Source organism: Bos mutus, chromosome 24, assembly GCF_027580195.1.
Source record: "Bos mutus isolate GX-2022 chromosome 24, NWIPB_WYAK_1.1, whole genome shotgun sequence".
Taxonomy (NCBI): Eukaryota; Metazoa; Chordata; class Mammalia; order Artiodactyla; family Bovidae; genus Bos; species Bos mutus.
In genome coordinates this window covers 24,457,957-24,579,852 of record NC_091640.1, presented here as the reverse complement: position 1 = coordinate 24,579,852, position 121,896 = coordinate 24,457,957, and the positions used below count along the sequence as shown (strand labels likewise).

The 121,896-nt window shown below is 40.6% G+C and overlaps 1 protein-coding gene across 1 annotated transcript; it reads right to left on the bottom strand.

Annotated features, from left to right (window-relative positions):
• Positions 1-367: 367 nt before the first annotated feature.
• Positions 368-116,611, bottom strand: KLHL14 (kelch like family member 14). The gene is made up of 9 exons (XM_005892962.2): positions 113,874-116,611; positions 110,860-111,843; positions 79,024-79,145; positions 24,153-24,242; positions 17,608-17,686; positions 7,807-7,997; positions 7,567-7,725; positions 4,304-4,461; positions 368-2,441 (listed from the first exon to the last, which is right to left on the bottom strand). Exons 2-9 carry the CDS (start codon positions 111,798-111,800, stop codon positions 2,301-2,303), a joined length of 1,881 nt encoding a protein of 626 aa, XP_005893024.1. The 5' UTR covers positions 111,801-111,843; positions 113,874-116,611; the 3' UTR covers positions 368-2,300.
• Positions 116,612-121,896: the final 5,285 nt, after the last annotated feature.

Here is a 121,896-nt window from a genome sequence, read left to right as displayed (position 1 = left end):
TTGCTTCATGCATAAGGTGCTTCTAATAATTTCTATAAGTACTGTTATTAGATCTTGGATAAGTATGCCTCATTGTAACATTTTTACAATGGAAAAACCAGATTCAATTCATGATTTATAACTCACAACACTTTTTCTGAAACATTCTGTAGTTTTTAGCATTAATACTACATACATATATGTAGGGCCAGGAAGCTAAATAAATTGATAAAGTGTATCTGCAGAATAAAAATATTTATGCATTTACAAATTACAAACCCTCAAATAACTTAGTGGGTAGATTTATACACATGCTTTATAAGTCAGAATATGAGAGACAGTTGAATTAGTACATAAAGTTTTTATTTAAAGTTTTCCCCTTCCAAGCAAGCTTCATTTACACATTCTAATACTGTACAAAATTTACATTCTCTGTGATTTATTTATTTATTCACTCTTCACTTTCTAATAGCTTACGCCTTTCTGAAATACAGAAAGCTTTGCTTATAGTTTTCATAAATGCTTTTATTTATTTTGGCTAGAAATAAAAAATAAATGAAGAACAAGTCCAAGGAAAGCAAATACCCTTGTATAAACTGACTTTCGGAAGAGATGGGGACTATTGACAATAAAAGGTTTTGAAGGAGACCTTGTATTCTTCATGACATCAGCTGGGAATTTTATCACAAAGTACTGTAACCTTTCTTTCTATGTATTCATATGTGATCAAGGAAAAAGAAATGAAAAGCTGATTCCACTGGATATATATATTTATATATATATATTTTTACAACGGATCCTTTGGATCTGAACATACAAATAAATACAAAAACAACAAGGATTGCACTTTACTGTAGAAATGGCATTGGATTCCAGTATACCCATCCATCTTGACATGCTCCACAGTGAAACCTTGTCACCAGGGCAATTTTAATTGGTGGCTTCCCTATGTGGTTATTTCTGAACGACATACTTTTTGAGGGATTTGAAAACATCTCTGGGTGATTCACAAAATATTTTAGGCTTTGATTTGTTCCTAATTATTGTTGTGGCAGCTCTGAAGAGCTTGAGAATCAAATCCACGTTTCTGCTAGTTTTTCTCTATTGTAGGTCACACTGATATTGTCTCATGCTTTTCTGACCTTCTGCTCCTAAATTCCTTGTGCTTCTCAAGACAGCTAGTGATGGCTCGCTTCATTGAGCCCAGGCATCTCTGCTGACAACAAAGAAATGTAATGAGTTGAGGGGAAGGAGGGTTCATCAGGTGCTTTTCTAGAGCCACATCTAGAGTCTTTTCTAGAGCCAAAGGTGTGGAAGAGGGAGAGTATTGTTTGAGGAGTTATAGTTAGCTCCTTAGGCTCTTTGCGGCCCCATGGACTGTAGCCTGCCAGGCTCCTCTGTCCATGGGATTCCCCAGGCAAGAATACTGGAGTGGGTTGCCATGCCCTCCTCCAGGGGATCGTCCCAATCCAGGGATTGAACTCATGTCTCTTAAGCCTCCTGCATTGGCAGGCGGATTCTTTACCACTAGCTCCACTTGGGAGGCCCTGTTCGTTCCTTATATGCTGCCCCAAATGAGAAAGCCTGAGACTCTATAAACTGAATAGTGCATTTTGTTTTAATCTTTTGGATAAAACTGAGGACACAGAATTTATGACTCTGGTTAGCCTAGAACTGACAGGGCAGAAAGAAGTTGCTACAAGAGCCAATATCTTTTTCTTCTCCGTCCCCACGAGGTGCTGTAAGGGGCAGAAGGTACATAAAATGAAGTTCTATGGAAACAAAAACATTCCTCTTCAGTCTTACATGATTTTCTATAACTGTGTTGCCTACAGAATCTGTGAAGCTGCCACAGGTTAGGAATATAGAATCAGTGGCCATTTCTGTAATGTAGTATGAGTGTTTGGGTGGGTCAAATTTGGAATCATTCATGAACACAATATCCCCAAAACTTCAACATAGATCACATGCAGGTAAACTACAATGCACAATACTGATCTCAGGTCTCTCGGGGGGCACTCCTCTGTATTTTCTTTCTCCTGTTGAAAGTCGAGATCCACGTGAGGGATTTCGTAAAGCTGAGACAAGTTAAAACCAGTCTGCAATGGACGAGTCTGTCACCACAGGAAGTTTGATGTGATCCGAGTTACAGACAGAGTTTCCGTTCAAGAACAGGTCTTTTCCTTTTGTAGCTTCTTGTAAATCACCAGACACTAAAGTGGGTTTCGGCAGATGTACCATTAGAATGCATTGTTCTGGCTACAATAGGGATGTCACTTGTCACTGCTTCCTGGAATGTGTCGTTCCGGGGTTTCCTGGTGTTATTTGTTGTAAGGTACGCAGGCGGGCAGGATAACTGTTGCACAGGCTGGCCCTGCCAGCGGTTCTGCCACATCTCCTTCGAGTTCTGTCCAGCTGCCTTTTTCTGGACAATAGCATATTGTGGATGACTTGTAGGCTCCCTGGAATAGAGAGCAGAGAGCCTTAGGGAAGGCTATTCAGAGAAGTGCCATGGCAACCTTATTTATCACATCTACATTGGGATGGTTTACAAATCCTTTATGATAACTTAGCCCATGTTGGAAATTATCCCTTGTTTAAGTTTAAAAAAAGAAATAATTATCTTAAATATTCAAGTAATTGAAGTAAATTGGATTTTAGATTATCACCTCACTTTTCCATTTCTTATCTTACTACTATAGAGAATCAGAGACAGAGGGTTCAAAACCAGTTTAAAATAAACTGGAAATGAAGGTTTGTCAACTTATTCACATGTTGATTTATTTGTTTTCAAGGGGCCACACGAGAAATAAAAAAATGTCTTTGATCCTCTTTCCTTTGTCAACCTCAGCGGCTAGTGCTTGTATAGTTCCCTTTCTTAACCAAAGCAGCCTTTTTTTTTTTTACCATAGGCAAGGGAAAAAACCCCAAAATCCCAACCAACATAATCATTTTCTGGTTCCAAACATACATACGTTTGCAGCTAGCAATGTACGCCAGCAAATAAGGATGTAGATGAATATCTAATGATATATGTCAGTACAGTTCGCTTCCACAAGACTATAACTTTTAAGGCTCTTCAAGACTTTAAATAACAATCTTGTTGGATGCAAAAGAAATGAGGCTAATTAATATTATTAAAACCCCAAATTAATCTTATAAAACCAACACATATATATAGGAAAATACAGTCATCATTTCAAAGGTGGCTGTGTAGACCATTAGACTTATGTGTCTTCTGATATGTCATTTGAATTACATAGCCCCCCTCCTGTATATTCTTGCTATTAATAAAATAAATAAATAAATAAAATTTTTTTAAAAAGCTGAACTCAGGTCCTTACCAATAACAGTCTATAGGAACTATGGAGACAGAGGACTGTTTTAAATATCAACACAAGGAAATCATTAGCCAATATCAGAACGTTGGGTATTCTATAAGATAACTGACCTTGCTGTTTCAACAAGTCAACGATATAGGACAGAACAAGAGGCAGGCGTAATTCTCCAGATTGTGGGGGATGTATGAGATATAATAGCAAAATATAAGTGAGGCCTTTTGAATCCTAATTTGAACACGTCAATTTGAAAAGCAGCTTTTTTTTTTTCCAGATCAACGGGATAAACTTGAAAATGGATAGGATATAAAGGAATTACTGTTGATTTTATTGGGTGTAATAATAATAATGTGTTTATATAAACAAGTGATTTTTTTAAAAAGAAATACTGGAGCATTTAGGTTGAAATAATATGTCTAGAATTTGCTTCAAATTGCTTCAACCACATATTTTTAGAAGCAGGAGAGATAAAGTCAGCATTGCAAAGCACTGATAGATGTCGAAGTTGGATGGTGCACTGAAGAGGGCCCACTGAGCTCTCAGTTCTTGTGTATGTTTGGAAATTTTTATGGTGAAGAGGGGGCAAAGTGGAAAGCAATGGCAAATTACATAATCCTAAGGAGAATCTGCAGATAACCGAACAATTATTTTCCATTTTCTATGCTTTGCCGGTCAGAAACTTTTCAGACTTTCCTAAACAGATTTAACAGACATCTGTAAAACCACTTCAGCCCGACTTTTAACTGGAAAGCATGAGGATGGGAGAGAAGCAGAGACCTACCGCATTTTGTGATACAATTGACCAGAGAGCAAGCCAGTTCTACAGCAACCACACTGATTCTACTTTACTGCTTAAAGTAATTTACTGTGTGCATATAAACATGATGCTCGTAAAAGGTATTTGTGTGGGTGGTAACACATTTGGAGGGACATGAAAAGTAAGCACAAGCAAAAAGGAGGAAGAGGAGGTGAATGTAGACACGTACCATACTCCAGCTGTAGCCTCCCACCAGGTAAATGCTGTCATCAAGCACTGCACAGCCAGGACCACTGCGACCCTCTAAAATGGGTGTCTGGAGAATATTCCACTGGTCACCTTTTGGGTCATAGCATTCCACCAGCATTACATCGAGATGGGAGAAACCTAAGTGACATAGCAAAATGGAATCATCAAAGAATAAGCTCTTGGGGTTCCAATTTAAGGCTAGGGCTTCTTTTAAAATAAATGACCAGAGCCAAGAAATAGACAGCTATACCTTTGAAGACGTATGTATAAATTTGCGGGTGAAATCAGGAGTTGTCAGAAAGATCTAACAAGCAAACAAATAAAAAATCCTCCCAAACCCCAACCTTTGATATTTTGGATTAATTTAAAGCAAAAATGCCTGGCTAGATGTCGTTGGAAAAGGTTGATTTACCTTGGAGTATCAGTAAAGATTTATTTAAATCTTATTAAAAAGCTTTAGCAATATGTAAACTGTGAACTTCCAGATGTTCAAGCTGGTTTTAGAAAAGGCAGAGGAACCAGAGATCAAATTGCAACATCCGCTGGATCACTGAAAAAGCAAGAGTTCCAGAAAAACATCTATTTCTGCTTTATTGACTATCAAAGCCTTTGACTGTGTGGATCACAATAAACTGGAAAATTCTGAAAGAGATGGGAATACCAGACCACCTGACCTGCCTCTTGAGAAACCTGTATGCACATCAGGAAGCAACAGTTAGAACTGGACATGGAACAACAGACTGGTTCCAAGTAGGAAAAAGGGTTCATCAAGGCTGTATATTGTCACCCTGTTTATTTAACTTATATGCAGAGTACATCATGAGAAACGCTGGGCTGGAGGAAACACTGGCTGGAATCAAGATTGCCGGGAGAAATATCAATAACCTCAGATATGCAGATGACACCACCCTTATGGCAGAAAGTGAAGAGGAACTAAAGAGCCTCTTGATGAAGGTGAAAGTGGAGAGTGAAAAAGTTGGCTTAAAGCTCAACATTTAGAAAACTAAGATCATGGTATCCGGTCCCATCACTTCATGGCAGATAGATGGGGAAACAGCAGCTGATTTTATTTTTCTGGGCTCCAAAATCACTGCAGATGGTGACTGCAGCCATGAAATTAAAAGATGCTTACTCCTTGGAAGGAAAGTTATGACCAAACTAGACAGCATATTGAAAAGCAGAGACATTACTTTGCCAACAAAGGTCTGTCTAGTCAAGGCTATGGTTTTTCCAGCGGTCATGTATGGATGTGAGAGGTGGACTATAAAGAAAGCTGAGCGCCGAAGAATTGATGCTTTTGAACTGTGGTGTTGGAGAAGACTCTTGAGAGCCCCTTGGACTGCAAGGAGATACAACCAGTCCATCCATAAAGGAAATCAGTCCTGAATACTCATTGGAAGGACTGATGCTGAAGCTGAAGCTCCATTACTTTGGACACCTGATGTGAAGAGCTGACTCATTAGAAAAGACCCTGATGCTGGGAAAGATTGAGGGCAGGAGGAGAAGGGGACGATAGAGGATGAGATGGCTGGATGGCATCACTGACTCGATGGACATGGGTTTGGGTGGACTCTGGGAGTTGGTGATGGACAGGGAGGCCTGGCGTGCTGCGATTCATGGGGTCGCAGGGTCAGACACAACTGAGTGACTGAACTGAACTGAACTGAACTGAAAAAGCTTTAAAATAGTAATAGTTAAAGCAAGCATTTTATAGACTGCTTATAATCTGGTTCTTTCCTAAGTGTTTTATATGAAGGAACTCATTTAATCCTCTCAACCACCCTATAGATATTCTACATTATATTCATTTTATAGATGAGAAACTGAGGAACAGATGGAATTTTAACCTAAATAAGTCATATAGCCTGTAGCTAGGCTGAGATTTGAAACCAAATCAATAGGCTTCAAAAGTCACTTTTACAGACTAAACTTTATTGCTTTTCTTAAGTGAATATTCAATTCTCTCAAAATCTTTTACTTTTTTTAACAGTCTAATTATGTAAACACCTGTGATGATGTGCTTTAACTATTATAAACTTGAAAATACATACTTAAAAATGACACTTATCCAGTACTTATTACATTTAGGGGTAGATATGTATTGCTAAATAGCACAAAAAATGTCCATATCTAACCTGTGGTTTAAGAAGGGTATATGATTGGAAAATAAATGCATGAACAAAGGTGAAGTTGCTTAGTCATGTCCAACTCTTTGTGACCCCATGGACAGTAGCCCACCAGGCTCCTCCGTCCATGGGATTTTCCAGGCAAGAGTACTGGAATGGGTTGCCATTCCCGTCTCCAGGGGATCTTTCCGATCCAGGGATGGAACTCGGGCCTCCTGCATTGCAGGCAGACTCTTTACCATCTGAGCCACCGAGGAGTCCCATATATGGGTATATGATTGGAAAATAAATGCATAGAATGGCCTTGTGTGCTATGCCCAGATGGCCTGCATTTCATTTCATCAGTTTCAAGAATCATGGAAAGTCAGAGCTGGAGGAGATTTGAGAGACCAACTTGACCGTCTTCTTCATTTACAGATGAGAAAACTGAAGCTCAAAGTGATTCCACAGTGTTCTCAATATCACAGCTCTCTCTGCTTTCCTGTGAAATTTAGTGCTACACACATGCACACAAACTACAAAAAACTTGCTGCAATATACATAATAAGGAGGGAAAAGAGCCATATGTGGTTCCAAAAATACTATGTTACTTATTAAGTAAGCAAATGGGAAGAATTTGAGGATCATAGATGGTTTGATATTCAACTCTTCAAAGAAGTAATTCTAAATTTAGACATGAAATTCTGTTTTCTTTAAGAAAAATCACATTCATTTCTTTGTGCAGCTCTAAATTAAAAAAAAAAGTTCTTTACGATGATTACAAAAACAATTTTCTGGAAAAAAAATGCATTACTATAATTTGGTGATAAGGGATAATTTATTTTACTGAATTCATTTTTACAACCAATTGTTTGTGCTTTTCAGTTATTAATGCTCTTGTTTTTTATTTTCTGTAGACATCATTATTCATTTCTTTAATGTGTGTGGTAACTTCAAAATAATCCTATCTGCAGGAGAGCCAAAATAAGTGCTTGCCCAAGGGTACTGCTAATTTGCAAAGAGTAGATTTTATTTGGTCAACATGTTTTATACTTGGTTAGCTATGATTATCTAACAAGAAACCCCCTTAGCAAGAAACATGAGATGCAAATGTTATTGTGATTTAAAAAAAGAGGACCTTTCAAATGATTTCCTCCAATTGCATATAAGCGATCATTCATTACAGCCAAAGTGTGGATGGCGCGTTTTGTGTTCATATCTTGTTTTCGAGCCCAGACATCCATGACGGGGTCATAGCAATATAGCCACGGGACATACTCTCCGTTGTGTACACCCCCTGTGAATTAAACATAGACACACAAGTCAAGAAACTGCCTTGGAACTGAACTTTGCAGCAGAAAGTGGAGGAATGACTTGCCTGAAATGTATATTTTCCCATTGTGCACTGCTCCTGCATGAGCCGCCAGAGGCTGTGGCAAAGAAGACACATAACGCCATTCATTTGTTTCCAGGTTATAGCACTCCACGCTGGACAAGTAACCAGTTTCATTCCGTCCACCAATCACATATAAATGTTTGTCCAACCGGCATGCGTAGAAACTGGCTCTTCTACAATGAAAAAAAAAAAAACCAACAACACCCCTCTAAATACAAAGTAGCCCAATCAGTCAGGGAAAGTGGGGGCGTCCTGCTTCAGAAAGGGGTGCTGTGTGTGCTCAGTCGCTCAGTCGTGTCTCTGTGACCCTTTGGACTGTAGCCCGCCAGGCTCCTCTGTCCATGGGATTCTCCAGGCAAGAATACTGGAGCGGGTTGCCATGACCATCTCCAGGGGATCTTTCTGACTCAGGGATCGAACCCTTATCTCCTGTGTCTTCTGCATTACAGGAAGATTTGTTACCTGCTGAGCCATCAGGGAAGCCCCAGAAAGGGTACAGAGCTTTGGACATTACACATATGACTCCTTGCGAAATCAGAGACCTTGAATAGTAATCATCCGTAATCCCCATCCTGGTTAACATTACTGACACTAAACTCACAGTAGAGGGGAAATTTACAACTCTTTGTTTCAGCTCTTTTTATCTTGCTTTTATACACTATTCAAGTGTTCACTAATGTTTGGGATATTTGGTACCTTGTAAAGATATCACAGCTCAGTAAGACAAAGTGAAAAATGAGGTAGATAATGTAACAATAATAAATTGTCTTGACATTCACTTTCTTTATGGTCCTTCAAGGGTCATTGTTCCCAATTTATAAGAGAACTACATCATCAAAATTTTTCTTCAATTATCTTTTTTTTTCTTTTTTCCCCCAGTATGACTGCAAGTAGAGAAACTTTTCGGACTGAATATAGTGTTGAAATTTTGCTCTTAGGAATTTCATCTGTGTAGCTTTTGATGTTCTTACAAAGCCATAGAATATTTTTAAATCTCTTTTCAAGAAAGACTATTTATTAAATTACCCCACCTTCCCTCAAAGGCAAAAGACACGCAAGTTGTATTGAAAGGACTGGAGACAGGAAGGCCTTTCTGGGGAGAACACAATCTAGGAGTCAGAGACTGAGGACCTGAAGTAGAGTTCTAGCAGAAGACACGGAAAGTGGGGATGCGAGATATAGGAGAGGAAGACGTAAAGCTTAGCAACTAATAACATACAAGAGCTGAGGGAGAAAAGAAGTTGGAAGAGGACTCAAAAAGTTAGAGTTAGGATGACAAGGTCGCAATCTTAAGCAACACTTTAATCTTCAGCTTCTTTTTTTCTCATTGATGCTACTGGAATAATATACTTCACAAGGATAACATGTGGGTCAATACTGGAAAAGGATAATTGTGACGTGCCAAGCCCTTCAGAGGCTTCCCAGGTGGCTCTTCCCAGGAGGCTTCCCAGTGGTAAAGAATCTGCCTACCAATGCAGGAGACTCAGGAGACACAGGTTTGATCTCTGGGTTGGGAAGATCTCCTGGGGGAGGGAATGGCAACCTGCTCCAGTATTCTTGCCTAGGGAATCTCATGAACACAGGAGCCTGCACGGTTATGCATGGGGTTGCAAAGAGTTGGACACAACTGAGCATGTGTGCACAAGCCCTTCAGAGAACATAACTTATGTTTGATGAATTAATGGTCTTTATAAAATTTTATAAAATTATTTATAAAATTTTATAAAAATTGATGCCAAGACTCTTGGACAAAGTCAATAGCAAAATAAAGAGTCCTAGAGGTTTTGAATCAGGTAAACCTGTATTGTTTGAAGATTTTCCAAGCTGTGTTTATAAAGTGTCAAGACCTCTGGGAAGCAGTATATAGCATCTTGATGAACAGTTAGGACTCTGGAATCAGATTGCCTGGCCATATGACATATTGTAAAGTGCTTGTCATAGTGTCAACATTTTGTTCACTCTCATGAACTGTCAGTTGACATTATCTGGATAAAAATTTTTAAAAAACCAGCCATTGTGATGTTTGCATGTAAACTTCTAATAGCATTTTCAGTGATGACTAAATTCTTTAATTTTTAAACACAATTTAGTACCATATACATGCACACTTAGTCGTGAGGTCACGTCCAACTCTTTGCCAGCCTATGAACTGTAGCCTGCCAGGCTATAGTTCATGGATTTTTCTGGCTAGAATACTGGAGTGGGTTGCCTTTGCCTCCTCCAGGGGATCTTCCTAACCCAGGGATCAAATTTGCATCTCTTGTGTCTCCTGCATTGCAGGAGGATTCTTTACCGCTGAGCCACCGGGAAAGCCCATATACATATGGCATATGTTATAGATGGTGATGTATTCAGTTTTTTTTCCAGTTTTATTGAGGTATAATTGGCAAAACTATAATAAATATAAAGGGTACAGTGTGATGATTTGGTACATGCGTACATTGTAAAATGACTTTCACAATCAAATTAATTAACACTTCATCAGCTCACATATTAACCTCTATTTTTGTTTGGTGAGAACACTTAAGATCTACTCTCTTACCAAATTTCAGGTAAACAATAACTATTATTAACTATAGTTAGCATGCTGTAATTAGATCCTCAAAACTTACTCATCTTGCAATTGGAAGTTTGCATCCTTTCATCAATCTCTCCCTATTTCCCTCACCCTTATCCCCTGGCAGCCACCATTTTAATCTCTATTTCTTTACTTTTGACTTTTAAAATATGATTCTACATATAAGTGATATACAGTATTTGTCTTTCTCAGTCTGGCTTATTTCACTTGGTGTAATCACCTTCAGTCTCATCTATGTTTGTCATGTAAATGGCAGAATTTCCTTCTTTTCTGTGGCAGAATAATATTCCAGTATATATATGTGTGTGCAGGCTTCCCAGGTAGCACAGTGGTAAAGAATCTGCCTGCCAATGCAGGAGATGCAAGAGATATGGGTTTGATCCCTAGGTTGGGAAGATCCCCTGAAGGAGGAAATGGCAACCCACTTCGGTATTCTTGCTGGGAAAATTCCATAGACAGAGGAGCTTGGAGGGCTACAGTCTATGGGATCACAAAGAGTTGGACATGACTGAGCGACGAGCACATACTTGCATATTTATATACATACCACATTTTCTTTATTTGTGTGTCAACAGACAGTTTGTTTCCATATCTTGGCATTTGTGAGTAATGCTGCCATGAACATGGGAGTGCAGGTGTCTCTTTTAAGATCTTGATTTTGGTTCCTTTGGATACACTGTATATGCAAGAATGGGATTGCTGGAATATCAAGTTCAGTTTTTCTGGATAGTCCTGGACTTGTTAGCATCATTGTTTATTTGAGAGTAGTATTTTGGCTATTTTTTTCCCTATATTTTCTTGACAGAAATGTGTGCTGTAGAAAACTCAGAAAGATGATGAAGAGAGCAATAATGGAAAAATAGAGAATGTTCCAAAGGAGAACGAAGAACAGGTGAGTTGGATTTCACTAAATAAAGTTTGCTGCTAACCTGGGCCACGTCTTCTGAGGGGTATGTGAAGCTCTGAAATTATAAAAAAGTCTTTTAAATAAAATTTTATATATATATATAGTGAATATGCACACACACACACACACAATGCTTTTGTTTAGTTGTAAGTCATGTCTGACTCTTTGTGACCCCATGGACTGTAGCCACCAGTCTCCTCTGTCCTTGGGATTTCGCAGGGAACCATACTGGAGTGGGTTGCCATTTCCTTCTCCAATATATTATAAATATGTATACATATATGTTGTGAATGTGCAGTTTTTTGGAGGCATATGTTTGGAGAAAAAGATTTTGAAGGGAATTTTTAATCAGATTATTATGGGAATTGAAAACCTGAAAATTTGAAATTTCTTGGTATAAGGACGTAAAAACTCATCTAAACATAAAATTAGGTTTAAAAACAATAGCAAAATTAAGTGCACATAGGTAGACCCCTAGTTCCTTCCATTTTTCTAACCAGATTTCAGTTGCTCTCATTGAATATGATGGGTCGAGGTTGCTTTACTAGTGCTTTTACCTTCTCAAGTTAAAATATTTTGTTGAGAAGACTGACATGTCTATGAAAATTTGTGCTAAACAGATATTTCTTTGCATCATTGACACAGGGTAGGTCAATATCCCTCTTCTGTATGAATCCATTGCAAGTTTTGGAGCCTCTGAAACAATTAAGTTAGTAATCTTACTAACAAACCATCATCAGTGGGCCAGTTCCATAATTTGGACCATGTTAGTTGCAATATACTATATTCTAAGTTCTTCTGTGTATTATATGTACTATATTCTGGTCTAGAAGAGAAAAAATGCTAGTCATAACAAGCATGAAACTCTCTATTAAATTAAGTTTAGGTAGTGGAGAATCAGAGAAAGATCTTCTTCTGGCAGTGTGAACTCCTTTTATCTTGTCCACAGTTTAATTTCTCCCTCTTTCTGATCTTGCTCCTTCCTTCCTCTCCTCACCCGAGGGAGCTGTCAGAACTGTCTTTCTATCCCCGACATTCCCAATGTGATGTTCCGTGTGTACTCCTAGCTTTATCCACACAGTGTCACTGTTAGGTTCCGAATGGGGGGAAAAAAAAATCAGTAGGTTTCATTTCCTGATGAAAAGTGCATTTTTGTGTAGAAATTTTAATAGCTAAGGTTCTGAGTCTCTGACTTATTCCCTTGCATGCCCAAAGTGAGAATTCATGAAATGCATTATAGAAACACTGGGTAGTTAATGGTCTATCAGCAACTGTGAACATTTGCTTGCGGCTAAAATTTCACCACACCAGGTCTCTCCTGGGAATGCTTCCTGCCCCTCCTCCCCACATGAAGAGCACACCTGATTAGGCTACGTTATTTGGGGGCAAAAGGAAGCTTATTGAAGACTTTTTAATGGAATGACACTATCTGTATTTCAAGTTGTTTCTCTCTCCCTCCTCCACCCCGCCACCTCCTGTCCCAATGCCAGAGACGATATTCAATGAATTGCGATAATTTTAAAATGACTATCGATGCCCTCTACAAATACACTTTGAACCTGTGTATAGGACAGATTTTTACAAGCTTTTTCTGAAGCATAAGGTGGTCAGTTCATATCCTCAAGAGTCATATTGAGAGGGCTTCCCTGGTGGCTCACTGGGTAAAGAATCCATTTGCAGTGCAGGAGACATAGGACATGTGGGTTTGATTCCTCAGTTGGGAAGATCTCCTGGAGTAGGCAGTGGCAACCCACTCCAGTATTTTTGTCTGGAGAATCCCATGGACAGAGGAGCCTGGTGGGCTTTAGTCCATGGGGTCTCAGAGTCCAACAGGACTGAGCCACTAACACTTTCTTTCACTACCTCTGTTTCAACTTTTTTTTTGCTTTATTTATTTATTTATTTACATTTTATTTTTTTTAATTTTATTTTATTTTTAAGCTTTACAATATTGTGTTAGTTTTGCCAAATATCGAAATGAATCCGCCACAGGTATACATGTGTTCCCCATCCTGAACCCTCCTCCCTCCTCCCTCCCCATACCATCCCTCTGGGTCATCCCAGTGCACCAGCCCCAAGCATCCAGTATCCTGCATCAAACCTGTTTCAACTTTTGACTTTTACCATCAGGTTAAAAATACCAGATTTTGTCAAACAGAATATTGTTTCTCATTGTTTCTTGTAAGGCTGCTAGAAACAAAATATTTAAATTTGGAAACTTCTTTGATGTACATGCTTCCTGCTTTTCACTTACTCTGTGAAACTTAAGCTTTGTTAATGGTGCCTCCCAAGTGGTTTTCCTTTCTCCCGAGCTCCCTCTATCCTTCCTTCCCTCCCCACCCTCTCTTTTTTCTCTTTTTTATTTCCTAGACTAGCTGCTGCTGCTGCCGCCAAGTCGCTTCAGTCGTGTCCGACTCTGTGTGACCTCATAGACGGCAGCCCACCAGGCTCCCCCGTCCCTGGGATTCTCCAGGCAAGAACACTGGAGTGGGTTGCCATGGCCTTCTCCAATGCATGAAAGGAAAAAGGGAAAGGGAAGTCGCTCAGTCGTGTTCAACTCTTCCCGACCCTATGGACTGCAGCCCACCAGGCTCCTCCACCCATGGGATTTTCCAGGCGAGAGGACTGGAGTGGGTTGCCATTGCCTTCTCCGCCTAGACTAGCTAGCAGGTAGTATTTCCATAAGAATAACACCTAAAATGTCTACTTTTTTTTGAAAACAAAATTGAAATCACCAAAGCATTTTTATTGATCCAATCGTTCATTTTTGCCCTCTTCTTACTGAAGAATCAAATCCTAAATCTGAGACCAAAACAACTCTTGAGCTTTACATTTATCTTTGTACTTTGTCTAACCCCTTCTGTCGGCAACCTCTTGGTAGCACACATACAATTCATGAGTGGACCTATGGCTGAGTAAGCCTGGAGGTCATGTGCCCATTTCCTTGATGAACTGGGAGGGTGTTCTGCACGTTCATTATACTCCTTTGGAAGTTCTGATTAGGCAAGATATCTGAGGAATTTGCCCAGCCAGCTCTGTAAGAGTGGGTGACCCTAGAGGTGACTTTCAATGTGTTTCCATTATTCTTAATCTGTTTGGTAACTTCTCAGCACAGTAACAACTTCTCAGCAGTTTGGCAGCAGCTGAGGGTATGAGGGGGAATTCCCTGGTGGCTCAGCAGTAAAGAACCCGCCTGCAATGTAGGAGATACAGGAGACACAGGTTCAACCCCTGGGTCGGGAAGATATCCTGGAGGAGAGCTTAGAAGTGCACTTCAGTATCCTTGCTGGGAAAATCTCATGGACAGAGGAGCCTGGCGGGCTACAATCCATGGGGCTGCAAAGAGCCGGAGATGACTGAAAGGACTGAGCACACGAGCAGAAGGGAAGGAGGGAGGTGGGGAACTTCCGGTGAGTCTGATTCATGATCTATACAATGCAGAGCTAACTCAATTAAATATCTCAAGAAATCTCTTTTCTAATCTGAAGAGTATCTCATATATTTTCAATTTTTTTCCTTCTTTGTTTAATCACCAATTAAACCACACTGGTAGCTAACTGTACTTGCTTGGGTGAATGGAAGCTTGGCAATGACAGAAGAATTTCATTTTAAGTTATGGATTGCTGCCCAGGTCAACCAACCCATAGGAGATATGGAGCTAGAAGATTGACTGGGCATTTGTGAGGTCTGCCTTTTCCCATTCAGCTCGGGAAGGAGCTCTTTATTTGGTCTATCGAGTTGATTGTTCGAAATCTAAAAAAAAACTTCTTTTACTAGGGACCTGACATGATATACCATAATGACTTGGAAAGAAACGTTAAACAGTCCATCCTGTCAACGGTGGCTGCCGGGCGCCGACAGACCATGGCAGGTCTTTTTATCAGGTCAATGAGCTGCTAAAAATTGTCTAAGTAGGACCCTGCCCTGATAGGCTATAGTGCCTCCGAGGAAGTCATTATAGAATATCAAGTAAACAATACACATTTAAAAAAATTACTAATTAGGTTTTGCAGCAATACTTCTCATCCTTAGGGGCTCTACAGTGAGATAATTGACCGCGACGTGAGTTATGCCTCCCAAACCCAAGGCAGGAAGGTTAATTATTGTGGTGAACAGCCCCCAGCAAAGGAGACCATGGTGATGAGAAGCTGACATCTCAAACATGTTTTGATGTATATTTAATTTTTTTTAAATAAAACTTTTGGAATAGTTTAGATCAAAGGTTAAAATGATACAGCTAACAATAACAGCAACCAGAAAATAACCCCAAAAGGAGAGAAATAAGGTATGTTGGAGAAAGAAGCTTTCTCCAGGAAAGAAGCTCTTCTCTTAGGAAGCTTTTATATATACATGTATACACAACAGGAGGATTGAGAAATTTGTCAAGATATTAACTGAGCCAGAATAATCCCTTGAGGTACCTTTGAATTAGACAGTCCTCTCTGTGGTTCTTAGACTATATTGTGCCTTGAAAATGACTAAAATGTCGTTTTCAGTGTATAATGTTTAGTCCCTTGAAAGAGAGTTTCAATATCCTTATATGGAATGGGACATTAGATACTAAGTTTACAGCAGAAATTCTTACTCTCTTTTGGCAGTAATGTACCTTTTTGAGTGAATGGTATGATTTGAATTTTTTTAACTTGGAATTCATGATTAAGGATTTAACTTGATCTCAGTGTAATCTGTGGTGCTGGAGAAGACTCCTGAGAGTCCCTTGGACTGCAAGGAGATCAAGCCAGTCCATCCTAAAGGAAATCAGTCTTGAATATTCATTGGAAGCACTGATGCTAAAGCGAAACTCCAATACTTTGCCCACCTGATGCGAAGAGCTGACTCACTGAAAAAAACTCTGATTCTGGGAAGACTGAAGGCAAAAGGAGAAGTGGGTGGCAGAGGATAAGATGGTTAGATAGCATCATCGACTCAATGGGCATGAATTTGAGAAAATTCCAAGACAGTGGAGATAGTGAAAGACAGAAGAACCGGTGTGCTCCAGCCCATGGGGTTGCAAAGAGTTGAACATGACTTAGTGACAGAACAACAGTGTAATCTGATTGAATGTTTAAAAAAGGGGATGTTAAGGTTATGAAGGAATAAGAACAAAAATTATTTCTTGGTTCAATTGAGAAGAGAAAATACGTTGCAGCTTATTGTTACTATTATATCAGAGAATTTGCTCATGAGGATGTTGAGACATTATTCGAAAAGAACCAAGTGTTCAAGATTTAGTATGTGATTTGCATGTATATATTACGACATGGCCTCCTGCCTAAGTAATAGTCAGGAGAACTGAATGTGTACAAACACAGTTGCCTTATTGTCCTTCGATGTTAGAAAACTTTGGTGAGATAAACACTGCATACATTAGAAATGAGAAGACACCTTGCAAAACTGACTTTTCATTAGATAGCAAATCACCTATTTTTAAACGTCTGATGGGGAGATGTTTGAGGAAGTAGACATAAGGAATTCGAGGTAGTGAGACTTGGAAACTTTAATATGGAAATATCTGCATCAAAATACATACATTGTGAGAATGGTGTTCTATATTTCAGTGATAAGATTTGAATAAATTACAACTGTGAAGAGTGGAATAGCCATGTAATTGTAGCTCTGCTTGTCAAAAAAACTAGTGCAACATGGAAAAGGAAGACAAGCCATGGATAGGCATTATGCTAAGTGAATAAGTCAGACAAAGATAAATGCCATATGATATCATGTACATGTGGAATCCAAAAAATGCAACAGACTAGTGGATATAACAAAAAAGCAGCAGACTCACAGATACAGAGAACAAACCAGTGGTTACCAATTGGCAGAGAGAAGTGGGGAGGGGCAAGATAGGGATAGGGTATTAAGAAGTACAAATTATTAAGTATAAAATAAGTTACAAAGATCTATTATACAACACAGGGAACATAGCCAATATTTTAAAACTACAAATGGAGTGTAACCTTTAAAAATTGTGATTTTTTTATATTGTACACTTATATAATATTACACAGCAACGATACTTCAATAAAAAAGTAAACTTTAATGTGAAAAAAAAAAAAAACCAAGGAAGACAAGTTATATAAATTCTTTCTTCCTACATTGGAACAAATACTTGACCTATTATTTTTCTCCATCGAGTTAATGAGGCAGTTAATCACAGTTGGCCAGGCCAGTTTTGTATTTCGCCTCCAGTGTCATTCATTGGCTTTGCTTAGCATACCTTATCATGGGAAATCATTCAGTATCCTTCCTTGAGGTCAAGCGGCCACAAATGTTTCAGACACAAGAGATAAACACTTACCGTTCTTGCATGGGCGGAAGTTGTATCCAGCTATTAAATCGGGGGTCGTATCGGCTGACAAAATTCGTACTGTGTTTTCCTGTAAAGATATATTTGAGACACTTAAAACTTAAGACTCCTTTGTTGTTTTGCACATTGAATAGTGTTTTATAAGATGCCCCTGTTCTCTGGTTTAACAAACAGATGAAAGTTAGGGGGACTATCTAACATGGTATGAGAATGAGGAGTCAGAACAAAAATCTATGTGCCACTTTAAATATTTTTCTCCTTTTTCTTCTTTTCTCCTCTACTTTTTTTGGGGGGGATGAGTTAGTATAAAAATAGTGAAGTGAAAGTAATAATAAACATAAGTCAACCATAATAATAAAAGCAGATATGTTTATCAAACTAGTTTTATCCCAAAGTTAGGGTAAAATTTCTGTGTTTCTGTATTTGCGTTTTAAAAACATGAAGTTATTATCTAATCATAATCAGTTCCAGAGACTACCTTGAGTGATATCTCTGGTTAAAGTCTTTTTGATTTTTTTAAAATCAAATTTAAGAATTCTAGCAGTGGTAGAGACCACTCTGTCTCCATGGAAATGATAGCTCTCACTACAATAAGAGTTTGCACACGAAATCAGTTGTAGCCTATGTGTGTCAAGTAAGTTCTGCTTTTGCATTTGGGGAGCACACAGTTGCTGTAGCAGGTAGGTTTGCTGAAATGTGAAACATGAGACCTCAGAGCTGGTTATTTAATAACCAGGTTATTTCCTCTGTTGAGCCTAAGAAGCATAGTAATGTCTCCAATGTGTCAAAATGAACCTTATTGTACATACAGATTGACACCAAAGCAAGAAATACAAGCAAAGAGTGTGTTACATTTTCTTTGTACCATTTGAGATGATAATCATCTAAAATACCTGAGGTCTTAACTCTAAAAGTCTGTTTTTTGTTAATATATGTGGAACTAACCCTTGAAATATAGGTACTAAAATTCACTGCAGGAATAAACAGATAGGAGTGTGTGTGTGCGTGTGTGTGTACATGCACTCACACAGGCATGAATACACCACACAATTATTAATTGCACAAATACACACTGAGTACCCACTATGTGTCTTATCTATTCTAGGTCTGGGACTATATTGGTAAACAAAAAAGACAAAGTTCCAGTACTTACAAGGAAATAAATACAAACTTGTAAATTCATCAAGTGAAGATGAATGTTATAAAGAAAAATGAAGGGGGGATCGATAAAGGGAAACTCAGTTTCAGTACTATGGGCACCTGTTCACAGATACACTCTGAAAGTCATGCAAATATCTGCAGAATTAGAGTCTCAGACAGTAGGCAAAGTGAGCATAACCTCTCCCTGGGCTGGCCATGGGTTCAAAACCAGCAAGACTGCAGGGGCTACTTGGACAGAAGTCAGAAGTATATGAAGGTCTGGACACAGTGTGCCTTGTGGACTGATGTTGATTTTTGTCTTTTCTTCTAAGAACATTAGGAAGTCACTGGAAGGTTTTGAGCCAACAAGGAACGTGGCCTCACTTCTCTCTTACCGTGACCACTCTGGCTGCTGTGTAACAGAAAGACTGCAGAAGGGCTGCTCTGGAAGTGGGTGCCATCACAACAATCAAGGCAAGAGCTGGCTTGAATGAAGGTGGAGGCAAGATATGGCCATATTGGGATCTACTGTTTGGGCACAGCCAATACAATTTTCTGATAGACTGAGCATTGGTGTAAGAAAAGGTGAATAATTAAAGATGACTGTCAGAATTTTAGCCATAGTATCTGGTCAGAGGGGTTTCTCTGGTGGTTCAGTGGTAAAGAATCTGCCTGCCAATGTAGGAGACGTAGATTTGATCACTGATCTGGGACTATCCCCTGGAGAAGGAAATGGCAACCAACTCCACTATTCTTGCCTGGGAAATCCCATGGACAGAAGAGCCTGGCGGGCTGTAGCCCATGGGTTTGCAAAAGAGTTGGACGTGACTTAGCAACTAAAACAACAACAATAACGACAACTGGTTGGAATGTCATGCAGTTTGCTGAGGTGGGGAAGACCAGGCAGGAATAGTTGAGGGCTAGGGAGGGAAGCCATGAATTTTGTTTTGGACTTAATCTGCAGAATCCTATGGGATCTCAAAGTGAAAGTGGCTCATAGGCCACTGGCTAACTGAGACTGAGTTATTGTTTGAAATCATAGAACAGGATGAAAATCTTTAGTGAGAGGGTATGGAAATGGAAGATAAAGAGTCCTGGAAATGAACTCTGGGGGAGAAGAAGAAAAATCAGCAAAGGAAAGGAACTGTCAGAAGTAGGAAGGAAAGTGTGGTGGGAGTTTGGAAGCCATGTCAGATAGAGGAGTGAGGAATGGAGAACTGACCATGGGATTTGGAAACTTGGCAGTGACCATGACAAGCCTTGTTTACACAGTGGACAGGAGGGGATGAAAGCCTAAGGGGGGGACTCCTCAGGAGAGGCTAAGATATAAGAAAGCAGAGGCAAGAGGACAGGCAAAGCTTTTAGGGCTTTTGGCATAAAAAGATGAAGATGATAGCTGGAAGATGCAGCATCAAGAGAAATTTTTATTTGGTTGTTGGTCATGTTTTTAAATTCAGAAGTACTCCAAAGTACTTGAGGAGGCAAAAGGGAATGAGGAGTAGACTTCAGGTTGGAGCAGAAATAATAATAGGAGGGATGGCTGCTGCTGTGCTAAGTCGTGTCCGACTCTTTGCCACTTCATGGACACCAGGCTCCTCTGTCCATGGTGTTATCCAAGCAAGAAGACTGGAGTGGGTTGCCATCTCCTTCTCCAGGGACTCTTCCCAACCCAGGGATCGAACCCAGGTCTTCCACATTGCAGGCTGATTCTTCTACCATCTGAGCTACCAGGGAAGCCCAATAAGAGGGATATATTTACCTAAAATATATGGGTAGTGGGGCTTCTCTGGTGGTCCCATGGTCAAGATTCGTCTTTGCATGCAGGGGGTGGTGGGTCAATCCCTGGTCGGGGAGCTGGGACCCCACATGACTCGAGGTCAAAGAACCAAAACAAAACAGAAGCAGTATTGTAACGAATCCAATACAGACTTTTAAGATAGATCACATCCAAAAATCTTAAAAAAAAAAAATCTGGGTAGCAATGGATTTGGTAGTAGCAAGATGAAGATTTTACTGTTTGATTGCTTCTATTCTCATTGGACTATGAAGCAAGGCTATCAGCTGAGAGTGAGGAAGGAGATTTTGGAGAAAGAAGTATCCGAGGAAAGAGAAGGTGTCAAATAATTAACCCAGAGGGTGGAAGAGTGTATTGACCAGGGAAATTTAGTAGTGTTGGCTAGTAGCTAGCATGGCTGTATGATTTTCTATGTCTCCATTTAGTTGCTCAAGGGCAGGAGAGAGATGGAAAGAGTTGGGCTGAACCAGGACCAGGGCTTTACCAGGCAAGAATAATAGGAGAGATGGACACAAGGGCTGCAGGTTTGTGCACTAATGTGACTATAAGGGTGGGCGATAGACTATAAGCTCAGTGAGGAGGGAAGTATGGACATGAGGAACTTCCCTGGTGGCTCAGATGGTAAAGAATCTGCCTGCCATGCAGGAGACCTGGGTTTGATCCCTAGGTCGGGAAGATCCCCTGGAGAAGGGAATGGCTACTCACTCCAGTATTCTTGCCTGGAGAATTCCATGGACAGAGGAGCCTGGTGGGCTACAGTCCATGGGGTCACAAAGAATTGGACATGGCTGAAGTGACTTAGCACGCATGGACATGAAGGGATGATGGACAATGAAAATGTGAAGGAGGTGGCATCTCCATAATAATACTGGGGAGCTGCTACATACAAGGGCAGCAGGAAGTAAAATCTGAAGACACCCTTTAAAGTGGTGAGTTTAAAGCATGTGAGAGTGAATAGAGAAATAGAAAAGCTACCTGCCTCCAATAATATGGAGCATAAGAGCAAAGGTGGGGGACCGAACACAGTCCTCATTGGACAGAGTGGCTGGACTAATAGTCCTCCCAGAGAACAGTCATACTTTGATTAGAAAAGAAGCTGAAGGGACATGTGGGGAGAGTTTAAGGATTATAGGGATATTGTTGATATGCAATCATGAGTTCCAAGGATTGCATGGCAGGGTTTGGATTGCCTGGTTGGGGGTCAAATCAAGTTTTATTTGGGGATTACAGAAAGAGTTGGGGATTACAGAAAGATCTAAGAGTGCCAGAAGTAAGTATGACTCCAAAGACTTGGATTTCACAAAGGGAGGCTCCAAATCAAGGAAGGATTATGTCTAGAGTTGGTTTGTAATCAAGTTTTTGTAGAATTTACAATCATTTCCCTGTAGAAAAAGTCATTCTTGATAGTCATGTTCCAAGATTAATTCCCAAATATATCCAAAGATGAATGTTTTTAAGAGGAATGTAGAATACACCCACCATGAATAAGAATGTTTCTCTGTGATGCTTGGTTTAGAATTTCCATTTGGAGGAAGACATGTGTCTCCTTTCAGCAATGGGGCGTAGGACCTGCACACGCTGAGCACTGGTGGTAGAAATCAGCAATCGGCTTTGCTTATTAGTGGTGAATGGTAGTGACCGTCACTCAGAGAAAAGGCTGAGCTAACCACTCGTGTGATGTTGATGGGAACCGAAGAAAGAGCTTTCAGAGGCAAAGTCGGTGGTATGGAAAAGAGGCTAGGATGAAGGATGAGGAGATAAAAAGAAGAAAGATGTTCTGAAGTTGGCAAAGGCTGTGCAGAGGGGATAATAAATCTCAGAAGGAATGAGTGAGGTAGAGTGAGGAGAGTGAGATAAAATGAAGACAGTTATTCCCTCCTGTGCCTTTCATTGACCCTACTTAGACGCCTGAGGGGGTGGCCACAGGCAATGGGATTCTGGATTACTCTTCACTTCTTCAGTTTCTTCTCATCTTTTCCATTTTCTTGTAAGTCTTCCATTTCTCTCTCTTTTTTTCTTACGATGTCCAGTCACCAGACATGATTGTTGTCTATCTCTGGAGTGATAAAGTGGGGGCAAGGAGTGGCAGTTTTTAGCCAGTGGTAGAGGGGAAGGAAGAAGAAAGGAAAGGAAACCTCCCATGGGCAGTTTTTCTGGGGGAGTTAATATTGGTAAGTGACAAATGTAAACTGGTTCTCTGTAAGTTGGGGCATGACAGAATATAGGCATTTATATTAGAGTATTACAAAGCAGTCTATCACTAACGTCATTAGGAACAAGACCCCCCAGCCTTCCCTTGTCATGTGTTAATTTTCATCTGGCTTTCAAAAAACAATTCTGCACGTTCTTTCTTAGATAAACCTGCCTGCTGTGCACTCTTTTCTCTTACAAAAGTTCCACTCTGTTCAAATCACTTCCAGGGAAGAAGAGGTTAAACAGGAGAGTTCATCGTGGATTATATATCTACCAGGGCTTTTTTGTTTGTTTGTTTGTTTTTGGTAACATATGGAATCCGTCATTGCAAAGAGAAGTTAGAAAAGACATAATAAATAACATTTTTTGTTCCTGATCCAAATCTGTTTCTCCCCAAAGCCCAGAAACTGTCTTTCTAACCCTGAAAGATATGAGCCAACAAGGCAGATCTTGGGAAAGACTGTCCCTTTCTCTTCAAAGAAATATTCTTGGAGGGTAGCCTGGGCTGTTTTCCTTTAAGATTTTCTAGAATGAACAGATGTAACAATTTTCTATAATTTGCCTTGGTGCAGATGCTAAAAGAGAACATTCACCATAAAATATATGCAGTATATGTAATTTCAGCTGGCTGTTCTGGGGTTTTAAAGTAAAAATGTGTACCTGCAAGCTGTTTTATGGTTTCTCAGTCATAATGATCTCTGTTACAGAGAAGGCTACAATGCAACCCCTCCTTCACGTGCAAGGTTTCCAAAAATATCTTGATACTTTTGCGTGTTCTGCAAGGCGCAGCAAGGTGCAGTGTTCTCCCCATGTTGGGTTTGGGAAGGGTATTCAAATGTTTAGTTTCTCTCTTTGACACAATTACAGAGTAATTGCATCAACAGGGAAGATGGTGGATAATCTGTGGACGAAGCCCTTGCAAAAGATGCTGTAGCCCGAATAGGCTTTAAGTAATAAAGGCTGCAGAGGAACTTCAGCTAAGGTTATCTTCAGCACGATGGCAGATGATGTTTACTTATTGAAACTGTGTGTTATTATCCTGATAAAACGGGAGAAAATTGGTGGAGAAGGTGGTGAGCATTCTTCATAGCTGCCACTTGCTACCTGCCTCCAGGGAGTCTGGGCTTATGCTGGGGGCATTCCTCAGGGGATGGATAAGGAGATGGGGCTGGGCGTCACGGCGAAGCCAAATCCCCAGACAGTCCATGAGTGAACGCACTGCTGCGTACCGTCCTCTGTCAGCTCAACGGTTGACCCTCCCTCCAATCGTCAGCCCCCATCACCGACTACTTCATTTGTCCCTGCTGCACAGAAATATGTTTTCCACGGTAATTACAAGATGGATTGCCACCAGCACCTCTCATCACATACTTGTTGAGCATCTACTACTAAGTGGTTCAATAGTTACCATTAGGGTTCCATTGGTCCTCTCCGCCCAACACAAACAGGAAGTTTTCCACCTCCACGACGCAGTGATGGGCACTGTTGTAGGGCATGACTAGAATTGAGAAAGGAAAAAAAAAGGACATATGAAAATTTTCATCTTAGGACTTGGTACCCTGGATCATGAGTTATGTGCTTTCACCAAAATGCACAAAACATGAGACTAAGTCAGAAGGGAGAAGAGCACACAGACAGCAGAGCGGGGCACCCCCCAGTCCACAGGGCTCAGCAGTGTGTTTCCAGCAACTGCCAACCCCACCCCTTTGGATGAATTTTACATAATATTATTCCGCAGATCAATCAAGAACAACATGTCGGGCTGCTTTCGATTCTTAAGTTCTCCTCACCTGCCTGCTGATGGGGATCGCAGTCTAAAACCATGAATGACACTCCCCAACGGTCAGGGCTGGGGGTTCCGTCTCGGAAGAAATCCCCCAGCATCCACTCAGAGCCATTAAGCTGCTCTGCCCAAACTTGGCTTGCTGGCAATCTTTCCATAAACAGACTCAGGGTGCTTGGCTGTTTTCTATTCCACAGCAATGAGCAAGCTGAATTTCCATACAGTTTTAAGTTTTTAAATTAAGGTCCTGCTGATTTAATGCCTTCTCCAAATGTATACGCTTAATTTCCTGTACAATGTCATTAGCAGCACAATCACACATTTTCTATCTATCTGCTTAAGAGCTCTTCTGGAACAAAGATAAAAACTGTCAGGAATGTCACAAATATCCATTCCCCTCGTCTTGCCCTGCTCTGCCCCGAATGCAGTGCCTGTAAAGAGGGGGAATATGATTCAGAAAACCCACCAAAGCCAGGTTGCCCTGGATCTGTTCTCATGCACGTGTTCGTTGGGGAGACACACAGGACCAGAATGGGACACCCCTGTTAGCCCGTGTGTGCAGTGCTGTGTTCGTCTCTGCTATTATTATATCACATGGTGACTGTAAACGTGCATGGCATTAGCTGTCATACCACCGGCAGTGTGGTTTGGGCCCAGTGACACCAGTAGGAAAAATGATGTCCTTGTTCAGCTCATCATATGGGCACCTTAAATCTAGGTGAGGACAAATGGGGAGGTGATATGCATGTTCAGCCAGGGAACTTATTGCTTGACACGGATCAACAGAGCACTTAAGAAACCAGTGCAGTGGGAAATCAATATGAGTCAGGGCCAGCTCGTACTCTGTACTCTTTTGCCAGTGGTGGGAGAAAGATAGGGAGACAGAGAGAGAGAGACAGAGAGAGAGAGAGAGACGGAGGGAGAGAGATAGGGAGACAGAGAGAGAACGAGCCTATCTTATAACCCAGTTTATCTGAGATGATACATATCTCTCATTTCACTTTGTTTTTAATATCTTCTATTTGTCTTAGAATGTACTTATGCTGGCTAAGATATGTATACAAAAATAAGGAGAAACTGGCAGAGCTTTGAATCCTTATAACACAGCTCCAGAAAGAGCAAATCAGATAGCTTAAGCCTCTTATTAAAGGATTTTAGGAGTTTTTCATTGTTTGTATTAGTTATTCACTTTTACTGTGAATATTCACTGTTTCTGAACTAATAGCCACAAGGGAGATGGCATTGGCATGGAAATCCTGGATTTCTGGGATTGAGTAAAAATTGGGTGTGCCCTGGATTTTCATGGCCCATGAGTTAAGTCAAATGATTTAGGGAGTTATCTAGGGAAATGTCCTTCTGTCCCTCAACCTTCAGTTATCTCATTGGAAAACACTTTAAACCACACAGCTCCTGCAGGCTCCACTCCTCAGAGTCCATCGGGGCAAAGTATATGTTGAGTTTGTGGAGCAACTAAAATTGGGTGACTGGTTATGCACTGAACACCTTTTTTTCTTTTCTTAAATTAATTCATCATTGTTTTCATTATGCTGCTGGTTCCAAAATACCAAGCACAAAACTATGCTACTCATATCTTATGTATACCGTGTGTACTGTGAATGACCTGGTACTACTCTGGTTTATCATAATGTCATCTGGTCAGGGTACACTCAGCACAGCTTGTTTCACCTGGATGCATCTATTCATATGAAACATAAGTGTAAGAACAGAGGCCACTGGGAACTCCCTGGTGGTCCAGTGATTAAGACTCCGCACTCCCAATGCCGGAGATTTGGGTTTGATCTCTGGTTAGGGAACTAGATCCCGTATGCTCTCATGTTGCAACTAAGACCCTGAGCAGCCAAGGGAAAAAAAAAAAAAGAACTGACTATAACCAACTTACTTACAACAATATTTATTTTACAGTTTTGGTCAATTCAATGCCCACATTTTATCAATAATAAAAATTGTATTATCTTCTTTTTAACTGGAAGTCCAGCTTTATATTAATAATAAAGCACAGACTCTGAAAATAGAACACTAGTTGTGTTTTGTTCTTGTCATTTACTTGCTCCCATTCAGGCAGAAATTAAGTGAAGGAAATAATACGTGATTTATTCTTAAGCCTCTTTCTCATTTGATTACCCCTATTGTTAAGCTTTGTGCAAACAAATGAAATTATTGCACTAAACTATTGAATCCTTCAAAATAAGGGAAGACAAGGTCTTTGAAATGCTCATATAAAGGCTACTTGAAGATATTCTCATTTATCTACCCAGTTTTTTACTCTTGTTTTAAAATCTTGCATGCTATATTTCTTGGCTCTTTCAGCATCTTCATTCCTGAATTATTGTTGTGAATCAAGAAACTATACATACACACAGAAAGTCCTTTGAGATGATTATCAATGTAAAACTCCAAATCTATTAGAAAAATGTTGCCATGAAATCAGTGTTTGAGTTTTGCAGAAGATCTCATTGCTTTGACTTCTGATTAAGCCCGAAGGAAAGCAAAATAAAGAAAGCAGTGAGCAAGACAAAACATCTGTTTAAAATGACACCGGGTACGGCAATTATTGATTATCTTAAATAACAAGAAAGACGTGCCCACTTCCTTCCACATTTCTCTAGGGGTGGACACTGGCCTCGCCCTGCCAAGCAAGTATCATAAGAGAAGTTTGTACTCCCTGTTCATATACAGCCCGGTGTGAGTTTTTAGCGTGTCAGTCAGTGAGTTAGAGGGAAAGGGTAAAGAGAAGCTAATCAGGATGAAATGAGATTAAAGGCTGTCTAATTTTACAGCGACTGTGATCCATCAGCCACTGTGAAAGTGACAGTGGAAATGAATGATGGAGACAGACAGGTGGGGCTGTACATTTCACTGATTTATCCTCAAATGCACTGGGCCTTATTTTATTGAGTGAACATGACCGCATTTATCATTACTGTCATCTAAACCCACTTCCCTCCATTTAAAAAGGTCACTTTACTCACAGGGAGTAAGAGAGAGGCACTTTCAAATCAGATTTAAAATCTAATAACACGTGTTTATAAGGCCCTTTGTGAGAAGTCTCAACTTCATTAAACAAACTCAAAATGCTATAAGGAAGGAGAAAAACAGCCAGAAAACTGAACAAGAAGAAACCTCTGGTCATCTGAGGGGTTCATTCAGTCTCTAAATGTGAAGCAGTTTGTATCATTTTTGTTTTCTCACTCCAAACCCTTGCTATTCTATTCTAGTCTGGGAAATTTCATAAACCATTTGCATTTAATATTTTTTCATTAAGAAAGTAGGAAGCAGGTGATTCTATAAAATAAACTTGGAGAGGATATTAAGTCAGACTATTTACTCTGAAGAATGACTGCTCAGCACACACTGAATAGATGTTAGTCATTGTTACAAGTTGAATCCTTGCCACAATTCACTTACATACCTGCTAATTGTTTTCTCATAATTTTAAAGCCAGAAAAATCTCAGTAACACAAATTCTTTTACCCTTTTCTGTGCAGTGCAATGAAATGTCCTGGGATGTTATTCACAGAATTGGTCTTTGTGGATGTGAAGATGAAAGTCAAACTCTCAAGAGTATTTCGTGTTACTTTTCACAGCAGGAACCACCATTAACCAAACTTTGCGACGTGCCAGGCATTGTGCGGGTTCTCTATACGTACATGTATATATAATTATATTTATATATATGTGTGTGTTTGTGCTCAGTCATGTCCGACTCTGCAGCCCCATGGACTGTAGCCCACCAGACTCCTCTGTCCACAGGATTTTTCTGGCAAGATTACTGGAGTGGGTTGCTATTTCCTCCTCCAGGGATCTTCCCAATCCAAGGATTGAACCCACATCTCCTGCATTGACAAGCAGATTCTTTACCACTAAGCCTCTGGGGAAGCCAATATTTGTGTATAGTTACCTATATTATATTTCTGAAAACATAGCAAAACTTGTGTTTTGTTATTACTGGCTCTTATTCAGGCAGAAATTACATGAAGGAAATAACACATATTATAATACATGATAAAATATAAGACATGATAAAATATATATTTTATTTGCCTATAGCTTTCATTTAATACAGCTAACTACAAGGGTCGCATTAGTGATTCACTTTATTTCTGTAAGAAATACTGAGGCCTTGAGAGGTTAAGTCACTTGTTGAAGGTCAGACTCAGCTAATGAATGGCAGAGATAGAATCCCAACACAGGGCTATCTGGATCCCAACCCACGCTCTCATCCATTTCACTCTACTGATTTTCAATAGGTATGTTCATCCAACCAGCAAGTAATTACCGAGTACCTGTGTGTTCAATGATGGTGTTCCTGAAAGTTCTGTATAATTTTTTGGTATCGAATCATATTTTAAATATTTATTCTTTTCTTATTTAAAAGGATCCTTAATTAAAGCAAGTTGACACTCCTTTATATTTTTTCCCTATAAATCCACATATTCAAAGAGTGGATTTTCTGAAAGTAAGATACATATTTTTGATGGAGCCAGAAAAACACTGACCGAATCAGCCAGGCAAGGATGGGGAGAGTCTATTGGCAGAGGGTTTTTATCTTTTGAACAAAAAGGGCATATTTCAACCTTGCAAGCAGATTCAAAGTACCGTGGGCCCAGAGGCCCTTTTCCTGGCATATAAAATGCACAGGGATCTTGTTGCCTTTATGAAGATCTTAATCTGCTAGAGATCCACATCTCGGTTTTCTCTCATATTTTATATCTAAGGAACATATGCCTCTTTGAACAGTAGGTATCCTTTGCAACCACAGATTTGCATGAACATCCAAACAAAAGACTGCATAGGGCTATGCCAAGTTTATAGGATGACTGAAGGTGTGCTTATTGAATGTTTATCATTTCAAGTAACATTTATGAGCGCTTTGATTTCCTTTTGGCCTCAAATACATAAACTTGCAAAACCGTCAAATATGACATAATTTTTGGAAAAAGTAATTATTGGCCATGTTTTGTAAAAGTACAGTCTTGTAAAAACTAATGATCTGCAGGAAGAATAAGTTTTCCTCAAATCCCTCTCAACCTTTCAGTTCCCTACTGCAGAGGCCAGCCTTGTTGTTTTCTTGGATTTTTCTTCCAGAGAAGTTATATATATGGGTCATTTTCTTTAATACAATTGGCATAGCATTCTATGGGCATACTATTCAGTACTTTGCTTTTTTTGCACTCAAGAATACACTCATTTATTCATTCCCCACCAATCAAAGATCTGTTTGGCTGCTACCCTATGCCAGGCAATGCTCTACTTGTTGGGGAGGTCATGACAAACAGGATCAAGGAATATTGTGGTCAGGGAAAGCATGTAACCAACATGGACACAAATAAACAGGCACTTCTATTTCAAAAGATAAGTGTGTTGAATAAAACTGGGTTTCCCTGGTGGCTCAGATGGTAAATAATCCGCTGCAAATGCAGGAGACGAGGGTTCTATCCCTGGGTTGGGGAGATCCCTTGGAGGAGGAAACGGCAACTGACTCCAGTATTCTTGCCTGGGAAATCCCATGGACAGAGGAGCCTGGCAGGCTACAGTCCATGGGGTCGCAAAAGAGTCAGACACGACCTAGCGACTAAACAACGACAACAAGGAAGAAGAATAAAGCGGGGTCCATGGAGAGGAAGGGAGAGAGTGAGGAATTTTGACAGTGGTCAGAGAGGCTCTTTCTGAGCAGATGACTTTTGAGCAGAGACCTGACAGAGTGAGCAAGGCAGCCACAGGGGTGGATGCAGGTATAGAGGCAGGAATAACAAATGTGGGGTACAGCAAGTACACCAAGAAGCCCAAGGACAGAGGATCTGAGATAAGGTCTGGGAGGGAGACCGAGGCCAGATCTGTGCGATGGTGCAGCCTTGGTCAGAGGATAAACCCTGGATTGCCTACCATCCCCTTCTTTTCAACAGCTGCACTGTGCTCCATCTGAAGGGAGTCCTGGGATGTGTTCCATCCCCTTCTGATTCACTCACTCAACGAATATTTACTAAACATTTATTATGTGCAGGCACTTCTCTGCTGATAATAAAGCAACGAATGAAGCTGACAGTACCCCTGCTCTCCGAAACTTCACTGACAGGAGCAGAAGAATCTGTACAAATACACGATGGAACGCCCAGGAACACAGCCAGGTGAGGATGGACAGTGTAAAGAGGAAAGCTAAAGGGACCAAGTGTTAGAAAGTGAGTGCCTGGCCGTGGCTCGACCTGGGGTCATCAGGGAAGGCCACTCGAGACTGTCACGGAAGGTGAATTTTGAAGGGTGAGAAGGGGTCATTGTGAGAAATCTAAGGGGAAGGGGTTCAGTCAGAGATTCCAGAGCATTAATGAGCTGGACGTGCCTGAGTAACCTTGAGAAAGCCTTCATGTCTAAATACGCCAAGGGTGAGGGCCAGAGAGGCATGGGAGATGTCGGGGGCATGCAGAGGCAGGGTAGGTGGGTCTTTACAAGCCAGATTAGTGGTGTTGATTTTATTTTTAGCATGATGGAAAGGCACTGGAGAGGTTTTAGCAGCAGCAGGACGTTATCTATGTTTTGAAAACATTGCTCTGGCTTTTATGATGTTGTGAGAGTGAACGAGGGAAAAGAAGAAGATGAGGCAGGATGCTCCTTCTGTGGCCCAGGTGAGAGAAGATGGATGCTGGGTGAGAGAGGGGTGAGAGGGCTGGAGAGTAGGGGCGTGGTGAAGTTTGCCGCTATTATTACAAGCAGGTCTCTGCTGAGTGTCCATGTGGGTACACAACACGCATACACAGGGTTTATCTGTAGGATTAATTCTTCCAAGTGAAATTTCTGAGCCAAAGGATGGGTGTCTTACTTGTTGATGGATGTCATTATATGGTACCCCTTTTAACATCTGTACCTTTGCCAACATGGTAGGTGAACAAATTGCTATCTAGTTAAAATTTAAATTTCCATTTGTTTAAATATGAAAGAGCTTTTCCCATATATTTCAAATCCATTTGTATTTTACACATTTCTCTATTGGTTTTTGATTTCTTGATATCATAAGTTGCCTCTAAGTATGTGATTTCTGTTCTTAAAGTGTTCTATGGAATTATCTAAATTGGCAAAATAAATGATATTTTGGAAGTATGGCATTGCTGGAATATGTATTTGTGTGATATTTACTCCTTGAAGCAAATTCACATAGCAGTTACATGCTGTTGATAAAAAATATAACCTGAAAGAAAGATGCCTCATTTTAATGACACTGAATGAGTATTTCTTGCCATTGGATTGTAGAAAATTTTTTTTTACATTTTCTTCATTTTTATAGTAAGTGTAATCAAGAAACATAAATCTTTTAAAATTCACTAGTTTAATCCTACCATCCTGTCTTTCTGCAAAGATCTAGCAACTTAGCCAGTGCTTCTCTGGAGACAGAATCAGACACACAGTCAAACTCTTGCATTAAATGGAGCACATGCCTGATAGATATTATTGAATAAATAACACATGAAAAAGGCTCTGCTACTTTTTTCTATTGTATTTGGATTGTATTATCCCTGCTTTATTGTTTAGTCTCTAAGTTGTGTCTGACTCTTTGCGAACCCATGGACTGCAGCCCACTAAGCTCCTCTGTCCGTGGGATTGCCCAGGCAAGAATACCGGAGTGGGTTGCCATTTCCTTCTCCAGGGGATCTTCCTGATCCAGGGATCGAACCCACGTCTCCTGCATTGGCAGGTGGATTCTTTACCACTGAGCCCTGCAAACTACCAATAAATGGACATGGTTTGTGTATTGGGGGATGATTTAATTATGGATGGTCTGTCTGGAAAATTAATCCCGTAAGAAATTCACATGGTCTGAATCCTGTGATGAGTTGGTGGAAGTTCTGAATTAACCCAAAGATGGCCAACACTTTCTCCCTCACTCCCAATCTGTTCTGCACACAGAGATTCGGGTTCCCATAGTCTCACTGGAGACAAACTTGTTGACGTGAGTTTGAGATATATCAATCTGAAAATAAGGGTCCATGTGTTAAACTTTGGAGACTATGCAAGAACCAAAAGAGTCTGTTTCTCTTTCATAATTAAAAAATGTATCTGAGGGAGAGTTTTCCTGAGTATTACTTTGTGATCTTCTCCTCTGTGCCACTGCTGTAAATGCATGACTTTATCCTACACTTGCCGAGTCATGAAACAGTGTATTAGAGACATGGATGGACCTAGAGTCTGTTACACAAAGTGAAGTCAGAAAGAGAAAAAAAAATCATATATTAACACATATATGTGGAATCTAAAAAATAAAACAGATGAACTTATTTGCAAAACAGAAATAGAAACAAACGTGGAGAATAAAGGTATGGACACAAAGAGGGGAAAGGGAGGGTGAGAGATTGGGAATTGGGAGATTGGGATTGACATATATACACCATTGATACTATATATAAATAGATCACAAACGAGAACCTACTCTATGGTACAGGGAGCTCTACTCAGTGCTCTGTGGTGACCGATGGGGAGGAAATCCAAAAGAGAGGGAATATCTGTATCAGATAAGATCAGATCAGATCAGTCGCTCAGTTGTGTCTGACTCTTTGCGACCCCATGAATCGCAGCACGCCAGGCCTCCCTGTCCATCACCAACTCCCGGAGTTCACTCAGACTCACATCCATCGAGTCAGTGATGCCATCCAGCCATCTCATCCTCTGTCGTCCCCTTCTCCTCCTGCCCCCAATCCCTCCCAGCATCAGGGTCTTTTCCAATGAGTCAACTCTTCACATGAGGTGGCCAAAGTACTGGAGTTTCAGCTTTAGCATCATTCCTTCCAAAGAAATCCCAGGGCTGATCTCCTTCAGAATGGACTGGCTGGATCTCCTTGCAGTCCAAGGGACTCTCAAGAGTCTTCTCCAACACCACAGTTCAAAAGTATCACATATAGCCAATTCACTTCACTGTACAGTAGAAAGTAACACAACACTATAAATCAACTATACTCCAATAAAAATTAATATAAAAGAGTAAAATAATTTTTTAAAATGTCTTTTGTGTGTCACTCAGATCTGTGAGCTCCTTGAGGCTAGACTGTGACATCCCTATAGCTTTATGGCCACACCAGTGTCCAGTACATGGGATAATACAGCCTCAAGCATTGCTAGGGCTTTTATGCCTATTGCAGAAATTAGAAATGTTAGTGAATCAATAAATGTTAGTAGCACAAAAGCGTGAATATTATGAGAGAATGTGGCAATTACTTCTTTGGCAGGTGTAAAAAATGTATGAATGCGAGAAGATGTGAAGGAGGGAGGAAGTGAAAGAATTAAAAGGAAGAAAAGGAGAAAGATACATGCCTTAGATCAGGATTTTACATTGTCTAGGAGGATGTCACCCTACACCCAATACACATGTTAAACAAAGGAAATTTGTAAGTTCTTCAAAGACTGTGACATATTTCTTTAGGAACTATCATAAGCCTAATTGTGCCAAGGTCAAAGGTTTTTCAATAAATGTTGATTTACAGTTTTAGTTCTGAGTGCTTTAATGGAGGGAAGTGCTAATAACCAGCAAGACTGAGGAGTCTGAAAAAATCAGGCTTCTCTTAAGCTATTCAACCAAAACTAACTTTTCAAATTATGACTCTATCGTTATAATATTAACTACTGTATTTTGAATAGTTCTTGATATGTTAGTTAGAATAGTTTTATTTTTACTTTTGGAAGGTAAAACATCTTTGGGAATGAACTCTGTGTGCATACGTGCTCAGTCACTCATTTATGTTTGACTCTTTGCAAGCCCATGGACTGTATCCTGACAGGCTCCTCTATCCATGGGATTTCCCAGGCAAGAATACTGGAATTTCCTCCTCCAGGGGATCTTCCCAACCCAGGGACTGAACCCAAGTCTCCTATGTCTCCTGCATTGGCAGGCCTGCTCTTTACCATTGAGCCACCTGTGAAGACCTGGGAATGAGCACTGCAATAGCTTCAAAATATTAGTTTTTGCCCCCCTGCATTTCTAAAGTGTGTTTTCAGAGGCATGCTAATGAAACATGCTAGTGCTTTGACGTCTCCTTTTTCCTAAGTGCCAATAAGTGTCTTCCTGATTTTGTCTTTCTGGAGGACTGAGAAATTGCACTTTTCTTTGGTCTACACCCAAAAAGACTCACTAAAAATAGAGTCAACTCTATAAATGAATTAAAGCCATAGAGCAGCTTATATTATTTAAACTTGTGCAAATACTTGATGAAGGTCAAAGGAGCCAGGGCTATTTATACTGTGGATGATATGGCAACAGGACAGCAAAAATGATTGTGCAACAGCTTAAATTCTCTTGGGTGATGGCTCTATTGTTGTTCCAAGTTATTGATGGCAAGAGGAAGGAAATGGATACGGTACATATAATGAGAATTTCTAAGGACGTTTTTCTGATGTGGATCACACACACTCATTATTGGAAAGTGAACTCTGGTCAGTCAGTTAGTCAGTTCAGTCGCTCAGTCGTGTCCGACTCTTTGCGACCCCATGAATCACAGCACGCCAGGCCTCCCTGTCCATCACCAACTCCCGGAGTTCACCCAGACTCACGTCCATCGAGTCAATGATGCCATCCAGCCATCTCATCCTCTTTCGTCTCCTTCTCCTCCTGCCCCCAATCCCTCCCAGCATCAGAGTCTTTTCCAAAGAGTCAACTCTTCGCATGAGGTGGCCAAAGTACTGGAGTTTCAGCTTTAGCATCATTCCTTCCAAAGAAATCCCAGGGCTGATCTCCTTCAGAATAGACTGGTTGGATCTCCTTGCAGTCCAAGGGACTCTCAAGAGTCTTCTCCAACACCACAGTTCAAAAGCATCAATTCTTCGGCGCTCAGCCTTCTTCACAGTCCAACTCTCACATCCATACATGACCACTGGAAAAACCATAGCCTTGACTAGACAGACCTTTGTTGGCAAAGTAATGTCTCTGCTTTTGAATATGCTATCTAGGTTGGTCATAACTTTCCTTCCAAGGAGTAAGCATCTTTTAATTTCATGGCTGCAGTCACCATCTGCAGTGATTTTGGAGCCCCAAAAAATAAAGTCTGACACTGTTTCCACTGTTTCCCCATCTATTTCCCATGAAGTGATGGGACCAGATGCCATGATCTTCGTTTTCTGAGTATAGTGAACCCTGGTAGTTCACTATAAAACTTAGGAGATAGCAGCTCATTCATTCACTTATTTCATTCAAAAATACGTATTGAGGAATTAGTTATTCTGCTACACTCTGGGATGCCACTCCTGTATTTCAGAGCTCACAGTGCAGAGAAAAAGAGAATGTGTAAATAAAGAAGTAAGACACACGTGTTCTAGGAGAAGAGAATGGAATCAGAAACCAGGACTGTTGGGGTAAATTATTTCCTTCCCTTTCTGTGCAAAGCAGCACTTTGTAGGTCAGTGTATGGCAGACAGTTGTTCAATAAATGACAGCTTTGTGTTAAAAAAATAAAAGACCTATCTCAGGCCATTGATGCAAGAGTTTCTAAAAGTGGTTCCTAAGCAGGGTCCTGGTGGTGGTATGATTTTGTGCACATACATACATTTTGCCTATGTATACACAATGACATGGAAGACTATTAGTGAGTCAGGATTTTTTTAAACAGAATGGTTGTGGAACCACTGGGCATTTTCCATCCACAGAAGAACAGAATTCTCCCATCCGGCTCCCCAAAGACAAAGCAAAGGCTGGTGGAAATACTTTGGGCCAGTTGTTCCTGTGTCTCCTAGGGATTGCTGGGGACAAGGAGAAGTCTGAAGACACAAAGCTGGCAGACGCCGTCAGTGCTCAGAGTGCTGAGAAGAGAGTGGGGGCAGGAGTAGCCCATATTTCTGGATTTGGTGGAAAAAATAGCACCCAGGACCTCCCTGTGGGCTGAGCTGTGGGCCTGCTTGGCTAGAACTGCCATGAAAGGTTTCCCAACCAAGAAGATTAATTGCTAGGGCAAGGTGACCCTAACAGAAGCCATGTGGTGGACAGTGGGACACCTTCAGCAGGTTCATAACTGGGACTTCCCTGCAGGTCCACTGGTTAAGACTCTGCACCTCCAAGATAGCGGGGTGGGTTACATCCCTGGTCAGGGAAATAAGATCCTGCATGCTGCATGGCTTACAACCAGAAAGTAATAATGATCATAATAAAAGAAAAATAAATAAAAGTTTTTTAAATTAAAAAAAATAAAAAAATAAGAAAGAGGTGTACAACAGTGTCTGTAAAGACAGCTCATGAGAAAACAAAGTCAGCTTTACAGCATTTACCTCTTGAAAGTCAGGTTCTAAAAACACCAGGCAAATAAGAGCTTTCCTCTGTCTTCCTCCCCTTCTGCTCTATCTCTGGTTGAACCAGACTACTTGCATGGTTGATTTCCATCTAAGGGTGAGTCAGTCTTTCTCACCTTCATGTCAACCTCAGTGTGCAGGAAAGATTTAACACAGCAGGCCTGAAACTGCTACCCTTGGAAAAGTCTGGCCTTTCCTAGAAAGGTTGCTGCTGCTAAGTCACTTCAGTCGTGTCCGACTCTGCGACCCCATAGACGGCAGCCCACCAGGCTCCCCCGTCCCTGGGATTCTCCAGGCAAGAACACTGGAGTGGGTTGCCATTTCCTTCTCCAATGCATGAAAGTGAAAAGTGAAAGTGAAGTCGCTCAGTTGTGTCCAACTCCTAGTGACCCCATGGACTGCAGCCTACCAGGCTCCTCCATCCATGGGACTTTCCAGGCAAGAGTACTGGAATGGGGTGCCATCGCCTTCTCCGTTGGCTAATGTTAGGGAACTTAGATTTCAAGAGCAGTTCACTACCTTAGCTAAGAGTGGCTATCTGTGCCCAAATTGTACAAACAATGAGATTTATGCTGTTTTTCTTTTGGGAGTATGGAATTTTGGTATGTGCTAGGCATACGTCTACCTGACTAGTCCCCAGTGAAAGCTTTGGGCACTCAGCCTCTAATGAGCTTCTCCAGTAGACAACGTTTCATAGGTATTGTCATGATTGTATGCTGGAAAGAATGGGTGCAACTCGTGTGTCTCCACTGCGAAAAGCCTGGTTTCCTCTGGACTTTGCCCCATGCATCCTTTCTTATTGCTGATCCTGCCTTCTATTTCCCCCCTGCAATAACTCATAGCTATAAGTAAGACTATATGTTGATTCTGTTAGTCCTCCCAATAAATCACTGAACTTGGGGAACCACAGGAGACAGAGAAACTTCAAGTATATTTAGAGAACAAGGTTTTGATTGACTGTCCCAAGACACCTGGGGTTGCTTTAAGACCTTTTCCTGTAGCCACAGGGAGAGATGAGGCATCCAATACAGAGGTTTTAAAAAATCAGTGGTTGGGATAAAAAGTTGTTTTTGGTTAGTCCCATATGTGAAGTTCTCTCAATAAACTGCAGATATAGGTACGTATGACACGACTGCTTCTGGGCTCTGGGGAAGTGTGGTCAAAATCAATGTGCAAACGCAGCACAGTCTCATTATAGGTACTAGATTTATCAGAGCTTTTTACATTATGGCCCTTTTTATTTTCTTGGGGAGCTTGCAGTTGCTATATTATTTGAAACACTAATACAGAGACACAGGAGACCATCTGTAAGGAGTGCACAGTGGTCCAGGAGCTTTGTGGCAGAGAAATCCAGAGAAGGGAGAAGTCACTGGGGCTTGCCTCCATCAGGTAGTGATACACCATCTTTAATCTCTCCCTAGCCATTCCATCCTTCTGCTGTGTTCACAGAGTGCTTTGCCTTATCTTAAAAAATAAAAAAAGTGACAGAAAATGAATACTTCTTTATCCTGCTGCTCCTTCCAGGTATCCTTAGAGCACCTCATCCCCTGGGCCATAAACACAGAGGTGGACACAGTGAGTGACTGGTCAGTCTCAAGATGGCCCCATGGTCCAGCCAGCCCCCTCAGCGGGAATTTCACCCTGGCTCTAACAAGAAGAAATCTTTCCTTTCTGGCCACAGATCCTGGAGTTTCTTGTGAAAATGGAGAAGCAAACCTGAGTAAGGAGAAATGAGAGGAGAACAGGAGCCAGGAGAAATGAGACCAAACTTTGACATTTTGTTTCTGAGTTATCCATAAGGTCAGAGCAGCTCTCCTCTCCTGTTTAGACGGTCTATAAACCCCTTTCCCCACTGGCCTTTTAAAAAGCCTTCCAACAGTCTCCTTTACCCCTTTTAGTTTAAGCTTCACAGGGCTCCCGGAATGATCCTTCAAAAACCAAGTCAGATGATGACATTTATTTCTGGTCAGTCTTTTCCTTACTTGTCATTGACCTCAGTAAAGTTTGAAGTTTTTGAAATGACCTACCAGAACCATAAGGCCAGGCTGTTGGCCACCTTCAACCAACTTTTCTACCACTGTCTCCTTCCCCAGTGGTGCTCCAGCCACACTGATCTCCTTGGGAATTTCCCCTATGACCCCAACACATTCCTGGTTGAGGACTTTGCTCTTGCTGTTTGCTCTGCCTTATATGTTTTCCCTTCATGCATTCCCATGGCTCACTCCTTCACTTCATTCAGTGTCCCTAGAAAGTGAGACCTTCCCAGGTAACCATTAAAAAAGGCCTCCTCTGTTATTCATCACTCTTTTACCCTCTTGTAGTATTCTCAATAGCACTTGGAAATGTTTATCATTAGACAGATCTTTTGTTTATAAAGTATTTCCATACTAAATATATTAGTTGCATAGACAGAAAACATACTAAAATATTCGGTTCCTGGCTGCATTAATGCCTTGCTCATCACTGAATCCCTAGTGCCTTGAAAAAATATCTTGCACACAGAGAACACCTGATAAACATTTGTTAACTTGATACAAATCATTAAGTTATATTGAATTGGATTTCTGTAACTTTCAACCAATACTTTTACATTTCAGATGAAGAAAGTAAAGCAATTTAGTTAAGGCAGACTAACAATGCAATATGCATGTGGCTTTAGCTCCTAGGTTCAGTCTTGGAGACTTATGTGCAATCTGCCTTTTAAAATGGAAGGCAGTAAATTGTCATACAGATCTAGGTTTGGTATCATTTAACTGTGTGAGTTTAGAAGTCGTGGTTTTCTTCATCAGTAAGATGTGAATTATAATATCTACCTTATAGGGCTATTGTAAGAATTCAATTAAATTGGATAACTTACAGAATGCACCAGGCTCATTACAGACAAACGATAAAAGTTAGTTCTTTTATTGTCCCCTTTCCTTAGTTCTTCCTTCAAATATTCTTACATTGTTTAATTTTATGAAGGACACAAAACCCCAAAGAAGCAAAATTCCTTCACTTGTGATAACTAGTTGACAAAAGCATGAAACTGTTAGAGCACGAACTTGATAGAGAATGGACTTTAAAACACAGTTTTGGTTTATTGGGGGTAGAAATGTATGGTCCTCAAAAGATTCACATTTGGCTGTGACTAGGATGAAGTGACACAGGTCCCCATATTATCAACAGGTATGCTGATGATCCTTGTGTGATTTAGCCTAGCTTAACATGTGTTCCGTGAGGATAAGAGATTTCATTTAGTTTTTACCTAACATATATCACACATGGACATCACCAGATGGTCAATACTGAAATCAGACTGATTATATTCTTTGCAGCCAAAGATGGGGAAGCATGATACAGTCAGCAAAAACAAGACCAGGAGCTGACTGTGGCTCAGATCATCAGCTCCTCATTGCCAAATTCAGGCTTAAATTGAAGAAAGTAGGGAAAACCACCATGTCATTCAGATATGACCTAAATCAAATCCCTTTATGATTATACAGTGGAGGTGACAGATAGATTCAAGGGATTAGATCTGATAGATAGCGTGCCTGAAGAACTATAGATGGAGGTGCCTAACATTTACAAGAGGCGGTGACCAAAACTATCCCCCCAAAAAAGAAATGCAAGAAGGCAAAGTGGTTGTCTGAGGAGGCCTTACAAATAGCTGAGAAAGAAGAGAAGCAAAAGCCAAAGGAGAAAGGGAGAGACATACCCAACTGAAGGTAGAGTCCCAGAGAATAGCGAGGAGAGACAAGAAAGCCTTTTTAAGTGCACCATGCAAAGAAATAGAGGACAATAACAGAATGGGAAAGACTAGAGATCTCTTCACGAAAATTAGAGATCTCAAGGGAACATTTCATGCAAAGATGGGCCAAATAAAGGACAGAAATGGCAAGGTCCTAACAGAAGCAGAAGAGATGGTAAGAATACATAAAAGAACTATAAAAAAAAAGTTCTTCATGACCCAGATAACCATGATGGTGTGGTCACTCACCTAGAGACAGACATCCTGGAGTGTGAAGTCAAGTGGGCCTTAGGAAGCATTCCTAAGAGCCAAGCTAGTGGAGGTGATGGAATTCTAGCTGAACTATTTCAAATCCTAAAAGATGATGCTGTGAAAGTGTTGCACTCAACATGCCAGCAAATTTGGAAAGCTCAGCAGTGGCCACAGGACTGGAAAAGATCTGTTTTCATTCCAATTACAAAGAAAGGCAATGCCAAAGGATGTTCAAACTACCGCACAGTTGTGCTCATTTCACATGCTAGCAAGGAAATACTCAAAACCCTCCACGCTAAGCTTCAGCAGTATGTGACCGAGAACTTTCACATGTATAAGCTGGATTTATAAAAGGCAGAGGAACCAGAGATAAATTGCCAACATCATAGAAAAAGCAAGGGAATTCCAGAAAAACATCTATTTCTCTTTCATTGACCACGTTAGAGCCTTTGACTATGTGGATCACAACAAACTGTGGAAAATTCTTAAACAGATGGGAATACCAGACCACCTCACCTGTCTCCTGAGAAATCTGTATGCAGATCAAGAAGCAACAGTTAGAAGTGGACATGGAAAAACGAACTGGTTCAAAATTGACAAAAGAGTACATCAAGGCTGTATATTGTCACCCTGTTTATTTAACTTACATACAAAGTACATCATGTGAAATGCTGGGCTGGATGAATCACAAGCTGGAATAAAGATAGTCAGGATAAATATCAACAACCTCAGATATGTAGATGATACCATTCTGATGGCAGTCAGAGAAGAGGAACTAAAGAGCCTCTTGATAAGGGTGAAAAAGGAGAGTGAAAAAAACCTGGCTTAAAACTCAATATTCATAAACTAAGATCATGGCATCCAGTCCCATCACTTCATGGCAAATAGATGAGAAAAAAGTGGAAACAGTAACAGATTTTATTTTCCTGGGCTCCAAAATCACTGTGGATGGTGACTGCAGCCATGAAATTAAAAGAGGTTTGCTTCTTGGAAGAAAAGCTATGGCTAACCTAGACAGTGTATTAAAAAGCAGAGACATCACTTTGTTGACAAAGGTTCATATATTCAGAGTTACGGTTTTTCCAATAGTCATGTACAGATATGAGTTGAGCACCAAAGAATTGATGCTTTCAAACTGTGGTGCTGGAGAAGACTCTTGAGAGTCCTCTGGACAGCAAGGAGATCAAACCAGTCAATCCGAAAGGAAATCAACCCTGAATATTCATTGGAAGGACTTATGCTAAAGCTGAAGCTCCACTACTTTGGCCACCTGATGTGAAGAGCCAACTCACTGGAAAGGACCCCGATACTGGGAAAGACTGAAGGTAGGAGGAGGAGGAGGTAACCAAGGATGAGATGGTTGGCTGGCACCATCGACAAATGGCCATGAGTTTGAGCAAACTCTGGAAGATAGTAAAGGACAGGGAAGCCTGGCGTGCTGCAGTCCAAGAGGTTGCAAAGAGTTGGACAGGACTTAATGACTGAACAATAACAACAACAATATATATTAGACACCTACTTCATGCTATGTATAAAACAGAGAAGAATGCAGTGGCTTATGTCCAATGAAGGAAAAATTTATGTCACATGAAAATATAATGCAAAGTAGAATATCAGTTCAGTTCAGTTCAGTCACTCAGTCGTGTCCGACTCTTTGCGACCCCATGAATCGCAGCACGCCAGGCCTCCCTGTCCATCACCAACTCCCAGAGTTCACTCAAACTCATGTCCATCGAGTCGGTGATGCCATCCAGCCAACTCATCCTCTGTTGTCCCCTTTTCCTCCTGCCCCCAATCCCTCCCAGCAGCAGAGTCTTTTCCAATGAGTCAACTCTTTGCATGAGGTGGCCAAAGTACAGCTTTAGCATCGATAAAGGACAGAAAAAGTAGAGGATAGGTAATGACATAAATCCAAAGTACAGAGAAGGATGAGGCAAATGAGTAATTTTTTTTTAAGTTGTCTTGTAAAATAAGAGCTAAAGGAGATTTGTGATGGGTCTTTAAGGAAGGATGGGAAATGGAGCGATGCTGAGGAGCTCAGGGAATTCCAGTCAATGCCATCTGTGTGCAGAAAGGCACGGTGGCTGGGGAACTGTTAGGGAGCTTGGTTGGGTTAGAGTGTAAAGCAAGGTTTGAGAAGCAATGGGATGTCAAGTTGGGAAAGCAGAGTGAGACAAGGTCATGAGGGTGCCTAAATACCAAAGAGTCAACTACTCTCAGTAGAGAGGCTGTGAAGATTTCAGGAAGGGAGTAAAGCCTTAACCAAGTGAACAGGGAAAGGATCTTGTCCTTAGATCATGTTAACATTCTTTCATCACCTGGGCATGTTTCTGCTAAAATAATAGTAAGTCCCTTACACTCGAACCTTCAAGTTGAGAGCTTTCAAAGATGCGAATGTGTATCTGGTTCCAGCAAGGAACCAGATGCTGATGTTGTGCCAACAACATTAGGCTTGAGTGAAACTGCAGCTTGTCTCCATCTCTTATTGCTGATAATCTTTCAGCTCTACCATTACCTACCTCCTCTAATTCTTCTCGTCAGTAACTCTTTTTGCCTGTTCACTCAATGCCAGCCCCTGTATGCCAGCTATTAAAATGAAAGTACTATTGTATTTTTCAAGGTACTGTGCTGTAATATTAAAAATGTTTTATCTTGGGGATTTGTTTTTTATGTATCATTTGTGCGAAAGGTAAGTATTATAAACTTATTACAGTACAGTACTATATAGACAATTGTGTTAGTTGGGTGGTTGGGGTAAGAGGTACCCAACTTATGAATGCACTCTTGGTACAGAACTTGTTTGCATGTAGTGGACTTACTGTAATTAAAAAAAATAGCCATCATCTTAAAGATCATAAATGCAACAAAAGAGATAAAGTCTAAAGGGAGCAAAAAAGAAGAGTGTAAGCATCTTCAAGTGTCAACCCAGAAAATGTAAAACATAACCACATGTAAAGGCTAAGAGCTGAAGACCAAGAAAAAGGGAGAAATCAAGAGAGGGAAAAAAGACCATTAACTTAAACATGACCATGGCTATTATTTGTGGACAGGGAATAGGCAAGAAGAGTTTTCATAATAACATAGGGGAAGAAAAGAGAGAGAGTAGTCCTCATAACTAAAAAAATTAGTTATTACTGTAAACAAGACTGTCCTTCAAGCATTCAACTTACTGTGGCTTCTCCTTTACTTCAAGTTGATAAAATGGAAGTGGCATAATATCTCTTTGGCAGAATGATAACTACTCTAAGCATTGTCACTCTACAAAGTATGAGCCACAGTTTAGTTCTTACTCTCCAATAAAATAGCTAATGAATCGTCGTCGTCCCTCAGGAAAAGCATGTGAGCATCTAAGGCTGGCAGTGAGGCCTAAAGCCATTATTAAGCCTTTCTCTTTTCCACTACCCCCTAGCTGTCAAGTCCTTGCTTCCCTCCTGACTCAGCTTAGATACCAATACTTGCCTTTTAATAATTTCCTGGCACACACACACTCAACTCTCTTATTCCTTTCTCCATTCTTCATACTTGTGTAGAAAAACCAAATCTTGGTTATATCCAGCCACACACAACTCCAGCATGTGGCTGGAGATATATTTTTATGACAGCATTTAAAATTCACGTTATTGTTGCCTGAAATTCCTACTGTGTTCCCCTACACCATTTATTATCAAACTAAGGTCTCGGACCAAACTGGGCCTACCACCTGTTTTGGTAAACAAAGTTTTATTTAAACACAACCATAGCCACCAGTTAATATATTGTCTGTGGCTGCTTTCTTGTTACCATGGCAGAGTTAAAGAATTGCAACAGATACCTAATGGCCTGCAAAGGATGAAATATTTATAACCTTGCCCTTTAAAGAAAAACTTTTCTGACCTTTGTCCTAAATGACTATTTTGTAGCTTGCTCTCTCTCAACTCTGTAACATCTGCTCCCTGATTTACTTTTAGCTGATAACATTGCTTTCTATTTCACTGAGAAAATGGAAACATTTAGAAAAGAACTCCCACAGGCTTCCAGCATTGTACCTATCAAATTACCTGCATCAGTATTATCTATACCCTACCTTTCCTTTTGCTTCCTTTTGTTATTAAGGGTGGATGGACCATCCACACTCATTTCTAAAGTCAGGCCCTGCATTTGCATCCCATTCTCTCTCAACTATTTGAGGATATTTTCTGAGCAATCTTATCCTGTCTTGTGTCTTTCATTGCCCTCCCTCCACCCCTGACTCCCGCCCCAGGCTCTTTATCAGATCTCTCCTACCAGCAGAGAAACAAGGGCTGCTTTGCCACCTTAAAAAACATTCTTGGATCAATATCCTTGTCTTCCTCCCTATCCCATTCCTCTGTTTTCCTTTATATAAATAATTATTGAAAGAGTTGCCTTTACTCCAGGTTTCCAATTGTTCCCCTTCCATCGTCACTTGAGCCTTTTCAATGAGGCTTTTATGAATAGCTTCATCATTTCACTGAAGCATCTGTTGTCAAAGCCCATGTTGATCAGTGAAATGTCATTTCCCATCGCTCATCTCATGAGATCTAGCTGCGTCAATTTGCATCGACCACTCTCTCCTATACCTGTGTCCTTCCTGGAGACCATTCTCTCTGGATCCTCCTTCAACCTAAGCGGCTGCTTTCTAGTTTGACTCACGACTGGTTGCTGCTCATCAACTCAATCTGTTAACGTTGACATGCCCCAAGAGCATGACGTTGAAATCTCTTCTCACGTCCATCCACCTCACTGTCTTGGTGATCTTCCAGCCACATGATTTTATTCACGTCAATACAGCTCCACTTGGGTACCAAATGTGCTCTCAAACTTAACATGCCTCCAAATAAACCCTGCCTTTTCGCTCCAAATGTTTCCATGGAAGTCAGTGTCAATTCCATCTTTCTACTTGCTCGGGACAAGAACTTCAGAGGCATCCTTGACGCTTTTCTTTCTCTTGTAATAAGCTTGGTAAAAATAAATTATTCATTTCTCATGGGATAAAAGGTATCCTTTTAGACTTTTTCTTTGCCTTCTCATAAACACATAAAAATGGTATGCATATGATATATCTGCTTTTCTAATCTTCTCCTGTCACCTTAAATGTATGGTATTTTCATTAAGAAAAATATAGATTTTTCCTTAGTAGTTTTTAACAGTGGTATGTATATATTTTATTTTATATTATTTATATATAATAATATAATATATATTATTTATATATATAAATTATATATATATATATTTTTTTTTTTTTTTTTTTTCCGTATGGATAAACTAAAACTCACTCAACATCCCCTAATTGTCAAACACCTGAGTTTGGTTCTTATTAATTGCTCTTATAAACAACACAGATGTGAATGTCTTTGAATGTGATATGTAAATGATTATTTCCTCAGAACAAATCTTAGAAGTAGTATTGCAGACATCAGGACCATTATGTTTCTTAAATGTTTATTTTTTTGTAATTTATATATAACTGTATAAAAATAAAGAAATAAATTTTCTGGATTTCTAGATGAGCATAATGTACTAAGATATAGTGATGAAAATTACCCACCAAACTATGGATGATTTAATAATGTTCTTTCACTGACTACATTTGAATTGCAGTTGTGAATCCAGTGCATGTAGAAGACGTTATATATTTGATTTCTAGAAAATGTTCCTTGTGGCTGTGGATTCAAGGTCCTTGTGGTAGCTCCGTGGCTCCCTAGGAGTTCATAGACTGGCAAACCCAGCTTTGGTTACTGATTTAGAGAAGCAATTCTCTTAGCATGTGATCATAAATGGAACCTATTTCCTCTCCCATCCAAGTTGCTCACTTCTTGACATAACAAACTGTTACAGTAGGAATATTAATTCTGGTACTAAGCAGGCAAGTAAAAAGAGTTCTCATTAAAGCAGAGTAATTATACCTATGTAGTCAGAATAAAGTAGGATTTTAACTGAGGGCTGTTTAAGTTAACTTCCTCGATCGAATCTTTTTATGTGCGGTGAGGGTTTCCCTCTGGAATTCATGGCAATCGCTTTAGCATTCCTCAGGCATTTGAAGACATGTGGAAGGAGTGTCTGTGGACTGCCATGGCGGCAAACGCCCACCGCCGCACTCTGCTCAAACACTTCTTGCACTGTTGCAATTCTGAACTCAACCACTAGATGGTGTACACTGTTCTCTGCTGGCCCCCCAGAAAAGCATCAAGAACTCTGCTCAAATATGGGGCTCTAAGTAAAGCCAACAAAAACAAAGAGGAAAACCAACATCCATACAACAAGATTTGGGGGATCTCTTTAAAACTCTGGTGTCCTTTCCCCACCCCGCCCCCCACCCCCCTATGCAGGCCATGCTGAGTTAGAGAATAATATCAGTGTTATTTTCTTTACTTCATTTCTCCTAAGTAATTCCAAATATCTGAACTGGACAGAATCTATCTCTGATTCTCTAGCTATTTGTGGAAACCTCCTTTTGAACTTCATACTTCAGTGCTGAAGGCAATCTAAATAGTTTATTTCCTCTTTTAGAAACTCATATGGACCAATACTTAGCAGAGACATCCTATGCTGTTATTATCAAAGACAGATTTTTTCACATAGATCAGATTTTTCAGTAACTTAAAAGATCTTCAGGTTAAGTCCTGTGGTGTTTATGTGGCAGAGATGTAATAAACTAGAATTTACTGTTGTTCTGTTGTCTATAGGAAATTTTGACCCAGGCATCAACATAAACTTGCATTTCTATTTACAGTATACACACAATTGGAAAAATGATTTGGCGTTCTTTGCTTTTTAGGGAATAATTCCATACAAGAGGCAAACATTTTTAACTGGTAAATTACTTTAAGAAGCAAACATTTTAAAGAAGCTGAAAGAATAAATAAAATCCTCTTCCTTAAATTTCTGCCAGGTTTTTACAAATACGTAGGCATTTAACTATTGATATTTTTTTAGTAGCTTCAACTTATCTTTTATTCTTTGGTGAATTTACCTTGAGTGGTCTTTGAGCTGTGGGTTGGGATCCCAACTCTACTGTACACGGTGAACATGCTCATTTGCTCAGTCGTGTCTGAGTCTTTGCAACCCCACAGCTTCTCTGTTCACAGGATTTTCCAGGCAAGAAAACTGGATTGGGTGGCCATTTCCTTCTCCAAGGAATCTACCCAACCCAGGGATTGAACTCAAATCTCCTGCATCTCTTTCATTGGCAGGCAGATTCTTTACCACTAAGCCACCGGGGAAGCAATGAATTCATCTTCAATACAGTAAGTTGCCTTCCGTTAAGAAAGCAAATATTTTAGTGAAGAAGTTGATGGAATAAAAAAGTCTTTCCTTAAAGTATTCCCCCAGATTTTGTAAATAACACATGCATTTAAACTATGGACGATCATTTTAAAAAGATTTTTATTGGAGTATAGTTGCTCTACAATACTGTGTTACTTTCTGCTGTACAGCAAAATGCATCAGCTAAACACATATTTATCTCCTCTCTTTTTTGGATTACGTTCCTATTTAGGTCACCACAGAGCACTGAGTAGAATTCCCTGTGCTATACAGAAGGTTCTCATTAGTTATCTATTTTATACATATTAATAGTAGTGTATATAAGTTAAGCCCAATCTTCCAGTTCATCCCATCCCCACTTCCCCTTGGAATCCATGTTTGTTCTCTATGTCTCTTGGATGACCCTTTATGGATTAAGTAATTTCAACATATCTTATACTCTTTCTTGTCATATTAACCTGGGTCCTATGAATCATAGCTCCTCATCTCAAGTGGAATTTAGCTTTCTGAATCCTTAATAGTCAGAGATGCCTGTAACAAATCAATATTATCATCCTTTGCGGGGAAATACCATTCAAACCAACTGGGGCCTCTGAGCTGACAAAAACTGCTCCAAGTTCATGTCCACTAGCCAATAATGAGGCGAAAAAATGTCCATAGGTGTAACTTCAGTTGGAGAATCTAAAAAGTCAGTGAAATGACAAGGCTTTAATGGTGCTTCTAAAAACAGTTCTAATTTTATATTCTCATTTTTTGAATTATATTCACTTGACATTTAGAAGCAATTTTAACAAATTTTTTTATTAACTGAGAAACAAGAATTCTTGGGCTCTAATGATAAATGATGACTCTTTTAAAAATACAGTCAACTCTTGATTACTCAGTGATCTGGTTCATATATTATTTTAGTATTATTATTTCTCCTGTTACGTTACCTCCTTTAATCCTGCTCTTTGGTTATTTAATTCTTCAGGGAGTAGGTGAAGCCAAAGGACAGTGGTAAATGCAAGTAAATTGGTCATGTATCAGCTATGAAAAAAACTGATTAGTGTGCGTGTGTGTGTGCTTGTGCGGTAAGGGAAAGGGATGATAAGGCTAAAATTTTATAAACTGTCAGGTATGTAGTTTGCTTGAATTCTAACAATCAATTTTACCCCTTTACTCATACAATTTAAACTTCCCCAGTGGCTCAGATGGTAAAGTGTCTGCCTGCAATGCAGGAGACCCAGGTTCGATCCCTGGGTCGGGAAGATACCCTGGAGAAGGCAATGGCAACCCACTCTAGTATTCTTGCCTGGAAAATCCCATGGACAGAGGAGCCTGGTAGGTTACAGTCCATGGTGTCACAAAGAGTTGGACATGACTGAGTGACTTCACTTTCACTCATACAATTAATATTTAGAATTTGGTTTTTGTTTTACATTATATTTTAAAATTTACTTTTTATTGGAGTACAGTTGCTTTACAATGTTGTGTTAGTTTCTGCTGTACAGCAAAGTGAGTCAGCTCTATGTAGACATATAGCCCCTCTTTTTTTTGAATTCTTTCCCATTTAGGTCACCACAGTACATTGTATTTTGTATCTAGTTTATATTTTTAATATTTTTCAGATATCGCTTTTGTAGATATGAACCTTTTACACTAAGACTCCTAAAGCTTTAGGTTTAATTTCTTTTTATTTCCGTATTCTTATTCACTCTGCTGTCCTCATTTGCTAGTCTAGGCTGGGCCTATAAGAGCAAGGCCAACTCTGATTGAAATGAAGGGTCTCTCTCTCCAGATTGGCTTTCCTAATTCATGATGGTCAGTGTGTGAGGCCAGCAGCTCCAAAACCTCTCAGGCAACATTTGTGTATACGGGTCACAGTATATGAAGTGAATGCACTAAATATTTTGGTTCTATTCGGCATACTTTTAGTCCATGAAAAGTATTATCTGTTCCTATATTGTTGTATTATGGGAAGTCTTAAGGAAAAAATAATGGTATTTTTAATTTAATGGTACAACTACAGTTTGATGATAGATTTAAGTCATAAATTGAAATGGAAAAAAAAAAGTATGGAAGTGAGAAGACCAAGCTGCTAACACTTTTACTTTTTTCACTTTCTTCTTCCTTTCGGATCTCAATTTGCTTACACACTGACTTTAGAATTTGTACTTCTAGCCATTTCTCCTCTGTCATATAGACCAATATTTTCCAGTCCTTTCTGGGTAACTTCCCTTAAGTCTCTCCTAGTCTTTAATTCTTCCTTCTTTCATTGATATATTCACCAAATATTCACTGATCACCTACAACGTGCCAGGCAGAAAGCTGCATATGATGAATACAGACACTACAATTCAATGTTTAAGACTAAATTTATCCCTTCCTTCTGTAAGCTTGTTCTTCTTAGCTTCTTCTTTTGAGCAAAAAGGCATTAGTTCAGTTTAGCCAATCAAGCCAGACTATCTCTTACCTCCTACTGTCCAGCACGACAAATGAAGTTTAAATTCTACTTATGAAATGAGATTTAATTTTGCCATTCTTTCATTGTTTTCATAGCCATTGCAGTAAATCAGGCTCTAATTATCCCCTGCGTGGGTTATGTAATAAATGGTTACCCTGTCTCCAGTCTCTCCTTTTCTAATTCACCCTAAATTAACTTTTAAAACACAGATTTAATTATGTTATTTCCCCGCTCAAAGATTTTTGGTGACTCCCCACTGACTACAGAATAAGATCTAAATGGTTTTCACCTGACCCTTTACACCGGCTCTCAACCCACTTTTCAGCAGTTCCCTACTCTTTGCAATTTCCTAGTTTAAAATGTTTCGTTATGTTCTGCTTTTGTTTTGCTGTCCTGTCTCTGCCTGGAGTAATAACTCATCATATTTGTGTGTCATTTTCCAGTTTACAAGGGACTTTTTCCCAAGCACCTTCCATTAGGTGGGATCATATCCCAGAATTTAAAACTGAAACAGCCCGGGCTCTGAAGATGTAAATAATTTGATGAGGGCCTCATGATTAGTAAGAGAGCCCAGATACTAAACGTCAAGGGGACCCAGCACCATAAAGCAAACTAGATTGAGGTGCAGCATTTTTACTGAATAAAATGAATTTGAGACCTAGATTGCCCTTGGTATTTGGTGCATATATTTTATCTAAGAGCTTCATTTACACAGAAAGCCAATTCTTCCTTTCTTCCTTTCTCTCTTCCGTCCTTTCTTTCTCTGGCTGCTTCGGGTCTTAGCTGTGGTACAGGGGCTCAGCAGTTGTGTTCAGGCTTAGCTGCTCCAGGGCATGTAAAATCTTCTTGGACCAGGGATTGAACCCGTGTCGCCTGCAATAGCAGGTAGATTCTTATCCACTGGACCACCAAGGAAGTCCCAGAAAGCCAGTTCTTAATTGCCATACATCTTTGGATTTATTATACTCTAACAGAGTTTAAAAACAATTTTAACTTTAATTTTCTAGTCACTATGGTAAAACTCTATCCTATTTTCAATCTCTGTGTATCTTTATAGTGATATAAATAAACTCACAAGATTGGTACTGCCTAGATTTCATGAACATTTTGTAAAAAGGCAATGGCACCCCACTCCAGTACTCTTGCCTGGAAAATCCCATGGATGGAGGAGTCTGGTAGGCTGCAGTCCATGGGGTCACTAAGAGTCAGACACAACTGAGTGACTTCACTTTCACTTTTCACTTTCATGCATTGGAGAAGGAAATGGCAACCCACTCCAGTGTTCTTGCCTGGAGAATCCCAGGGATGGGGGAGCCTGGTGGGCTGCCGTCTATGGGGTCGCATAGAGTCAGACACGACTGAAGCAACTTAGCAGTAGCAGCAGCAGCTTTCATGAACATTTTGTAAAAATAGCACCTGCTAGTTTCATCAAAATGTATAACACACTGTGCTACAATTTGATGGGGTTGCAAAGAGTCAGACATGACTGAGAAAGTACCTGTTTCATGCCACTATGGTAGTCCCTTGATAAACAGTCCATACAAAAGAATACATTTTAAAAGCGTGCCACAGTATTTGAATGTGAACTATAAAATATGAGTCTAACCCAGAAGTCCACTATTCAAAGACCTGAATGAATTGGAATTTCTCTCATCATTAACAACGATAAGTACCTTGAAGCCTCACCATATAACATTTTATGTATATCTCAAACAGCTTGAAGTGACTTTTATTCAAATTGATCACTGTAGGAATAAGATGTAAAGGTAAACTGGCTTTGTTGACTGTCTGTTTATTGATTTCCAGGGCTCCTTAAGCTGCTATTGTAGTTTAGGTACCACTCAGTCATTTCTTCAATAATTATTACATGTACTTGACATAGTGGCTATAAAGATACATGAGGGACAGATGCTTTCAGTCTAGGAAGATAGACTAGACTAGGTATTTATTTATTTTTGTTTCATATTTGTACCTTTTAATTTTGTATAAAATATGTTAATACAAATAATTCTTTAAAAAGTGCAGTATATTTTACTTTTATAGATATTATTGACTTTGTTGCTTTTAGAAGAAACTTCATATTAAAATAAGTATATTTGGGAAATGTTAGAAAACATGAAATACACACACACACACACCCTATAGCTTAGTCGCATGACTGGGTTTTCTCTTCTTTTTTTCAAAGTTTATTTTACTTTATATTGGAGTATAGTTGATTTACAATGTTGTATTAGTTTCAGATATACAGCAAAGTGATTCATTTATACATGTACATATATCTATTCTTTTTAAAATTCATTTCCCATTTAGGTTATTACAGAATATTGAGGAGAGTTTCCTGTATTATACAGTAGGTCTTTGCTGATCATCTGTTTTATTTACATGTAGTAGTGTGTATATGTCATCCTAAACTCCTAATTTAACCCCCCCACTCCAGAAGGCAGACATTTAAGCAATTATAACACAAACAAACAAAAAGCTTTCGGAAGGTAGGTCTGGGCAGGGAACTGTGACAACACAGAGGAGAAACCAATGATTTGTTAGAGGGGGGTCAGGAAGTACCTTGGCACTTGGTCAGAAGGACATTTATGGCCATGTGGGTGTAACACTATATGCTTTTGTAGTAATCAGTCGCTCAGTCGTGTCCGACTCTTTGTGACTCCATGAACTGCAGCACGCCAGGATTCCCTGTCCTGCACCGTCTCCTCGAGCTTACTCAAACTCACGTCCATTGAGACAATGGTGCCATCCAACCATCTCATCCTCTGTTGGTGCCTTCTCCTCTTGCCCTCAGGGTCTTTTCCAATGAGTTGGCTCTTCACATCAGGTGAGCAAAGTATTACCTAATTTTATCTTGACCTAGCACATTATATAGAACTAATTCCTGTATGTTTCCTGGGAAAACTGTGGCAACCTTAATAAGGGCGATGTCCTATTTGTATCCTAAACTCCAAGCACAAAGCTCGAAACAGAGCAAGTGTTGCATAAAGTGAAAGTTGCTCAGTCGTGTCCAACTCTTTGCGACTCCATGGGCTATATAGTCCATGAAATTCTCCAGGCCTGAATACTGGAGTGGGTAGCTTTTCCCTTCTCCAGGGGATCTTCCCAACCCAGGGATCGAACCCAGGTCTCCTGCATTGCAGGCAGATTCTTTACCAGCTGAGCCACAAGGGAAGCCCAAGTGTTGCATAACTTACATGGAATTAGAACCAAGAGCATTCTGTACAAGCAATGGCCTAGTGTCAGAAGGGCTGCATCTCAGGGATCTGAGTGTAGTTTGGAGAAGCTGGAGGAAAGGAGAGGGATGGGAGAACGAACATACAGTGAATCCAAGGAGGCAGGCTTTAGAAGCTGTGCTGGGTTGAAGCTCACCTTCGGGGAATCTTGTTTTGGGAATTTGCTGAAGGTTTTGTGCTAGGGATCCACAATGTGAATGGAGATTAAGAAATGGATTAAAGTGGATACAGAAGATAAAAGTGACAACACGCTGGTAAGATGAAAAAGGGATTGGAGGAGAGGGACACCTAGGGATGTCTCTTAGGTTCCCAGGTTGGGGAGATGCAGATGTCATTCACTGCGATGGAGAACAGCGAAGGCAATGGGTGTGAAGGCAAGATAACAATTTTAAGGCTAAGTGGAGATGTTCAGGAAGCACTTGGAAATACAGTTATTGGCTGCAATAGAGAAGTCTGGGAAGGAAATGCAGATTAGGGTTAGGGATAGGGTCAAGGTCAGGGTTAATGGTCTATCATGAGCTGTTACGGATGCCATGCTGCAGGAAAGGTGTTCAGGATGAGAAGAGGGCTCAGGATGATAGTCTGGCAAACATGAGTGCTTACAGAATAACTAGAAAAAGTGGCATCCAGGATTACCTGAGAAGGCACATTTTTTTTGCAAAGTTACATTTTTGAAGTCAGAAGATGACTTAACCAGATGGATACAGTTTTCATTTGAGATGAAGGACATATTAGAGGCACTAGGAAAGTGGTACCGATGAACCTATTTGCAGGGCAGGGAGAGGGACGCAGACATAAACAGACATGTGGACACGGAGGGGAGCGGGGACAGGGGGCTGAATTGGGAGGTTGCATCAGCACGTATACACTACGATGCGTTAACTAGATAGCTGGGGGGAAGCTGCTGTACAGCACAGAGTGCTCAGCTTGCGGCTCTGTGATGACCTCAGGGGTGGGATGGGGAATGGCAGGGAGGTCGAAGAGGATACATGTACACACAAAGCTGATTCACTTTGTCGCACAGCAGAAACAAACATACCACTGTAAAGCAATTTTTAATTGGATTAAAAGTATATCAAAATGAAATTAATTTTTAAATTAAATTAAAAAAAAATCCTGCCAGCAGGAAACCTGGGCATTTCTTAGTACAGCTGGCCCCTGAGCAACGCGGAGTGTTAATCCAAGAGTAATTCACAACTGGCCCTTTGTGCCAAGATCACTCCACATCCATGAGTTCACCCAAACACCAAGGCGCAGTACTGTGATATTAGTATTTACTCCTGAAAAATATCTGAGTGTAAGCGTTTCCATGCAGTTTGAACCCACATTGTTCAAAGATCAACTGTAAGTGTGCAGAGTAACACACCCCTTGGGAAGTTTTCAAGAGGCAAAGGGATGCCCCAGGTGTCTGCCAACCCTGATGCCCTGTTACCACAGATCATATGAACCTGCACAGGTAAGAGATCAGAAGCAAGCCATGCATTTAAGGGGTAAAAGAGAGGGGGAAATGGCTTTCAAACTAGATTTATATTGGGGTTAATAATACTCATTATAAGTGATGCGTTTCTGACATCCACATTCCCTGAGCATTGGTTAGGGCTTGATGTCCACGAAATTTACAGTTTTACCTGTTTTTCAATGAGTCAGCTCTTGCCCACCTGATGTGAAGAGCAAACTCATTGGAAAAGACCCTGATGCTGGGAAAGATTGAAGACAGGAGGAGAAGGGAATGACAGAGGATGAGATGGTTGGATGGCATCACCGACTTAGTGGATATGAGTTAGAGCAAATTCTGGGAGATGGTGAAGGACAAGGAAGCCTGGCATGCTGCAGTCCATGGGGTCACAAAGAGTCAGACATGCCTTAGCAACTGAACAATAATTCACTTCAATAAGGGCTCCTCTTCTCCTACCCTGGGACATTTGTTTTAAATGAATTATTAATCAAACTCCGCTTTTTCGCATGACTGGTCTTCCTCAGTTGCCAACCTGAACATCTCTGTGTGACGAAAATGTTAAAACACCTAATGCCCCAGTGGAGACAAGTTTGGGGACACCTTCTCCAGAAGTCCCTTTCTGCCTTCAGATCTCAAAAACAGTGAACCCACTCGCCTGATTCACCCATTTTGAATCTGCAAATACCCATCTGACCTTGAAAAACAGACAGTGTGACTCACACAGGGCCCTCCTGGGAAGGCATTTTCTTTTATCATTTAGTGCCCATCAGAGGCCCCAGCTCAAACCAGTGTCATCCCGCAGACATGTAGCACCTTTTCTTTATCAGCAACGAGCCTCAAGTCTAATGCAACATGGACCACAGAGACGAAAAAGGGAGAGAAATGTAACTAAAAGGAACTTGGGAAAAGGGAGAGGAGCAGTACAGTACATGGGCAGATGCGCACAAAGCCCGACAGGGATCTACACCATTGAAGACAGTGGTCTCATTCTCATCTCAAACACACTTGTGCTTTCTGCCAATGGTGAACCAAACCATGAATTTTCACTTTGTCACATAATGTGTGCAAAGCACAAGATTGTACCATGGAGATTGTCTTCAACGTGGCAAAGAGAATCACAGGGAAGACAAGACATCCATCTTCAAAAAGGTAAACAAATCCTCACAGTCATTCTTACTGTGGGGGATGGACTTAGGATAACACTGGCTTCAGGCTTGGCCTGTACCTGGTGGGTAGGTTTGGGGGCATCTCGTCACTGTCTCCTTGTTACCAGCCTCCATTTCAGTTTCTTTACTTGATAGTGGTCCAGTTTGACTCAGAAGAAAATATAATATAGCTCAGGTTTTAAGGAACTCTGGTAAGCCAAACTAGGTATTACAGTTACAAAGAACTGAAAAAATGTATCTGTATTTTCACACCGTCAGTTGAAGAGCTTGGTGTCTACTTAAAGGGGGCTTCATGAATGCTGAGCATCTCCTGACTGCCCTGCAGATCCACTCTCCATGTCTGGGGACCCTCTTGGTTCTTTTGAGTGCTGATGCCCCTGACCACATCTCAGGGCTCCCTTTCCTCTGGCTTCTGACTGGATTTGGTTTCAGAAGACTGAGGGAGGAAGAAGAGAAAGGTCAGGGTATTTCTACCCCTAGCTTCCTTCTTCTGGGTCAGTGTGGGCTACCTTCCTTGTTGGAACGAAGCTTCTACTGAGGTCGTTTCAACATCGCCCTCTGTCTCTGGTTCTGGAAAGTTCTCCCTCCCTTTGCCTTTCAGCCCTAAGGCTGGTGTCAGTGTCCCACTGTCTTAGCACTGGCAAACAAGGAAAGGGGGTACACTACTCCTTGAGATGCTCTTAGCCCTTGCCTACATGTCTCTAAGTAGCTCTCGTAATTAAACATCTTCTGTTTCCTGGTACTCATCAAATATGCCTTAGCTTTAATATGGCACCTGTGAGTTCTCACCTCTGCATTGTTTGCAAACAAGGAATTCATTATTTTCCATTCAAAATGGCCTGAGTGAATGAAAAGCTTCTGACATATACTTTTCTAAAAAATCCAGCTGAAAAAAAAATACCATGTTAAAAAGAGTTCGAATAATGTCAGTTACAGGTCAGAGAACTCCTAATAAGGTTTCATGGAACATGGCTTAATAGAAAGAGCACTAAACTAAATTAGGTCAGAAGCCACAGGTCTGAGTCACAGATTCATCAATTATTGCATGACCTTGACAAGTAACTTAACCACTCTGAACTTTAGTTTTCTCATATATCAACCAGTGATAATAATGTCTGTCCTGTTTATCACACAGGGTTATTGTGGGGAATCCCATGACTGACCGATGTGAAAATGCTTTCCAATTGTGAGGACTAGATAGGGATATAACCCAGAATGTTTCTGAGGATAAAATTTATCCAATACAAAAATTTATTCAATAAAGAAACACATAAAGTTCCATTACACTAGAAAGTCCACAATACCTGTCCATTTTTATCCTTAAAATCACAGTGACAAGATAAAAGCACTGTCCAGTTTAAGAGGCAGGTTCTGGAGCTAACTGGTCCCTAATTTGACCCCATCATGAATAACCTTGGACATACTCCTCGCATATAAGTTAAATAAGCAGGGTGACAATATACAGCCTTGACGTACTCCTTTTCCTGTTGGGAACCAGTCTGTTGTTCCATGTCCAGTTCTAACTGTTGCTTCTTGACCTGCATACAGATTTCTCAAGAGGCAGGTCAGGTGGTCTGGTATTCCCATCTCTTTCAGAATTTTCCACAGTTTATTGTGATCCACACAGTCAAAGGCTTCGGCATAGTCAATATAGCAGAAGTAGATTTTTTTTTGGAACTCTCTTGCTTTTTCAATGATACAGCAGATGTTGGCAATTTGATCTCTGGTTCCTCTGCCTTTTCTAAAACCAGCTTGAACATTTGAAAGTTCACAGTTCACGTATTGCTGAAGCCTGTCTTAGAGAATTTTGAGCATTACTTTACTAGCGTGTGAGATGAGTGCACATCATGAGAAACGCTGGGCTGGAAGAAGCACAAGCTGGAATCGAGATTGCCAGGAGAAATATCAATAACCTCAGATATGCAGATGATATCACCCTTATGGCAGAGAGTGAAGAAGCACTAAGGAGCCTCTTGATTAAAGTGAAAGAGGACAGTGAAAAGGTTGGCTTAAAGCTCAACATTCAGAAAACTAAGATCATGGCATCCAGTCCCATCACTTCATGACAAATAAATGGGGAAACAGTGGAAACAGTGGCTGACTTTATTCTTTTGGGCTCCAAAATCACTGCAGATGGTGATTGCAGCCATGAAATTAGAAGACGCTTACTCCTTGGAAGGAAAGTTATGACCAACCTAGATAGCATATTCAAAAGCAGAGACATTACTTTGTCAACAAAGGTCCATCTAGTCAAGGCTATGGTTTTTCCAGTGATCATGTACGGATGTGACAGTTGGACTATAAAGAAAGCTGAGCACAGAAGAATTGATGTTTTGAACTGTGGTGTTGGAGAAGACTCTTGAGAGTCCCTTGGACTGTAAGGAGATCCAACCAGTTCATCCTAAGGGAGATCAGTCCTGGGTGTTGATTGGAAGGACTGATGTTGAAGCTGAAACTCCAGTACTCTGGCCACCTGATGTGAAGGGCTGGCTCATTTGAAAAGATCCGGATGCTGGGAAAGATTGAGGGCAGGAGGAGAAGGGGACGAGAGGATGAGATGGTTGGATGGCATCACCGACTCAATGGACATGAGTTTGGGTGGACTCTTGGGAGTTGGTGATAGACAGGGAGGCCTGGCATGCTGTGGTTTATGGGGTCACAAAGAGTCGGACACAACTGAGCGACTGAACTGAGCTAAACTGAATACTCCTCAACTTGGTTGTATCATCAATAAAATTGGATGATAAGGATCTCAGCCTCACATTGCTACTGCAAGTATTGAATGAGATCATCGTGAGAGCATGGAGCACAGTGTCTCCCACAGAGAATTCCTTCATCTATGTTAGCTTCAGCCACGAGATGGAGAAGGAGTCCCTCAGTAGAGACAGGATGAGACAAGGTGCAGTATCCAGCTTCTGAAGTCAAAATTTCATGTCTTGGAATATTATCTCATATATTTATTAACTGTAACTTTGAACAAGTTATTTAGTCTTTCTAAGCTCTAGGTTTATACACACACACACACACACACACACACACACACATATTCAATAGGCTAATTCTATTTGCCTTAAAATGGAACCTTGTGAACACCAAATAATAGATACGTAATGTGCTTAACTGGTGGCTCAGACAGTAAAGAATCTGCCCACAAAAAGGAGACTTGGGTTCAATCCCTGGGTCGGGAAGATACCGCTGGAGAAGGGAATGGCTACCACTCCAGTATTCTTGCCTGGAGAGTTCCATGGCTAGAGTAGCCTGTCGGGCCACAGTTCATGGGACTGCAAAGAGTTGGACATGACTGAGTGACTTACACACACCATGTGCTTAACACAGTGCTGGATACATAATACAATGCTCAATTAAAACTGTCATTACCATTTTGGTGTTGCTAAACTCAAAACCCCTCCTTGTCTTTTTAGCTCTTACTTCTTTTGGATGAATAGTCTGCAAAGAGGCTGGTTTACATAATAGGTATTTGCAAGTTCAAAGATAGAATTGAGATAAGCAGAGAAACCTAACTACACATATTTAAGGGCTGGACATGTCTTTGAAAGGCTGATGTCTTGGCACAAGCAGTATATGACCTCGTGGAGAAGGGAATGGTTACCCACTCCAGTAATGAGCCAATGTTTAGCCGCTTTTGGTACTTGTCTGCGGCCCTGGAAAATGAGAGTTAATCCCCTGATTCAGGATTTGCCCAGTGTCTGTGGGGTGTACCTGTGAACCAGGTGGGGAAGTGGAGGTAATTAAGAAGGCAAATATAATATCTGCCTCCATGTTGCTGCCTGAGAAAGTGTTTCATTTATTTTCAGAACACAGTCTGTCTTGAAGTTAAAAATGAAGGTCACAAAATATTCCCTTTGGGAGTGTATGGCTTGCGACTTAAGAGTGTGATCTCTGGAGTTCGAACTTTGGCTTTGTTTTTTATTCATGCTTTTGGACAAGTTATTTTACCTGTTTATTCCATGGTTCCTCCTCTATAAAACAGGAGTTCAGAGTAGAACTTGCATCATTGGATTGATTGTTGAGAGGACTAAATGAGCTAATACATGTATAAATGTCTTAGGACAATAAATGTTAGTTATGCTTACCAAGATAAGTATTGCTTTATTACAAAGTGGTGTGGTTTGTGAATAAAATAGAAATGTCCTTAGATCAGAGTGCAAGAGCTAGAAAATTATGATTTGCAGGTCATATCCACCCCTCCACCTTTTAATTTTTTTTCCTGTAAACCTAACCTCATTGGAAACCAAGTGAAAAAATTATTTGTTTGGCTCTGCTGGTCTTAGTGCGGCATGCAGGATCTTGGGTCTTTGATGTAGCATGTGGTACCTAGTTTCCTGACCAGGGATTGAACCTAGGACCCCTGCATTGAGAGCGTGGGAGGCTTAACCACTGGATGACCAGGAAGTCCCTCTCCACTTATTTTTATAAATAAAATTTTATTGGAACACAGTTGCAGTTATTCATTTACTTACTGTCTATGGCTGCATTCATGCTATGTTGGTAGCTGAATATACCTGTGATGGAGATCTTATGGCTACAGGCCCTGAATATTTACTATCTGGCTCTTGATGGAAAAATTTTGCTGACTCCTGGACAGACAGCTACTACTAACATATTCTTCTCAAAGGGAAAATTTGGCATAGAAATTATTTATTCTGTGGAAATATGCTTATATTCACACATTTGCACTCTGTCAAGTGACATATTACGCACTGCAAACAAGCAGCTCGGAAGACCTTGGAAGGTCCGCTTTGTGCTCTCCCTGCCCCCACCAGTTCTGCTTAAGGAAGCAACGTGCATGAGGTGATGCTACTAACCTACTTTGAGCAGAATAAATATCCTGTTATTTTCCAGTAATGTTAATGAGTGTTCACGCTTCCAGCTGCAATTAGGGAATTGAACTCTCTCTCATCCTTGACTTTTCTCAGACCATGATAGAATCAGGCATTGGCTATCATTTCTGTAAATAACTGAACTTTATTTGGTAAAAGGAACAAAGTTGTTCTTAAAAAAAGAGATATGTATTTCATGTTTCTGTTCCTTTCTTAAAAAAAAAAAAACAAAAAGAATACATCAACATATAATAAACGCTGGAGAGGATGTGGAGAAAAAGGACCCCCCTCCACTGTTGGTGGGGGTGCAGCCACTATGGAGGTTCTTTAAAAAACTGAAAGTATAGTTACTCTATAATCCAGCAATCCCACTCCTGGGCATATATCCAGAGAAAACTCTAATTCAAAAAGATACATGTACCCCCAGTGTTCATAGCAGCACTATTTACAGTAGCCAAGACATGGAAGAATCCCAAAAGTTCACTGAGATGAATGGATAAAGAGGAGGTGGTATATATACACAATGGAATAGTGCTTAGCCATAAAAAAGAAGGAAATAATTTCATCTGCAGCAATATGGATGGACCTGGAGAGTATCATTCTAAATGAAGTAAGCCAGTCGAAGACAAATATCATCTGATGTTGCCTATATGTGGAATCTAAACAAATGATCCACGTGCACTCATTTACAACCCAGAAATAGACTCACAGACACAGCAAACAAACTTATGACTACCAAAGGGGGCAAGGGGAAGGGATAAATTAGGAGTTTCAGATTAGAATATACAGACTACTATATATAAAATAGATTACTAACAAGGAAATACTGTATAGCACAGGATACTGTACTCAATATCTTATAATAACCTATAGTGGAAAATAATCTAAAAAAGAATATATATCTATATCTATATCTATATCTATATCTGAATCACTTTGCTGTGCTCTTGAAACTAACACAGCATTATAAATCAACTATGTCAGTCACTAAGTCGTGTCTGACTCAGAGACCCCATGGACTGTAGTACGTCAGGCTTCCCTGTCCTTCACCATCTCCTGGAGTTTGCTCAAACTCACGTCCATTGAGTTGGTGATGCTATCCAACCATCTCATCCTCTATAGACACCTTCTCCTCCTGCCCTCAATCTTTCCCAGCATCAGGGTCTTTTCCAATAAGTCAGTTCCTCACATATTTTAATAAAAATTTAAAAAACAGACGAAAACATTTCTCCTAGGGAACAGAAATCATTAACAAATGTTTCATGTTCAAAAGGATGTCGATCTCAGAAAAGGTAATATGGTTAACTCCATGGAAAAAAAGGCAAAATAAAAAGTTTCAGTTAAAAGATAAAATAATAAAACAGAATGTGGAAAATTTTAAAATTTTCCAGAGGTTAAGAAAGGTTATTCCCGCCAGTGAAAGTGCTGGATACTGCCACACTTCTGGCTTCATCTTTTTTTTTTTCTGGCTTCATCTTGTACCCACATCCACTCAAGCTTTTCAGTTCAGAGCTGAAACCAGCTGGAACAAGGCATGGAAGATGAATGCCCAATGCTGAGATTAGCAAGTGAACTGGATGTTAAAGATACATATAAATTATGAGAACTATTGTTGATTACTTTCTGAATTAGATCAAGAAGTCTATTTACATGTATTTGTAACAAACACAATATAGGATATCAAACCTTACAAATTGACTAATAAGATTGAAAGCAAATAACCATTACACGTCTCCTTAATTCATCTGCACATGTATCTTTTTGTTATCATGCAGGTGGGGAAAATGATTTGGGTTTTTGACAATAATAAAGACAAAAAATGATGCCTTATCATTTTGTTTTTTAAATGCAAGCTGTAACATGGAAGAAGTAATTTAATCCTAGGAAATTTTATGCACAGACAAGAACAGCTACTGATATTTGGTAAAGTTAATGATTTCGGTAATGAAAAACTTCAAGCAAATTTATGAATGAACAGGAAACAAAGATCTGAGATTTACCAATGCAGCCAGGCTGAGGAATACCTTAGCGTCATTAGTACAAGATAAATCAGACGACCACGCTGAGAGAGCAAAATGCACAGCCTTCCCCTCTTTAGGAAACTGTGTTTTGACACACAGGCCTTATAATTATAATTTTTGCAAGTGAAGGAATTGCAAGACCCCAGGAAGTATAAATCACCTCTTTCTAAAGTAATTTTCACCTAAAAATAACCCAATATGTATCATATTCTTTCTTCAATCTTCCATTAACAACAAAGGGGGCAGTGGAAATCTCAAGAAACAAACATACGTATTTAGGATATTAATATATTCTGCTTGGGCAGAGAATATCCCATTTTATTCTGTATAAAATGCAGAAGTCTAGTCTTGCTTCACCTTTAACACTTTTTCCAGTTTGCACTCGGTCATTACTACTGTAATGAGGAAGAGAAAAGGGTACAGGCTCTGGAGCTTTATTTGGGTACACATTTTGGCTCTGCCATTTACCATCTGCGTGACCTTGAGCAAATGGCTTAATGTCTCTGTACCTCCATTTCTTCTTCTGAAGTAGAAATAATCACAGCGCCTAAAACCATAAAGTGCTGTTGTGAGACTCAAACAAATAATGCAAGTGAAGTGCCTAGAATGTGTGCCTTGCACACAGCAAGTGTTTAACAGTTCTTTGTTTTCGTATGTGTTCTCCTGATATGTATCACTTGTCAACGACAGTGAGCTGAACTGTGTCTCCCCAAAAGATATGCTTACATTCTAACCTTATTTGGAAATACAGTTTTGGCAGATGTAATCAAGCTAAGGTGAGGTCATAGCAGATTAGGGTGAACCCTAAAGCCAGTGACAGATGTCTTTATAAGAGAAAGAAGAGGAAGATTTAGACACAGACGCGGAGGAGTGGCATCGGGGAGAAGCCCAGGGAAAGACCGAGCACAGACACAAGTGATGAAGCTGCGAACCAAAGAATACCAAGGACTGCCAGGAGCCGCCAGGAACAGAAAACGCAAGGAAGCATTTCCCCTAGCATGTCTGGACACTTAGATTTTGGACTTCTCGTCTCCAGACCTGTGAGAGAATAAGTGTTTATTATTTTAAGCCATCCAGTTTTGGGTACTTTTTACAGCAGCCCCAGGAAATGAATGCAGCAGGTAACCTCTGTGAAAAAGTAGGGACTCGTAGGAGAGAAGGAGGTGAAGTCACGGCACCTAGAAGAGAACCCACAGGTGGCTCACTGGGTGTCCTTTGAATTGAGTTATTTCATGGAGTCACCTCTTTTTAACCTTGCTTAGAGGGGAACAGCTTTGGGCCAGTAGAGCTGGGGTGGCAGACAGCTCTCCTAAGTGACGGTGACCACATCATACAACTTTATCTAGAGCTGTGCTGTTGATACAGAAGCCATTCGTCACAAAGGGCTATCTAAATTTAAATTCATCAAAATGAAATAAAATGAGAAATTCAGTTTCTCAGTTGTATCAGCCACGGTTAACCCGCTCCATAGCCACACAGGGCTCCTGGCTGCCATATTGGATTGTGCAGTTACTGAACATTTCCATCAGTGCATAAACTTGCATTACACAGCACTGGATGACATTGGCACTATAATAGGATTTATTTAGGAGGCAAATACAACAAGCAGACAGGTTGTGTAGAAAAAGGAAAGTGTCATACTCTTGTAATAGAGGTAGGCAACCCCATCATTTATGAAGGACAAAAGAAGTGAAGATTGTAGAACTGATACCCGGACAACTGCTCACAGGATATCTCTCTTGTTGAATGGTCTATTGTTTTCTTCTTAAAGTCACCTACATCCCTGCTTTTCTGTAATGTGGACAAAGGATATTTTATTCAATTTTTGTAGACTGAAAATTAGTACCATACAAAACTGGCCTATACCCAATGCCAAACATCACTATAGTAGAGTATGGCTTACTTTACCTGCATCTGGCTGAGATACACCTTACACGGAATTGGTTAATTTTTTGGTCCCTCGACACTGTGAAGGAGGTAAATGCTACAAAGCGACAAATGAGATCAAGAAATACGTGAGCTACACAATCTCTCTCCTCCTCTTCTGATCTAATCATACAGTTGAATAAATTGCTATAAAAATACCAAAAATAAAACTAAAAACAATGACTGAATCATTTTTTTTAAATCTCATGTACTCCGTGTTCAGGTAGCAAGAAATTTAATTCCAGTCCAACCAGTCTCCTGTGATTTTTTTTTCCCTTTCATCTAAGATATTTTTAATGCTCAGAGGCATTATAATAGAAAAGCATGTATTTTTGCCTGGTTTATACCCATCATCCTTACCATTACAACAAGACAAAAGCATTAAAGTAAAATTAATCATGTCAAAAGATTTTAGCAAAAACAAGTGAGACCATGCATAAAGCATCGCTTTGTCTAGTGTGAAGTCACGCTCTGATTAAAAACATATAATGAAAGTGAAAGTGATACATCATTGCCTTAGCAGTAGGATTTTCTGAAAGTGCTTTGCAGTTCTCAACATAAAAATGTGGCAAGACTTTTGTCTTTGAAACTCACAATGATTATTGTTCTAGCTAAATAACTGGGATTCAATCTTAAAATATTTTCTTTAAAGAAATTAAGACTTCATGACCAAAATACGGCCTGTCAGTAGGATTAATAGTTAGTACACACTGAAAGGAGTAGTAGTTTGCCTTGACATCCAGACACAGTGATCAGAAAGTATCTGCTCAATATTCCTTTTTTACAAAGCCATCTTTAATGCCAGCTAATATGGTCAGGCCTTTAAGATATCTTCTGTGAAGCACAACTGTTTGCTTCATCAAAAGCAATCTCACTAGTAAGTATTAAAGCATGGTCACAGAGTGATCATTCCCCCATAATGGAGTCATTTTCTGTATGCCACACAAAGCCAAAAATTCTACCTGACCAGATATTCACAAAATATAGATTTAGCTCCTTGATGCCACCAGGGTTATGTTGTAAGTGTGTTTATTTGCCCTTTCCTTAGTTACTCGTTTATTCTGACAGAGTTACTTGCATATAATAAGCTTTCTTTTCATTGTTTTGTTGTAAGTTTAAAAGTCATTTCAATTCCCTTTTATCATCTCTATTGATGATAAAAACCATTCTGTCCTATGGGAATTATGTGTATCTCTATGATTTATATTTATATCTGTTTTGTATAAACTATATAGATGTATATTAGTTGGCATATAATAAACAGAATAGTAAAATTACATAAACTCAGACATACTTAAACTATTTGTGGGAAGTCAAAATTAGAAAAATTCCCTTTCAAATGCCTTATACTAATATTTGGAGTATACTTTAAATTTTTTCCTTTAATATACATGTTTGTAATCTTCTGTGAATAAAGATCTGTCCCAACAATAAAAGTCACACTGATGCAGGAAGAGATGGAAAGATGCATGGAGCAGCTGACTTCTGACAGATAACTGCTCATAAGAGAAATGAGAATACTTTGATTGAAGAAGATGGAACCAAATACTTGTTGAACATAAGGATGCACTGTTGTAACCATTCAGGCTATTAAACAAGTTTTTGGTTATTCTTTATTTGAGAGCTTGGGAGGATTTCATTTCTCTACCTACTTTGAAGTTAGGCATGGCCAGGTGATTTATTTTTGCCAATAAAATGTGTTAACTCTTAAAGAGTCAGTGTGACTTAAAAAGCTCAAAGAGTCAGTATGAAATTTTTCTCTCCCTTGCCTTGGCAACCATAATAAGCCAAATAGTAGTGGAATTTCCATCAACATGAGTACCGGAATGAGAAGAAATGGAAGAGAGCCCTAGGTAACTTATCACAGACATGTGATATGGAAAGAAATAAATCTTTACTTACAGAAGCCACTAGGATTTAGGGATCGTTGTTACTGTCTAACCTAGCCTAGCCTCTAAAAGATACAGGCATTGGTACTAAGAGGACCCAGGAGCTGATGACAAGGAAACTGACCCTGGAAGGTGGAAAGATGGGAATGCACGTTATGATATGGAAAACCACTTTGTGGGCACTCAAAGCCAGTGCTCTGGGACAACCCAGAGGGATGGGGTGGGGAGAGAGGTGGGTGGGGAGAGAGGTGGGTGGGGTTCAGGATGCAGGGGTACAAGTGCACCTGTGGCTGATTCATGTCAATGTGTGGCAAAAACCACCACAATATTGTAGAGCAATTATCCTCCGATTAAAATAAATTAATTAATTTTTAAAATTTTAATAAAAATATAACATATCAAAAAAATTGTTGTTTGCTTTTACTTGGGTGGCTCATGTGTTACTTAATAAACATCCACCTCCAAGAGAAGAGGTTAAAAACAGATAAGAGAGATATCAAAAATGTTGATAGTGTGTATTGGTTGCTGTTGGCTGCACTTGGCTAGATCTACAAAGAAGAGATGATCTCACACAAAAAAAGTCTGCATATTTATAAGTAGGATTGAAAGAAATAGTCTCGAAAACCAGGAGTGTGCAACGTTAGAAGAAGCAATGCTTTTCAGACCCATCTAGGAAAAGGTGAAATTGGAAAGAATTTTGAGCAAAAGACATAAATTCAAACTCAGCTTCTGTCTATCAGTAGAGGAATGGATAAGGAAGATGTGGTACATATATACAACAGAGTACCACTCAGCCATGAAAAAAAAGAGAACAAAATAATGCCATTTGCAGCAACTGGATGGATCTAGAGATTGCCATACTGAGACATGTAAGTCAGACAGAGAAAAACAAATATCATATGATATCATTTATATGTGGAATCTAAAAAAAAGGTACAAATGAACTTATCTACAAAATATAAATAGAGTTACAGATATAGTAAACAAATTTGTGGTAAGGGGAGGAGGTAAAAACTGAGAGATTGACATATACAGAGTACTATAGATAAAATAGCTAACTAAAAAGAACCTACAGTATACCACAGGGAACTCTGTGATGGCCTCCATGGGAAAAGAATCTAAAACAGAGTGGATATAGGTATATGTATAACTAATATGCTTTACTGTACCCTGAAAGTTACACAATATTGTAGATCAACTATACTCCAATAAAGATTTTAAAAACCTCAGTTACTGACAAAAAAAAATTAAAAGTATGGCTTTAGAGTTCAGGGTTTCTGAGCCCAAGCCACCCATTTTCTTTGCTTGGCCTTACAATAAACCTTCCTTTGCTCCAAACTAAAAAAAAAAAAAAAGTGTGGCTTTCACTGTAATTTTACTACTTTAGAGTATCTTAGAAGAAAGTTTCAATGAAGGGTAAGACATCCAGTAAACTCTTCTAACTCAGGGAAAAGAGTAAAAAGGAACTTCCTCAGTAAAGCCAGGTAGATATCCAAATATATACAGTAGTAGGAAGAGAAAAGAAAGAGAGAGATGAGAGAGAGAAAAGGGGGTAAGAAAAAAAGGAAAAAGCAATATAAGAATATATCAGAAAAGTGCATATGGTCATTGGCCATGGAGTAGATGGAAATATAAGAAGACAGCTGAGTTTATTTAGAGGATGAATTACCCAAAGACTCCCAGTCTGGACTACAAGAGGCTGTGACCATTAGTGACTTAAAATAATCATCATCTGCTACATATCTTAGACATGAAACGCACTTAGAAAACTCTTCCACTCCTAGGAAGTGCAGAACCCTCAGGTTGACTTCAGATAAGGAAGGACCTCCCATACAGTGGAGCCATGGCCACGGAGAGCAAAGGACGGTGAACAGAATCAGGGAGGACTCTCATCAAGAACATACATTTGGATAGTCAACTTTCCAAATGCCTATTTGGTGGGGTTGCTAAAGTGCTATGCTCTTTCTAAATTAAAGAGTCTGTTGTGCTCAACTTGTGCCTAATCCATCACTGTGCATTATGTGCGAGGGAGCCAGAAAATCTGTCTCTTTATTTGGTTTCCAGGTCAAGTGAAAGTGTGAAAGTGTTAGTTGCTCAGTCGGGTCCGACTCTTTGTGACTCCATGGACTATAAGCCGCCAGGCTCCTCTGTTCATGGGATTCTCCAGACAAGAATACTGGCATAGGTTTCCATTCCCTTCTCCAGGGAATCTTTGCAGGCGGATTCTTTACCATCTGAGCTACCAGGGAAGATCAAGAGGTGTCTCAAATAAACCCCGTGACGGAGCTGAAATGACAAATGTCATTTTTAATTGCCAGTGCAAGATGCTTGCAGCTCATTCTTGGCTCTGCTGCACTGATGGTTGTTACATGTTAAGATGGAGCCCTGTAAGCCTGGATCCCTGAATGACGCCCTCTGCCAACATGTGCTGGCATGTAGCATGAGTGAGAAATAACTTTTTTGCTGATTTAAGATTTTAGGGTTGTTTGTTACCACAGCATAATCTATCCTGTCCTGATTGACACACAGATCTTCAGGCTAGAAATAGAAATTTCATTGTGAATCAAAAGTGTGTCTTCTTCAAATGGCCAATAGACATATGAAAAGATGTTCAAAAACCACTAATTATCAGAGAAATGCAAATCAAAACTACATCAAACTGGTCAGAATGGCCATGATTAAAACGTCTACAAAGAATAAATGCTGGGGAGAACATGAAGAAAAGAGAAATTTCCTACACTGTGGGTGAGAATTTGGTAGCTGCAGCCACTTTGGAAAACAGCATGGAGGCTCCTAAAAACTAAAAGTAGAGTTTCCATATGATTCAGCAATCCCACTCTGAACATATACCTAGAAAAACTATAATTAAAAAAGACATGTGCACCTCTATGTTCATAGCGGTACTATTTACAATACCCAAGACATGGAATCAACCTAAATGTCCAACAGATGAATGACTAAAGATGTGGTATATATACCAGGGAATATTACTTAGCCATGAAAAGGAATGAAATAATGTCATTTGTAGCAATATGGATGGACCTAGAAATTATACTAAGCGAAGTAAGTCAGAAAGAGAAAGCAAATACCATATGATATCATTTATATGTGGAATCGAAAATATGACACAAATTAACAGATCTACCAAACAGAAATCAGACTCAACAAAAGTAGAGAAAGTGGAGAACTGACTGTGGTTGCTAAGGAGGAGAGTGGTGGGATAGGGTTGGTGGGGGCGGATTGTGAGTTTGCAGTTAGCAGATGCAAACTATTATAAATAGGATGGCCGAAAAACAAAGTCCTAGTGTATAGCCCAGGGAACTATATTCAATATCCCATAATAAACCATAATGGAAAATGATCTACATGTATATTATATATACAATATAACAAAGTTACTTTGCTATACAGCAGAAATTAACATTGTAAATCAACTATACTTCAAAAAAATTAAGAAAGATATGTAATTAGATTAAAAAATAAAAGAAAATGTATACCTGTTACAGAAAGAAAAAAAAGCATGTCTTCTTTCTCAAATCTTGGATCATAAGAGCAGAAGATTCACTTCTGTCTAGTTGTAAAACAATACAAAATCCAGTCAAATGGAATAAAAATGTATCAGGGAACAACTATATTCCAGATACTGAGCCCAGAGCTTATATTATTTTTATTTAACTCTCACAATAAATCTAAGAAGTGAGTACAATTATATCTACATTGTGGGTGACAAGGATCAGAGAGGAAGCAGGGGGTCTATTTCAATTTAGATCTGTCTGTCCTGAAAGATGTGGCTCTGCGTGCGTGTGTGCGCATGTGTGTGTGTGTGTGTGTGTGTGTGTGTGGTTTCATTTTTGATACTGCTACCAAGACAGATTTAAGCTGTCAAGAAATCTTCATAGAATTATGGCTTGTCAGTAACCTTACATGTAAATTTCATCACTTGCACCTCCTAATTTGCAGATTAGTCCACAAACCAAGATTATATTCTTGACCTCTAGGAGTAGGGGATTCATTCAATTAACCTGCAACAGTTCTACTCTCTGAACATGGAACTAATCCCAGTGCCTTGGATCCGTTTAGACTGTCATGGGTGCGATGGGTCAACACAGATTAAGTCCCATTCATCTGCCTGGAGTCTTGACTAATAGCACCTGTTGGTGAGATAGAGAGGCAGCCCCGTCTGATGAAAACCCAGAGACCAGTATTCTGTTCCTCATCCTACCACTAAATCGTCATGTGACTCTGGGTGCAACACCTCTGCTCCGTCAGTCATTTAAAGTGAAAGCCAACATCGTGAACATGCTGTAGAAAGTGCCTACAGGATCTGGTTTCTGCTAATCTCTTTAGCCCCATGACATGTGTTTCTTTCCCTCACTCTGAGTTTAGCCAAGCACCTTCTTTCTTCAAGGTCTTAAGTGTTTCAGTGGCTAACTTGTGTCTGACTTTCTGTGACTCCATGGACTGTACCCTGCCAGGCTCCTCTGTCTATGGGATTTTCTTAACTAACCTGGGGGAATCATCTCTCACATCTTTACTTGGGTAGCTGGCTACCAAATTCTCACCAACAGTGTAGGAAATTTCTCTTTTCTTCATGTTCTCCCCAGCGTTTATTCTTTGTAGACGTTTTAATCATGGCCATTCAGAGCAGTGTGATGTAGTTTTGATTTGCATTTCTCTGATAATTAGTGGTTTTTGAACATCTTTTCATATGTCTATTGGCCATTTGAAGAAGACACACTTTTGATTCAGCATGAAATTTCTTCTGTTCTCAGCTCACATGTCACCTTCTTTGGTGATATCATTCATGACTCCTACACTAGATCTGATCTCTTCATTCCATGATCTTATATATTTTATACCCTTCCTTCGGAGCACATCACGTTTTGTTATTATATACTGCTATCTGAGATTATTTATCTAGTTTACTTTTTGTTTTATATTGGAGTATAGCCGACTGACAATGTTGTGACAGTTTCAGGTGAATAGCAAAATGACTCAGCCATACATATACATGTATCCATTCTCCTCCAAACCCCCCTCCCATCTAGGCTGCCACATGACATTGAACAGAGTTCCCAACAGTATGCCCTTGTTGGTTATCCATTTTAAATATAGCAGTGTGTACCTGTCGATCTCCAGCACCCTAATGGGATTATTTATTAATGCTGATTCCTCCAGTAAACTCGAGGTTTGGTGAAGACATGATGCTATTTGCTTTGACTCAGCACTGTTTTTTCTGCATCTAGAGCAATGCCTGCTACACAGAAGGTATCAACTATATTTGCTGAATGAATGAAATTAATGTGCAAGATGAGAGGGTTGAGTGAGAAGATCATTTAATTTTTCAGGGCTCACATTCAGTGGTTTGCTAGACTTTGTCTGCAATTTGCCTAGGATTGACACAGAGCAAATCTGAGCAGCCTGTATCACTCATACCTCCTTCACGCCAGATTCAGTAGCAAATACCACAGCTGGTGTGTAAAGAAGGCATCATCGGAATTATTGGTACCCATTCTGTCCTCTGGAGAAAAAGCAATTGCTATATTCAAGGGAGGTATATATAAACCAGAAATAAAGCCAACTGGTTTTTCTAGGCACCCAACTTACCTGAAATACAGTATTTGGAGTGACCACGACACATATTTTTTTTTAAAAAATCTATGAAAAATCCACTAATGCACTGGTGCATGAATACACAGCAGCAAATAATTCAAGATATATAGCAATGTGCAGCCATGGGTCCCAAATTAGAATTGAGCTCATTGAAGATAAAATTAGATGCTAACATATTTTAAAAGTCCAAACAGAACTCTGTCTCCTTTTTCTTTGTCCAAAGTCCTAGAAACCGTTATTCAATGAACTGAAATTCAAAATTCCAAGCTAATAGAGAACAACTGCCATGCTACTTTTTTTAAAGTAGCATTTTAAATCACTGCGTTTCGATCACTGTGTTTTCACTAACACAAACAAAAATGAGAGGCGTATCTCTCCTCTCGGTTCTTTTTCTTGAGCCTATCTTAGCAATTCTTTGAAATGGTTCTGTATAATATGGTTCTTGGTTAACTCTCCAGTCCCACCACATAATTCCTCGACCTCAGGCTCTCCTATAGATACACAAATTCATTTCAGTTTCTAGAAGGTACCAACTGTCTCTTGCTGTTTGGCACTCCCAGTATGGGGCCCTCTTATTAAAATACTTTATCATTCATCTCTTGTTAAAAATATTTGTTTATTCATTTATTTATTCAGTCTTAGTGCAGTACTGGGGGGTCTTTAGTCACAGCATGCAGGATCTTTTTAGTTGCCACATATGGGGTCTAGTTCCCTGACCTGGGATTGAACCCGAGCCCTCTGCAATAGGAGCTCTGAGTCTTAGCCACTGGACCACCAGGGAAGTCCTGATCATCCACCTCTTTGCATCAATAATTCCTAGGCATTTTTCTCAGTTTTGCAGAAGGTCACTTTTACGGAAGCCTTCCTAACCTCCCGTGTATAGATGAAGGGTACTTTCTGGGCTCCCATGTAAGCCCAGCTTCTCCTGTTTATTTCTCAGCACAATCTTGCTTTCATTGCCTCCTTGGGTTCTTGAGAGGAGATTTGATCACCTTCTACCTTACCACCTAGCACAGAGTAGGTATTCAATAATTGCTTGCTTCATAAAGGAATAAGGTCTGCAGTTAAGTTTAAATGCTTCCCAGGCATTTAGAGTCATTCTGGAAGTACCTAGTTCTTTTCCGAGGTTCTCTTGCAATGCAAAACGCACTATCCACAGACTCTACCTACCTGTCTAGAAATTAAGCTAAACAAGTGGGTTTTCGTTATGGGTAATAAAGATAACCCGAATAAAGGGAACATAAAGGTATAGAACCCTCAATTAATTTTGTTTTTTATTTCTTTCAAAGCAAATCATCATAAGAAGTGATTGTTTTCCACTAACTTGCCATCTCCACCTCTCCAATATATCCTCAAAGAACAGAAATGAACTGAAATCAAGAAACAGAAGCCCAAGAAAGGAGTCCAATTAAACTGTCAATGTGCAGGTTTATTATTCCCTGAGTAACCAGCAATTAAACCATTCTCTGCTGCTCAAATATTGGCTAAATATCAAATCTACATTTATCTTTTGGAATTGAAGTTCAATGTCTGACGCAAGATGTGTTTTCTCAGTATTGTTTCTTCAACATTTATGGAAAATATGTTTTTTTTTTTTTTAAAAATCAAGCATTCACCAGCCTCTCATCTCTGCGACTCTCCTAAAAGAAATTGATGACACCCAGCCCCCAAACTATTCCTGCATGGACAGGATCAAGTTCAAGGTCCTCCACAAACCAGATAGGAAGCCCAAGAAACCTCTGTACAATGGTTCCCTTTATTTTCTATGACTGAAAAAATACAAATTCCCAAATCCTTGCACTTCCAAGTAGAGGGCAGAGTTGTAAATTGAGAGGAAGAGGAACAAAGGCGGTTCTCCACCTGCTAACAGAGGCATCTGAAAGCAGCCAAAAGGAGGAACACACCTTTCTAACTCAGCTCTTCTAATTTTCCTTCTAACCTTACTGAAGGGAAATCATTATTGGCACGTGGAGAGGGAAATCTATATTTTGAAATCCCTCTTCCTGGAATTGCTCAAGGAAAACAATAAGAAGCCCCGAATAAGTAGAATCTCTTATCTGGAATGTCAGCAAAACAAGGTCAATTTCAGGGAAACACTTTACCCACCAGTAAAGACAATGGTCAGTGGGGAACCCAAAGAATTGACAGCCCCTCAGTACCATCTTGTGAGAAGGAAGGCAAGCTGCTTCCACACGAGGACTTTGTGAAAACTTTGAAATGTCAGTCATACATTACAGCAGTTCACAGCAGCCGCAGGGACCATTTTCCTTGATCTTTACGGGAAGGATTTAAGGCCTGCAAAGTGCAAGAGGCACGCTTTTCGCATTGGCCATTTTAGTATTCATGTCTCCTGTACCACTTCCTAATAAGTTAAGAATGAAACGGGAGACTGCATGCAGGAGTGAGAAATGCAAGAAAAGCAGTACTATAAAATAAAAATGAACAAAAGTGCATTTCAACTTCCCTTTCATTATTAACAGTCAAGAGAAACAACAATGCCAATTTTCTTGTTAATATTTCACACTTACAAAAGGACTTAACCTTCATTTTTACAGGGTATTTCTTAGAATGTTGCTGATAGAGGCTGGGGAGCTCCGTTACAATTCGTAATGTTAATTTTACAATGTTATATAAGTGATTTTTTTTTTCCAAAGAGAAAGATAAAAATGAAGGCTGTGTTAGCATGTTACCAAAACAATTTTTTTTTAGAAAGATAAAAATGAAGGCTGTGTTAGTATGTTACCACAACAATCTTTTCAGGGAGAGTAAGTGTTCCCTTTGCTGTTTGGGTAGACCAAGCCACTGGTTAGCTAGACTGTTGAATTTTGTTTTCTTTATGTTAGGTAGAACCACCTTTTCACTTCCACTGACCTCCACCATATTCAATTTATTGTTATTTGTGGACCCCTTCAGATAGTGTTTCTAAAACATAAATAAAACAACAGAATAAGAGGTAAAGAAAGTTGTGACTGACTTTCCTCTTAATTCTTCTTTTTCTTCTTATTATACATGTGCAAGGGGTATGACTCCCATAAGTGGGCATCTGTGCACCCACCTGGGGATGACATCCTTCTAAAAAAAAAACACGCTTGTGAGACAGGCTAAAAATGCTCAAGTCAAGTGGGCAAAGGATTCTACGATTCACAGGCTCTAGGCAATCTCAGATTTTAGGTTTCCGCTGGTTAACTTATTTGTTAGTTCTTATGAAGAGAGTCATTCAATACATAAACAGACTCCATACCAGGAACTGTCTACAAGCATTAATTAGCATCTTCAACTTCCTGTCAACTGTCTTAGCAGTTCTTTGGGGTCAAAATAAATGACCATGAGCAGTTCTGCAATCCCTAATATTTCATTAGATTTGGGGAGAATTTGGACACCTTCTTATCCACTAAGAAACACTTTTTCACTTATTATTGGGGACTTCCCTGGTGGCTCAGCAGTAAAGAATCTGCCTGCAATGCAGGAAATGCAGGTTCAATCCCTGGATCAGGAAGATCCCCTGGAGGAGGAAATGGCAACCCACTCCAGTATTCTTACCTGGAGAAGTCCATGAAATGAGAGCCTGGAGGGCTACAGTTCCATGGGGTTAGATGGCCCCAACAGTGTGGAAATTGATCAGTTAACTGACATATTTATTCAATTTGGCCAAATGAGATGCCTTAATTAAAAAATACAAACCAGCAGCAGAAATCATCTAAATAGACTGTCTATATTTCTCCCATAAACCTGAAAAATATGCTTTCACATGGGACCATGTAGTCACAGCCCAGAAGGTAATAAACTTGATTTCTTAAAGTGCAAGCCCAGTGAAATGGAGAGTATCAGTAGAGTAGACATTTATTTTAGAGTTATGAGCCTTCCTAAGTATAGGAAAAAAGATCCAAGAGTTTTGAACATGTTTCTATTAGAGCTTTTCTATACATTAATGTCTTTATTTCCTTCCAATTTCAAATCTGATGAAGTCAACAGAACCCATTTGTCTTTACTTCTTAGTCTGAAGACGTCTATGCTCAATGCACGAAAACTAGAGAAAATGGTCTCCGTACTCCAGGATGGTGGATTTAGTACTGGATCTGTTACAGCGTAATTTGTCTCCCCTCTGCTTGGAGAGCTTGAGTTGACTGATACCTCGAAAATACAAAGGTACACACAGTCCTTGTGCCAATATTGGTGGTAGTGTTACAACAATAGCAGTAACATTTGCAATTTTTTGAGTTCCTGCTGTGTGCTTGATGGTTTACCAACACAATTTTATTTTAAAAATACTGAAAGGATGTTGACAGAATGAATAAGCCATGATTCAAGACATTTACATGACTTGCTCAAGGTCACAGACATGGGTTCAAACCTAGGTCTGACCAACTCAAGTTCATGCTTTCTTACTGCACTTCACTAAGTAAAGAGTTAATCAGGCAATATAAGGAATTGAAGTAGGGTGACCCTATGTTCTGGTCCTACCTGTTGTCCCAGAAGAATTAACAGATCCCCATTTCAGACTCTAAGCTTCCCAGGTTGAACAATAAATTAGATGAGCACTCTCTTTCTGAACAAGGCTTGAAAGGAACATAAGACTTTTCATGAGTTGTTCATAATGTTTTAATTAATCTTTTTGCCTTTAATGAAGGCCTTCAAACCACTAGATAATTGGACACTGCCTGATGTACCTGGGAAAAGAGATGTATTTGTGAATGAATATCATTTATTGTTTGGGTCTAATATCTCCCTGTCCCCTGGCCTCTGTTTTTGTCCTTTTTCATCAAGAATCTCTTGTCCTTCCTCTTCCCTCTCACCTCCTCTGGGTATCCACATCTCATTCTGTGTAGACATTCTCTATTGATCAAGTATCAGAAAATTGATTCTTTGGTTTTACTTTAGCTTGAGTTTCTGATGCATCTTGAAAAACACAGCTTGGGCACTCATTGTGGTTGTTCAAGTCATGTCCAACTCTTTGCAAGCCCATGAACTGCAGCACGCCAGGCTTCCCTGTCCTTCACTATCTCCCAAGTCTGCTCAAACTCATGTCCAGTGAGTTGATAATGCCATTCAACCATCCCTGGTCACCCCCTTCTCCTCCTGCCCTCAATCTTTCCCAGCATCAGGGTCACTCATTCAGATGTTTCAACTACTGTGAACAGTATTTTGTCAAAAAGAGAATGAATATCATTTGAGGGTATCTCTAACTTACTTTTGTTTTTTCCTTCCTAATCTGGCAGCTACCCTCCACTACTTCATTACTACAGCCAGAGTGTGTAGGTGTCCAGGGAGCCTTCCCATTGCAGTTTCTGGACAATGCTACTACAGGTCTGCAGGTTTGCTGGAGTAAGCCAGCTGCGAAATGTATTATTCCAAGCACCACCTCATATGCCTCTACTCCTCTCTTGCATTTGTGGGCAAACTGTTGTCCTCTTTCTGTTATTTTAAAGGGCTTTCCATAAGAGGAGAGGAAACGACTTTTTAAAAAATCTGCTAAAATATATAACTGCTTCAAAAGACACATGCAACAAGGAAATCTAACTTTCACTTTGGCGGGTTTTAAATGTATGGCTTTGATTTATGGATCAAAATTGCTCATTTACTATTTTATCTATACAGCTCTGGGCAATTTTGACAGTTAAAATTTAGTTTTATTGACCAGTGCAGCCACTGTGCCCACGAGGGGACTGGTGCACACAGCCTGCTGCACTCAAGAAACGATGATTTTTGATTCCATGACCGAGTCAGATTGGGAATCATAACCGATGTAACAATAAGTTCCAAATCTCAGTGCCCAAGGCAAGAGGTTTGCTGTAAAACACAATCACCCTTTAAGGAAGGGAGGAGAAAAATCTTGGGTGGAAGTCTGCAAGCACAATTTAATGCAGTCAGGCTTGGACTGGGGTATCTCTGTCCATTTGAACAGTGGACATGGGAGCAGTGGAGCATGGGAAGGGGGTGGTTTTCTAAAGACTGGAGACCACAGCCTAAAGGTTAACGAGCAAAGAGGCCTCTAAAGCAAACCCAATGTTAATTACAGAGACAATGAACTCAGTAACCATTTGGACCTGAGGAAATTTACTAGCTGACTGCTGTTCAGCAAGCTTTCCCTTTTCAAAGAGCAAAAACATAACTGAAGAATTTCTCTTGAAAGAAACACAAGCAGACACAGCAACTTGGTGCAGTGATTTTAGGCCAGTTTTTCGTTTAAGCGTCTTCCCACTACCCAGTTGGCCACCTCTGCAATGTCGATTTAGTCTTTTACTCTAGACCTCTTGTGATACATTCACAGACTTCCAAAGGGTAACAAATCAATAAAATGTCTAATTTGATTAACCATGTTTTCGAATCCAGATAGCTCTATGTTGAAATAAATAGGTGGGTAAATAAAGAAAGAAAGGCACTCACTTGTGAGGATTTTCCAGGTCTTCTTTTCATCATCGTAGTACTGAACCAGATTGCTGGGGAGCCGGTCCGGCCCAGGAGGCAATCCACCGACCAATAACAGCATTTTCTTGTTAGAGCGAATTCTTCACCCAAAACAAAAGAGGAGATGAATAACCACATTATTGTAGAGCCTTTTTAGTGGCAACAAAATCATAACCATCAAAAGAATGTTCCCTGCTTGCAGATTTCTATTTCATTTTTTTCGTGTTTCTTTTCCCATTCATTCTCAACAAAAAAAAATTTTTTTTTGAACCAAGCAAAGAAATGATCAGAAGCACGGCATATCCCCATACTCAAGGAATAATAAGCTCCTTTTATGCAATTTGTTAGAGGTTCATTCTAGAACGACCTTTTTCTTATATTATCCCTTTAAATCATCACTCTTTACAGCTGAGTACACATGAAATGCTCTGGAGTTGTACTAAGGTTAAGCATTAAAGTTGCATGTCAAAAATCGTATTAGTCAAAATCATTATTATAAACCATTCTCCACTCAAAGAACCTTGAAAAAATTAAGGTTATGCAGAGAGTTTGTGAGCCAACTCTTTAATCACCCGGCGAACTTCAAATACCAGTTTGGTACAATTAATAGCACAGGGGCTAACTGGGGTGGGTTCACCAGCGCCAACAGGACTTTTTGTTTAATTTAGCTGAGACTTCTGCCTTCATGCTCTTCCCAGCTCCTCCTCCCCCTTCCCCCATCCCTGGGCACCACTGGCAACACAGCAGCACCAATTGGTAAAAATGAGACTGTGAGGTTGTTCTGAGCCTCCCCGGAGCGGAGCCCTGCCAATGCTTGCCACTGATCCAGCGGCATGAACTTGCTCAACTGTGCAAAGTCACTCTAATTCCCTCCCTCTGTTTTTCTACCTTCTCCCCCCAGGGGGCAACCACTGAAAGGAGTGACTACCCACCCATCAAGAGCTGGCAATTCGCTGCTATTAACCGTGACTGTGATTCCCAGGCTGCCTGGCAGTTCCTGAGAACAGGCCTGCAACATCTCATATGCAGTAAAAGCTATAAGATGCACCCTGCCCTGCACACTTGACCTGATGGATGTACGATCCTGGGAACAGTAATGGATTGAGCTCACTTGCGATTGGAGGGAGAAGGGGAGGCCCAGACCCCCACAAGGGCCCTGCTGATTTAACGGTCACTTTACATATAATTGAACTTCTCATTTACCTGAAAGGCTGAAGGTGGTGGTGGAAGAAATGCAACAACCATGATGGAGGGAGTAAGTCAATAAATGTAAACGGGTTCCTCTTAAATATGATCACCACCCACTGTGTGGCTCCGAATCTATGCTTACACGTTCATCACGGTTGTTCTGATTCAAGGATGCTTGGCGAAGTATGCCCTTGTGGAGAAGTGCTGTTTGTTGGTTAAGAACCTAACATTCAGAGAGTTAACTTAATACAGTTAACAACATTTCCATGGGAAGGAAGGGAACAAGAGAATTCCTTTAATGAAACTCTGGTGCCATTGAATGCTTCATGTATGGCTCATCAGAAAAAAACACTTTCTGGAGAAACTCGTATCAGGGACTCATGCCTGGGGGCAGCTGTATTTGTAGAATATTTAATGTGACATCAGCTTATGATATTAATTTTGTCACAAACAAAAATAAACTCAACTGTTTTGAAGTTGAAGTACTTTGGAACTCTACTCATATATCTTATAGATCAGTAGTGAAAGTGAAAGTCACTCAGTTGTGTCTGACTCTTTGCAACCGCATGTACTACACAGTCCATGGAATTCTCCAGGCCAGAACACTGGAGTGGGTAGCTGTTCCCTTCCCCAGGGGATCCTTCCAACCCAGGGATTGAACCCAGGGCTCCCACAGTGCAGGCAGATTCTTTACCAGCTGAGCCACAAGGGAAGCCCATCATACAGGCTATATGTATATGAAGGTGATCATATAGATCAGTAGTTGGAAAACAGAAACAATATAATAGTAAAAAGCTCCATATTTTGAGGATTTCAGTCATTAGGGAGGTTTGTTGAGAAGGGTTAAGGAAACTCAGTGCAGTACATATCTCTCTTTTACTTGCAAATAATATGTAACTCAAGTGCCATATCATCTCCAAAATATCTGTTTACAGAACTAACATAAGACTATTTTTTGTTGTTGTTCTGTAGTTTTAGCTGAAATAACCACTCTGTGAGTACAGGATGACAGCAACTGTATTTTTAGACTGCTGTCAGTTTCCATGTGTAGACACACCCGTTCAACCAGAAGTCGCGATTCTGTGGCTGTCGTGATCTGACACATGGACATGCTCTAGACTGAAAGTAGGGGTGGCTGTGCTTTGCTGCTCAGTCGTGGCCGACTCTTTGAGACCCCACGGACTGTACACCGTCAGGCTCCGCTGTCCAGGAGGATTCTCCAGGCAAGAAGGCAAGAATACTGGAGTGGGTTGCCGTGCCCTCCTCCAGGGGATCTTCCCAACCCAGGGATCAAACCTAGGTCTCCCACATTGCAGGCAGATTCTTCACCGTCTAAGTCTGCAGGGAAGCCCAAAAGTGGGGGTAGATGGACTAATGTCTACCCATTAGACATAGAGGCAAGGATTCATTGGAATGGTATGACCAAAGTCAATTATCAAATGTTAATTCGGTCTCTGTTTTAATATTTAAATAAATGTACAGCTTTAAAAAATGTGTTTCAGGAGCGACAAAGGGAGATAAATGCATGGCTCAAATGATGCTCAAGTAAGGGTGTTTGATTCACTGATAAGGCCAATTTCCCTGGACCAGTCCCACTGGTGATTTTCAATATCTCCTGAGACGGACCATCTCTCCAGATGAGGAGAGGATCAAGGGTCTTTGTCATTTCTGCCCAAAGAGCCAAAGAAGATGCCCAAAGAAGATGGAGAGTCTTTGTCCTTTCTGTCCCCTACAAACTGGACTGGGATTATCAATACATAAGCCACTGGTCAGCTGGCAAACAGTAACAACTGCCGTCCTGGCAGCAAAGACACGACTCAAAGGGTTAGCTGGCAAAGCAGCTAGGAGAGACTCCGCATCAACTAGGACATGTCTCTGAACCAGCCAGGCCTCCTGAAGAATTACATGGAAGGAAAGGAAATCCCCATTGGTTGTGTATTTTCTGTAAGAGAACAGTGCTCTGAGGTCATTACGATGACTTCCCTGGTGAGTGAAGACACATTCTAAAGCTTTTGCATTGTTACATTTATATCATCATTCATTCAATTTATGGCATTCTTACATGGAGTATTTTGTTCCTAAAGCTTATGTTACTCCATGTTCCAACCTGATATTAATGCTATTCAATTCTAAATAAAGTTCAATACTCTACCTTGTGAAGGTGAATCATACAGAAAGCAAAAATGGGATAAAACATGTGAGAAGTAGCACAGCACAGAAGAAAGAACACATAAAACAACAAAATGCATTTGAGTGGTTTTCTTGGCAATTTCTCCATCGATTCTCCAAACGGCACTGTCTTAGGTATAGTTCACTCAACAGGGGAGTAAGAAAGTTCTTAGAGTCAAATAAAGTGGCAGAAACAGTGTTCAGACTTAGGTCTTCTAAATACCAAGTCACTGATCTTTTTAAAATTCAAATCACTTAAAAATTTTTTATTTTAACATAAATTCTGGTTAAGACCCAGGTGACCCGGATTCTAGGACTAATTTTGTGATTTAGCAGAGTGACTTTGTATAAATTACTTGGCTTCTTAGAGCCTATGTTTTCTTATCTTTAAATAGAGGAGTAATATCTGATCTGCATGAGGATTATATGAAACAATGAAGTGAAATGTTCTATGTAAACTCTAAGGTAAATGATTTTTAAATCAATCTTTAGTATTCACAGTACAATGTGGGCTTTATTTCATTATGCCAAACCTGATTAGTTAAAAAAGAAAAGTGGTATTTTTCACTGAGATTCTTGTTGAGTTCATATATATAAATACAAGCTAATTAAGAGGATTTCACTACCTAGCTGTTATCTTATAATTGTATGTCCTTAGAAAATTATCAATTAGATTATAATGGGTGTCTTTGAGCCTTGTTATAAGAAAATATACTTTGGACATGACATAAAACTGTGAACCTTTAAATAAAGAGCCAAATAAAGAGACCTAATAGAGATTACTCTACATTTCTTATTTCTTAAGAATAAAACACATGAGAAAAACCAACACATATTTTACTTTGATATAAACGCAATGTCAACTATTCAATTACTCCTAGAAACTAATATACGTGAATAATTCCTGTGGAAAAGCTCCCATTCTTTTTACAGTGTGCAATTATAATAGTGACAATCACAATAATGACAGATAATAATGAATGCATATCAGATATTGAAACCTCTGATTATCATGCCATTTATTTGATGTGTGTGAACTTCAATTTGAAAACATGAAAAAAGATACCTTGTGAACTAGAAAAGTAAAATTAGAAGGATCTGAATTAACTTGCTGAGGGGGCTTTCCATTATTCTCTTCTAAACAATTCCAGTAGAGCTTTACAGGTTTAATTTTAGATTAGACAAAATCTACAATATTGCAATAGAGTTCCTTTATATGGCAACATAGTATACTTTTTAGAAGCTCTTTACATAGGAAAGTAATTTAGCCAAACTTAATCTATTCTCTTTAAGTCTGTTAATATTTTTAAAATATTTATTTTCACTCTTCATCTTTGCACTTCTAGACCAAAGTAATACATTTAAAAGGTAAGTAATTAGAGAAACTTAAAGAGCTGAGAATGTCGTGATTAATAATACAATTTGCATGCCTTTGGGTTCTTAGATTCCTGCTTAGAAAAATATAAGGTTAAAAAGGCAACGGAATTTGAAGGTCTCCTTTGTTCCAGCTCAGTAATCACCCAACATTTACCATGTGTCACATTTGTACGTGTGTGTGCGTATGTATGCGTGTGTGCTCGTGCGCATAGGTACTTTGGTTCCGGGGATGAATGATTGAAGAATAACCTAAAATCTCCTGGTATAAACAAATTTTTCATCATACTGGTGTTCTAAGTATGGTAAAGTCTCATTTATTTATATTTCAGTGATTTGGAACTTTAATAATTGGGAAACAGGCCAGGTAAAGTTTTCCTTCGCAGGATACATATAAAAAGTTTTTATTAACTAGGTTGCAAGAAGAGTTTTAACCAATTTAAGAAGTCAGTTGGTCTGCTGGCACTTTAGAGCCACCCACCTACATTTAGGCTGTTTTTTTACAGATAACAAATTATTCTCAACTATTTATTAAATAAAATGTTCTGCAGTATTCTGAAAAATCATTAAGTCAGAGAATTAAAAGAGAAGTTTAAATTTGTCTTCTTCAGCAATTCCCAAGCCTGGAAAGTCATCAGAATCACCTGAGGGGATTAAAAAACTCAGATTTTTGAGATTAAATTCTTAGGTCTCAGTTTCCAGAGGTTATGTTTCAGTGGGATGAGGTCTTAAAAATCAATAATGTTACAGTTTTCTGGTTGATTCTGTCACACAGGCAGACTTCAGGCCACTCATTTGGTTCAGTTCTCCATATAATGTAGAAATCCTTTCAATAGTTTTTTTTTTTTTAAATAAGTAAACATTATTATTAACTTGGAAATTTATAAGGAAATGGATCTTAGTTTTTCAAATGCACTCTACTGTGGAAAGCTATTGGACACTTGTGTTAAATCTATTTTTTCTTCTCCTGATGCTGAGCTGAAAAGTCTTTCAGAGAAAAAGAACAAGTGCCCGGCTCTTTGTCATGGCACTTTTCCCATACTGGAAGACAGTTGCTATGTGTCTTCTCTTTTCCATGTTGAAAATTTCCCTTTCTTTCTGAAAAAGTTTTAATTTTCTTTACTATGCTGTTCACCTTCTTGAGTGTATTCTAGACAATCACTGTCCCTTTAAAAAATGTGAAGGTCAGAACTGTACACATATAACAAATACAATATGTGATGGACATACTTTTTTTTTAAGGCTTTCCAAAATGACAATGGTCTTTCAGCTGGCATGGCACAGTGTTGGTTCCTGTACAGCTTCCAGCTGACTACAAATATAGATTTTTTTTTAAAGCAAGACAAGCCAGATATTCAAGTCAGTTTTTCCCCTATCCTGTATTTCTTTTAGTTAAGTATTTTAAACACCAATGCATGACTCTTTTTAAATGCTTGTATGTCCTCTACTGATTGAGACTTTGTTTCATCTGTCATTTAACAATTACTGAGTTTCTACTATGTTCCAGTTTCTACTGTGTTTTAAACACTAAAAATCATAGTGTGAACAAGAAGAAAAAATTCCCTATTCCTCATGGTAGTTACTTCCATCCTAGTGGGGACATCCATCAGAAACATCATGATTCTCCAAGTAGGACAGCCTGGTTGTTAAGGGTGTAGATCTGACAATTAGGGAGACGTTTTGCTTCCACTATTCTGAGATGGGGCTTCCCAGGTGGCGCTAGTGGTAAAGAGCCCAGCTGCCGATGCGGGAGACTTAAGGGAAGCCAGCTGGACCTCTGGGTTGGGAAGATTCCCTGGAGGAGGGCATGGCAACCCACTCCAGTATTCTTGCCTGGAGTATCTCATGGACAGACGAGCCTGGCGGGCTACAGTTCATAGGGTTGCAAAGAATTGAAGACGACTGAAGCAACTTAGCATACACACATTCTGAAATGAGTGACCTTGGGCTAGCCTCTTTGCCCTCTTGAATCTCGTTTGTAAAATTGGATAAGAATAGATCTAAAGCATAGGTTTGTTTAATGCTCAGGGCTAAACACACACACACACACACACACACACACACACACATATACATGTAAGCCATTTATAACAGTGCCAATCAAATGCTATCTATCACCATCACTTTTCTCTTTGTCCTCCTCCTTCCCATCACTGCCGTATCATCGATGTAGCTATTCTTTTGTGTAATATGCAGGTAGATAAGTGAGTATCCCATATCCCCATCAAAATTTTATTACTTAAAAATAATAGCATCACATTTCCATTGTTTACATATTTTAATTATCCCAACTCATTCTCTCTGAAATGATACATAAATATTTGGATTTTTACTCTGTAGCTCCCCATATACGGTCTTTAGAAGTGTGTGTGTGTTTAAACAAATGTATAATGAAAAAACTAAGCAGTTTTGAAGTGGCAGTGTAAATGGGGGTAAGTCTGTGCATGCTCAGTCATGTCTGACTCTTTTCGACCCCATGGACTGCAGCCTGCCAGGCTCCTCTGTCCATGGGATTCTCCAGGCAAGAATACTGGAGTGGGTTGCCATTTCCTTTTCCAGGGGGTCTTCCCGACCCAGGGATGGAACCTGTGTCTCCTGCATCTCTGGCTTTGGCAAGCAGATTCTTTACCTGTAGATAAATATTACCTGAGCCACCTGTAGATAATAATTATTCCATCCTTCAAAAGCCAATTTTAATATTTTTACGATTTATTTATTTTTGGCTGCATTGAGTCTTCGTTGCTGCATGCAGGCTATTCTCTAGTTGCAATAAGCGGGCTTCTCAATGTGGTGGCTTCTCTTGTTGCGGAGCATGGGCTCTATGTGGGCAGGCTCAATAGTTGTGGCTTGAGGGTTTAGTTGCCCCGAGGCTTGTGGGATCCTCCCAAATATCGTACATGTGTCCCCTGCTTTAGTAGGCAGATTCCCAACCACTAGACCACCAAGGAAGCCCCAGGCTAAGTTAATTTTAAGAGTCAGCCAGATCTGGATTTAAGTTCTCTTTTTTACCACTTCATGTATTTTCTATCCTTAGGCTGGTATTCAACACCTTGAAGCCTCAGTTGCCTCATCTGTAAAGTGGGAATGTTTTGAGTGTTAAAGTCATCTAAGTGTAATGTTTGAAAAGAAATGGCTGCAACTCATAAATAGAGCCACCTTCTACAGCCAGTCTCTTAAGCAAAGGAAAGGCATTTTGTGCTGCTCTTGCCTTTAAAGACGATGCCTCTGCACAGTGAGGAGAGACAAAATTGATGCCCCCAACATAATCCAGTAGAGAGAGGCTGGAGAAGACAGGAAGAAGTTTTAACTTTCCCATGACTTTCCAACTTCAGTGAACTTTGCTAACCCTAGTATTAGGCTTAGTATTTTATACAAGCATTGAGTCAAGGAGGCATTTCGTATCTAGTGATACAGTAGTGATGTATGGTAGTGACCTGAGAGGCAGGAAAAACTGGGAAGATGTAAAAACCACCTCTGCGCCCCCAGGATTCACAGAAACAGACAGGTTTTGAATTTCCACAGGCCGTGGGATTGGAGGGGTTTGTAACAAATTTACCAGATCTTTAGCAGATCTGAAAATCCACCAGATGACATCTGAGTTGCATATGGAAAATACTTATATAGTCCCATAGTAATCAGGGTTTCCCAGGTAGTGCTAGTGGTAAAGAATACTCCCGTCAATGCAGGAGACTCAGGAGACATGGGTTCGATCCCTGGGTCAGGAAGATTCCCTGGAGTAGGAAATGACCCCACTCCAGTACTCTTATCTGGAAAATTCCATAGCGGAGCCTGGCGGGCTACAGTCCATGAGGCTGCAAAGAATAGGACACGAATGAGTGACTGAGCACTGAACACATAGTAATCAATCGATAAATGGCAGCTATTATTATTATGCATCATTTATTAACCTTTGGCATTTTGTTTTATTGCTTAGAAGTCTTTTCAGATACCATAGGTGCACTGTTTATAAGCAGTCAGAATATTTACTAAGCAAGTTTAACAAAAATATAAAAAACCACTGGGCTTCCTGCAATGGTATTGGTCTAGATCTCATTCATAAATTTAACCTACTCACTCACTCCTGGCTGGGAGCTCCTTGTTAAGGAAGTCTCCAAACCTTATGATATCCAAGTCACCACATTTTACAGTAATCCTGACTCTTCTCTCATTTTCCTGTTATAGTCAATGTTCTATCAAGTCCAATGCTCTATGGATTCTGGAGCTGTAACACGTACAGACCACTATATTTAAAATGAATAACCAATAAGGACTACTGTAGAGCACAGGGAACTCTGCTCAGTATTCTGTAGCAACCTAATTAGGAAAAGAATTTGAAAAAGAATAGATACATGTATTATGTGTAACTTAATCACTTTGTTGTACACATGAAACTAACATAACATTGTTAATCAACCAATATAAAAATATGTATCTCTTCATTTCAACCAAACTGCCAGTAACCTGATTCAGCTGGGTTGGCTTTCTCTGGAGCTGTTTTAACTGTGATGTCCTTGCTTTGTGAGCTTCTGCTCCCCTCTAATCTAACCTACATGCTTTGTCAAATGAATTTCAGCAAAGCCTGACATTAATGATCAATTACATTAGTCCTTTTTTTTTATAAATTATCAAGGAATTCCCCATCGCTTATCCTCTGTAAAATACACATATCCTCCACGTTATAACCTCCCTTTTTCTTTCTTTGTCTCTCTCTTTTTCTCATAGGTAAGTGCCTTGCTTGAGATTCTTTTCAGGAATAAAGTGTTTCTGAGTTAAGATCTGAAAAAAACATGAAAGACAAATTTAAGGAGGAAACTGCTTAGACTATGGGGAAAAGTAAACAGAAGAAGATCCTGTATCAATGGCCAGAAGGAGACTTTTTTGCAAATCAGCTAGCCTTCCCTAAACTTCCAGCTAGAAGGGTACCCAAAAGTCCCCAGAGGAGAGCTGCTACCTTTTCTTAAATTTTTCCAGAGAAGTAAACTCCCCGGAGAACGTGTTCCAGCTGATTTGATGTTGTATTTAGGTTTCTTTATCATAGCTGTTCTTGGTAATTACACAGCAGCTTTCCTGAGAAGAGCCTTTAAATAGACCTGCTAATGCCTCTCTGAGGCAGGAAAACACAGAGAACCATTATCCCCATTTAACAGATGAAAGAATAGAGGAAAAGGGGCTTGGACACCTTTTCCAGTGCCTCAGGATGGGCTTTATTTCCTCCATTTCACAGAGGAAATATCTCCAGGGCTTTCTCACACAACCCTTCTGTGATTTTCAGGTCTGGCTGAAAATGCCTTCACTTCTCAACTTCTGACACCAGGGTCACCCCTTTTCCCCACCAGCTACATTGTGACTGGAGAATGTCAGCCATGTACAGTACTTTCTGTGCTTAGTCGTTCAGTCATGTCCGACTCTTTGATGCCCTGTGTAGGGACTATAGCCCGCCAGCCTCCTCTGTCCATGGAATCTTTCAGGCAAGAACACTGGAGTGGGTTGCCATTTCCTACTCCAGGAGATCTTCTCGACACAGGGATGGAACCCGCGATTCTTGTGTCTCCGCATTAGCAAGCAGATTCTTTACCACTAGCTACCTGGGAGGATTATACAGTATTTGTTGTCCTTGTTCAGTTGTTGTGTCCGACTTTCTGCAACCCCACAGACGCCAGGCTTCCCTGTCCTTCACTATCTCCCGGAGTTCACTCCAACTCACGTCCAGTGAATCAGTGATGTTATCTAACCATCTCATCCTCCAACACCCCCTTCTCCTCTTGCCCTCAATCTTTCCCCTGCTGCTGCTGCTGCTAAGTCACTTCAGTCATGTCCGACTCTCTGCGGCCCCAGAGATGGCAGCCTACCAGGCTCCCCCATCCCTGGGACTCTCCAGGCAAGAACACTGGAGTGGGTTGCCATTTCCTTCTCCAATGCATGAAAGTGAAAAGTGAAAATGAAGTCGTTCAGTTGTGTCTGACTCCTAGCGACCCCAGGGACTGCAGCCCACCAGGCTCCTCCATCCCTGGGATTTTCCAGGCAAGAGTACTGGAGTGGGGTGCCCTTGCCTTCTAGAATCTTTCCCTTAGTTTTCCTAAAATGGAAGTGACTTTAAAATTTGTTTGATCATAAAGACAACACATGCTTATTGAGAAAAATTCTAAGTTTACTTAAACACTTAGTAGTATATAGTAGGTACTCAATAAATACTTGTAGGAATGAAAAAATGATGAAGAAAAGAACGAACTGGTGAAAGGAGTCAAAGTCACTTGCAATCCCACTATCTAGTAACCTGTCATTGTAGGTTCTTATCATCCTTTTTCCCCTCATCTGTTTTAAGGTCCAATAAGGTGGGTGTATTGATGGAGGTGCCAAAAGGCAAAAGGGAAAGAATAAAAGTTAACATTTCTGAACCAAAACATGGAAGAGTCAGAGGGTGACATATTGGAAAACAGACAGTCTTATTGATTAGCCCCCAAATCTAATGTGCTACCTAGGATCAGTGTTGCCTCCCAGAATGAGAGCTACCCATGACAGAGATAAGTTACTGAACTCCAGTTATTAGCACAATATAGTATCTTTATGCTCTCTGCCATATCTGTATATTATTTACTTAATATTTTATTTAAAACTGATCACTTTGAAATGCTTAATTCTAGTCTATTCAAGCCGTTCCCAATGGTGGCTGCTCTTTAAAATCACCTGGGAGAGCTTTCATGAAATATTTAGGGTGGGAGCACCTCTCAGAGATTCTAATTTCATGATCCACTGTGGCACCAGCATTGGTGTTTCTTTAAAAATCTTAAGCATTCTGTATGATTCTAATATGCAACCAGTATTGAGAATCATGGTTCTAGCAATTACATTTATGAATCATGGGCTTCATGGGTTGCTTTTCTCTAATACATGTTAAGATATAGTAATACCTAATGATTAAAATAAATTAAAAAATGATTTCTCACGTACCCTCTGAAATGTTTCACATCCTACCAGGGGCAGGCAAACTATAGTTGAGAACATACCATAATAAACAGAAGAAATTAGGACTTTAAAATATGAACTTCTGAAAAACTAGTCACATTCCAATTCAGCTACTTCTTATATGTTTGACCATGAGAAGCTCGATATATTTAACGACTGGAGGTTTGCATGTTACATTTGTAATGAACTATCTTCCCATCCACTTACTTCTTACTCCTGCCCCTGTAGCACACTAGTGAATTCTTCCTCAAATCTTCACTGATACATACTGATCTCAGAATGTCACCATTATTTTTCCTAACAATTAAAATAAATTAAAAAATGGTTTCTTATATGCCATTTGAAATGTTTCACATCCTACCAGAGGCAGGTAAACGATAGTTGAGGACACATTGTAATAAACAGAAGAAACCAGAACCACATTCTCTGACAGGCAGGGTGGGGTAGTTTGCTAATGTTTTTGCCACATTTCTCCTGATACTAAAGCTGTACACTGGTTCATGATGGCAGAGGCACGTATGACAAAAGTGTCTTAAGGTCTTCATCTGAATCCATGAATAGTAAGTCTCCCCAAGGCTTAGTTCATAAGGCAGTTGGGTCTATCTTTATACTGTACACAGCATTTCACACTGTAATCCTGGACCTTGGCATCATGAGGGACATCGGCTTTCACCCAACTTCATATTTAATACTCAGCGTTTTCCCCGCTTCACCCCCCTCCGCCCACCCCCAGATTAAAGTTTCCTTTAGTAGCTAGGAACAGTTGAATATCTTCTTTGCTTGATTACCTATATAATCCCTATCTCTAATACCGAGTACTTAGTGATTTTCGTCTAAAGAGCGTGAATTGCAATGGGAATGGCATCTCATTAATCCTCCCCATTCCTGGGTGGAAGTTTCGTGGCAGGTATGACCTCTGAGATTAATCTGTCTGCCTCCAAGTGAGTGGTGGGGATCTCCCTGCTCACTATCACAGATGCCACCAACACGTTGGGAGGGACACCAAAGTTTGTGTAACAGGAGAAAATTCTTCTTCTTGCCCAAGAGAGATGTGGTTCTGTGCAACCTGTTGCCAAGGAGAGATTCAAGCTCTTAGTGACAAAGGCAGATAAAGCATCCTTCTTATGCCAGGGACAGACACGTAAGTAATGCCTATGTCTAAACCTCTAATGGAGCTTCCCAAGTGGCACTAACGGTAAACAATCCACCTGCCCATGTAGGTTAGACATAAGAGATGAGGGTTCGATCCCTGGGTTGGGAAGATCCCCCAGAGGAGGGCACAACAACCCACTCCAGTATTCTTACCTGGAGAATTCTATGGACAGTAGAGCCTGGTGGGCTACAGTCCATGGGGTAGGACATGACTGAAGGGACTTAGCATGCAAACCCCTGCTGCTGCTGCTGCTGCTAAGTCACTTCAGTCGTGTACAACTCTGTGTGACCCCGTAGACGGCAGCCCACCAGGCTCCCCCGTCCCTGGGATTCTCCAGGCAAGAACACTGGAGTGGGTTGCCATTTCCTTCTCCAATGCATGAAAGTGAAAAGTGAAAGTGAAGTCGCTCAGTTGTGTCCAATTCTTCGAGACCCCAAGGACTATAGCCCACCAGGCTCCTTCACCCATGGGATTTTCCAGGCAAGAGTACTGGAGTGGGGTGCCATTGCCTTCTCCACGCAAACTCCTGATAAAGGCCAATTATTAGACTATGCTGCCTCTTGAAAGCCAATCTCATTATTGAGACTTCTCTCCCTCTTTTCCATCTGGTTGCTATTTTGAAGAGAAAAGAATGACTTCCTTTTCTTCCAAGAGTTCTTTCTTGGAAGAGTTCTTTCAAGAAAAAGTACAGAAAGACCCAAAATCAGAGAATGACATTGAAAATAAAAGTTCAGGATGTTACATATCTCCCACTGAAGTCATTTGTATCTGACTGTCAAAGACCTAACAGTAAAGATGAATATTTTAACAAAATCACGTTTCTCCAAACAGAAGTTCAATCATTTAGGATAAGAGGACAACGGCCTGATTCCACATCAAGGGTCTAGAGACTGATTTTATCCATTCCTCTGACTCCAGGGAGAGACTTCTCGGGGGAAAGTAGGAGGCTCCTTCTGAGAACGGGAGCCAGCCTCCTGCCAGGCAGGCTGTTTCCGGTTGGAAAGTCACTGCAGGAGTGGCCATGCAGGGAGACGGGGAGAAAAGTTAGTTAGTAACTGAATATATTACGCCAGGCTTCTCTTGGACTATTCACGGCAACAAAGAGGTATCCCTCTTGGAGATAAGAGATTCGCAGCCGACACCTTTCACATGGGCTCAGAATTTATTTTTAGAGGAACAATAATGTTATGAAATCATCCTGGGGTTCAGAGAAATGAAGAAGGTTATCCTTACTTCGGGGTAGATAAGCAGCAAGGGACTGAGGCAGGCCTGGGGGCTGTGTGCTGTGGAGACAATGAGGTGTGGCTTGTGGGAACCAGCTTAGGGACACCCTGCTGCGGTGGGTGAAATAGGAATTTCTTATCCTTCTCTTCTTTTCCTCTCCCTCCCTATAGGGAGCCAGTTCTTTCTGTTCTTTGCTGCTTCACCGCGGCTGGAGGGGCTAAATGCTAAAGAAAACCCTAGCTCAAGGGCCCGGTGGGGTCTAGGAGGTCTTCCAAAGGCGCCAAAGGAAAGCGCATGCGCAGAAGCCTCTGCGATCCCCGGATCAGCCAATCCCCACAATATCCTTCTCAATCATCAGATCTCTGATTGGCAGAAACAAATTATTCTGGGAAAATTCACCACATCTCTGAAGCTGCATTGTGGACTCGATACTGTGTGGCTTTAAATTATTCTGAAAATTCTCTAGAGCAGCAAGTACCCAAATTTTATCACCAGGAAACAAATCCCCATAGAGTCTGGTCATTCCAATAACTTGCCCTATGACTTATATCCTTTTTACTCATGTCAGTGAATCAAATTTCTTTTAATGCAACAAATTTTCCTTAAACTTATCTTCCAGTAAATGACGACCCTATTTTCTTCCATTGTCTATGGAGCAAACAGGAAAACAGAAGCGTCTGTTTAGTCGCCTGATTTTCACATGAATGCACGCTAAGTTGCTTCATTCGTGTCTAACTCTTTGATACCCCATGGACTGTAGCCTGCCAGGCTCCTCTGTCCTTGGAAATTTTTCAGGCAAGAATATTGGAGTGGGTTGCCATGCCTTCCTCCGGGGGATCTTCGTGATCTGGGAATCAAACCCGTGTCTCTTAGGTATCCTGCATTGGCAGGCAGGTTCTTTACCACTAGCGCCAGCTGGGAAGCCAACCACTGGTAGCAAAACAGCCTGGGGTGTTGCTGAAAATGCAGATTCCTCAGTCCACGCTCCAGATCAATTTAGAATCTCTGGAGTAGGACTGGGGAAGACTTGTGTTAGAACAAAGTTCTGTGGTTGGTTCTTCAAAGAACTATTGATTTAGACATGATTTTTTGGGGTGGAGGAAAGCAGGCCTACATTTTCTTTCTCTTCTAGGTTTGTATTATTGAAAGAGAGATATATATACACATACATACATACATATATAGATATATATATATATATATTACTGACTTGGATAATTGCTCAGCTGCCTAGATAATTTTGCCGGTACAGATCTAGTTGAAAAGTAACATTTCAATTAGTTTCTTGAACCTGTTTTATAAGTCCTTCTGTCCTATTCTTGGCCCCTGTTATGGACTGAATGGTGTTGTCTGCAAGTTTATATGTTGAAGCCCTAACTCTCAGCATGATCATGTTTGGTGATGAGGCTTTTAGGAGATAGCTACAGGTAAATAAGTTCATAAGGGTAGGGCCTTTGTCTAATAGAACTGGTGTCTTATGAGAGAGATTCCCAGGTGGTACAGTTGGTAAAGTCTCTGCCTGCCAATGCAGGAGACACAAGAGATGCAGGTTTGATCCCTGAGTTGGGAAGATCCCGTGGAAGAAGAAATGGCAACCTGCTCCAGTATACTTGCCTGGAAAGTTCCATGGACAGAGGAGCCTGGCGGGTTACGGTCCATGGGGAAGAAAAGGAAGAGACCCCAGAGCTTCCCCTCCCCCACTCCTCCTCCCACCCCCCAGCTCTACACACACAGGAAAGACGACTGGAGCAGACACTGAGAAAGCAACTGTCTGCACACCAGGAAGAGAGCCTTCACCTGCATCAGGCCCTGCCGGACCTTAATCTTGGACTTCCAGCCTCTAGAACTGTGAGAAAACAAATTTCAGTTGTTTAAGCTCCCTGGTCCCTGTTATTCTGCTATGACAGCTCAAGCGGACTAATGCAGTCCTCATTAACACAACTGCTTGGAGGAAGGATCTTCCAATTTCACCACACAAGAGCTACACTTTGTAGCAGCCTACCACCCGCACACCGTGTGGGGAATTTGGAATATGGGATAACACTCCTCATCTCCTCCTCTGCTTGGTGCTCGACTACTTATGTGCATGTGTGCTAAAACGCTTCAGTCACGTTGGATCATATGGACCGTAGCCTGCCAGGCTCCTCTGTCCATGGGATTTTCCAGGCAAGAATACTGGAGTTGGTTGCCATGCCCTCCTCCAGGGGATCCTCCCAACCCGCGTCTCTTTATTCTTCTGCATTGTCAGGTGGGTTCTTTACCAGTAGAGCCACCTGGGAAGCCCATGCGGTAAATATTAATAGTTAACCATGTTCCATGGAGAAGGCAATGACACCCTACTCCAGTACTCTTGCCTGGAAAATCCTATGGACGGAGGAGCCTGGTAGGCTGCAGTCCATGGGATACCTAAGAGTCGGACACGACTAAGCGGCTTCACTTTCACTTTTCACTTTCATGCATTGGAGAAGGAAATGGCAACCCACTCCAGTGTTCTTGCCTGGAGAATCCCAGGGACGGGGGAGCCTGGTGGGCTGCCGTCTATGGGGTCGCACAGAGTCGGACACGACTGAAGTGACTTAGCAGAACCATGTTCCAATGAAGAAGAGCAGCTAGGAGGGATAATAACAGATACAGAGAGTGGGGAGCCATGATTCCCATCAGCGTTTGTGGCACTCTAATTAATGTATATAAAGCCATAGACAAATTTCTTTGTGCTTTCAGAAATTTTAAATGTTTCTCATGCTCTCAGATTCTAAAGTTTCCTTGCTGTAAAAAACAAAAAAAATGGGAAGGATTCTCCAGAAAAATCTTTCTCAGGTGAGATCATGCTTTCTAGGTCAAAAAGACTATTGTGTCTGGAACCTGGGCTCTCAGTTTGATGAAGCTGCTGCGAAGCTTGAGGGGCTCTTTCCTATACAGGGGGTGCCCCTTTCTTGGAACGGGTTTTTACTTGCTGCTGGTTTTGTTGGCTGCTTCCTAACTCTGGAGCAATCACAAATCTTCAGTTTATTTGAGTGCAACAAAGTGCTGTTTATTTCAGTTTTCCTTTGTCTGCTTTCTCTTCTAAAATTTTGAGTATAAGAATGTCTGGGTGACAGCTGAAATTTGCCAGGTTTCTCGGGGTTCTGAAGGGCTTCCCTAGGGCTCAGTCAGTAGATAATCTGCCTGAATGCAGAAGACCTGGGTTCAATCCCTAGGTTGGAAAGATCCCCTGGAGAAGGAAATGGCAACCCACTCCAGTATTCTTGCTTCAGAAATTCCATGGACAAAGGAGCCTGATGGGCAATAGTCCATGGGGTCTCAAGAGTTGAACATGCATGACCTAGCAACTAAAGCACCACCACCACTCAGGGTTCTGAAGTGACTACTTTGAATTAGGTAACTACTATACTTCTGCCGAGGAAAGGACGTGTCTGCCTTCTTGATACACAAAGTGACTAATTTAGGTGATGCTCTGCTTTCCTGAGATCTGTTGGTAATGCTACTAAAAACTATAAAGTTGTAAGTTTGATAACACTTCGTCCCTTTGAATAACCAGATAAGATATCTATGTTAAAATTTCTACTGCTTTGCGCTCAGATCTATGATGGTGGTCTGGAGTCTCTTTGTTGTGTAGTAGTCATGTAAATCTTTTAACAGAAAGCAAGAAGTTGACTGTTTGAAGCGATCGATAATCAAAGTAGAAACTGTTCCATCCAGAAGCATAAACATGAAGCTTAGGAAACAATTTGCCGAACATTCTGCCGTATCCACACACTCAAAGCAAGAGCTAGTGCAGTAACCTATGGGAGTTGCCTGGCGGCCCACTGCTTAGGGGTCTACTCTTCCACTGCTGCGGGCCTGGGTTTGATCCCTGATCAAGGAACTAAGATCCCATGTGCCTCCAGGCATGGCCAAAAATCAAATGAATCATTTTTTAAAAATAAAGAGTGGAGTAACCTAACCTACTAAGAGTAGCAAAAGTAATTTCTTGTTAAGAGCAGTAGATATTTTTTGTCCCTAAAGAGAACTGCAAGGACACTGTAGCAAAGGAAGATAAAACAGGACAAGTTATTCTCCTGATAAACTTAGCTTTTCCATGTCAGAAACTGCCTTGGTGATATGAGGAAGGAAGCCTGAAGGTGCATGTCAGCCATGACTGAAGATTCTGGACTCGCTGTTTCCTGCTGATCCCCACAAGGAGCACTTCTGAATCCCCTTTCAAATGAAAGCATCTGTTTTTCAAAGGTTTTTGTTTTTTTTTTTAAATTTTCCTTCTTCTGCAGCAGTTCTAATGAATTATCACTGTCTTGGCAGTCGAATTTTACCTCATTTCCTTAAAATACTTATTGTATAAACACAGTTTGAATAAAAATTCTGATCTGCCTTTTAGATAATGGAAATTAATACTTGAGTAATAAACGTTTTTTCTTTGAATAAAAGATTTGCTACACCAAGGAATCTTCCTACACTTGAGGAATATAATGCCTGAAACCACACAAAGCCAAAATAATCCCATGAAGAAGAAAACAAACAGCATCAAAGTCAATCACAGACACTGTCTTCTGCCACACTAAACACCCAGAATTTTACACACTAGACATATGTGCTACATAAAAGTACTCGTAGAATTTTCCACTGTACATCTGCATGCATTTGTTTTAATTTTTGTCAAATAGGACACCCAATTTCTGCAGAAGGTGGCCCCAGCTTGACCAAGGAACCATAAGAAGCCCTCCTAAAAAGGTCAAAAAGACTTCATCTACTCAGTAAGAAAAAGAAAATAGCGCAACTTAGAAAGTGGCCAAAGGAGTTGATAAACCTTTTTTTCCAAAAAATATACAAGTGGCCTATAAGCACATGAAAAGATGCTCAACATCATTAGCCATTGCTGCTGCTGCTGCTGCTAAGTCGCTTCAGTCATGTCCGACTCTGTGCGACCCCATAGACGGCAGCCCACCAGGCTCCCCCGTCCCTGGGATTCTCCAGGCAAGAACACTGGAGTGGGTTGCCATTTCCTTCTCCAATGCATGAAAGTGAAAAATGAAACTGAAGTCGCTCAGTCGTGTCCGACTCCTAGCGACCCCATGGACTGCAACCTACCAAGCCCCTCCGTCCATGGGATTTTCCAGACAAGAGTACTGGAGTGGGGTGCCATTGACTTCTCCGCATTAGCCATTAAGGAAATGCAAATCACAGTGAGATAGCACTTCACATCAATCAGGACGGCTATAGTCAAAAAGACGGGTGTTAAGTGTGGGTGGGGATGTGGAGAAATTGGAACTGTAATGAAAAATGGTATGCCCATGCTGCTTTGGAAAACAATCTGATGGTTCTCTTGTTCAGTGTTAACTGTGATACAATATGACCCTGCAATTCTACTCCTAGGTATATATATCTAAAAGAAATGAGAAACATGTGTTCACAAAGAAACTTACACACAAATGCTCACAGCAGCATTATTCACAGTAGCAAAAAATGGAAACAAATCAAATGTGCACCCACTAATGGATCAAGTGTGGTTTATCTATGCAATGGAATACTATTTAACCATAAAAAGGAACGAAGTATTGTTACACGCTGCACAGATAGACCTTGAAGACATGCTACATGAGAGAAGCCAGCACCAAACACCACATGTTGCATGATTCCATTTGTTTGAGATGTTCAGAATAAGAAAATCTATGGATTTATGGAGACAGAAAGTAGATAACTGGTTGCCTAGGGCTGCAAAAGGCAGGGCCAAGTCGGGGCTGATTGCTAATAGGTCTTTAGGGCTTCCTTTGGCTCAGCTGCTAAAGAATCTGCCTGCAATGTGGGAGACCTGAGTTCAATCCCTGGCTTGGGAAGATCCCCTGAAGAAGGAAAAGGCTACCTACTCCAGTATTCTGGCCTGGAGAATTCCATGGACTGTATAGTCCATGGGGTTGCAAAGAGTCAGACAGGACTGATCAACTTTCATGGGGTCTTTTAGGGAAGGAGTGATTAAAAAATGTTCTAGGTGAAAGGCTTGTCTTTGTTTTTTTTTTTTTTAATTTTATTTTTAAACTTTACATAATTGTATTAGTTTAGTACCCCTGAACTTGGTGATGGACAGGGAGGCCTGGCGTGCTGCGATTCATGGGGTCACAAAGAGTTGGACACGACTGAGCTGTGTCAGTTCATGAACTGAACTGAACCCCTGAACTTGCAGTTAGTCTCAGAAGTGAAGGTGGTCTTGGGGAATCCAGGACACACAAAAATAAATAAATAAATAATAAAATTAATTGTGGTGATGGCTGCCAACACCACAAATATACTAAAAATCATTGAATTGTACACTTTTTAAAATGGGTGAATTGTGCTGGATGTAAATTACATCTCAGAAAAGCTGTTCAACCTGAATCCACAAAGGCTTTTCTAACTTTTTTCAGTTGCTGACGTGGATATATCAAAAGGATGGACCAGACTCAGGACGGGCCTCAGCTCTGCAGTCTACTCAGAGGTGGATAAAACAAACACTGTCAAGCTAAACCTCATCACTGTGAGAGCAGCACTTGGAACTCAGGCTGTGAGAATCCGGTTCTAGAATAAACATCCTGTATGGAGTTAGGAGTCCTAACAAGTGAACAGAAGGGCAAATTGATATAAACAGAATTATGTCTATAAAAATAAAAGCTATCAACAATTATGCATTTACTGTCAGGCACTATGTCAAGTTCAGTACATGTTTTCACCCAACATTCAGGATTGCCCTGAGGAGGTGGGTATCATTACTGACATTTCAGAGATAAGCAATCTGAAAACAAGTTAAGTAAACTGCCCAAGGAGAGCCAGCTTATATGTGGTCAAGGTGGGATTTAACCTGAATCTGTCTGACTTTTAGGTCTTAATTACTATGCAATAGAACTGTTTAAGATATTTGCACTATAGCATAACATTTTTATCTGTATCTCCTATTATGTCATATTCTCTTTCTCTCCATACACATATCTCCTAGCTTTACTCTGTAGTCCGTGTCTACGGATGTCATTTTGGAGTGAACCCTTGTGAAAACCTTAAGACAGGGAGTTTATAGGAATTGCCACTGACAGTAGCGATACTGTTGTCATAGTAACCAATCCACCAAACTGGTCCCTGCAAGGAGCCGCACACTTCTGCCTCTATAAGGCACCAATACTGGCTGAACTCCCTCACAGCATCAAGGACCCTCTGTTCATGCATATGGGGTAGAAAGTACTGAGGTTCTGGTGTGCATCTTAAAGCATGAAAGTTCTTTCTTCTAAGTTTCGCTCTCTGACTCAAACATTTTCCATTTCCTCTTCTAATCCTTTCCATTTACTCAGGATGTCCCAGGGACGCTGGTTCTGAGGGGTGTGAAAAATCAGGGCTAGTCAGTATCCACAGCTTTGTTCTAAGCAGGAGTTACAAATATGACTACTTTCTGTTTGGTGAAAAAGGCACACTCCCAACCCAGTAATTCTTCACTCAGTGCTGACTCTGAATCTTTGTCTCTGCCCCAAACCTACACACAAGACCTTTAGCTGATTAAAAAATAAAAAACAACAAAACCTCTCAGGAGCCACTGTACAGAAAATTTCAAGTTGACAGCCGACGGTGCACACTATGTCAGGGGGCTACGCACACAAGACATCCACACGCATCCAACCATCTGCATTTTTCAACAATGCCCCTACATTTTCAATAACTCTTTTCTTCTCTAACCTGGGTCTTTCTCTCTTCCTTCTCATCTCCATTTCACTGGCCTCGCCTGTCTTCAGAGGCACCTGAAGGCACATAAGGCAGGGAAGTGAAACCGACTGTAATTCTTCAGTTCACTTCCCTGCAGCCTCCAGTGAGCCAGTCTCCATACGGTGGCCCAGCTGAGCTCCGAGGAAGCCTGGGTCCCTGCGCAGGTGCAACCCACCAGCCCGCTGGCAGGCGCCCTGGGAAAAGAGAGCCAGTCAGGGACACCAGAGGCCTTGCTAGCCGCAGAAAACCAAGCTTTACATCGAATATATAAGATTAAAAAGAAGAGGGCCTCTCCTCTGTGAAAGAAAGAATAGGCGACTCTTGTAGTATCTAAAAAGGCCATCATTTTCCCTTTGAGGAATTAAACATAAATTGCTGGGAGCAATCAGAAATTCTGATTTCCCCATTTTCTTCTGATGCCCTTGTGATCACCTTCGGATCCCTCCAACTTCACTCTTAAGTCCTTACAAGTCTATTTCTGTGCTATCAGTGAAATCACAAATCTGTTCAAGAGTGTTCTTGATGGGCAAAAATGTATTCAGGTAAATCTGCTTAGTGTATCTTTTAAAATTAAAAATCAATTACAAATAGCACTTTCTGTTCGTAAGCATGTTGTTTCTTTTTTCCATGTTCTCAGCTGATCCTTACCAAAACCCTGGGAAGCTGAACTATGTAATTCTTAACCCATTTTACTCAGCTAAAGTGGAGCCAAGATACACACTTAGGTTTATGAATTCAAAGGTGGCAGTGTTTCCAGTATAGTGCTGTTCATTTAGTCAGTTCAAACAGAAAAGCCTGCTGATTTTTTCATATGGGATTCATCCATGTAGTGGTTAATCCTTAGCAGGGCTGACAACTTCCTCTATGATTTCGACAACACTTCTTCCATAGTCTCTAGCCACTCATTTGTTTTTCCAGCTCCTGCAAGGTACCAAAAACTCTTTGCTGCCTAGTATTCTCTCAGCTTGTAACTCCCCGCTTCCAGATCCTGCCTTCCTCCAGACCCATTACCCTGGCCATCTCAATTCTCAAAGCTCATCTTTCTTTCTCTTTTTTGGAATGTAATTTCTTTACAATATTGTATTGTTTCAACTGTACAATGAAGCGTATCAGCTACATGTATACACATATCCCCTCCTTTCCGATCTCCCATCCCACTCATCTAGGTCATCACAGAGCACCGAGCTGAGCTCCCTGTGTTATACAGCAGCTTCCACTAGTTATCTATTTTGTACATGTGGTGGTAGTGGTATAGTTGCTCAGTCGTGTCCAACTCTTGTGAACTCGTGGACAGTAGCCCACCAGGCTCCTCTGTCCATGGGATTTCGCAGGCAAGAATACTAGAGTGGGTTGCCATTTCCTTCTCCATTTTACACATGGTAGAGTATATATGTTAATGCTACTCTTCCGATTTGTCCTAGCCTCCCCTTCCCTCCCTGCGTCCACATATCCATTCTTTACATCTGCATCTCTATTCCTACTCTGGAAATAGGTTCATCTTAAACTTCTTCTGTAGAGGAAGAATTCTTTGGCCACTGTGACAAGTTACAGCACCTTGTTATACCAGCTCTCAGAACATAGCACTTTTCTAATCTACAGCATGTATTATCAGTGTGATTAACTTGTATCATTATTCACTCTTTTTTCTTATATGCAAACTACATGAAGTCATGACTGCGTCCATGTTCTTTACCCTATATCTCAGAGCATAGCAGACTTTGGTGTGTTATACCTGTTTGACACATGTTTGGGGGCTATTCCACAACAGAGGTTCTTGTTAGCAGTCAATTCGATGCATCACCCTGAATTCCCACCGTGCGCATGGCACGGTCATTGGCCTAGTTTAGAAAAGCTATCCAAGGTCATGGAAGTCCCCCCGTTTCTCAGGTCTGCTAATTATACTGGGAATTAAGATTCATGATGGAGAAGGAAATGGCAACCCACTCCAGTGTTCTTGCCTGGAAAATCCCAGGGATGGGGGAGCCTGGTGGGCTGCCGTCTATGGGGTCGCATAGAGTCGGACATGACTGAAGTGACTTAGCAGCAGCAGCAAGATTCATGAAGAACACACTCAGATTTTCTTCTCCTCCTGTTGGCATAACCTTGAAACTCACACTTCTGAAAGTACTACATTATCTAGCAAAGAACAAAGAGTTATTTATAAACATTTTAGCTAGATTACAAATATATAATTGTTGAACTGGATCAAGTTATAGGAGTGAAGGTTCCATGACTGACCATTTTCTTCTTGCTGAATTTTTTTTCTTTTGAGGAATGAGGTTATTTTCCCTTTTAGTGGAACACTGTAATTCTGTAAATTATATGTTCATTATGTAGTGACTTAAATGCTTCTTAATTTGTGCTTATGAGTCCAACAAATATTGAATGTGTCCACTCTCCAAACTTTAGAATTTTCTTGCTTATCCTCCCTTACTATTAGTTCTCTTTTTGTTTCTTTTTTAGATGGTTTATTTCTTAATACTTTCTTTGATTTACTGTATTTCCATGTACTTTTGTTACTGCTATTTTTTTTTCTTTTACTTTCCTATGATTTATTTTTTCTTTTACTTTCCTATGATTTATTTTCTTTCTATCACAAATATTTGCTATTTCCATTCCCCAACTACTGTAGGTTTTCTCTAGTACCTTTCTGCTTCACTTCTAATGTTGCAAATAGTTCTAACATGATTGTCATTCACATTTGTGAATAAATAAGCCCTTCTGATATTTACAGCAAAATAGACATATTTACTATATGCTACAACTGAAAGTCCTTCCCCTGGTTAACTTACTCTCCTGTCCATATCAAAATAGTGGTTATTTGGTATTTCATTAAAGAGAAATCATCATTAGTAATCCATGCATCATGAGTTATCTTGGATGTTAATGGAAAGGACACAGCACTGAATATATTTTCTGGAATTCTAAATGAATGAAAGAAGGCACAAACACTATGGTGTAGCAATTCTTAAGATGATTTTTTTTTAATTGTCAAGGATTTTTTTGTTTTAATTATTTTTTTTATTGAAGGATAATTGATTTGCTTGAAACAAAATATAAACAGAATAAAATTTCAATTAGCATAATCTTATTTTTTGTAAATGAAACATACAGGTATTTTTATAATTCGGGCTTCTACCTGTTGTATTTATCAACTGTAAATATTATCAACATGCGCTTTCTATTGTTTTCACCGAAACAAAGCTGATAGTTCTCCAGGACTCCAGTGCACACAGAGGAGGAAAATCTCTTGGTTCCAATTCAAGCTTCAAGGCTTTGTTTCGGTTTGTTTTATTTTCACAATTAGTTTTCATAGTTAAACTGTAAAGTTCTTTGTTTTTTTTTTAAAAGATTTTTTTGGATGTGGACCATTTTAAAGTCTTTGTTCAATTTGTTACAATACTGCTTCTGCTTTTTTTATGGTTTGGTTCCTTGGCCATGAGGCATGTGGGATCTTAGTGCCCTGACCAGGGATCGAACCTGCATCCCCTGCCTTGGAAGGTGAACTTTTAACTATCAGACCCCTAGGGAAATCACTTTTATCAATTTATTTAAAATATATCAGCTCACCTTACTTTTAGAGTCAATAATCATAGCACTAAATCTCAGCAAACTCATTATTTAGCCCCTTAGTCTCAGAACTAGTTAACTGAGTATGTAGACCAGTAGGAAAGAATTTGAGCTTTCTACTCTCTTCCTCTCACTTGGTGGTTTGAAGATGAGTTAGAAAATTGCAAATTTTAATCACTACTGTGCTGTGGTAAAACAAAGATGTGGAGGTGTTGATTGGAGTTTCCTTTTCCTAGAAGTCATATGTACAATATTCACTCATATTCATTACAATATTCACTCAAGAGGCTGTACTTCAAAGGATGACAATTACTTCAACTCACCATTATTCAGATAATTGGACAACTTATTTTCTCTGAGCCTCAATTGTCTAACATTTAAAAGACTGAAAGGACTAGAAAGAATGTAAGTAATATATTAAGCACACTCATGCTCAACTAGTCAGTGCTCAACTAGCGATAGGTATCATTATTATTGATAAACAGCAGCTGTGTGCAGGTGTGTGTGTGTGAGCATCTTTAAAATCATCTCCACTTTTATCTTCTGTTGGCTTTGTCAATTCATATGAAACTGAAACAAATCCTAAGTGTCTACCCACAATTATGTTTAAGACCAATACCAATTCATATTGAACTCGTATTTTGGGGTCAAGGCTGATCTAGCTGGGAGATAAACACATAAGCCAAACCCACACCAGCACACATGCTCTGCTAGGGGTTACCCACCTTGGAGAAGGCAAAGAAGTTCTATAGACATACTCAATCCAGCTGATTCACTTAGAAATCAGAAGTCCTGACAACAGTGCCCTTTGATCACAGCAGCTGGAGATACAGGTTGGCATTTAGAAAAGTAATTGTTCACGTGTTCATTTATATGTCTAGATTAGTTCATTCAATATGTGCATGTTAATCTCAGAAAGCAGTGCATTAAATGTACCTGGCTCCTCTAATTTCCTACCAGAAATCATTAAAATACCATATCAATGATATTAAAGCCTATCCTGAATAATGACCAGTCTATGTTAGCTGGGTCTATATCCAGTATGTTTGTGAAAATGAGTAGCTCATTCACTGTTTTAATTAATCACCATTTACCTTCCTGGGATCACTGTTTAAATTTTTAAGTCTTAATATGGAAAGCTGAAATTTTAACTTGGCAGGGTAGAATTATTTAGATGTGAACTCTTTCCGAACAGAAGCAAGAAGACCAGTGGGATTCTCTCTACTAGAATAAGGATAAAGTGTTGTGTCCATTTTGTTCACTGATGTAGTCCAAGTGCCTAAAATGGGTTTTGGAATACTAGGACTCACAGAGCAAACCCAGCTTGCCTCTTGTTTTTATATAGTCCCCCCTGCCACCCCTAGAATGGTTGTTACATTTTCAAAGGGTTGAAAAGAATCAAAAGAAGAGGAATATTTCATAACATGCGAAAATCACATGAAATGTTGATGCTCACAAATGTTTTATTGTAACACAGCCATGCTCATTCATTTATGTATTATTTTTATGTTACCATGGCTGTTTCTGTGCTACCAAGGAAGAGTGACGTAGTTGCAACAGAGTTAATATGACCCTGAAGCCAAGTATAATTACTATTTGATCTTTAACAGAAAAAAAAAAAAGCTGACCTCTAGTCCAGAGTAATACCCCTCCTTAACTTCTTTTAAAATCAGATACATTAAAATTTAAGTTTACTATATAGCACAGGGAACTCTGCTCAATATTCTGGAACAACCTAATTGAAAAAAGAACTCGAAAAAGAAGAGATAACGTGTATACGTATAACTGAATCGCTTTGTCATACATCTGAAACTAACACAACATTGTCAATCAACTGTACTCCAATGTAAAATAAAAAGTTAAAAAATAAAATAAAATTTAACTCTCACAAATGTCTTTCCAAAAGAGAAGTCTTAACTTTACATTTAACTCTAAGGCTAATCAGCAGATTATATGATAGGATAGAGAGGCTCACAGTAATAAGTAGAAACATCATCGATGAGAATACAGGCTCAAGAGCCAAGGTGCTTGGCTCAGACTTTGGCTCTACCACTTACTAGCTGTGCCGCTGTGGGCAAAATGCTTAACTGCTCTGTGCACCAGTTTTTCCATCTATAAAATGAGGCAAATGATGGTATCCATCCCTGAGGGCTATTATGAGCATTAAATAAGTTTGTGTTTGTAAAATGCTTAGAACATTATCTGGTATGAAGTAACTACTGTAACATATTTTTCACTGAATTTTTAAGGTAGAAAGTTGAGATAACTTAGAAATTAGCTAAGGTAATGAGCGAGCCCAATGTGTTTAAAATGGGGAAAAAGACAAAGGTGAGTTGAAATTTGAACATGTCCATTGTGGTCAGTAAGTACTCTGAGCCAGTGCAATGCAGTAAGATCTACTCTAACTGCCTTTTGATTGTACGATATAACTATTTGTCTCCCACACCTGTGACACAATTCTGTAATCAATGGTCCTGTTTGAGATAATAAACAAATTGTATTCTGAATGGCTGAGTGACTTCTGATATGAAACTCTAACTACCTAGCAAGTTCTTATCTGAGGGTACCAAATTGACATAAAGGGAAGCAATGATTTAAAGGATTCATGGATACAAGATTAGTTTGCTTTGTTGAGGTTTTATTCAGGTCTTAGGAAGGGAACCAATGGAAAATATTATCCTACATTTAAAGAAACACTTTCTAAGCATCAAAACCAGGAGGCAAAACTATGCCTTAAGGAATTCTAATGGCTTTTTAATCATTGCAAGTCATTTTAGCAAATAGATAATTAGTACTCCTGATGTTTAAATAGATTTTTATATCAATTTATGTGAAATCTTTAAAAAGACTGAAGAAAGTGAATTCTTTATAAAGTAACCTTTTATCTTCTATAAAATATAATCTCTTGAAAACTGTACTTCAATACAGGACTGTATATGGGACTGCAATAGCTTGTAATTAAATATTAAAAAATATAATTATTTTTACAAATGCTTTTCTGTCACAGGTGTTTTCCTGGAGGAGGTTCAGTGAATTTTTGCTATGTGCAATAGGAATCAAGATTAAAGAACATATTGGGAAAACGTAATACTGAGGCTTTCTTAATTAATAATTTCCATTCCTTTAACTTTCAGTAAATGTTTATATAACTGTTACATTGTGGGAGGTGCAATGAAAATGTAAGAGATCCAGTCCAATTTGATTTACTTGGGCCAATAACTAAATTATGCATAACAACTTAAAAAATACAAATAAAAAACTTTTGGGGGTTTCTTGCACTGAACTTGCACTCTAAGTTTTTGATATTTACTTTTTAATGCACTAAATGTTGCAAGTCATGCCACTTTATTAAATCTTTGTGCTTTAGAAGCCTTTAATAATAGCTATTCTAGAAACTTTTCCAAAAATTTCTGTGTCCCATTTCTTGCAATAAAGCGAAATAAAAATAACTAAGGAATAAGATTTCAAAATATTTTAATTTTTGTCCAATCATGTCCTGTGATCTTAGTTATGTGTATATTTGAATATAAGATAGTAAGTCTTATTTTTTAATATCCTCAGTGCTCAGTTCGCTAAAATAAAATAGAATCTGAGTATAAATGGTATAATAAGAAAAACTAACATCTAAGACAAAATTAAATTAATTTGCATATTTATAAAGTCTTTATGCTTGGCTTACTTTATTTTTTAGACTTAAAAATTCCAAATTACTCAATAATTAAAAAATTTTAAAACATATATAATTATTATATTAATATTCCTACATTCTATAGAAAACATGTACTCTTAAACAAGTAAATTCCTTTGAAGTTATTCTATTTGCTTGAATTTTGAACTTATTCCAATAGATTGGCCAGTTTTAATTTTTCAACTCCTTCTCTGAATTTGAGGAGCTCTTTCATACTTAAGACTTTAAAAACTAAAGGTGGATAAAAAGTAGTAAATACAATGCCCTTCCATCCAATTGCCTTCAATAAAACTGATGCAATTTCAAAAATAATTGTTTAACACATTTATCCCTCTGTTAAACTACATGTAAAGCTGAGAGAACATTTTTATATTATGCTGACACTGTAATAAATGGGCTGATATCATACTATTGGTTGCAACTTACAGCATTTTTGTCTACATTAAAGCTAAGGTCTTGGTGATTATTCCCGCATTCTTTCTGTGAATTAAAATTAGAATAATGTAATTAGTCCCCCAATTAAAATGCTACAGTTCCTAATAATGGAACAAAGTCCAAAATTATATTACTTTGAGATCAACAATAGGTTCACATGAACTGTTTTCCAGATCTGCTTTTTAAGGAAAATACAGTCTCCTTCCTATTGCGGAAGTATCAGATTCTTGCAGCATCCATGACACTTGTAAGCATTCAGTGGTCAGACGGCACTACATATCCTTCAAATGATATGGCCCAGTGAAGCTGGACTGTGTGGTCACGGAGCCAGGCAGCCTGGTATCTCAGCCATCCACCACGACAGAGCCAGAAGGCCCCAGCTGGCGTGCTGAATCCAGACTAAGGTGAGAAATGGATTTTTCATTTTGAAAGTCAACTCTTCTAACACTGAAACCTAGGACGTATTTATCAGGTAAAAGTGCATTGAGGACTTTAGGCTTATTTATTGGATCAAATGTATAATTCTCATTTTTTCCTCCAGTTACGCTTAGGACAAGTTAAATCTTATTTTCCTTCTGGGTTTCTGAATTTACACTAGATAGTACATTTTAAAACATATGAATACATGTGTGTTCAGGACTATAACTTAATATGTAAGATATATGCTAAATTAAGTATACCTGTAAGTGGTTCAAAAGTCATAAAAGTTAAAATAACAGAATGTTGATCACCAATGTTCCTTGGTGTGATGACATTTGCCCATCACATTAAATTTACCAACTTGATCTTTAGACAAATGGGAACTCTTACAAAATAAAAATACATTTCAAGTCCTAGTTGTCATTTGGACTTCTGTAGTCACTATTCAAGCACAAGAGTTTGGATTCTTGCTTGTGTTATTGTCTTTCTTGTGTTATTTTCTGACACTACAAGTTATTAATTCATTTCTTACCAACATTAGAAAAAGCAACTTACAAGATTTCTAAGTTCAAGATTTCCCATGCCTCCCGTGGGCCTCACATGACCACCAGTGCTCCCTAAACAACAGTAGAGAATATCTTCCAGTTTCCTAAACTTCAGTTACCCAGGTCTGGTAGAAACATCATGATGGAAAAAATAAACCTTTAATTCCATAAGGGTGCAGAAAGTGGACCCCATCTTCCAGACATCCTTCTGAGTGGGAAAAGGCCATGATGGATTCTTAAACCATGTACTTTCTAACACAGCACTTAGTGGATAAGACTGGGATACTTGGCATCTGGACTCATGATGTTTTATCCTCAGAAACTGAGAAGAAGACACTGCTTCTTTTCTAAAAAGAAAAAGCAACCCTCTGCGAGGGCTCATTAAAAAGGGTTTTAAAATTGGAGCAAATAAAACAGGATTGTCAATTCTTATAGTCTTTTTTTTTTTTTTTAATCTCAGCAGCATTTTAAAAAGGCATTGTTTTTCTCTCTCCCCTTGGACAGGAAATCCCACTTTCAATACACACGTGGGACACATTCCAAATAGCAACAACAACAATTCTCCAACTCCTTTGTGACTTTAGAGCAGGCGCACAGACCTAACTGCAGCTAGATTAACTACTCCTCTTCTCAGTTTTCAACTGTGCTCCCCTTTGACATGGGAACTACTAGGCAGGATTCACTCTGCCTCCTGGAAATCTCTTGCTCGGCTCTCCTTTAAAAGTGAAAAGGATAAGGTCTTCTTTTTTACATACAAGACAGAAAAGTTTGTGTGGGTGATGCCAGGATTTCCAACAGCGACCCTAAAAGACAAAGCCTTTTAGAACTCTAACCTCCAACGGGAGCAAACCTCAAACAAACAAACAAAAAAATAACTTGAGTTGTTGGAATGAATGAAAAGCTTGTCTTCTGGAGTTGTCCCCTGGCACTTCTGCTCGCCCGAAGCAGGGAAGGGGTGGAGTGGGCGGGGGTACTTCTCATCACAGGAACCTTTCCTTAAGCCAAGTCTATTTTGAGAGGTAGAGGAGGACTGAGTAGGAAGACTTCTCAAGCTGTACTTCCAATGGCCCGGACATTTGGTCCCACCTGCCTGTCAATTTCAGCTCAGGAGCCCATTTTCCTCTCTGCAGATACTGAGAACGTGGACTTTCTGGCAGTCGGAGATGCACGGAGGCCAGTTTCCCGTTGACCTTTCAGGGACTCTGAAATCAACTTTCCCCCTCACAGTCTTAATTGTTTGTTTTCGGTTGTTTTCAGCCTGCAGGAACCTCCTGTTCAGCACACCCCTCTCCCCTCTCCTCTGCCCTCTCCCCTCCCTCCGGCCTCTCGGGCTTCCCCCACCCCCCACCCTACCCCCCACCTTTGTTGTCTCATACCTGCTGGCCAGGCTCTGCCTGCAGTGCTGCCTGAAGGGCATCAGGTGGTAGTTCATGGCGTCCAGCAGCAGCTTCTGGCAGACCGGGTCGGTGCGCATGAAATCCACCGACTGGACCCGCTCCACCAGCTCGGGGGCCGGGATGAGCGCGAAGCGGAGGCGCTTCATGAGGTCGGGCGCGTACTGCATGCGGGTCTCGCGGTCATGCTCCAGCCAGAGCACGGACATCTGGAAGAGCGCCAGCTCCGACTCCACGGGGGGCGGCAGCGAATCCAGCAGGGCGCGCATCTCCTCGAAGTTGAGCAGCAGCACATCCTCCACCAGGTACTTGTTGGCCAGCTTCTTGGTCTCCTCCAGGCCGTGCAGCGCGGCGATCTTGCACACCTGCTTGTAGTTCTGCACCGAAATCTGGTCGTTGAGGAACTGCACACAGAGCTTGGTGACCTGGGGGATGTGCAAAATCTTGCTGACCGACAGCACCTCCTCCACCGTGTCCAGGGAGAGGGTCACGTTGGCCGTGTAGAGGTACTCCAGCACCAGGCGCAGCCCGATGGACGAGCAGCCCTGGAGAACCAGGTTGTTGATGGCCCGGGGACTGGTCAGCAGCTTGTCGTCGGGGGAGGAGGATGGAGTGCCGGGCTCCTCCTGCGCTGGCGGCGGCGGCGGCTGCTGCTGCGGCGGCTGCTGCGGTGGGTCCTTGGGGGCCCCCAGGCCGTCCTGGCCGCCGACCCCTCCCCCGAGAGGGGGGTGACTGGAGAAGAGCGATCGGAAATACTGCGAGCAGGAGGCCAGCACGGCCTTGTGGCAGTGGAACTGCTGGCCCTGGGCCGTCAGGGTCACGTCGCAAAACAGCTGCTTCCTCCACAGCAGGTTGAGGCCGTGCAGCAGGTTGTCGCTGTGGCTGGGGTCGAAGGTGGAGGTCCGGTCCCCGGATCTGGACATGGCGAGCTGCCTCGGCGCACCTGGCTTTAAACCCGCCTCCGACCTGGCAGACAGGGGTGGGGGATGGGAGGGAGGTGAGCAGGGTGGTGGAGGGGGGTGGGGTGTGGTCGGGGTGGGGCAGGGTATGGAGGGGAGGGGAGGGCGAAGAACCACGGTCAGTGCTCAGCTCAGGTCTCCGGACGGACCCGACCCTAGGAGGCAGGTCTGAAGGTGCTGGATCCGTGAGCGCCACCCCCCGCCCCCCGGGGCCCTGTCTGGGGGTCCGGGCGCCCGCTCCTCTCCCCGCTCCTCTTCTCTCCGCGACCCCCACACTTGGTCCCTCACTTTTCCTAAAACCACCCGGGCTCGGCTCTCGGCGGCGACAGCGATGGCAGCAGCGACGGCAAAGTGGCGGCTGAGGCCGAGACACCTCGTGGGCTCGTGTCCATGCCGGGCCGGGGCGGGAAGAGGCCGGGGCGTGGGGAGCCCGGCGGGCCCCCCCAAAAGCGCAGAGGCGACCGTCGACGGAGCTTCCAGGTCACCTCGGCGCCCGCAGCTTTGCGTTTCGCAGTTGGTCCAGTTTTGGGGGTGGGTGGGTGGGCAAGGGGGCCCGACAAGCGTGCGGGAAGGGGGGTGATCCTTAGCCCTCCAAACGCTGGGAACCCCTTCGATTATCCGCGCTGCCCCGAGAAACTCCCGGGCTAATCGTCTGCGGGAGCAGATAAAGCCCTTTCTTCTCCCGGGAAAGTGCAGCGGAGCGCGGTGAGGACCAGCTCAGTGGACTCGGCAGAGGCGGAGCTGTCCTTATCAATTCTAGCTCATTTCCCTCACCCCGGCCCTGCCTGCTTCTCTGCTTTCGCAAACTGTTGGCTTTCCCCGTCACCACTCAGTTTTGCTAATTTTTCAGAGACGCCTTTAAACCTGGCAGGAGAATCCCTTCAGCCCCCCACCCCCGAGATCCCCCCAACCCCCCTGGCATTTTTAAGCGCGCAAGTTCGGGCGTGTGTCTCCCTTTCTCCGCCTGGGCGGCCCCGAGGAAGATGAGGAGGGAGGAAGTGGGACCACTGGGATGGATTAAGAGCCAGAGCCCGCAGGCCCGGTGGGATTCGCGTGGACGGTTCTCCCTCCCGGGCACGAGGCGCAGTGGCTTTAACTCCTGGAACTACGAGAAGTTCAAGTGTACGGGCAGGTGTTGGGGGAGGGGTGGGGGCTGTCCGATGGTGGGGGGGGCGGGGTCTCTGCCTCCCACCCAGCATCGCCGCCCGAAGCCGCCGCTTCCTTCTGAGTCCCTGGGTGCAGCCCCCGGCGGCCCCCCACTCGAGCACCCCCACTCCCCGCCCCACCCCCGCCAACCTGGCCCTGGAACTACTTCTGTAAAAAGTCTGAGCCGCCCGCATCTCGGCGGAGGAGGGCAGGAGGTGAGGGAGGCGAGGCGAAGTCGATACGCCAGGTCCTTAACCTGTAATTGCACCTTCTAGGGCTGAGCAGAAAGGGCTCCTCTCTGCCCACATCCCGCCCGCGCGCCCGGGAGACCCGCCGCCGCCGCCGCCGCCGCCGCCCGGCTCCGAGGGATCCCGCCGGACCGGCCCCTTCCACTGCGGCTCACTCTGCCCTGCGTGGTGCCAGTCCTGGATCGCCGGCTTCCTATTTCCACCGGACTGGGCTCCTCTCCACTCACTTTATCATCCCATTCCAGGTGGACCCTAACCTCCCGCGAGCTCCCTCCCCCAGCAGCACCCGCCCCCCACCAACGATGCGCCCCCCCAAAGCGCAGGCTCTCCGAAACACCTCCCAGAGTCTCTCCCTTGAAGTGGACCCGGTCATACCTCCCTCTCGCTGTCCCCGCTTCGTTGTCTCCCCCCCGCCCCCCACCGCCACATCTTTTCCTGTTCCCCTTCCTTCTTGCTCTCCTCCTTTGCCTTTCCCCCTCATCTGCTTATTTCTTGCAATTGGAGTTTTATTCTTTATGAGCGTTTGCCACACAGCCATCCCCCCCACCCCTCTGAAAGACTCCCTCCCCGGCCCTCCCCCTCGCCAACAACCCAAAAGACAGAACAAAATACACACAAGGCAGACACAAGGCCAGAAACTTACCTGCTTTCAACCAGCTGCAAAGTCAAGGCTCACTTAAGCTCCCCCCCAAAAATCAATTGTCCTTCCTTTTTAAAGGTTTGCTCTCTCCTTGGGAGGGGGGTGGGAAACACCTTCTGGTTCCCAACTCCAGGCAGTCACTCTTTACAATTTATTTTGTCGTACATCATTTGATCACCATGAATTAGCAACAGCAAGAAAATGTAGGAGAGGGAGAAAAGAGAGAAAGAGAGAGGGAGAGAGAGAGGGAGAGAGAGGGAGAGTGAGAGAGGGAGCAGAGCTTTCTGCAAGAGAAGAAGAAGAAAAAATGTACGTGTGACAAATTATGCTACCAAGAAACAACACATCATTATCCTTGGGCCTGGGGCTCAGTGAGTCGTAACGAGAGTAATAGGAAATCCACGGTTGGGGAGAGAAACGGTCGTGCTTGGCCAGTAGAGAGAGACCATACAGGGGGATGGATGCTGGAGAGACTCGCAAAATTATGGCTCAAGGCTATTGTAAAAATTGTCGAGCGTAAATGACTGCGATTTCAAACATCTTTGGAAGAAAGAAGGGGAAAAAGCGAGCCCCCCCTCCCTCCGGCTCCCTCTCTCTCCCTCTCTCTTCTCTCTCTCTATAAAGAACCGTCAAGTTTTAGTGCGCATTGCTAATTAGTCAATTTCTCTCTGCCTTCACAGGCTGGCGACTTCGCTGCTGAGCTGAAACTGCTAATTTCTGTGACCAGCTTTTTTCTTAGCTGTGATCTGGATGAATGAGTAGCTGTCTCACAGAGATGACAAAAATAAACTCTAATCCCCCCCAAAATTTCCACTACATCTTTCTCATGCATAGATTTATGATCTTCAAGCGCTCTGTGCAATATGCAAACTTTTTGTGTCTGTAGATGTGCTGTTTGTTTCCAGATTTATCTACATTCCTGCTTTTCCCTTTCACTCTGCCCCCCCACCCCACCCCCCTACACTGGGAAATGCAGAAACCGTCTCATCTCAAAGTCTGCCAAGATGCCACTTTATAGTATCTTGGTGTTTGGGGTTTGGGTCTGACTTGGAAGTCAGGAGTCCTTGCCTAAGAACTGAGTGGCTGAGTGTACAGCGGGGGTGGGGAAGTAGACAGAATAGAGGACAGCTCTTCGCTTTACATTTGCTTCTCTGCATTATTCAAGCTTTATGATCTTGTTGGAAAACATATTTTCTCCATCATTTTGTCTGGTTATACAACCATCTCGGAACCTCTCTGTCAGCTCTTCAGCAGGAAGGGTTCAAAAGTCACTTTATTTTTTTAATTGGAAAATTATCCTATTGTCAGATTTGCCTTTCAATTAGGAGTCTTTGATTTGCAGGAGCTAGAATCAAGTGCTAGGAGAGCCAGCTGCAATTTCACAAATGTAACCTTTAAACTTTGGAGCTCATCTGATATATAAGGTCGATCTCAGAGAGCTCACATTTTTGACCCTGCTTAGCATGCAAAATGAACCCCAGCATGACTCTGGAATTTCAGCTGTACCAAAGATTCATGTGCATTTTGGTAGAGGACGTGTTCTCTTAGACTTATCTCATGATGTATTGCGCCCTTACATTTATAGCCCTGCATTTTGGTTGTCAATGGGGGCTGGAGGTGTCCAAGAAAGAAAGGGGAAAAAAAAGAAGAAGCAGGAAAAGGAAGGTAGGTATGCCCTTGAAGAAAATGAACATGGAAGAAAGCTGGATCTGAGTTAAATTGAGTTTTGCTGGCTATTAAATATATGAACATGATTCATTCTAACTGATATGTGCTCTGATTAGTAAACATATTAAAATACACATCAGGGTACCACTGAAATCCTGCCTTTTAATCTTCCCCTTTGATTGGTAAAAGATGAAAGACACCTGCTTAAGGGAGGGGAAAACCTGAAAATTCTTTGGTTCAGAAATCAGGAGTTTCCCACTTACAATGATCAACATTAATATGCATATGGGATATTTACTCTTAAATAGACTAGGCAGGATCCAACCCAAGCGTTTATCCCTCACAATGGTCTTTCTTTATCAATATCCTAGGTTATTTGAGAGCAAGACTACTTTATTCAATCTTGCTGAGATGCTGTGTTCTCAGTCATATTTATAATAAAAAAGCCCAAATACATGATAAGATAATAGAAAAGGATTTTTTTTTTATTAGAGCAGGGAAAGGAAAGAACAGATTATCCAAATCTTCTGGCCTTACTATTATTTTTTTAATTTCTCTTATTTAGTAGATCTTGAATAGGAAGACTGTGTAACTGTAATATAGTGCCTTTTTGGGGTTCTGTTTCATTAGCAGTTAAAGTTATCAAGTGTGTGAAGTGTCACCCAACTCTCAAACACTAAAAGTACAATTTTTATGGTATGCTTTTGATGTTGATCTTTTATGAGCTTCCAATGACATATTTGGAACTAAACCCAAAGGCAAATTAAGAGTATTGATCACTTAAATTATTGCCAGCTTTCCATTTTATCATAAGGGAATTAGAAATTAAGGTATGTTTTCTAGACCTTGCAGTATCTTAATTTTGAATTTATACATATATGTATACATATTTACTGGTGGGATATATTGATCACTAATTATGATTACTAGGACTTCTGTCATTTCCAAACAATAGAAAAGTAACATTTCAAAAATTTTAACTACCTATAATTTCAATGCTTATTTAACAACTTGGGTAGAAGGGAAAGGGGTGGTTAGAGATTGCAATTCTTAAACAGCTGTTGAAGTGGTTAGGCTGCTTTCTTCTGGATTTTGAAGTTACACTATTTGAGAATGTTTTAAATTCAGAGAAAAATTACAATTATGGCTCTTTTGTAAGCAATTAAAAAAAAGAATATTGATAATAATAAAATCCGTTCACAATCTGTATGTAAACTAGTGTTTCTATCATGTACATTACACACATCCAATATCTTGCCCCGGCTTTGACTGAAATTATTGCAGAACTCACAAATGATATGACACTATTTACAATAAATCCCGTTATGAGAGATTCAATTTGCAGCAATCAGATGCTAGCTACTAAGCGATTGTAAGTATTTGAATTTTATCCTACTTCACTGTTCAACGTACAGAAATTGCATCTGTGTGTTTGATCTGTCCTGCTGAGCACTACCAGCAGCTTGCATCTCTGCCACTATTGTTTTTAAAATGGCAGGAAGGACGTGACTAGTCAAGAGCACTCAGCAGGATGGATTCCACATGGCTTAAGAGGAGCCAGAATTGTCTTACAAAAAAAATTAAATATGATCGTGTAGTCATCTAATTCAAGCAGTCTTCATACTTCAACAGAATTATCAAATTTATTCATCAGTGAATCTGCATTTAAACTATGTACAGTGGAAAGATGCTGAGACTGCTGGCACTGAGCAGTCTAACGAGAGCTACCACCAGCACTGTGCAGGCTGGTCAGCCTTTATGGTAGCAGGGACCCAGGTGACTTTGTGGTTCCTGTTGCTCAGGGTGATTTCACCTCACTGGGTGAACTCAAGTTTCTCTTCAGAGCAGATCAAGAAGTATTTTGCTGCCTAACAGGAGGGGACATCCACATTGAAACTTTCTCTCCTTGACTTTTTTGCTTAAGATGTGTATGAGCCATCTTCCAATTTTTTAAACACCAAAATCTGGCCTCTCTGGGGTATCTTTTGGTTAATAAATACTACTTCCTGTGACCTGACCTTTCAGACTGCCACCATGGGAAGACAAGTAGAGATACTATTCCATTGTATAATAAAACTGAGGAGGGAAGGACCTCTTGATTCCCCAAAGTCAAGGAGTGGGAAAACCCAGACAAAACTCGTAGGTTTCTATTATTTTGTTTTAAATCTCTGGTAGATGTGGCCAGAGATGTCACAAAACCATCAGCATCAAGAAGCTTATTGAAAAACAAAAACCGAAATAACAATAAAAGACAAAAAATAGTGCTATGGACTAGCACTTAGTCAAAAGCCAACGGTTTACTATGGCCCCACGGTCAAACCCAGCACCTTGGCCAGCATCCTGAGATCCAGAATCTAGTTCTAGGACTGCTGAGAAGTCTGCTAGCTGTTCTGAACACGACCTGCTTTCAACCATAGTGCCCATACTTAGGTTGTGTCCTTAAAAGAGACCTTGCATGCTAAGTTGCTTCAGTCGTGTTTGACTCTTTGTGATCCTATGGACTGAAGCCTGCCAGGCTCCTCTGTCCGTGGGATTCTGCAGGCAAGAATACTGGAGTGGGTGGCCATTTCTTTCTCCCGGGGATCTTCCTGACCCAGGGACTGAGCCCATGTCCACCTGGAAAACTGTTGGTTCTCTACATACAGAAATTCTGCCTAGTTCTCAAAATTAAACTCAGGTTTCTGTCTGAGGCGGAACTTTTTTTGGCAACCTCAAGCAGAATAATAATAGCTAATACTTACTGAGCTTATTAGGGGCTTCCCTGGTGGCTCAGTGGTAAAGAATCTGCCTGCCAATGCAGGAGATGCAGGTTTGATCCCTGAGTCAAGAAGATCCCCTGGAGAAGGAAATGGCAACCCACTCACATATTTTTGCCTGGGAAATTCCATGGACAGAGGAGCCTGGCAGGCTAGAATCCAAAGGGGTGCAAAGAGTCGGACACGACTTAGTGGCCAAGCACAAATACACACATTGAGCTTATTACTTGTGTAGTGGGCACTAGTCTAGTCTGAATCCTTTAGATGTTTTATTTTCTTAATTCTCTTGCTAATCCTAGGACAGTATGGTAGATTGTAAGATTGGCCCCAATCTCCATTCTTCCCTGTATAAACACCCCATAAGAATGTGGCTTGGCTGATCTTCCCATCAAGAGTGGAGTTTATTTCCCCACCGTTTGAATATGAGCTGGACCTGTGACTTGCTTCAACCAATAGAATCTGCCAGGAATGACTTTGTGCCAGCTCCATATCTGAGCCTCAAGAAGCCATGTATTTATATATATATATATATATATATATATATATATATATAATTGGAGAATAATTGCTTTACAGTGTTGTGTTAGTTTCTGCTGTATAGCAAAGTGAATCAGCCATATGTATAGATGTATCGCGTCCCTCTTGAATCTCCCTCTCACCAGCCCCCATCCCACCCTTCTAGGTCATCACGGAGCACCTAGCTGAATTCCCTGTGATATGGCAACTTTCCACTAGCTATCTATTTCACTCATGATAGTAAGTATGTGTCAATGCTACTCTCCCAGTTCGTCCCACCCTCCCATTTCCCCCAGCATCAACAAGTCCGTTCTCTACATCTGCATCTCTATTCTTGCCTGGCAAATAGGTTCATCTGTACCATTTAGAGACCCTGTATATTTCAAATCTCCCTCTCTGAACCCTGACAGCTGCCATGTGCAAAAGCCCAGGTTAGCCCATGGCTGATGAGATACCACATGGATGGAGCCATTCCCAGCTGACCTGATGACCCAGCTTAGCTGTGTGGCTGAACTCAGCCGAGACGGAAGAACTAACATAACCCAAATTACTGACCCACACAACACTGAACTAAATGAATGACTGCTGTTCAAGCCATTAGTTTTGGGGGTGATATACGCCATAGTAAAATTAGCTGATAAAAAAAGTTTCTATTACCACAATTTTACCAATGAACAAATGAATTGTAGAGAAATCAAGTGAAGTTTTCAGGCTCATAGAACATTTCAAAGGTAGTGCTGCAATTCAGACCCCACAATCTAACTCCAGAGATGAACCAACCCGCGTGGAGTGTTAGTCACCTGGTCGTATCCGACTCTTTGCAACCCTGGCCACAAAAGAAGTGCCTGCCTCTTGTGACCTACATTTATTCATTCATTCATCAATATTTATTTGATGTTAAGTATTTATTATACACCAAAAAATGTGGTAAACATTGAAGATACAATGATGAATAAAACTGAATCCTTGCCCTCAAGGGGCTGATGATCTAATGGAGGAGACAGGCAGGTAAATTACTCACAGCCAGTGAATAATTACAATGTGATAATTGCTCTAATAAGGGTATGTGTAATGAACTACTGGAGCAGAAAGGAGCAGGCTCCTAACTTCCTTATAATACATGTTATCTGTAATATTCTTTTGACATTTATTATTTACTTCTTTGTGTTCTTAGTTGCTAATTTAGGAAAACATATTTTATGATCTCAGCTGGATTATAAGTTTCTAGGGTAGAAATAGCCTAGTGCCTGACAAAATCTCCCATGGTGCATGGCTCTGTATCTTGCCCATAGTAGATATTCAATAAATATATTGATGGACTATGAAAGGTAAATTTTCAAATTTATCAGGGTAACAGAAGAAAGAACAAGGAGGTATTTCATAATCAAAGACCGTGTTGAGCATTTAACTGAAGTGGTGCCTCTCAATCTCTTGATTATACTGATCTGTTGTCTAAATATTAATAAAATCTTTATAATATTGTGAAATAAACAATTTTCTCAGCACATAGATAACCACTTGATGTGACCTTAGTGAGTGCTTCTCTCAAATCCTTTGCCTGTGGCAACCATCACTCAACAAATTGCTCTAAATACTTGAAGAGAGTTGTTACTTGCATGAAAATATCTAACTACTAAACATAGGTAGGGGCTGCCCTGGTAACTCAGCTAGTAAAGAATCTGCCTGCAATGCAGCAGACCCTGGTTCAACTTCCGGGTCAGGAAGATCCCCCGGAGAAGGGGTAGGCTACCCACTCCAGTATTCATGGGCTTCCCTGGTCGTTCAGATGGTGAAGAATCTGCCTGCAATGTGGAAGACCTGGGTTTGACCCCTGGGTTGGGAAGATCCCCTGGAGAAGGGATAGGCTACCCACTCCAGTATTCTTGGGCTTCCCTGGTCGTTCAGATGGTGAAGAGTCTGCCTGCAGTGTGAGAGGCCTGGGTTCGACCCCAGAGTTGGGAAGATCCCCTGGAGAAGGGAAAGGTTATCCACTCCAGTATTCTGGCCTGGAGAATCTCCATGGACAAAGGAGCCTGGTGGGCTACAGTCCACAGGGTTGAAAAGAGTCGGACATGACTGAGTGACTAAGCACAGCACAGTACAGCAAACACAGGTAGGAAAACACCTATCTTTAGGAAAACACCATTTTCCTAAGTCTAGATTCTGGAAGCAAATCACCTGTGTTTGAACCCTAGCTCTGTCTCTTTCCATGTGTGCCACTTTGGGCAAATAACCTCCCTCTGCCCAGTTTTCTTATCTTGAAAATGGGGATAATCTATGTAGCACTTCCCTTCTAGGGTTTTATGCTTAACTTCTTGTAAATATTTGTGAAAATGCTCACTTAGACACATAGTGTCATGTGAATGTTTGTTAAATAAAAATAAGCATATGTAGCTAGAGACTTTTTTCATTTCTTTTATTCCTTTATTTTTCCTTTTTACGTTTTCTCTTCTGCATACTATGTCTAGTGTTCCACAAATACTAGATAGAAGAAGGAGTAGAAAAAGATCAACTTTTCTAAGGCAATGATTGCAATGATTCATGATGCTATTCAAGAAGCTTTAATGAAAGAACTACTATTTTTGACTTTTCATTTTAAATGTTTTATGTAACAGTTTGTTTACCTGTAGTTTTCAAAGTCATCATTCTTTAATCTTTGGGGACGTTTGTCATTTCATGTACATGTTTTGAGTAATCGAGATTCTAAAAAACTAAGGATATTCACTATTTTTAGTTGCTCAGTCACTAAGGTGTGTCCATCTCTTTGTGACCCCATGGACTGCTGCATGCCAAGTTCTTTTGTCCTCCACTATTTAATGATTGGTGGCAGAATATATTCCTGATTCTGAAAAGTAGCTTTCTGGTGATAGGTTTTTATGCCAGTGACTGAGATGAGAGAGGATGTTATTGCACTTCAGGTTCTGTGTTTGATGTTACCTGTGACTCTGGACAAATCACTTTTCTTCTCTAAGTCTTAGTTTTCTCATATTTGGAGAGAGAAAGCATTTCCTGCATTTAATTACTGTGTAGGTTTGTAGTGAGGGGAAATAACTAGAGTGAATGGTCCCCAAAGAACAATAGGGAAT

What these genes read in the sequence shown, in the direction of transcription:
- KLHL14 (XM_005892962.2), bottom strand. Translation starts at nt 111,800, where the DNA reads ATGTCCAGATCCGGGGACCGGACCTCCACCTTCGACCCCAGCCACAGC. An exon ending in GGACCAATGGAACCCTAATG is followed by an intron (nt 17,687 to 24,152) that starts GTAACTATTGAA and finishes ATATCTTTACAG; the next exon opens with GAAAACACAGTACGAATTTT. An exon ending in TGGAGGAAATCATTTGAAAG is followed by an intron (nt 4,462 to 7,566) that starts GTCCTCTTTTTT and finishes TATGTCACTTAG; the next exon opens with GTTTCTCCCATCTCGATGTA.